Below are 144,179 nucleotides of genomic sequence, written 5' to 3'. Positions count from 1 at the left end.
CAAGTAGACTATTAATCTGGAAGCGTGTGTCTATAGTTTGCAAAGCACACGATGGCAAAGTAAACCTAAGGAGCAAATCTATATAATAAATACAAAATGCTTAGAGCGGTGTGTTTGTTAATACATTTTCAAAATATTGCAAAGGTATGTGCTAACATAAACACAACACTTTTGAATGCAATAAATGCTATAAGAATAACCTCCCCCCTCCCAACCTTCCCCTCCTATAAAAAAGCAGCTAAGTGACTTAACGTAAATAGCGTGTACACGACTGTAAATTTGAGTGTAAAAATCAACACAATGTAGCAAGAAAAGCTCCGTAAGGAGGCGAGAAAAGGAGTTGGTAAATGTATTGGGCTGCAAAGCATGATGCAAAAAGCAATGTATAAAAAACATTAAAAGCTGCACAGCCAAATAGCGAGTCTAGAAACTAAAGTGTATTGTTTGTAAAGCGCACGATAAGAAAGTACACATAGGAATAACAGATGTAGTCTAATTTCGGCTATAAACCAACATGAGAAACCAGTTTGTAAGTGGAGGACGGCAAAACGTGAAACATTCCAAAAGATACATTGTTGCTGTAATGAAAATTGTTTCAAATTTGTAACATAACAGTGGCAAGACAATAAACGTTATAAGCGTTACATTGTGTCAGTAAAAAAATCTGCAACAGACAGAGGATAATTGTTAGTGCTATGGAAACAGCTGCAAGTATTAAAAGCAGGTGAAGCAAAACTATACGTGTGCAGGGGTAGCTTTTACCAGTATCAAATGTGAAGCAAATGCAAGCTAACTGTTAGATTAATGTAAATGGTAAAAGTGTTGAAAGCAAGACCGCCAAGACTTTTAACGCGTTTAGAGTGATATTGTTTAGTAAAAAATGTGTAACATATGTCGGTTAATTGTTAGTGTTATAAAATAGTTCCAAGCATTAAAATCAAGGCCACCAAAATTATAAACGCGCTAATAGAACTAAGAAGCAAAATGACATTTTCAAATATTGAGATTAAGGCCAACTAGACCATAAATCTGCCAATAAATGTGATGTTATTAAATAGTTATAAGAAATTAAAGCAAGGCTAACAAGGTGATAAACGCGCTAATAGAACTAACAAGCAAAACGACATTTTAAAATATTGGGATTAAGGCAAACTAAACGATAAATCCGCCAGTAAAAGTAGATACGCAAATCGCAATGAAACGTTTTTTTGGGGGGTAAAAAGATTGGAAAGTGGTGCTGTACAATTGTTGGTTGCAACATAAAAACTGAAACATGCTGCAGCAGATAGAAAACAGTGTTCGAAGAATTGTTTTGCTAGCATATGTAAACTTAGATACAAAACAAAATATAAGTTTGTAATTGACATTCTGTATAACTTAATTTTAAAATACGTTAACATAAGTTCTAAAACAGTAATACGAAAGCGTATGTCCATAGCAATGTTATAGATTACTTACCATGTTTTAGTAACAGAGGTAGACCAGCTCTCGATGTATACAGGATGGCGTTCTTTGAAGAAATGTTTAGAATGGTTGCTCTTCTAGTTTAAGTACTGTAAAAAGAAAAAAAATTGGCAGTTACTTGAAATTAATAACAAAAGAGGGCAACACTTGATGTTTAAGAACAGCATTTAGGTAAGATGTTGTTGTCTAGCCGTATGTTAATGTTTGGGCGCGGGGCTTCCTTGTAAGGATGAAAGGGATGTCTAGGCGGGAGTGTATTTAATTGTTAGTGAGGATGTGCGAATTACGTGTAAAGTGAATGTGAAAGCGTGCATGTAACACATGGTGTTGCAGTGAAAAGCAATGTGGCTCCAAGTTGTCTGTCTTTGCAAAAAGTCCTCTTTTTTTAAAATTGAAATGCAAGTATGGTATAAAGTTAAAAAAAAATAACATACACTTTAAATACAAGCACGTTTCTAAAATAAATAATTAGTCTTACCTTTGGTTGTTTTTTAACAGCGTACTAACCTGCATCTAAATGACAGTCAATTTACCAGCACAGGTGACATTTCACCTTGAAAATAAACAAAGAAAAATTTGAATAAAAAAATACAAAAAACATTGCTTACCTTAGATTATATGATAGCACTACATACAAAGAGGCTAAAGCACTCAGTGTACGCTGTTCTGTCTGTCGAACACGGGTTGTAATCTCCCTGTTAAAATAAAAAATAATACGTATTTTAAATAAAAAGTAAGTCGTACCTTTTTGTTGTTTTTAATGGCGTACTTTTTAAGAATAATAGTAGGAGATATTGAAGTATAGCTAAAGTGTAATCTTAAATATACCACCTGTGCTTTATTAAGAATAAAGCGTTGTTTAAATTTTAACCTACATCTCCATCACAGTTTTCAATTTACCAACACGGGCGCCGGTCCACCTGGAAAATCAACAAAGAAAATATTAGAAACACAAAATAAAACTAAAATACTTACCTTAAATTTTCTGATATCGCTGCATACATACAGGCAAAAGTATTTATTTCACGCCACGGACCGGGGTACACCTAAAAAACAAACACAAAAATACATTAGAAGACCAAGAAAGACAAGATGGCTTACCTTAGACCCGCAAACAACAGCATTCATCTTGGGGAAAGCACTCTGTGCACGCCGCTGCACGATGACGACACGGGCCGGGGTGCACCTGGAAAAGAAACACAAAAATACATTAAAAGAGCAGAAAGACAAGATGGCTTACCTTAGACCCGCAAACAACAGCATACATACCGGGGGAAGTACTCTGTGCACGCCGCTGCACGATGATGACACGAGCCGGGGTGCACCTGGAAAAGAAACACAAAAATACATCAAAAGAGCAAGAAAGACAAGATAGCTTACATTTTAAAAGCAAATATATACAAAGAAAACACTACTATATACTTACCTAATAATGGCTACCCACGCCTTGCCGTAACGGCTACAAAGTAAATACAAACAAAACATTATAGAAACAAAAAATACGTTTTGTTCAAATAAAAAATTGTACCTGTATGTCGACGTCTTTCAACGGATAGCTCCCTGATGGTTCTTTTAGCACAGGTTGTGGTCCGTCTGCAAAGCAAACACAAAACATTATAACAAACAAAGGCAACATTAAGCAATGACAATTATTAAAAAAAGCCAAAATACAAAAAAACATACCTATTTATAGCGTAAACAAAAACATACTTTCTAAACGGAATATATACAAGCATTAAGCATTAAATAGACTTACCTGAAACTGCCTGCGGCCCGACCGACGGTACAATTATTTCTCGATTTTTCGTAATTATAGCAGTGGTCACCGAATCGACAAAAAAAAATTACGCAAATTAACAGTTCCCAAAAGAATATTCGACACAATAGAAAACACCAATTTAGTGGAAAAAAATAAAAAAAATAAAAACTTAAGTAAAAGAAACAAAACACACCTAAAAGTACAGAATAACTTACATTAACACGCCGCTGCACGATGATGACATGAGCCGGGGTGCAACTGGAAAAGAAACACAAAAATACATTAGAGGAGCAAGAAAGACAAGATGGCTTACCTTAGACCCACAAACAACAGCATACATACCGGGGGAAGTACTCTGTGCACGCCGCTGCACGATGACGACATGGGCGGGGGTGCACCTGGAAACGAAACACAAAAAAAATTCAGAAAATAAGAAATGTAAATAAACAAAATGGCTTACCTTAGATTTTCTCCAGTCGCTGCATACATCCCAGCAAGGGACACGAATGAAAACAGGAGAAAGTCCATGCAAAAAAAAAACAGATCGAAAAATGTAAACAACACACCCACCAATCTGAAAGGGACGGGCTTAAAAAGTAGAACAAACTGAAAAAAAATGCCCCCCCAATCCGAAAAAGACGGGGCTAAAATGGGAAGAATGACATAACTGCGGCCTCTTCTCCAATGGCTGGCCGCCGTTTAGGAGGACAGCCAATAGAGAAGGGGGGCGGGGTTTAACCTCGCTACTCAGAGTCATTAAATCTCGCCAGCGAGACTGCGCATGTGCGCAGCCTACGCTAGCCGAGACCTAAAAAGGGCTTGTTGGGAACTCCCGTCCCACCTTTCATTTAAAAAAGGAGGATATTTGAATGGGAGGCAATGCTAGCATAAGAGGGGAAACTGGAACAAACAAAAAGGGTGCTCCCCGTCAGAAACTAAAAATGGGAAAAGAGGCTTAGCTGCTGCAGCCAAAGCCTCACATGATTTCTCTTGAGTGGAATTATCCCCAGTACAAGCTTGTCCAGTGTTCCAACATCTGGGAAAACCCAGTCTGAGAGCACAAGCCCTCTCAGAATCAGGCCGAATGGCATTCAATGTGGTAATTCTGCTCCACCGCCACCTGATACATAGTAGTCCAAGAAGAAACAGTTTGGATGAACAGGTTGTGTTGTGATGTACCAAACAAAGCTGAGTTGTATCTTTGTAGTTTCTTTATTGGTTCCAGGTTGGTATTCATGTACATGTGCATGGTAATCCTTGTACTGCAGGATGGTAACTCAGTACAACAACCCCACCATGAGCAGCTTGCCTGCTGCTCGTCCCATACTCCAGCTGTCACACCTCACCACACAGGCTCCCAAACATTCCATGCATGTCCATCACCCCAAAATTTCACTCAGAACACTCACACTGGCTGTGCAGCTAGGAGCTGGTTAAGATAGGAGTAGCATTAGCACATAGGCAGGATATAACAGGTTGAGTTCATATAGGTTTGTCTGGCTTGATTTTAACTGAAATCACATGCAAACGCTTAGTCAAGGCTAACTCCAGGAAGAAGTAAAAGGACTGCAAGTCAGATACAATGAGACAAGTGAGTAATCACAGAAGGCACATATTTCGAGTTCGATTAAGCATGCTTCTCGATTACCTGAATTTGAAGTTTGCCACATGTCATGGAAACCATTCCACCTTCTCAGCAGCAACCTCAAGCCTTTCACCAACATTAGTAATTTATTAGCATTCTTGGCAGCCATCAAATTGGAGATTGGAGCTGGACAGTGCATCCTTTCCTACTCCGCCATTATTAAAGTGTGTGAATTGCCCAAGTTATCCTGGCACTAGAAGACCTTTGACCCTAAGAAAAAAACACGGTTACCAAGAGAACAAACACGTCTTCCGCAGTAAACGAAATTGAAGTGAATTAGATTGGAAGCATAAGTTAAAGGGAAGACTTTTCTATGGAAGGATGTGTGGAGTCTTGGGTACCTATGGTCACCCGTACCCAGGTAACAAGATGCTACTAGTTCTAGAATGGTATGATGAGTGGGAGCAAGGAGTGGTAGTTAGGAGGGCTGGAGGTGAGATGACGCTGCATTGCTTGCTCTCAATAAAGATACTACTTACTTCAATTTACGAGTATGTCTTTCCTACGGGAGGCTGTAACTATTGAAAATGTTCATCCACCCATACAGGATTTTTCAAAACAAAGGATGATATGTAACAAGGAGTGAAAGGATGTGAGACTGTGCAGAGGTTTGTAAAAGTAGTCAGGCAGGTATTGTAGCGTGTCGTAAAAAAGGATTTGTGACACATACAAAGTGCTTTGAAGATAATATGTTTAGAGTGAAGTAGCTATGATTTACATTTAAACTTAACGTTTCAATGTTTTTGGTCCTGGATAAAGGTGCAATATCAGTAGTTAAATAAAACAGCTTACTGATTTTGATATGCTTTCTGCAGTGTTACTCTATTTATGAATGTATCAAACACAGGATGCTAGTTCGCATGTATTAATCACATAGGTGACACATTGTGCAAAGGCCTCTCAAGCTACACTCAGAATCAAATGTATCAAATATCAAAGAAAGATAATGAATGTGCAGTTTTGAAGACAATTGTCTGTGTGTTGTATTTTGGAAAGATATTGCACACATATACGTAAGACCCTTTTCTATGAGCCAAATATTTAATTAATGCAATTGTGGCTTCAATCATACCTACAGAGCCCTTATGTCTTATAAAGTAAATCGCGAGTGTTTGCATGAAAAGAAGGCCAGCAGGACCCTTCGCGTGGATTCAGGTGCCCTGTGGGCCTCATCTATTGCCATTTGCTTATCAATAAAAGTGACAATCAGTCTTATAAAGTAAATCGTGAGTGTTTGCATTAAAAGAAGGCCATCAGGACCCTTCGCGTGGATTCAGGTGCCCTGTGGGCCTCACCTATTGCCATTTGCTTATCAATAAAAGTGACAATCAGTCTTATAAAGTAAATCGTGAGTGTTTGCATTAAAAGAAGGCCATCAGGACCCTTTGCGTGGATTCAGGTGCCCTGTGGGCCTCACCTACTGCCATTTGCTTAGCAATAAAAGTGACAATCACAGCTCATGATATTCCAACCTGTGACGTTTTTCAAAATCAGCTATAAAATCCTTTACTTCTCTATAAAACAGTCAAACATGTCAGTTGATTATAATTGTATTTCTATAGCACTTCATAGCCCTGATGAGACGTAGACGCACTTAGGTGCAGTGTTCTAATTTGTGAAAATGCCTGGATGGAAGACGATTAAATGCAGGATGGCCTATCTGAAAAGTGTTTTGGTTATTTTCGTGCTTGAGTGACCAGAGTGGTGCTGTTATCCTATCTTAGTTCACTGCACATATCTGAGTGATGGTAGGAAGGGGAGAGACAGAGGTTAAAGACGCTTTACATTAATTTGGTTGGTGTAGATGATTGAGTGGACTTACCATCCACCCAAGAGTAATAGTTCATGACATGCGTTGGATATAGGCAGGCATGGGGTATGCTTAGATAGTCCCCTCAGGGCGGCAGGTGAGTGATCGGAAGGCATGCACTGCACACATCCAACCATTTTGAATTCGCTCCAACCCATGTAGGAGAGACGAGAAGGCGCCCACTGGCATGCACATGAGAAATGTAATCCTAGTAAGTGCTCTATCGGAGTAACCTGGAGCTGAGGTGGGCCACACACAGGAGTGCACTGCTCAGAGACATACAGATATAAGGCCAACCCAGGAGTGAGGTGAGAGCTGGCCATATGTATGAACTGGTTATAGGCATCCAGCATGAATGCTCTCAAGGGTCTACACAAGTGACCTAGTAGCTACTGGCCTGCATTGCAAAGAGGAAGCCATCATAACTGGGATAAATGATCTACTCTGTTTATGCATGGGGAATCAAACATAACAGTTGCTTTTTATTATTAATCCAGGTTTGATAAACGAGAAATTTGTATCACCTTTACACTATACCGGTAGTGATAAGAGGGCAGTGTGCAAGCATGTGCCGGATGCATGCAGCGAAGGCCCAAAATCATAGTCGGATATAAAAACCAACATAGAGTGTAGATAAAATGAGGCAAACAAAGCTGGTCACATAGCAGAGAGGCTACGACCTGAAACAGCTCATCCAGAAGACATTCACCCATTTGACATTGAGAATGTGCAGATTACAGACTTTGCTGATACAGTCCAGCTAGGAAGGACAGGTGAACAGTTCTGAAATACAAGCAATCATGAAAAATTCTCTGCAGAGGTCACCCAGAAGCTACTGAGCAGAAACCCACAGGCATGTAATTAATACATGCCGTCAAGGAAGAAATGCAATGAGGCATATCCATGATTGTCTATAGTAACCACACTATGAAGAGTTGTAATCACTCCTAGTATTGATAGTAAAGTGTTGCTGTTAGATCGACTTGTGACAAGAGACCAATGTAAGAAGAGGTCATGGTGCAGGGCTTCTGGACCAAGTTCTTTGCCTTTTCCCAGACCAAAAAGAGAAATTGCTATGAAGGTTCCTTTAACCTCTGCCCTCCACCTGGAGGCTTGGGTTGGACACACTAGGACACTGGTCACAAACTTCTTTATTCCCTGTCTCACTTCATCTGATAAAATTCATCAACAACACCCCCCCCCCCCCGAATGACAAATCCCTTTTCTCATAATTATTCAATACATTTGAAAGCTCTGAACATATTTAGCTATATAAACACTGCAGTAATGTTCAGTTATTACTTTTAAAAATACAATCAAATACATGGTTGCCAGCCTGCTTGTGGCAGCCTGGCTCAATAAAGTGTAACGGTATCAACAGTGTAATCCTCTATCAGGAATGGGGGAGGCTTTGAGATTTAATTGGCGATCCCCTCCATTTTTACACCTACATCTCATTAGGGGTCTGAAGTACTATAGAAACGCAAGAGATGTGTGATAAAATACATTACTCATGGCTCATTACAGAGTGTCGCACTGCAACTTTAACTGAAAACACACCAATGTTTTAAGCAAGAGGTCCCCCTCGACCTCAAAGAAAGCCTTCACCACAGTTTGAAAACCTCTGCACTAGGAGTCAAGGTTAAGAAGGAACAAAACATGAAATCAGCGGTGCAAGGGAGACAGAAACCGATGAGTTGAGTGGAGCGGGCAGATAAAGGGAAGGCCCTGAAGCGAAGGAAGTCCAACCACAATGTAACTGACCAAGGAGTCACATTCCCTAATCTATCCCATAGCACACTTGTCACCATTCAAAAAACAAAAAAGATAGTATTTTCCTGTTTTTAGATTGCTAATTTGCATAATGCTGATATCATAAAAAGTGACCTAACAAACTATGTGAGCTGGATCAGATTGCAAAAAAGACTATGGTCTTTGGTACAATGGTCATTGCCACTGAACTGATTAAAATCTGTTATTGTGACCCATAGAAACATAAAAACAGATGAGGGCTGTATTGTCCAACCCAGCCTGGGTATTCAGCAATGACTACGCCACACACAGAGCTTAGTATAACACATCTTTTTTCATCTGTGTGTAACTGTGAATTCAACATTCTAAACCTGTATTCACTTAACTACGCTCTAATGCTTACGTCACAGTTCTACAGAGTCCACCAGTAGCCACAAGGGTTCCTTCATTTCTAACTCAATTTTTCCCCCTCTGCTGGATTAAAAGTTAATTTTTTTTACAAATATATACACAATCATAGTTCTTCATTGAGACTTCGTGGTGCTTTGATCACATGTCCCAACTGTGTCTTCGGAAACCAGGGATAGGCAGTAGAATTGTCCATGATATGTGTTGGCGATGTAGGAACAACAGCCGTCGGGGGGCTTTCACTTGTCCTTTCAGACCCCATCTTTACATTGACACCAGTGTCTGACGAGCGATGAGCCACATGTTGGAAATGCGAAGAATCTTGCATAATGGACTTCCCAGGATTTTGAACAGTCAACATGGGTCCTTTGCTGGTCACAACATGAAAGGGCTCAGCATCGAAGGGAGCATCAGATTTTCATGCTCTAGATTGAGAGACTAGCACTTGATCTCCTCTAGTGAAAATAACCTCTTTTGCATGTCGGCGCTTGTCTGCATAGGCTTTCATTTTCCTTTCACGATCCAAGTCTTTTACACTGATTTCTTCCTTAGTACTTTATCTTCTGGAGGTCCATTGAGGTAACTTGGTCATCATGGATCGCCTGAACAGAAAGGTTGCCGGCCTTTCACACCTGTGGTCGAGTGAGGGGTTGAACGGTAAGCGGGAAGAGAATTCAAGACAGCTTTAAGGTCGAGCTTTTCCAATACAGCATGCTGAACAGCTTTCTTAAGAGTACCCATGAAACGTTTGACAAGGCCATTGGCCTGTATCCAAAGAGGTGTGCTCTTCTGATACTTCACATTAAGATGGCTAAGAAAGTCTCTGTATTCTCGACTGTTAAAATGTGAGCCGTTGTCAGATTTTAAGATCGCAGGAACATCCCTTGTCGCAAAGTGCCATCTAATCTCTTGATGACTCTTTCTTGAATGATAAATGAGAGCCCTTCTATCAATGGAAAATGGGAGTATACATCAACAATTACCATCAGGTGATGTCCATTGTCAGGAGGACTGGAGAATTCAACAGCAATTCATTCTAATACATGCTTTGGCAACTCTGACATGCTTTAAGGTGTGTTGAGTAGTTTTCAATGAAAGGCAGTTGCATAGATGACAGGTCTTTAATTTTCTTTCAACTCTCATTGAGATGTGGAAACCAGACTTGGTCTCAGAGAGCTCGTTTTGTGGCAACATTTCCACAATGTCCTTCATGGGCCACTTTAATTATCTCTTCTTGGGGACTCTCTGGAATGACAATTCTCAAACCTCTTAGGATAATGCCTTCCTGAGTAACGGACAGGTTATCTTTGACTTTTTAAAACTTCTGGTATTCGCTATCACTGGTAAGAGGTTGAGGGTGCTGGTGCTAAGACACATGTATAATAATGTGTTTTAGTTTTAACATGTCACTATCTTGACTCCTGGCAGTGAAGATTTGTTCCAGGGAAATGACAACTGGTGTGCTTGACTTCACAATGAAATTTATGTATGCTTTAGCTGTCTTAGAAGGGCATTGCAGAGGCACTCTTGAAAAGTAGTCAGCAAGATTTTGATCTTTCCCTGGATGGTGCACAATTGTGTTACTGTGTTAGAACTGGCATCTTTTGGAGTGTTTCCCCTGTCTTGCTTCTTTCTGACCTCCCAGTTTTGACTCTGTTTTTACTGGTTTAGTGTCTCTGCGCACTTTCTCACTGCTGTTCAGTATTAAAGTGCAAGTGCTCCTGTTGCAAGGTGTTACTATGGATTGGTGTTTCCATGATTGGCATATTTAATTTACTGGTAAGCCCTTAGTAAAGTGCACTGAGTGTGCTAGGGCCTGTAAATCAAACACTACAAGTGGGCCTGCATCACTGATTGTGCCACCCACATGAATAGCCCTGAAAAAGTATCTCAGACCTGCCACTGCAGGGTCTGCGTTCAGTTTGTAACTGCCATGTCAACCTGGAAAGTGCACCCACTTGCCAGGCCCTTCTCGTCTCTTTTCTTGCATATAAGTCACCCCTAAGGTAGACCCAAGGTACCACTGTGGGCTAGGTGTGGTGTATGTTAAGTAGGACATGTACTGGTGTGTGTGGTATGTCCTGGTAGTGAATTACCGTGCATTTCATTTTTTAAACTTTTATGAGCATAACTTCCCATTGAAATAAGAGAGGGAAATGGAGTTTAGTATGCCTGGACTCAGAATGTGAAAATGCATCCTTTAGTAAAGATGATTTTTATGTTCTGTGTTTGAAAATACCACTTTTAGAAAATAGGTATTTTCTTGCTTAGCCATCCTGTGTGCCTCTGCTGGGTTTGTGGATTGACAGTCTGGCTTTGGAGTGACAGGGGCTGGGGATTTGCATTCTCTTCAGACAGCCAGTGGGGGTGTTGAGGTGTGTCCTGCCTTTCCTGGATGAGTCAAGACTGGGCTGAATAGACCTGGGCTGCATTTAGAGTAGTGGGAGGAGATTTCCTTGCACCTGAATAGGCCTGGTCTGCCTTGGACAATGCTGTCTCCACCTGCTGCCAGGAAGCTGGGCCAGAAAGGACAGTACTGGTTTGGACTAAGCACATCCAATCTCTGCCTGAGAGAACAAAGGAATTTTGAGTATAAATATTGGGGCCCAGAGCTTTAGAAGTCGCTGGAATCAAGGAACCTGCCAATAAGAAGAGCTGGAAGATCTGTCAAGAGTATTGCCACTTTGCTGTGTTGTTGCTTTGTTGGGTTGGCCTGCAGTTGCTGCTTCTGCCTTGGGCAGTGAAAGGACTGGACTGAACTTTCTTTACTTGTGCTGAGTATCTCCAATGTCTTGAAGTAAAGCTTGCCTCCTATTCTGAAGTCTAAGGGACTGCAAATACTTCCCCAACCTCTGGGTACCGCTTCTGTAACCTTTGTTTCAGTTGCCACAGAGAAGGGAAGAGAAACCAACTCTATAACTGGCTCTGTGTCCTTAAGTCACTGCAGAGGGCACCACTGCATCTTGAACTGCAACCCTGGTCTCACCGCCGCAGTTGCCACGAGCCGCTGCTTGCACCATGACCTGTGGGCACCACACCGCCTTGCTTCACTTCATTGCTCTGTTCTCGCCCACGCCATCGCTGCCTGCTGACTTCGACACCTGTGACCACATTGTGGCTGGGAGCACCGCTCATAAATTTCACGATGCACCGCCTCGTCCCACACCGCAGTCTGGGCCGACCAATGCCAGCTCCTACTAACAGGCTCTGACGCTTGCACCGTGACCTGCCAGCACCACAACAAGCACTGCCTCCCTCTGCATCATAGACCTGGTCTCACCGATGCTGCTGGGTGACCGTCACCTTGCCGCTGCCTGCACCGCGCCTTAAGGGCACCAGACGCTACACCGCTTCACTTTACATCGCAACCTCGATGGTTGCCAGTACCGGCTTGCACAAACATGTCAGCCGCTACACAAAAGGTACTGATTAAGAGTCTGCCGACACCCCGACCGACATGGTCAGACGGAGCTGTTGGATTCTGTTGTTGTCAGTATCTCTGTAGCCCCGGACGGAGCTACTGACTCGGATGAACTGTGTTTTTGAGATACTTCTGCAATTTTAATGGATAGCTTGCAAAGTATATATTTTTAAATATTGTATGTTGGATTCTTATCTTGTTTTGGATGTATAAAAATATTGAATATTTTTCTATACTGGTGTGGTGTCCTTTTGTCGTGTTTTCACTTTGTTACTGTTGGTTATGTGTAAATGCTTTACACTCTGCCTCTGAGATAAGCCAGACTGCTCGTGCCAAGCTACCAAGGAGGTGAGCATGGGTTATTTTAGGAGTGTAACTCCCCTTATCCTGACAAGAAGCAAGGGTCCCCACTTGGACAAAGGTGCAAACCATTCCCACCTAGAGACCTCCATTTCTAACAAGTTGTATTCTTGTAATTGTATACCCCATCATTCAATGCAAGAAGGTATCTTTGCCTTTAGATTGACAAAGATCGTCAACAATGCTTGATGATATGTCACAAGGGTGAAATGCTTCCTATATAAGAATATGTAAAAATGTTCACAAGCACACACTACTAATAAGCTTTCTTTTCCAGACTGTGAATAAGCACATTCAGTCTGGGACAAACGTCTGCTTGCATATGCCACAATGTCTTTGAGCTTTTGGGTGTCTGCTGTGCTGTGCAAGGATTGCGCCTAACCCGTTGGGCGAGCACCAACAACAGCCTCAGTATGAAGGTTTTGTATCGCAGTATGCTATTTCAATAGAGTTCTCAATAGCTTGTTTGATTTTCCTGAAGCTTGGCTCACATCATGTGGCCAATGAAATGAAACATTCTTTTTTGTCAAGTCTCTTAATGGAGCACTCATGGTGGCAAAGCCTCGTATATATCGTGAATAGTAGCTGGCCATGCCTAGGAATGAATGTAACATGAAAACTATCTTGTGGGGACTGGCAGTTGACAATACTTGCAATTCAGAGGGATCGGCTGTTATACCCTCATCAGAAAAGATATGGCCAAAGACTTTAAGCTTTGCCCTATGGAACTCCCATTTCTCAGCATTCACAATTAAACCGGAATCACCAAGCAAACATCACCCTTTACTTATTTTATTTTATTTTAAAAGTTTTATATAGCGCTGGCTAGACCCGGAGGTATCAGAGCGCTTTACATGATTTACAGCGAGTTACAGGTTACATAGTTACATCACTTAAATCAAACAGTCACAGGGGAGGAGGAGGGTGAGGGGGGAATATACAATGGGAAAAATTAGGAAAATAATGACAGATGTTCGGCTGGGTAGGTGACAGCCGAGGGGGTGAAACCAGGGCTAGACTCCTCTTTAGCTGCATATGACAGCTCCACCGGGCATCGGCCAAGGTTGCTCATGCATCGAGGTGAGTGCAAACAGTTTTGGCAACTGCCCAGGAGGCGTTATTAGAGGTCCATCTGAAGTTCAGAGGAATGTTATTATGAGTTATATATAGTGCTGGCTAAACCCGTGGGTATCAGAGCACTTTACATTAGGCTACACACTATTACAGAGAATGAAAACAAATACACATTGCGTCAAAAATTAAGCAACAAATTGGGAGAGGAAAGAAAGGTGAGACAAATAGAGAGGAGAAGGGGACATGTGAAGGGGGAGGATGAGAGAAAAGACGGCAGGAGAGACGAAAGATAGTCTGCTCAAAGACCGACTGGGTAGGTGACGTCCGAGGAGGGAATCCACAGCCCGTCTCCCCAATAGCTAAACAGGTAGCTCCATCGGGCATTAGTCAGATAGGTAGGTCTCAACTGATGAGTAAAGTTCACAGAAGAAAGTCCAGTGGATAGACAGGGTGGGGACTATGAGGGCAAAGGTCAATAGCTGGGAAGAGTAGAGAGGAGGGGGTAGGGGGTATGGAGAAGGGGAGAGGGAGAAAAGTAACTTACATGAGAGCTTTATCTTTTTCCTTCTGTTTAGCTCTGAAAAACAATATGTCCTCACTATAATTTAACATGTAGGAAACAGGGCTTTTTATCGCAGTTGTCCCCCATCTTTTTGCCCCTTTTTTAGCAACTAGATGCTGATTTTCAACTCTGACCCAGCACTGAGGCCTGCTAACCAGTCCTCAGTGCAAGTGTTCCTTCCCTAAAACAAGGTGAAGTCTAATTGTTCTACAATTGGCTAAGGCCTTTAGTACTCCCGGAGGTCCCTAGTAAATTGTATCCCAGGTACCTAGGGCATGGGTGCTAAAGAGGGTCCATGAGGGCTGCACCATATCTTACATCACCCTAAGGGACTGTAGTGCATGAGCCACTTTAGTGGTCTGATGATCTGTGATGACCCTCGATCACCACCATTGTGAACTGACTTTAGTGTGCTATGTTACTTTAGCCTTAATGTAGGATGGTCTTGCATTACAATAATCTTGCTAAAGAATAGAAAGTATGAGATGCTGAGAGGCAGAGAGATGCAGAGATGCTGAAGAGATTCTGAGATTCAGAGATTCTGAGATTCTGAGATGCTGGAGAGATGCTGAGATGCTGGTCTGGTGTTTTGGCGGTCTGATGATACATCAAGGTGCAGACGTTCAGTCGTGTTTGTGCAACAGAGAGACCTGACCCAACCAGAGAGAGGGAAAGAGAGACGGACCCTTCTTCAGATGACAAGACGCCTAAGATTATGCTGAGGTGTTCCATGTATATCTAATTTTATCTAACTATGCTTTTATTTTCAGGCTCTATGTATATGTATGTGTTGGTGATTGCTACTAATGTTTACTGTGATGTTTAGTTATTTCTTTCTTTTATCATCCTATTATCATGTAATAAAGAAACCCTAGAGCATATCATGTGTTTGCATTCCTTGTGAGGGAAGGTCGGGACCCTTTTTTACCAAGTACTTACAGAGGGATGGGCGATTCCCCTCTAATGGGTAATTGTTGATACGGGAGGGAAATCGGCTCCCATCAGGGATGTCTAAATTACATTGCTAGGAGGAGCATGTGCTGTGTACCCTCTTAGATTAGGAGGTGCTGTGAATTTCTGCGTACCCTCTTGGATTGGGAGGTGTTGTGACTTGTTGTTATTTGCGAGCTCCTCGGCAATGGTCTTATATGTTGTCAGTGTTTATTCCTTTCTTGGGTAAGTATTGTGAAATGTTGTGTCTTTCTGGAACTTGAGAAAGGATGTGGTAAGTAATGACCTGGTGACTGACAGAAGCACCAAAACATACAGAGAAGTAGGTCATTACAGGGATCCAAATACAAATTTCACACAGACTCCCATTGCAGGCTGCGTGACTTGGTGCAAGCCATGAGTGAAAACGTAACATGACACACTACTGTGTTCCATGCCAAAGTCATTGCATCTGATATAAATCTAAGTCACCCCTACAGCAGGCCTTTGAACCCTAAGGCAGGGTGCATTATATTTTATGTGAGAGCATATCTGTATGAGCAGATATGCCCCTGTGATGTCTAGTAATATTACTAGATATTGCAAGTGAGCAGGGAAGCCATCATAAGGTATGTACTGGCCACTGGTTGAAATGAGTTCCCAAGCTACATAATGGCTTCACTGAAATATATGGTGTTTGGTTGTATCAAACACCACATATTAATAAACCCACACTGATTGCAGTGATGGATTTATTAATACATGCACCCAGAGGGCACCTTAGAAGTGCCCCCTGAAAACCTACCAACTACTGGTGTGCTGACGGACTGGTCCGAGGCAGCCTAGAACCACAGATGAGTTTCTGACCCCCAAGGGTGAGGGCCTTTGCTATCAGGAACAAAAGCCTGCTCGGGCAGAGGGAGTTTACACCCCCTCCCACATGATGACCTGTGAATTAGCATTCCAAGGCAGGGAGCTTCAAAGACCCCACGCCTTTGGTATGCAAAACTGGCTTGCCTCCACAAGAGAGGATGCCGACCCCCCTGCCCCAAGCACTCTGGCACCACGACTGGCAGGAAAATTAGCAATGCAGAAGGTGTGTTACACTGCTAGGCTGGACAGACCTCTAGAGTGATCAAGCCTGAAATTAACAGCAAATTTTGGATGTCACCATCTTGTGTGTGGTGGAATTAGCAATTCCCGGACAGGGTGAGGCCCACTCCCCAAAAGAAGTGGTTATCTAGGGGGTGTAGCGAACCCATTGGTAAGTAGCCCATTGTCTTCAAACATTCACTCCCCTTAATGCCCCTAAAGTGAGTATTTCTTCAGATTTCTATTGACCAAAAGAAGGAGTGGACAAGGAAGAAGCCTGCTGACCTGAGGACCGAGGAGCGCAACTGATTTGGTCCCAACCCTGCCAGCCTGCCTGCTGCACTCGACCCTTCTGGAGCAACTAACTCATCATGCCACTGTGCAGACCTGAAGAAACTATTCCATCAATCAATCAGAACACTTGTAAAGCGCGCTACTTACCCGTGAGGGTCTCAAGGCGCTGGGGAAGGGGGGGCTGCTACTGATCGAAGAGCCAGGTCTTGAGAAGTCTTCTGAAAGCCAGCAGGTCTTGGGTCTGTCGGAAATTGGTAGGGAGGGTGTTCCAGGTTTTGCAGCCTTCTCAGGAGCTTGGTTATTGTTCCTGCGTAGACGGCGTTCCCGTAGTCCATTCTGCTGGTGACAAGGGCCTGGGTGACGGTTTTCCTCGTGTCGCAGGGGATCCATTTGAAGATTCTGCGGAGCATTCGGAGGGTGTTGAAGCAGGACGCGGAGACGGCGTTGACTTGTTTGGTTATGGAGAGGGTGGAGTCGAGGATGATCCCCAGGTTGCGTGCATGGTCGGTGGATTCTGGAGCTGTTCCTAGTGCTGTTGGCCACCAGGAGTCGTCCCAGGCTGATGGAGTGGGGCCGAGGATGAGGACCTCCGTCTTGTCTGAATTCAGCTTCAACCTGCTGTCCTTCATCCATTCGGCGACGGCCTTCATTCCTCTGTGGAGGTTGGTTTTGGCGGTGTGGGGTCTTCGGTGAGGGATATGATCAGCTGGGTGTCGTCGGCGTAGGAGATGATGTTGAGGTTAGTTTGTCGTGCGACGTGGGCTAGTGGTGCCATGTAGATATTGAATAGCGTCGGGTTGAGGGAATATCCTTGTGGGACGCCGCAGATGATCTCGGTGGTCTTGGAGCAGAAGGGTGAGAGGCGGACGCTCTGGGTTCTGCCGGAGAGGAAGGATGTGGTCCAGGCCAGGGCCTTCTCTTGGATTCCGGCATTATGGAGGCATGCTGTTAGGGTGCGGTGGCACACCGCGTCGAAGGCTACTGATAGGTCCAGAAGAGTGAGGGCGACTGTTTCTCCTTTGTCCATCCAACTGTTTGCATCCCTCTGTAGAAACCAAAGATAAAAAAGTGAGTCTGTGACGAGCCACCTGACGCCTCAAAGCAGCTATGCACCTGTGCTCTAGGGTTCGAGTGTTAGGGAGGTGACGGTGCCAACGGGGACCTCAGACCCACAGAAATCTAAACCTTCCTCCTTAGGGCTGCCCAGACTGGACTACCAATCGCCGCCTGCAGCCTCTTTCTGCAGGCCCCCTCCAACCACAAGAGATTGCAGTACTGGATCCGAAGCCAAAAGACACCACTGCACCCAAGCCCCATAGCCCAAGGAGAAGTGACCAAAGGTGCCCCCGTGTGCCTGAGGATCTCAAGGGCTGAGCCACCCTGTTGGTTCCCCTGGACTGGTGACTCAGTTCCTGCTTGCAGCCTCTTTTTAACAGTACAGTTATCCCGTTGCAGTGAATGGGACACTGATGCAGTAATACACCTTTGCACCCGGACGCCCCAAAGTCTCCTGAGGTGACCTGTTGGTGTGACCTTGGAAGTTGCCCCATACTAACCTTAATTCCTGAAGAACAGTCCCATAAGTTATGATCGACTTCGTTTGGTGTCTCTAGGAAGCTGGCTCTGTAAATTATATACCAAAAAGAGTTATATTGTGCAAAGAGTCCAGGTATTCCCTTACTGGTGGACAGGGGCTTGCTATAGCAATCCCAAGGTGTTCCTCTAGGCGGTAGAGAGGTCAAGAGGCCTTAGGCTTATCTGAGAGGAGAGTTAGACATCTGCAGATTCACACAGTAGTCAATAAATGATGCACATTATTCAATAAGGAGATCCACACCACTTTATAAAAAATTGCGTTTGCGTTTGCGTGCAATGTTATTCTTTGGGAGGAAAAACAAGTACGGCATTCAGGTACAGTAAGTACAGCGACTTACGAGACCAATCTCCTGGACTTAAGGTGGGTTTCAGGCAAGGTCCAGAGCAGCACCAGCAGGTCACCACCAGCGGCACTAAGGCGGCCTGGTGCAGTGGTGCAATACAGCATCAGGTGCCCAATGCCAGTCTATAGGGATCAGTCTTTGTGAAAAGAGGCTGTAGGTTTTGACTGGGAAGTCCGTTCGGTTGAACCAAGCTAAGGGCTCAGGTCTTGTGTTGCTAGAGGAGGTGGGGACACTTGTGGTCCTCTTCTCCTAGGGCAGGGGCGATCGGGTGCAAAGGGTTTTTAAGGTGTCGGGTTTCTTCGTCCGCGAGCAGTCGCTGTTGAGTAGGCCTGCAAACAGAGGTTGGAGGCGATGTCGGAGAGCTCATTAAGGGTAAATCCAAAGTAGACTCTGTCTCTTGAGTGCTTGGGGACCACGCTGACACCATTGGCCCACATTGACTCAGGCACGGAGGCGCAGGTGCAATGGTGCTTGGCAGCGTTGGGTTATGGCGGTTCCAGAGTCTTCACTGTTCTTCTTGGGGTGTCTACAAGATGCAGGAGAGAAGATCCACTCCTCCACTGGAGTTCTTGAGTCTTTATTGAAGGCAGGCAGTCCTCTCAGGCTTTGGAGTCACAACAGCTTGCAGTGCAAGATGTCTTTGGCACAATTTGACGGGAAACAGCAGGCAGGCCAGCAGGTCTGGTGCCAAGTCAGTTGCTCTTCTTCTGTCTTTGCTTTAGCAGCTCTTCGGTGTCCTTCTTCTTCATAGGTCATCAGGATCTGATCTCCTGGTGCCAGGGGCTCCCAAAAAATACTGAATTTAGGGGTGTTAGGGGAGTGTGGGTTAGTAGCCAAACAGCTATTTACCCCTAGAGTCACTACGCCCCGTATGTGGGAAGTGGGCATACCTATACTGCATGCAGAGCCTGCAGGCATGGCACACAGGGATGTGAGCCATGTTATGTTTTCAGTTTTGTCTACACCATGAGGCGCAGCTTGCATTGCCAGTCTTCATGTGGGTGACTCTCCATGCTATCCCCGTGATTTCCAGGACAACAGCTGAGCAGATAGACAGCATGGGAAGTTAAAAACAGGTTGAGATTTCCCTAAATACAGGCATACGTTAAAATATATGTTTATTATAATGTTGATATTTACCTGCGGGTGTAGTGTTTCGCTATATCTGGCTAATTCATTTGCTAAAACGAGACAGGCAGAAAAGTATGAGTGCATATTTATCAATAAAATAAATGTGGAAATATACCAATTTATGACTCCATTTATACTCAACCACAAAATAAATATGGATAAATACCAATAAAATGGCCAAAAAATAAATATAGACAAATACAGACAGATATGTTAAAAAAATACCATACAACCGGGAGCCCTATTTATAAGCCTGATCTATGTATTATGAAAAGTTATGAGAAAGTCAGTAGGCTTCACTTATTTATTGTGAAAAGCATATATAAAATCTAATAGGCCTTCACGGTTGGAAGATATGCACTTTGAGAATCATTGTTATGCTGTTTTAGGAAGTGATGACAGCTACAATTGTGTACATATTTCTAATTTTATGTCTGCACACTGATATTTGCTTTGTGAAAGCGTATGCAGAATATATGAGGTATGAGTTGGCGATAGTGACAAGCCAAAGATAAAAGGCTACAGTCCTGATTGTCTTTTAGGGAAAACGTACATAGGATGCAAGAGGTCTAACACATTTATTATGGAAACTAATGATAAAGGCAGTAGCCCTGACTTACCTATTATGTAAAGCATATATTGTAGCCAATAGGCCTATTAGGTTGGATTAACGTTTCATTTTGTTAAAGGTTGGAGACAAATATTTTGTTACATGGAATCTCACAGATTACAATACTAAGCAAAGGTTTAGTTGTTGGTTACTCCCTCTTACACTTGGAGGTGAAAATTTCCAATGCAATAATCATTTGTAGGCTCTTTCAGAGGGGTTATATATTTTTTACCAACTGTAATTTTGCATATATATGTAATTTTATGAATGTGTGACTGATGGTTGCCAATTTATGTGCAGTACAGGAGGCTTAAATCAGTTTTGGCACAAGGCAATGATAAAGGCAATGTCCTCTATGGATTCATTCGAAAAACTAATGTCACGTGCAAGAGGTATGAACTGTTTATTATGAAAGGTCATGGCTAAGATAGTAAGATAGTATTGTGAAATGCATTCATTAAAATCAATAGACCCTAAGGATGGCTAGTTAGTACTCTGTGTTGGAGGCTATAGATTTGTAATTTGGTACATGGAATCTCACAGATTCATTTGGTAAGCAAGAGTTTTGATGTCGGTTGCCACCTCCAATAAACCCTTGCAGTAGAAGATGTTTACTTTTTTTTATTTTAAATATGTTTATTGATTTTTTGCACGTACGCACAGCACATTCCAGAAGAAAAAAGAAAATCAGCATAATTAGAAATTCACAGCACAAAGTTACACTAAGCACGAATATGTAACAATAAACATTAACATATAATAGAAAAAACACCTCCTAGACATGGAACTGCTTGTTGCGGGGTCTTATAAATAGCACAAATCTCGACCAGAAGCGCAAAGCAGCTAAGGGAGCCCATTCTGCTAGTCTATGAATTCAACTCCCAGCCATACCCTCCTTCCAAGCCCGTATTGGTTCCCAGATTTTCTTCCCTAACTCCCTTGCCCTCCTACCCCTTCTAGCATATATTCCTTTTTCTAAGTTGTAAACAGCCGGGAGAGTAGCCAGCCACTGTTGCATTGTCGGAGGTATTTTGTCCAACCAAGTCCTAGCTATCGCAAGTCTCAGAACTGCCATGGCCACAAACAAAAATTCCTGATGCAAACTATCCAAATCTAAGCTAACGCTGAGTAATATCAGAGGTGGTGTAAGGGTGGTGTTAAGCCCAAGTGATCAAACCAAACAGCGTTCCATGTCCTTAATCAGTGTGTGGAGTTAAGGGCAGGCAGCAAATATATGTATACTGTCTGCCTCTGGAACATTGCATCGTGGGCAAGTTGTCCCGGAAGTTCCTCCCCACTGTGCTATCCGTGCCGGAGTATAATAGAGAGAGTATAATTTCTTGTAGTGCTGAGCTTGTAGAGAAGCGGAGCATAATACTGAGCACCCTAGCTCTAGAGAATCTTGGAAGTAACCTGCATCGATATCAAGTTTATTTGCCCACTTGTCTCCATGCTTACCCAAATCATCTTGCTTAGTCGCTGCCAGGGCTGCATAAAAGCTACGGATTGAACACTCCCCCCCCCTTTCTATGACGTCCAAGATGTTGTTTTTAGTAAACCCCGAAGCCCCTCCCTTCCTATTGCTTAACAAACTCCCTATCTGGAGGTATTTAAAGAAGCTCCTCCTATTTATCTGAAATTTAGCCTCTAAGCTTGAGAATTGAAGTATAACCCCATCCGGTCTCAGCAGGTCCCCTATCTTTACAATCCCCTTACTTGCCCAATCTGCCATAGTTGCATCATCAAATATCAGTGGGGGTAGAGTTCTATTTTTATAAAGCCGCGTACATCTATTGAATCTCCCCAGGCCGAATTTCTTTAGAAAGGCAGTCCAGATATTATGTGCGGCCCGTACAGTCTTGAAACTTGTCCTTTTGAAGTAGGAGTAGTCAGTACAGTTAAGAAAGGAGTTCTCTGTGTCCGTGCTAAGAATGGTTGCATAAACTTTGGTAGAAGTCGATGTTATTTTAGGGCCTATCCCCCCGCCTCCCATCAGGCCCTGCATATACTGCAATGCTGCAGCCCAGTAATAGAGTCTAAATTCAGGGGCCCCCCACCCTCCTCTAGCCCTAGGTAAAGTGATAAACCTATTCGCCCTCCTGGTTTTTCCGTGCGCCCAGATAAACTTATTCAAGAGTGCCTCCAATTTGTTAAACCAAATAGCCTCAAATAACAAGAGTATTGCCCTAAAGAAATATAAAAATTTAGGAAGGATTATAATTTTAATTATATTTGTACGCCCTACCAGAGATAAGTGGAGGTTGTTCATCCTCACTAGATCCACCCTAACTTTAGACATTAGGGGTGTCATATTCCATTCCACTAGTGTATCTAGATCTGCCGCGATCTCCATCCCCAAATAAACTGCCGTGGTGACTACCCGAGAGTCATTATACACAGCATAGGAATTTTTAACTATCTGAGTCTTACTACTATTAAGCCTATAACCTGAAATCTCGCCAAATCTTTGTGCCTCCAGCTCTACTTCTTCAATGGCTAGGTCGGGATTGGGAGTAACAATTGCCACATCGTCCACGTAGGCTAGCGTTTTAAATTGCATACCATTTATGCTTACAGCTGGAATATTTGGGTTGCCTTCTAATTTACGCAGAAAGGGATCCATATAGAGCGCGAACAACAGAGGTGACGAAGGGCAACCCTGCCTAGTCCCCCTGTTGATCTGCACCAGTGCGGTAAGTCCCCTATTGATCCTAATCCGAGCTGTCGGTTCCCTATACAATGCTTGCATCGCTCGGATAAAGCCTTCGCCTAGGCCATACCATGTCAATACCTCCCAGAGGAAATCCCAGGAGACCCTGTCAAACGCCTTTTCTGCGTCTAAAAATAAGGCTGCCATAGGGTCCCCTGGGACTTCGGTGGCATCAAACAAGGTAATAACCTGCCTAATATGTTGAGTGGTGCCCTTGCCTGGAATGAACCCGTGCTGCGTTGAACTAACCATGCCTTCGATCACTCTAGCAAGTCTTTTGGCTAAAATTTTGGAGTAAATCTTTGCATCCGAGTTCATTAAGGTACTAGGCCTGTAAGACCCCGGAGCTGTGGATACCTTACCTTTTTTAAGAATAACTATAACTTCAGCCCCTCCCCATGGGCTTGGAATTGAGTGCCCCTGCTGGGCCTGTATAACCGTATTTAATAATTCCGCGATGAGGACTTCCTGGAATACTTTATAAAACTCAAAGGGAATCTGGTCCGGGCCTGCCCTTTAGCTGAGGGGAGATCCACTAGTGCTGAGGCCACCTCCACCAGATTAATTGGGGATTCTAGAGTTGCCTTCTCCTCCTCAGGCAGCTCCGGGGCTGGATTGTAATTAAGATAAGTCCTTTATGCCTATAATTCATCCACCCTCTTCTATACCATAAAGATCTGTGTAAAACTGTCTAAACACCTCTCGAACACCCTCTGGATCGGATACCATGTTTCCTTGCCTATCCAGGATGCCCTTAATATCTCCTGCTGCAGCTTGCTGCTGGGTGCGGATTGCCAAGATATGCCCAACCCTCTCACTCAATTCGAAGGATTGTTCCTTCTTGGCTAAATAGTTAGCTGCCGTTTTGCTAGCAATGCCTTCTACTGCTTCAGCTTTTAACAAGATAATTCTTAAAAGGTGCAGCTCCAAGGGCATACCCTGCTGGATTAATAAATTCATATTTTCCTCAGCCTTAGCTACCTTTCTCACCAATACCTCCACTCTCATCCTCTCAGATTTATGCTTATTAATTGAATAGCTAAGTGTCTCCCCACGAGCTCCTGCCTTGAATGCATCCCAGGCATTACCTGAGGATGTGCTCCCCCTGTTAATAATCCAAAATGTCTTTATCCAGTTACTCATATACCTGATATAACCACTATCTTTCAGGAGGGCTCTCTCGAATGTCCAGGTATTTTGCTTAACAGCTACCCCCTCTAAGTTAATAGATAAAATCAAGGGGTTGTGGTCCGAAATTATCCGGGGGAGCTTCTCAATTTGGGATCTGGATAATAAAGAGTTAGAGATTAGAAAATAGTCTAACCGTACAAGGATTTTGTGTGGAGCTGAGAAGAAAGTGCTACCATCCAGCTGCGGATGCAGTTTGGCCCAGAGGTCCACCAATGCGTAATGTTGTGCCATTGCTGTTAGAGCACCAAATGATCTCTTCTTCCGCCCAGTGTTCCCTCGCACTATTTGGATCTCATAGCCTGAGGGGTTATTAATGTTAAAATCGCCACAGCATATAATCGGTTCAGGCCAACTGGCTAGTTCAGTGTCCAGGTATTCAAATATATCCGGGTCGTCCTCTGTGGAGCCATATATCGAGACCAGAGTAAACTTCTCCCCCCTGAATACTAATTCCACTATAACCCACCTTCCCCACTGATCCTCAGCCTTCCTAGTCACTAAACAATCCCTCCCTTTGCCCATTATAGCTAGCCCTCTTGTTTTAGATCCTTGCTTTGTGTGAGCTAATAAAGTAAATCCTAGTTGCTCCAGGAGGAATCCCTTCCTTCCCTCAACATGTGTTTCTTGTAAACATACAAAATCCAATGTCATTGTTTTCAATAGAGCAGTCACCCGCAGCCTTTTCTGGACATCATTCAACCCGCACACATTAATTGAGGCTATTCGGCAAGACATTAAAATGTGTCAAACGGTTGTTCTAGCTTCTTTACCAATTTTTCATTTAAGCAAAACAAGAAAGAGCTGTGCTGTAAGTGCTGTGCGTGCCCCCCCTCCTGCCCCCCCTGTCCCCTTCCTCCCCTGTACCTCCCCCCCTACGGGCAAATAGGTCAGCCATGACCTATGTGTGGTCGCTAAAGATGTAGCTGTCGCCTCCTCCTCCCTCCCTAAAGAAAAACGAAAAAAACACACCAAACAGAATGCTATCCACCCCCTGAAGTCTAACGTTGCAAGCCCTGTGTCCTCTACGATAAGACGCTACAACCAAGCCTAAGAAATGCCATTATTTTCATCGTCCCCCTTCCCTGTATCCCAACACCTCCACCATGTATTCCCTTGCCTTAATTTCAGAAAAAAACATTTTCGTCTGACCTTTGGTAATCACTTTCAGCTTAGCTGGGTACAACAAATAGGCTTCTGAACCAAGGGCCTGTAGGGGGGCGATTAGCAGCCTCAATCTCCACCTACGCTCCACAGTAACATGGCAAAAATCGGGCCTAGCAAAAAAAGTAACATTATTAAAAGATCGCTTAGCCTCCGGTTTTGCTTTCTCTAAGATTAATTGTGTCAACAAAAAGTTGCCTACAAATATGAGAATAGCTCTAGGCCTACCCTCTTGGTACCCGCTCTGCCCTCTCTTGATTGTGAGAGGGAAGCGATGCGCCCTCAGGATTTCGACCTCCCACTGCCAAGAAGATAGCTCCAGAAAGGCCCCTTTCAATAAGTTCACAACAAACATCCTGACATCTTGTCCTTCTAGCCCTTCCGCCACACCCAATAGTCTAATGTTATTGCGACGTTGACGGTTTTCATAATCTTCCATCTTCCACTGCACATCCTCCGCCACTTTCTGCTGTTCTTGTTTAAAGGTATGGAAGCTATTGAAATCGTCCTCCAGCTTCCCCGCCCTTTCTTCTACTTGAGTGACCCTTTCCACGGCCTTGTCATAGAGTTTATTCATCTTTCTTAGGGTGTTCTGTATTTTTTTTGCCCCCTGCCTTGCCCTCCGGCTTTCAACCCTAGCCTCACTTTGCATGGATTTGAGGGTACTGAATAACAAGTCCAATGAGACTGGTTGGGGTGACAAATGGGGTGAGGCCTGTCCCCGAGGTAGGGGCGGGATACCGTCCATGTCTTGGTAGGTCTGCGAGGTGGCTGAGTAGTCCCACAATAGTTTTTTGGAGGGGTCTGAGGGGCTGGCTGAGGGGTTGTGTTTCCTCCTGGACCTGCGTTTTTTTGTGTACATTTTGGAGCCGTGGAGCTGCTCCCTGAGTCAGTGGTCTCTCCTGTGCTTCCCTCATCCGTGCCCAATGATTCTGAATCTTCATTGACCGAGTAGAAGCGGTCTGGTGAAGCAGCCCCGCCACCGGCCCCATTCTCACACTGTCTGGCTACATTTGCTTCTCGTTGCAGGGCCGCCAAAGCCGGGTCACTCCCCCAAGTGCCTAATACGCCACCTCCACCTTGTCGCCCATCTGCCCATTCAGAGCCCGTTGATCCCCCCTGGATTCTGCCTGTGGGGGAAACGTGATTTAGATTTGGGATGCCCAGACTGACTCCAACGCGGCCTCCGCCTGAGCAGAGATTCTGTCCCCAGCAGCCTTTTTACTCACTGTGGAATTCCCAGTGCCAATGTCATCGTTGGATCCTGGCACTCCTTGTGGCAAGCTCACGAATGGGGTAGTAGTCTCTGCAGAAGCCTCCGATCCGCTCTCCAGCCCTTGCACGGGCTTCTGTTCCGACGCCAGCGCCTGCTCCGGTTGCCTAGTAACCGACGCGCCAGCGTCCTCGAGGACGTTCTGCGGGATGCGCTCCTTCTCTCCGCTCCTCGCGCTACCGACTGCAGCCTCAGCAATCTCCGCAGGTTTGGTAGCAAAACTCTCTGCCACTGTGGGCTGCCGCATCGAATTCTCCTTTGTCTTTATTTTATTTTGTGTGGAACGAGCGGGGGCATTTACACGGGGGCGCCAGGGGTAGGCACAACATCATTGCTTGCCCGCGTCTCACCCGTTTTCTTCCCCAGGGTCTTTTTAGCGATACTAGTTGTGCTACCCCGCTGGGCAACAGTGCCGGTTACCGTCTTAGACTCAATCTTGTCTTTGCCAGTGAGGTCTTTCTGTGCCAGATCTTTGGCATCATTTGCTTTGATTGCGCGTGGCGGAATACTAAGAGCTCCTTTGTAAGCCAGCGCGATGAGAGCCGCAATTCTTCTACGGGCTCGGATGAAAGCTGCTTTGATATACTCGCCGGTATACTGCCGCCAAGGTAGGACGTCAGAGCCGCTGGGATTGTCGCTTTTGAGCCCCCTGGGACCTGATCTCATCGCCGGATAGGGAGGCAGTGTCAGACCATCAAGGCAATGGAAGGGAGGAGGAGTGAGATGCGACTACTCACTACAGTCCATCAGCGGCCATCTTGCCTCCAGTAGAAGATGTTTACAGTGCTAATCCTAGAGATATATTCTTATTGAGGGGTTGTATATTGTTTGTCAGCTGCAATTTTACACCTATGTTTAATTTTGCTGACTGTTCACCTAATGGCTGCCATTTGAGAAAATGTATGCTTTACACAGTAGACCTGAGCTAGTGACAGTGATAAGCCAATTATATAGGTTAATTTGCTCATTTGGGGACACAGGACTGACTGATCTATTTATTATGGCAAGTTACTACACAGACAGTAGGGCTAACGTATTTATTGTGAAAAGCATATATTAAAAAATAGGCTTTCAAGGGTGGATTGTCCTTACACTGAGTTAGAGACTGTTGACTGACAGTTGTTATATGAAATCTCCAGATTATTGCAGTAGGCAAGGGTTTTGGTGTTGATTACTTTCTTTAATAGAAGATTGAAAGATGACACACACCAGGAGAGCTAATGTGTTTTGAACCACGGTTCACTACGTATGTCATCAAATATCCTTTGGGGGTGCGATGGAGGGAGGGTGGTGGTACCTCGATTTCCCACACCAATTACAAACTCTTTCTTGAAGGGGGCCAGCCAAAGCTTCTTGTCTGAGGTTTGCCACTGGGCTGATTTTATACATGCATAACCAGTATTTTAATGTCCCGGACAGTGTTAAAAATTAGGAAAATCACCTTACCTCTGTATTTTTTCCTTATCATTGTTGCTCCACCCTCGCAGGCCTACCCAAGATCTCTCTGGCACCCTTGGAAGCCTGGCTCAACGCCGCCGCCAGACTTCTAACTGGCTCTAAGAAGTTCGACCATATCACGCCCCACCTTAAAGCTCTGAACTGGCTTCCTCTTCAATCGGGGGTTGGTGAAGCGCGCTACTCACCCGCGAGGGTCTCAAGGCGCTGGGGGAGTGGTAGGTCTAGCAGCTCCGATCAGTTGAAAAGCCAGGTCTTGAGTGCCCGTCTGAAGGTGAGTAGGGTAGTCAAGCGTCTTATTTCAACTGGGAGAGTGTTCCATGCTGTGGCGGCGGTGTAGGAGAAAGCTCTCCCTCCGGCTCTGCTTCAGTGGATGCGGAGGACCTCTGCCAGGGCGAGGTCGGAAGAGCGAAGGTTCCTCTTGGGTTTGTGGTAACTCATTCGGTCATTGAGGTATTTGGGTCCGAGGTTGCTCAGGGATTTGTACGCGTGCGTGAGTAGTTTGTAGGTGACCCTCTTCTCAATGGGGAGTCAGTGGAGCTCTCGCAGGTGCGGCGTCATGTGTTCCCGGCGTGGTAGTCCTAGGACGAGCCTGGTGGCGGCGTTTTGGATGGTTTGAAGTTTGCGAAGTAGTGATTTGTTGATTCCGGCGTAGAGGAAGTTGCCGTAGTCGATCCTGCTGGTGATGAGTGCGTGTGTCACAGTCTTTCAGCAGTCTGAGGGGATCGGAGGCAGTTGAAACAGGTGGCGGCAATAGTGTCGATTTGGCGGTTCATGGAGAGTGAGGAGTCGAGGATTATGCCGAGGTTCCGAGCGTGCTCGGAGGGGGGCCGAGGGCAGAGGCCACCAGGAGTCGTCCCACGCTGAGGTTTTGGGTCTGAAGATGAGAACCTCGGTCTTTTCGGAGTTGAGTTTGAGGCAACTGTCCTTCATCCAGGTGGCTACTCCACTCATTCCCTCCTGGAAGCTCATTCTGGTGCCTTTGGGGTTGCTGGTGAGGGAGAGGATGAGCTGGGTGTCGTCGGCGTAGGATATGATGCCGAGTCCGTGCTGTCTGATGATGGAGGCGATGGGGGCCATGTAGATGTTGAATAGGGTCGGGCTCAGAGAGGATCCCGGGGGGACCCTGCAGATGATGTTGGTGGGATTGGAGAGGAAAGGGGGGAGCATGACCCTCTGTGTTCTGCTGGAGTGGAAGGATCGGATCCAGTTGAGGGCGTCTCTGTGAATTCCCGTGTTGTGGATTCTGGTGGTTAGTGTGCGGTGTGAGACGGTTTCGAAGGCTGCAGAGAGGTCGAGGAGGATGAGGGCTGCAGTGTGTCCCTGATCGAGCAGCATGCGGATGTCATCGGTGGCTGCAATTAGGGCTGTCTTGGTGCTGTGGTTGCTGCGGAAGCCAGATTGGGAGGGGTCCAGTATGTTGTTTTCTTCGATGAAGGTTGTCAGCTGGGTGTTCACGATTCATTCAGAGACTTTGGCCGTGAAAGGAAGGAGGGAGATAGGTCTGTAGTTCCTGAGGTCGGTTGGGTCCGCCAATGGTTTTTTGAGGAGGGGCCTCACTTTGGCGCGCTTCCAGTCCATGGGGCAGGTGCCCGAGGCCAAGGAGGAGTTGATGGTGAGGGTTAGCTCGGGAGCGATGGCCGTGATGGCTCTGTGGAAGATGTGCGGGGGGCAGGGGCCCGTGGGGGCGCTCGAGTAGGTCTTCTTCATGGTGGTGGTGATTAGTTCAACTGAAGCGGGGCTCCATGTGGAGAGTGTTGGGTTGGCGCTGGTTGTGATTGTAGGGGCGAAGCCCGTAATTGGTTCGTTGAAATTGTCGTAAAGGGTCATAATCTTCTGGTGGAAGAAGGTGCTGAGATCTTGGGTGGGTGTGATGTCAGTGGCTTCGCATGATGGTTTGGTGAGACGTTTGATGACGTTGAAAAGTTAACTAGAGTTCGCTGCGTTGGCGTTGATTTTTCCCCTGATGAAGGTTCTTTTGGTGTCCCTTATTAGTTGGTGTTAGTTCTTCATGGCGGTCTTGTGGTTGATGAGGGCTTCATTTGTCTTCTGGTACCTCCATGTTTTCTCTAGTCTCCTGCAGGCGTGTCTAGTTCTCTAGTAGTTCGGTGGCCAGAATCCAATTTAAGCTGGCTTGCATCACCCACAAGGCTCTTTACTCCAAGTCCCCTGCATTCCTCGCCCACAAACTCGTGATATCCGGAGGAGCCAGAAACTCCCGGTCCACCAGAGACCTTTTGCTCCAACACGCAAGCTTCAGAAAAAAAAGAACATGCAATCGGGCCTTCTCTGGGGCTGCCCCAACAAAATGGAACTCACTCCCACCCACCATCAGAAGAATATTGTCTCTAGCACACTTCAAAAAGGAGGCCAAAACTTTCCTAGTGGGCAAATTCTTCTCTTAACGCTCATGTTACAATCACCTATGTAACCTGGTTTCACCTATCATTACGGCACTATCCCTGGGCCTTTTGTCCTTATGATACCCACCCGGCACTTCCGAACAAACCTCCTGGGTGTTGAGACTGCTTTCTCTAGCTTAATGTATCTACTTGTTTTTACCCCAAAATGTATCCGGGTATTATGATTGTTTGATTTACTAATATATTGTATCTACCTGTCCCTATCCCTTTGGCTCTCTCCCCCCCCCCCCCCCCCCCCCCATGTCCTTGTATACCACATGTTACTACTGTAAAGTGCTCTGATACCCTCACGGGTCTGGTTTGCGCTCTATAAAACACTAAATGAAATAACTTATACGGTAAATATAAGAAGAAAGCAGTTTGAAATGTTTTCTAAACCTGCCTTAATGAGCGCCTACTGATAATCAAAATAAGCACAGATAGAAAGGTCATATTAAAAATTATTACAGGCTGTTTTATGTGAAGTTCTATTTAAGAATCATTTCCGTTGGGGGAGCGCTAGAGAATCCATGGCAAGATGGCCGCACCCTAGGGCAGCTGTGTCGGTTGGGCACAGCAATTCGACAACTATCTGCACTATCGACCGCCATCCACAGCCTTGGAGTGGAAAATATCGTACAGGTATACTGTGCTACAATGTAGTAATGAAGTCTGTGGCCAGGATGTAGTTTCATGTAAGTTTATTATGTTGCAGTTACAAGATGTAGAGATCATGTGATGAAGCCCCCCGCAGTCTGCCTGCTGCTCAGCCCATACTCCTACTGTCGCACTCAGGTATCCAGGCACCCAAACATTCTATTCATGTCCATCACACCTACATTTCATGCATCACATTCACACTGGCTGAGCAGCTAGGGAGAAAAGCAACAAGATAAATACAATACAGGTTACTACACATCCTCCCGCCTTCCACAACACAAAAATTAAACTGCAAAATAGGAAAAGGTTAAAACAAGAAGAACCCAAGAAAGAGAAATGTGAAACAGCAGAGAAAATATAAGAAGACAAATTAACCCAAAAGTGAACGAATCCCAACAAAGATAACAAGAAAAACCACCAGGAGCATGAAAGTGCACAGAAAATACGCAAGAGAAAATGAAATGGATGGTATAGAAAGAAGTACAAGAGAAAGAAAATGCAAAGAAAAAATATACATGAATAGAAAATCATGGAGAAGATGCGTAGACAAATATACAGAATATAATATCACCCATCATCCTCCTATATAAACATTTTATAAAGCATTGTAAAAATGGGTGAAGGACGCCCGGAAGAAAAACCCCACCAACGATGGATTAACCTGAAACAACAGGGTACACCCACACCCAACAACACATATATATATAAGAGTTAGGGGAAAGAAAGAAAAGTAGGTTGACTGCTATCCATACAGCCGCTATGACCTAGGAGCAGAAAACAAAGCGTGTGGCACATGGTGACAGATACATCGTTCAGCAAACGTGCAGCACAAGGTAACTTGCACACTGATTATCAACAAAAGTATACATGTACCACAGGGTGACTTACACCATAAATATCCCTCAATGAAGCGTATGCTAAAACAATTTGCAAACATGGGACTCGTACCCATTGGACACCCCTATATAGAGGTTAGTAGTGTGAAAAGACCTCTTGAATGCATTGGACTCGTACCCTTTAGACACCCCTAAGTAGATGTTGGTAGCGTGAACAAACAATTTGCAAACATGGGACTTGCACTCATTGGACACCCCTATATAGAGGTAAAGAGCGTGCACTTGTAAAAATGGGACAAACACCCAATAAGTCATATGGGACTAGGACCCATATGACAAACTGTGTAAATGGGACTAACACCGATTTAGTCACCCCTTTTGTAAGGGTAAAAACTGTGTAAGGGGATAGACCCCACAAAGCCACTCTCTAGTAAGAGAAATTACTAACTGTGTTGAATGGGACTACAACCCATTAACTGGGAAACTGTAAAGGGGAAAACACCCCTTGCACCACTACTCGTGTAAAGGATAAGTGGCCACAGTGTGGACGTGAGACTAAAACCCATTCTTATCCCCTAAGGAAGGGATTTTACTAGAAATAAACCAGGCAAAAACACCTAAAACATTCCCTCAAAAGATTGTGACATTACTAAACACCCGAATGAGTGACAACCACCCATGAACTCAAAAGTACACCCTCTTGTAAGGATCAACAGAACACACAAAATGAAACACAATAGGCACGGCAAAAAGGTGGATCAAAAGGCAATTCATGCATTGAAACACCGTAAAAGAAAGCACTGCCCACAAATACTTTAGAACATCGTGCAACGTGACCAGAATGAGTCTGGTTAACTTATGAGGCAAAAATATCAGTAAAGTTCAGCTAAAGTGTAAAAGTCTGAAGGTGATGAACGCAAAGTCACCAGACAGCTCACATCGTAATTGTAGAAACCGGTATCCTTATACAATAGAAAGGTGATTCCTGCTGTCAGCATTGGTGGCAGATATGCAATGCCAAAAACCTCATCGCACCACCGGACTTACAGTACACACTGCCTAAGCACAGGTGATGCGCTTCCTGTCAGTCTGTACCTCATCCTTACGTATGTGGTTGCTTTTTCAAACCTGCATGGACGCTTGAGGAGAGTAGAATGGCTTACCAGCAAATGCCATAAGACTCCATGGCTCACCACGAGGAGCTGGTAGCATAGAAAACAGGAAACAGCGTCACCCAAAGGCTTGCATGTCGGCTCCACAACCCCCACGAAAGGGAAGTCAACCCCGAGAGTGCCCCGTGCAATTTGCACGCCGAACTGCACCTCAGCATTACCATTACCACAAAGAATCTTAACTAAAATGGAGAGAGCTGCACACCGGTCTAGTCTCGGAGCTTGCGTGGAGCCAAGAAACAAAAGATGGCGGCGCGCAGTGGTGATGCACGCAGGGTGGCTCCCAACATGTTCATGCTGCAAAGCCTCCAACAGCAGCATTCCAGATTTCATGACCACGAAGACCTCTAAAGAATGCAGGTAGGTGTGCGCGCGCACTACTCGTGACTGTATTTAAACCACATAACAGCGGTTTAACTGCCATCACTCCAGGGGGAAGGGCCCCAATTGGCACTAAGAAATGAAAGACCAAAAATTGCCTCACCACACATGACCTGCTCCGACCATCATTATAAAGGCTGAATTCGCACCATTTCATAAGCCAGGTTAAACACTTCTTGATAAAGAGCATACTTATGCTTGGTTCCCATAGTGTTGAATCCATAAGACAGGGACCAGGCACCTGACATTAAGGTTGAATAACCCAGAGCCAATAGTTTAAAGCAGGAGGTGAATCAATATAGATTTGTAACAATGTCATGCTTTGCATTTAGACCATTCAATTCCATAAGAGTCAAGAATAATACTGATCCCAAAACACTGCAGAGAAACCTTTCCAGGTCAATCTTTGGAAATACTGCTTGTTGTAGAGGAGGTTGTCTTGACACACTCAGGGAAGTTGTTAAGAGAAGAACACCCAGGCTAGGATAAACAATAAGTAGCTTAGTTACTGGAACTATGACCTGAAATGACCATTAAACCTATAGCAAGGTGTGCAACTATTCACCCTTCCAGACCTCAGGCATGGATGAGAATCCACCAATTTCTATTTACAGCAACTAGCAGGCAAATTACGCTGTGAAGGTGAATGTTTAATAATGTAGATTGATGGAAGCGCTCAGGTCACACAAGTTGTCGTAGTATCCTTTAAGCCAATGAAGTAAGCACAGGCTGGAGCTGCCCGGTGAAAGGACACTGGTGGGGCTGGCATGCCTTGTACCAATACAAATTACTACATAGATCATTTCCAGAGGACGTTGGTTGGCTCGAGAATGCCGCAGGTCATCCGAGGCAATGCGGGCCTAAGTGATAAAATGGCAGAGCCGCGCTAGCTGAGACCGGGAGCATGTGTCGGCTGCATTGACTGTGCCAGCCTCCTGAACTGTGTGCGGCCACTAAGCGACCGGGCTGGGTGCTGTTGCTTGCCCTGGAGGTGGCATCCAAGGTGCGAGACAGACAACCTCAAAGGAGGCCTGTAGGCTTGCTCAGATGACTGAGCAGTGATTTTTGGAGCGCCTCCATGCGGCACCTGCCTTTGGTGGCAGGAGGCTCCAGGTGACTGGGGGCCGACTGGAGCATTGGAGAAACTCGCTGTGGCTTGGACATGTGGACCAGGATCGTGGCGCATCAGGGAAAGACTGATGCGCCTTCCTGACATGCGGAAGCAATAGGCCTCGCGTGGGTGCAGGTCGGCTCCGAGCAGTGTGTCCAGTGGCTGAAATTACTGAAAATTGTCCCATTGGTGGCATGCAATAGTCTTGGCCAATTGGTATGTGACTCCTCGTGGTACAGAGAGTGAAATTAGCAGCAGCGTTTGGCTAGTGAACCCGTCAAGGTGTTGACTAGTTGACTACACAACCCCCTGGTCCATCTCGGGGCTCTGTAGCCAGAACTGATGCTGAAATTGCTTGGAGGGGCTACAGTACTCTAAACTATCGATGTGCCCTACCTCTGGGGAGCCAGAGGCCGCACTAGGGTGTGCCTTGGAGTTATAGATAGCATACCTGACGCACTCTTGCCCGGAGCTCCCGCAGCCAGAGATACTGTGGGGATGGTCTCCTGACATAGAGAGGCCTGTGATTTGGTAGCTAGTGCTTGACTCTGGAGTGTCTCTGTGATTCGGAAGCCACCCCAGCAGCTATTGCTCTATGATAACCCACAAGTCAGGAGGAAACGCTGGCCAAGATGAGGAAAACAGATAAGCAGCAATTCTGGCTCACGTTTGAGAGCCAACATGTCCCCCAAGCACAGCATTTACTCTCAGACTCCAAGTAGGAGACTCAGCCTACAGGAACCACAATGCTTGAAACCACACTCCTGGCTATGCAGCAAAGCCTGCAATCGATTGACAGCAAGATAGATACTCTCAATCTAAGAATGAACCATATGGCTACGTAACTAGACAAACAGGCCTAGCTACTCATAGAAGCGAAACAGCGCCTTTTGACTTTTGAAGATGATATGCAGACAATCACGCATAAATGGCGGAATAGGTAGAAAGTCTTGGATGTGATCCAAGCTCAGAACAAAGACCTTGAAGCACAATCATGGCGCAACAATCTGAGAATTGTCAGAGTACCAGAATCCACAAACACAGGTGGACTGGAAGACTATATTGAAAATATGTTGAAATATTTGGGGCAGAGCAGCCCTTGATTGTCCTGATTGTGGTGAGAACACACAGGGCATTGGTAGCACGCCCACCTCCTGGGTCCACCCAAGACCCATAATAGCCAAATTGTTAAACTATAGGGACCAGGATACAGTACTTTGTCTGTCCGGGGAAAAGAAATTCATTCAATATCAAGGATATACTGTGCCTTTCTTTCCGGACATCACAAAGGCTGTGCAGGAGCCACGCAGAGAGTTCCTCCAAGTGAGAAAAAAAAACTGCAACCAGCAAATATACTATATACAATGTTATACCCAGCTAGACTCCGGGTTGACCATGGTGGGAGCCAGAAGATTTATACCAACCCAAGAGCAGTACTTGAGTTTCCAAGTTCAATACAACATCAACCAGGAGTTGATGGAGCGAGATAGAAAACAAAGTTTTGTTTAAACTCGTGAAGTCACATTTCCATAACATGAATAATAATATTAATGATTTGTGATATGTTGTGCTAATACAACTTAGATTAAACTTTACACATGGGGGGACTAACATGTGTGCTCATAAACGTGCATAATTGTTGCATCTTTTGTTCGTGCAAAATAATAAAATAATTTATTGTTTTCGTTTTTGTCATTACTAACTGCTGCAAACTTAAAAGAAGCATGTGCTTGTTTTGCTTTTCCTTGTCTGTGTGATGTCATTTCTACTATTCTAGGTGCACATAAGTCTCATGGATTATTGAAGACTGGTAGATATAAACGCTGCTTTATTTGTTTGCATTGGCTAGGTAACATTTGATTAATCGGGTGGGTTAATTAATTAGTAAATCCTGGGGTGGATACAGAATCTACATTATTTCTTACATTAATACTTTTCTTGTGTTTGTTTTATACTAGAAAGTATAAGTTGCCTGCTTTTGGGCCTAGTCTGTTCGAGCTACAAAAAGCTGAATTTTACTTCTGCAAAAGTCACGAGACGCCCATTCTGAAATAAAATGTTCGTCAAAAGCTGCGTTCACAAAGCAAAAACTGACGTGCTATCATCATTCTGTCGGACATGGCCAAGGTCGAAAAAGAACATTTTGTCAGCCCTTAACTTGGCATCCGCGGAAGTCAATTGGAAGCAATGAGAACTTTAATATACATTTGTTGCAAACCTAGGAAGCTCCTGGTTGCATACAGAAAAGACAATGGTCCTTAAGAAAAGTGACCTAATGGAACTTTTGAAATGTGGGTGACATGTCACTTGTCACTCTCAGCCAATGGGACGTCGAAGATTTCTGAAAACTTTCCTTTGCGTAGTTTAGTTAGCGTAGAAAGGTATAAAAAGTCATGCCCCTAGGGATGGGCTGGCTGCTGCTTTCTGACTTTCCGATGAGGGCGAAGTGCTGTCGGACATTGCGTGGAGCACGTAAGAATCCTCAAAGAACTTTACTTTAATTTCTATCTATTTAGTTCAGTTAGGGACTTAGGTTTTAGAAATGTTAAACTTTAATTATTTACTTTAATTTTGATTCACTTGCTTAAATTGTATTTTTCTCACGTTTCTTTACAATCATGCTTGCTTCAATGCTAATAAAATTCATTTATAAAACTATCAACTTATATATCATAATTTAGTAAATAAAATCTTACTTTTGACAAACAAGCTGGTCTTGGTTATTCAGGAGTGTAGGTTACTATTAGCTAGATCACGTCGCCAATGGTGGTCGTTTAAATGGTTAGGTTTTATTCTAATGATAATATTCTTTCCGCAGATGTATAAAATTGTATATATTTTGTAGATAATGTGTATATAGATTTAATCTGACCACCTGATTCAGTAGGCCCAAAATATGTCAGGTTTATGATGGGTCCATAATTTAGTATATAATTTTGTTTATAGGTTATGAAGTTGGGTAGCATCGTTTATGATATATTTTCTATAGGCCGCTGGATCAATTCTCTGGTAGCAGAAATTGATGGTTGCTAAGAGTAACCAAGGTAATATGTTGGTTGCTAAGAGTTACTAAAGCGTTATGGTATGGAAATAGGATCGATGTTTTAACACATGTTGAGTTCGTTTTTCGTGCTATCTGTAAGCTATACCGGTATAGATTGTGTGGCGAGAAATTAGTCACGCAAGCCATCTGTTCTGTTTGTAGTGATATCGCCGAGTATCACAAGAGGTATCGCCGTGTACCATAGTGTTGTCGCCGAGCAGCACAGTTTTAGGGCTAGGTGTGAATCTTGTATAGTGAGGGTTTTCTAAGAAATTAAAGCAGCATGAGAATAGGGACAAAGCGCCTTCCATAAAACTCACTGTGATAAGAGTATTAGTTATATCCGAGCTTGAGAGAAGGGTAAGTTAGCGTCGGTACATGATTATCTATAAACAGGTTAGAGTCCTGTACGGGTACATGTTTCATATCTAAAAACAGGTGAGAGCCCTGTACGGATAACGTCGTTATTTTACTAACGGTGCATGATCTCTATAAACAGGTGAGAGTCCTGTACGGATTTCATGTGTGTTTGAAATTAGGGAATTTTCAGTGTGAAAGTGCGAGTTTGATTTGTATTTTATGTTCAAGTGGAACTCTTAGAACTGTCACTTCGCGGTGCGTTCAGAGCAAAGCGAGTTCATAATTATACGTGTTAGAAGGGTGGGGTAAGGGTTACTCTACTGACAATCGGATATTATCCTTAGTGTGAATAGCGCCGTCTATTCCGAAGTGTGGATACTTGAACGTATGTAAACTATCCTAAATAGTGAAACGAACAGATGATGTCCTTATAGTCATTGTTAAGAATTAATTTACACTGAAAAGTGTTCTTAAAATGGCGCTGTGAAAAGATTTTGTGAAGGAGGGGTAAGCGCCAGGAGTGAGAAACGAGAAACCGCAGCTGCTGTGTACGTCACAGAGCCGCGCTGGGATTGGGTGACCTACGTCACAAACTATATTCTGATTGGCTCTTGAGTCTCTGACGACCTGTAAGCTGATTGGTCCTTCAGAAAAACTCCAATTTTATTGGTTGAGCAGAAAAGTGACGTAGCTCAACTGTCATTGGCTTGTTGGTGTGTTTCGCGCACGGATTGGTTGTTTTGCGGAACATCCCGGAAATATTTTACGAACGATTTTGTGAATTAGATTTAACTCTTAAAAATGAGTTATCAATTTAAACATGTTGAGAAAAAGCCAACATTATTTCAGAAATTTAAGAATTTATTTTCGCCTGACAAGAAAATCGAAACGCGAGGTGGTAAATTACTTCATAAGTATAAAACACCTGCAGCGTATATGGAAGGTGAATATGGATATCATACTGTCTTATGGTTCGATAATTGGAAACGCTATACTAAGAACGACGGTGTTTTAACTTGGCCTGATGATGGTTCATTTAATGTAAAAGTCTTGAGAAATTTACGAGAGAAAATGAATGCTCTTGTTCCGAAACCGAGACCAACTCAATTTGAAGCTTTAGTTGAGTGGGAAGACGAGATGTATCAGTTACAAAGAGAAGCTAGTGGAATTAAAAGACCTTCTAAAAATCCACCTTGGAGAAGAGAAACTCATGAAGATAGATTGCGAATGTGGAGACAGGGAAACATGAGTGAAGGATTGTATTTAATTCAGGAAATGGTAATGGGTACTCCTACAGGGAAATCTATGGAAAGTGAATCTGAGGATGCAGTTATGGAAGAAATATATACAACTGCTAGAAAGAATCAGCCTTTGAGACCTCCTAGATCATGGTCTACTCCGGTGGTTTCTACTGAAACTTCACCGAGTGCACCTCCAATTAATGAAGCTCCTAAACTTTATCCAAATAATTGTGAAATCATTGAAACTCCTAGAAGACCAGAATTTGATAATGCTCGAAATGAAGGTAGACATTTTACAATGGCCCCAAGGGCAAGAGAAGCTCCAAAAGATTATACAAGAGAGGCAAGAAATGTTGAAGATGTTGATTATAATGAATATTTAAGATCTAAAGAAGAATTAATAAAAAGAATGACAAAAGGCATGGAAGCTGTGACAGTTCCAGTAACGATTGGTCCTGTTCAGCCTGTATTTGAACAAAAAGAAACAAACAAGACAGGATTAACTATTCCTTTAAATGCAGAAATTCAAAAGGCTGCTGAAAAATTTTATTCAGACTTATCTGAAATAAACTCTTCTAAATCGAGAATGCCTGATTTAACTTTTAATGAGGATTTATCTCCAAAAACACCAATGGGTGCTATATCAGATATAGGGAGTCCTGAAGTCAGGGTAACCACACCAAAACTTGATGTGGCCAAATTAAAAGCGAATATCGAAGAATTAATAATCGGAACAATTGGTCCAGATAGTTTAAATTACTATCGAGATGATGAACTACTGTTCATTTGCAAAAGCATTCAATGGAAAACAAAAAATAAATATGATCAACTAGAGGATCTAGCAGCAGAACTTGAAATCGATGTGAGCAAACAAAAGAATTTTGCGAAACATTACAGATTAGACTTTTCAGAAAGTGACATTGAGAGTTTGAACTCAATGGGAAGAATAGTACATATAAAGGATTTGATTGTTTATATCAAAAAGCTAGGAGAACTGAATAAGTGGAGAGTGAAATGGACGAAAAAGAAGGAAGATGAAAGATTGGAAAAATTGTCTAAACAATTTCCAATGAGAGAAATTGCAGGTGGAGGATATGTTCATGTCCCTTGGTCGAGACAGGACATTCTGTTGTTTACAAATGACTTTCCGAAATTGAGGGAAAAACCAGTTGAGTGGTACAGGCAAGTCGATAGATTTATCAAAGTGTCAAAAGTTCTGTGGATTGATTTAGATGGATTTTTTGACATTGTCGTTCCATCAGATCTTTGGACAGAATGCAAGATATCGATTAGTTGGCCAAAAACAGAACCTGAGCGAATCAAAGAAACAGGTGCTCCAAATCCACTTGTAATGGATTTTTATGAAAAAGTGATTGTTTGGATGAAAAATAAAATTCCACCCAAAGAAGTCAATTGGGTTAAAATAGAAAGGACAGAACAGGAAACAAAGGAATCAGTTCATTCCTTTTATGAAAGACTACTGTTAATCTTTAAACAATACAGTGGTTATGAAAAACTAGATGAAAAGGATATGAGCCATTTTGTCTATAGATTTGTTTATGGACTAAAACCTGAAATTGGAGAAATGATTAGAAATAGCATTGTCGGATGGCAATCACTATCTGTAGATGATATTCTAAGAAAGGCTAAATATTGCAGTGATGAAATAGAAGTAAAACAGAAGAAGCTCAAGGAGAAAGCCATGTGGGCTCAGGTAAAAGTGGCTGAGCAACAGATTGCCAGCATGGGTAATAAGAACACTAATTTTGTTCAAACTGGAAATACAAACCAGATACAAGGAAAGTTTAAAAGTAATAATTTCCCAAAGAAATTTAGCCCAAAGATTGAGGAGTTGAAACAAAGATTACCTTGTTTTAATTGTGGCGAAATTGGACATTGGAGAGACGAGTGTCCTCATCCTCCTAAAAACTTAAAGAATCCCTTATTGAATCCACAGATGCAGAATGGTGTTGACCTGCAGCGACAGCTACAGATGCAACAGGGGTTAAACGAATTAAATATTCAGCGACAGTTGCAGCAACAGCAACAGCAACAGGTGAATAATCGTCAAGACCAATTGCCACAACCACCTTTTCCGAATTGTGGGGGAGTTCAAAAATATAATCCAAACGTGGGATTTCAGGGAAGTGAACAGGTAATAAAACCACAAAAACAGCAAAAGCAGCAAAGAGTTCAAATGCAAAATGCTTCACAACAGTTTTTATTAACAGAAAGTCAAGACAGCGATTCTGATGATTATTGCTGACGGTGCCCGAGAGAGGAGGAAGAGTGTGTTGTTGGAGCCACTCTTGAGGTTGACCAGTCTGGTCCTTTTGTAAACGGGAAAGTTAATGATGTATACATCACTTTTCTAGTGGACACTGGTGCTACCCGTTCTACTGTTAGATCAGTGGAAATTGAAAACCTACCTCTCTCTGGGGATACCATCCAAGTTGTCGGAGTAAGTAATCCGCAAATTAAAACTGACTTAACTGATCCAGTACCAGTTGAAATTGGAAATTACAGAGACAAACACAGATTTGTGGTTTGTAATAGTAGTCCAGTGAATCTATTAGGCAGAGACATCCTATGTAAAATGAATTGTAGAATATATTGTTCTCCTGATGGAGTTGAGTTACAAACAATGGAGGAAGATGGTTTATACAGAATGACAATGATGATGATGGAAGCAGAAGAAACAAAATTGTTTCCTGCATTTGAAGAAAAGGATTTACCTGAAGAACTCAAGGAAACAGTGAAATCTGAAATATGGGATTTTACTGGAAATGAGATGGGTCTGATGAAAAACGTAGATCCAGTAAAAATTACTTTGAAACAGGGAATAGAATTTCCAAACACTCCACAGTATAAAATGAAAACAGAAACAATTGAAGGTATTACACCAATAATTGAAAAATTAATCAAGCAAGGTGTATTAAAAGAAATGGAGAGTAGTCCTTGTAATTCACCAATTATGGGAGTTAAAAAGTCTAACGGAACATTTAGAATCGTACAAGATTTGAGAAAGGTTAATCAAATTGTCGTTCCATGTTGTCCTGTGGTTCCAAATCCAGCAGTAATTCTATTCCAGATTCCACATGATGCTGAATGGTATACAGTCATTGATCTTTGCAATGCATTCTTTACTGTTCCCTTACATCCAGACAGTTATGAAATCTTTGCTTTCAGATTCCAAGGTAAGATCCTCGGATGGTCAAGAATCCCTCAGGGCTATACAGAAAGTCCTTCAATCTTTAATGAACTGTTAAAAAGATCATTAGAAGACCTAGACTTACCTGGTAGGTCTACGTTAGTGCAGTATATTGATGATCTGTTAATAGCTGCAAAGACAAGAGAAAATTGTGTGACAGACACAATAATTCTGTTAAATCGCCTTGCAGAAGAAGGACATAAAGTGTCCCCAGCAAAACTACAGTTTTGCAAACAAGAAGTAAAATATCTTGGTCACAGAATTGCAAAGGGAAAAAGACAAGTAACAATAGAGAGAATAAAAATGATTCAAGCAATGTTACCACCAAGAACACAAAGACAGGTCAGAATGTTCTTGGGAATGGTTGGTTACTGTCGTCAATGGATAAGTGGATTTTCAGTAATTGCAAAACCACTACAAAGACTGACAAAGTCAGATGTAAAAGATCCAATTATTCTCAATGATGCTGAGATGGATTCTTTTGAAAACCTGAAAAAGAGCTTATGCCAAGCTCCTGCTTTAGGTATGCCAAATTATGAGAAAGATTTTGAACTGTATTGCAGTGAGAGAGAAGGATGTGCATTATCTGTGTTAATTCAGAGACATGGAAATTTAAAGAAACCTATTGCATACTTCTCTGCAGTTCTTGATCCAATTGCAAAAGCATTACCAGGTTGCTTAAAAGCAGTTGCAGCTACAAGTATTAGTCTCGAACAAAGTGAGGGGATCATTATGGGATTTCCTGTGAAAGTTTTTGTGCCTCATTCAGTAGAAATATTACTGACAAGAGGTAAGACTCAGCATTTAACAAGTAGCAGATTGACAAAGTATGAGAAAATCATACTAGGAGCAGATAATGTTTCGATTTCAAGATGTTTGAATCTGAATCCTTCTACATTACTGCCTGATTCTGAAATTGTTGATGACATTGAAACAGAACATGAATGTTTAGATGTCATGGAATTCTGCACTAAACCAAGAAAAGACATCAAAGACAGACCTTTGTCTGAATCGGATTTTGTCTACTTTGTAGATGGATCATGCTTAAGATCCGAAGGAGGTGTCTTAAAAGCTTCATATTCAGTTTGTACAGTCACAGATGTCGAAGAAGCATCATGTCTTGAAGGAGTTCGTTCAGCACAAGTGGCTGAATTAATTGCTTTAATTCGTGCATGTGAAATATCAAAGGATATAAGAGTTACCATCATTACTGATAGTCAGTATGGGTACGGAGTTGTGCATGATTATGGACAACTCTGGTCACAGAGAGGATACATGACATCAGCAGGATCACCAATTAAAAATGCAGTTTTCATTAGGAGATTAATTGAAGCAATACAATTGCCAAAAGAAATCGCCATTGTTAAGTGTGCAGCACACACTAGAGGAACTGATTATATTTCCAAGGGAAATGCCTTCGCAGATGAAACAGCTAAATACTGCGCAAGGAAAAATTATTCTTACAATCGGGAGAGAAGTAAAGAAACTGATTCAAATTCATTAATGCTAACAACAGTTGTAGAAACATGGCATGAGATTAGAGATTTACAAAATGAAGCAGATGATGAGGAAAAAGACTTGTGGTTAAGATCAGATTGTAGACCACGTGAAGAAGATGGAGTGTGGGTTTACAAAGATGGCAGAGTAGTCTTACCAAATTGCTTGATTGCTGACATGGCCAGATTATATCATGGTCCAGCACATCTAGGAAGAGATTCTATGGTTAGACTTTTCAGAGAAACATGGTTCAATACTAAGTTTAGAACTATTGCAGAATCTTTTTGTCAAAGGTGTTTGTCATGCCAACAAATGAATCCAAACAGAAAATCAGTGGTGGGGACAGGAATAATTGGTCGAGAGGGTGGTCCCTTTACCAGGTTACAAATGGATTTCATTGAAATGCCCTTACACAATTGTTTGAAATATGTACTTGTAATTGTTTGCTTATTTTCAAGATGGGTAGAGGCTTTCCCTACACGACATTGTGATTCAATTACAGTAGCAAAACTAATGCTCAGAGAAATCATCCCAAGGTACGGTTTTCCAGTCACTATTGAGAGTGATGGAGGAAGCCATTTTGATAACAAACTGATGAAGTTAATTTGCGAAGCTTTGAGCATTGAGCAGAAAATACACTGTGCATACAGACCAGAGGCATCAGGAGTGGTTGAACAAATTAATGGAACAATTAAAAACAGAATTGGAAAAATGTGTCTTGAAACAGGTGTAAAGTGGACTGATGCTCTTCCACTTGTTTTGATGTCATTAAGAAGCACACCAGATAAAAAGACAGGTTTGAGTCCTCATGAAATTTTAATGGGAAGAGTTATGAGGCAAGCTTTTGTACCTGTAGGTAAACTGTTGAGCATAAATGACAGTGCTATTTTGGATTACTGTAAAAGGTTATCTGATATGGTAACTTCTGTGTCTAATCAGGTGGGAACTGAAGCACAATCAGATGAAAAGGTTTTGACACATGATCTGAGACCTGGCGATTGGGTCAGAACGAAAGTACATCGGAGAAGGAATTGTCTAGCTCCTAGATGGCAGAAACCTAGGCAGATAATTTTGATCACTACTAATGCTGTAAAGTGCAGAGGATTGAAACGCTGGATTCATCCTAGTCATACTATTCCAGTACCAACTCCTGAGAGTTCTGATGTTGAAAGTGATACCACAGATGATTCTGATTCTGAAGCAGAAGGCGAAACAGAAGGTGAAATAAATCCAGATTCTGAAGATCGACAAGAAAGTCGACATCTGGAAACTGTGCCAGTGAATGGAAATTTGACAAGAAAAGACTTAGAAATTATTGAAATAGATTCTGAAGGTGAAGAGAATCTGTTAAAGGGAAAGATAACTGAGGATTCGGTTGTCTCTATCGAAGACAAAGAAGCAGAACAAAAAGAAGTTTCAGACCAGGAGAGTATCGAAAGGCAGAGAACAAACTCTGAAGTAAGGAACAGAAATCCGAAATCTGGGAAGTTGGGGGTAATTGAAGAAGAGGAGGAAGACGAATTACCGAGTACCAGTGATGGAAGACAAAGTGAAGTTCCTGAAGGAGTGAAATTGCCGAATAGAGAAGTTCCTGAGTCAATTGAAATTTCAGACTACGAAACTGAAGAAAGTGAAGTGGATGGTGAAAGTGAAAACAGAAAGAAAAGGACTTGGAAGTCAGAATCAAATAATTCTGAACCAAAAAAGAAATACGTGAGAAAAGCAGACTACTGGCCTGGTGGAAGATTGAGAGTCAGATTGATCAAGAAACCAAAAGAACAAGTTGAAGAAATCAGTAGTCAAAAGAGTCCTGGAAAAGAAGTTGGAGTTGGAAGGAAAATTGAAGTGATATCAAGAAAAGGAAAAAGAATAGTAAGACCAAACCAAAAATACAAGTCTCCTGAGTGGACTTACTTAGTAATTCCACCTGTTATTGACATATATGATAGTAGTGAAGAAGAAAACGAAATTCAAGAAATTAGTGACAATGATTGAAGTACAGATATATTAAATTGGCAAAAGGCTGAAGAAAATTTGTTAGTTGACACAAGGTCGAAGAAAAACTGTTTAGTTGAAGAAAACTTATGTATGACATAAGGTCGAAGAAATCTTGTTTAGGGTTTTAAAAAAAAATATATATATATTTTAAAAGGAGGGTGTAAATATAAATTTAGATTTTAAAATTTTTTATTTTTATTTTTATTTGAGGCTAAAGCTAACCAAAAATGCCTTATGTTAAGGAGAGCACTTCAAAGTGTTCTGTTTTTAAAAGATGCTGTAAGATGACTCTGGTGTGTCTGCTCATTTTAATTCTGCTCTGGTTGATTTTAGCTGTGATTATCCCTTTGGAGATGAATAGAGAATTACACAAAGTCAACACAACAAGCAAAGCTCTGGTTAGCCAAACTAAACATAGTGCGTCTGCAAAAGTTATTGATCATCAGCCTAACATTCATCAAGATAAATCAATTGGTGATTTTTCAAGTAATACATTCACAAAGCTATTGAGTGAATATGTTAAGGTAATGGATGCAAAAGACTGCTACGTCTGCGTTAAGTTACCTGCTTCTGTTTCTGAGGGAGTAACATATAATATGCTTCCTCTCACTTATGCTGTAACATGTAGTGTGTTAACTAGCTTATTTTATCAAACTGGACGTTTAGAATATTATTATTCTAATTATGATGAAATTTTTGCAAATATTAAGATTGAAAATGCTTTAAATAAGCATAAGAAAGCAAAGCAAATGAGAGAATTTTTCCTTGTTACTAACGAACTTACTTATGAGTATGCTTATAAAAATAATCTAACTTGCAAATTAAGTGCTGAAGGAAAGAAATTTTTGAATATGGTTGAGGAGAGAAGAGCAATTTATAAGAGGAATGAATTAGTCAAGCAGACTAAGTCCAGTTTCTGGCAGAAAGAGGATGAGAAGTTAAATGGCAAAATGCTTGAAAATATTGCAATTCATATAGACAAACCAGTTAGTGGAAAGCTTTGCATTAGAAGAGATAATACACTTTTTGATAATTACTTTGTAGGTGCAAGTAACTGTGAAGATACTTATCAGATTTTGGGAGGTTGGGGATTCAAAGGTGGAAAGGATCCAATCTTTCCTGGGATTTATTTTGTTTGTGGTGACAAAGCCTACTACAACCTTCCAGACCACTGGTATGGAACTTGTTATGTGGGAATTGTTTTTCCTAAAGTGTTTCATGTTGACAGAGATTCAGAAGGATTGTTTAAAATTCATAATTATGTAAATAGAGTTAAAAGAGAAACTTTTACTGAAGTTCTGGGAGATATTTTTCAAGCAGTAATACCTTTTGTTGGTATAACCTTAAATGCAGGGAGAATTAGAAAATTATCCACTATAGTTGATAGATTATCAACTGACACAGCTGATGGGTTTCAATTAGTGAATGTTGAAGTTATTGCAATTAGATCCATGGTGATTCAAGATCGCCTTGCTTTAGATATACTCCTAGCAAAGGAGGGAGGAGTCTGTGGCATTTTACATGTACAACATTGTTGCACATATATACCTGACGAAAGTAAGAATATTGAAATGTATATCAAGAATATTACACAAATGCATTCAGAGATAATTCCTTTAGAAGAAGAAGATTTTACAGGGAAACTTTCAAAAAGGTTCCAAGCAATTAAAAACTGGTTTCACGATATTGGAAGTTCAATTCTTGGCAAGATTTTGGCACCTTTGATTATAATAATATTCATTTTTATTTTGACCAAAATAGGTTGTTTGTTACATAAAAGAAAGAAACAGTTGAAAGAAAAGAAAAGAATCTATAAACTTAGAAAAGAAGAAGAAAGGGAGATTGAATTACAGGAGTTACATAGAGAGCGTTATGCTAATTCCAAAGATTATGCAGAAACAGACTTTTAGGTTTACTGATACAAATGAATTTGAATCGATTTCTTAGAAATTTAAATTACCAAAATTTTGAGTGCTGGTGTGGTGATTTGTTAATCACCAGATGAGGGAGTTGATGGAGCGAGATAGAAAACAAAGTTTTGTTTAAACTCGTGAAGTCACATTTCCATAACATGAATAATAATATTAATGATTTGTGATATGTTGTGCTAATACAACTTAGATTAAACTTTACACATGGGGGGACTAACATGTGTGCTCATAAACGTGCATAATTGTTGCATCTTTTGTTCGTGCAAAATAATAAAATAATTTATTGTTTTCGTTTTTGTCATTACTAACTGCTGCAAACTTAAAAGAAGCATGTGCTTGTTTTGCTTTTCCTTGTCTGTGTGATGTCATTTCTACTATTCTAGGTGCACATAAGTCTCATGGATTATTGAAGACTGGTAGATATAAACGCTGCTTTATTTGTTTGCATTGGCTAGGTAACATTTGATTAATCGGGTGGGTTAATTAATTAGTAAATCCTGGGGTGGATACAGAATCTACATTATTTCTTACATTAATACTTTTCTTGTGTTTGTTTTATACTAGAAAGTATAAGTTGCCTGCTTTTGGGCCTAGTCTGTTCGAGCTACAAAAAGCTGAATTTTACTTCTGCAAAAGTCACGAGACGCCCATTCTGAAATAAAATGTTCGTCAAAAGCTGCGTTCACAAAGCAAAAACTGACGTGCTATCATCATTCTGTCGGACATGGCCAAGGTCGAAAAAGAACATTTTGTCAGCCCTTAACTTGGCATCCGCGGAAGTCAATTGGAAGCAATGAGAACTTTAATATACATTTGTTGCAAACCTAGGAAGCTCCTGGTTGCATACAGAAAAGACAATGGTCCTTAAGAAAAGTGACCTAATGGAACTTTTGAAATGTGGGTGACATGTCACTTGTCACTCTCAGCCAATGGGACGTCGAAGATTTCTGAAAACTTTCCTTTGCGTAGTTTAGTTAGCGTAGAAAGGTATAAAAAGTCATGCCCCTAGGGATGGGCTGGCTGCTGCTTTCTGACTTTCCGATGAGGGCGAAGTGCTGTCGGACATTGCGTGGAGCACGTAAGAATCCTCAAAGAACTTTACTTTAATTTCTATCTATTTAGTTCAGTTAGGGACTTAGGTTTTAGAAATGTTAAACTTTAATTATTTACTTTAATTTTGATTCACTTGCTTAAATTGTATTTTTCTCACGTTTCTTTACAATCATGCTTGCTTCAATGCTAATAAAATTCATTTATAAAACTATCAACTTATATATCATAATTTAGTAAATAAAATCTTACTTTTGACAAACAAGCTGGTCTTGGTTATTCAGGAGTGTAGGTTACTATTAGCTAGATCACGTCGCCAATGGTGGTCGTTTAAATGGTTAGGTTTTATTCTAATGATAATATTCTTTCCGCAGATGTATAAAATTGTATATATTTTGTAGATAATGTGTATATAGATTTAATCTGACCACCTGATTCAGTAGGCCCAAAATATGTCAGGTTTATGATGGGTCCATAATTTAGTATATAATTTTGTTTATAGGTTATGAAGTTGGGTAGCATCGTTTATGATATATTTTCTATAGGCCGCTGGATCAGAGCCCAACGGGATCGCCCCACGATGCCTTAGATGATTGATGGTGGAGGGCAATGACTATTGCAGACTGTGAGTATGGGGGTGAGTGCTCTCATTAATGTGGGTAAAGAAGCAATTGTGCATGGAGCTGAGATTCAGGACTGAGAATAATTGCTGACTATGATACTGCTAACCTGGGGATGAACAGCGTGGTGCAGACTGTTGAGGTGCGAAATTGTACTTCTAACTATGCTACCATTTCTCTGCCAACAAGCTGTGAAGATTGAGACTGCAAAGGTCACCATTAGACCCAGCCACCAAGTACATCTGGCGGGCTCCTTGGCACTTAGTCGCCCCACCAGGGTATCCCCGCATGATGCTGAATAGTATGCAAGTAACTACGTTTATGTATGTTCTTATTACATTTAACAGTTGGAACATGGTTACTGTATTTGATTGGGATGGCTTTAGTATAGTTGGGGTGTTAAAGTAGGTGGGGTGGGAATTTGTTGATTGTTGCAGGAAAAGTACATTGTTAGTCCGGCGTAGAGTATGTCACACCATGCTGCACTACAATCTATACATTACGAATTCCACATCCGCGACCTGCTGATGTTACACAATCTGCAGGCCACACTAGGTTCCTAACAAGGAAAATGAGAGGGTTCAATAACCCCCAAGAAAACAAGGCAAATATTTGCACGCCTAGACCACTACAATCTGCAGATAGTGTTGATACATGAAACACACGTCACAAATGCTACTAAATTAAAATTAGGTGTGCGATGGTCAGCCGTGAGGGTAGCCTAGTCGTACTCATCCTACTCTAGGGGTGTGCTATTGTTGGTTAAAAAGGGTACCCCATTTACACTCCCACATTCTGAAACAGATGATCACGGTTGGTATATTATAGTACAGGGGATACTGTGAGGTACAAAGGTGACAATAGTCAATACACATGGTCCCAATGTTGACGAACCCGAGTTCTATATTAGAATCTGGGGAGGCCTGTATGAAATGCATCCTACAGTGGTAATCTGGGGGATCTTAATACCTACTTAGACCCCGCTTTAGACCGGTCTGCCTCTACAGACTGGCACGGCAAACAGTCAGCACAAGTAATTCAACAAAATATAGAAAGGTATGGGATTGTACAGATATGGAGGGTACGCCACCCTCACACCAGAGAAGAAAGTTTATTTTGTCGGTACACAACACATGGTCTCGCTTAGATTACTAGTTGGTGTCATGAGAGGTATGTACAAGTACCACAAAAGTAAAACATCTACCCAGGACATTGTCGGACCATGCACCAATTCTAGTAGAACTTGCCATCCCTAAACATGCATACAAACCACTTCAATGGCGACTTCAAGCTGCCTCCTTACTTGACCGTTTTTAGGGAAGGTATAAGAATGGTAATTGTACAATACTTTCAGTAAAATGTGGGCTCTATGGAGGAGATTGGAACACTATGGGAAGCATTTCAAGATCACTATTCAAGGAGAGTTTATGGGGCTACAGGCAGGTGTACTTAGATCACTTTACTCTCAACTAAAAAATACAGACAGAAAATTGCAACTTTTGGAGAGAAGCTATGATCTCCATCCCGACCCGAGCACATTAGCAGAGATTCTGGAGCAAATCACTGAATATACTGAAACAGCAGAGCAAGAAGAGAAACGCATATCTAGACAATAGATAGTATGATCCTATGGGGAGGGAGGAAGGCGTGGGCATACACTGACATATAAGATAAAAGAACCTAAGACACAAGCACTCATTGTGGAGATAAAGTCCCAATATGGGAGTATGTATCAGGATACCCCAGCCATTACAAAGCAATTTGTGGACATATACTCCCACCTATATGGCCGCACATAGCCACTGCAGCTACAGACACTGTAGTTTTTAGTCTAGCCTGTTACAATTGATGAGGTGAAAGAAGCAATACACACCTTGCCAGATGAAAAGGCATATGGGTTGGATGGAATTCCTAGCGAATTCTATACAACATATATTGCCTTATTAGCACCCTATCTCAATGCTATGTATATAGAAGCATATGACAAACAAACACTGTCCCTGACACTTCGTGAAGCCTTAATAATAATGCTGTTGAAACCAGAGAATAATCCAGCGTGCGGTGACTCCTATAGACTGTAAACATCTGCACCAAAATGCTGGCGAAAATTAAGTAGTTAGATTACAGCCCTTGCTGCCAAGTTTAGTACCGCTGGATCAATCAGGTTTTGTACCTGCGTGCTCGACATCGCACAATCTGCGGACACTGTTCGCATTTTTACACCAACTTGATCCAACGCTTAACACCATCAGTGCTGCGCATTTTCCCGCTGTGCGCTGACTTTTTTAAAAACCCGCGGTTCATGACGAGCTGAGCTCGTCATGAGCGTACGAGAGGTGTACCTCATGACGAGCTGAGCTCGTCATGAGCGTCGAAGGGGTTAAGGCAGCGACTATGTTATTAGATCCCTCTAAGACTTTTGATTCTATGCAGTGGGAATATATGTTCACAGTACTTCAACGCATGGGAATGCCACAGGCATTCTTGTGGTGGATACAGCTGTAATACGCTGACCCTGAAGCAAGGATAAGAATTAACAGCAATGTTTCGACCACAGTCCAGATATGTTTATCATATTTTTATTAATCAGAACTACAGGGTAGCAATTACAAAATTGGAAGAGCAAGTGGCTAGATGGATACGACTACATTCGTCTTTGGCAGATAGAGTGGCAATTATGAAAATGGTTATATTACCCCGCTTTCTATATATGTTCGTGAGCATTCCCATTTTATTAACAAGTATGTTTTTTAAGACCTTTAAAACTTGTATGATAAAATTTGGATTGGTGGGCAAGCAATCACGGTGCAGCCTGGACACACTGACACACTGACAATACCCTATGGACAAGGGGGTTTGATGCACCGGATATGTACTTATATTATTTATGTGCACAGGCGCAGTTTGCGCATTATTAGTAATTTCTTGTACAGTATTTTCCTCACTTAACGATAGAAAGTGATGACGCTCATCCAATCCCTCTAACGGATATTCTGCCGCATGAACATGCAGAGATGTTACGACTAGAAATAAACATCATGTCATTCATGAACTAAAAGCATTAACAATACTAGCCAAGGTGGGTCTGGAAATACTGGATGATCTATACTCCAATGGACAGTTCGTAACGCTAGTGGTCTTCTTCTCAACACATCCCTGTACCTCACTAATGGAATTTATCTATATTAGACTGCGAGCAGCGTAAAATCATTGTATCCTCAATTCCCGGAAGAACCTGCAATATTGGGGGAGCTGCAGGCGATGTTAACATGCGCGTCGCGCGGACGGCGCATATCACGCTTATATAACGCTTCCCAGAGAGAAGGGCCCAGCGGCTCAGCTGCTCCACTAGATAGATGGAATGCAGCATTTGCTGCACCAATTGTGCAGGTGGATTGGGAAGCCTGATGTACACTGACAGGTAGGCTTACAGCCAACTGTACTCTAAGGATAATACATGTCAAATATTTACTTAAAATATAGCATATTCCCCTAAAATGACACAAATATGGACTCCGCGCTAGCCTTAATTGCACTAGATGTGGGGAAATAGAGGCAGACTTCATGCAATTAGCTTGGTCCTGCGCATTGATACATCAATTTTGGATGAAGGTGGGGAAGGTGTTGACAGACATGGTTATGGAGAGAGTAGAATGCACCCCACATATTTGTCTCCTGGAACTAGTTAAATCTCTGCTGCCATGCAATCGTAAGCTGGTGGCCATTACCACACTTCTGGCCAAAAGACATATAGCCATGCACTTCTCCCAAGGTAGGTCAATGGATACGTGATGCAGTGTACTGTAGGGATCAAATAGATACAAATGCAGAGGAGTTGCCTGCCGCTTCCAGACCAAATAATATATGGACACCGGTTACTGCTTACTTGTTATCAACCCCAGATATGACTTAATTATGCTGGCCTTTTGAGTTTGACCTGCACAGTGGAATTTAGTGTAATCAAGTTTATTACTATATATTGTGGTGTACAATTATGCAATTGTTTATCAAGAAGCATGTCCATTGTAGAATCTTAAAACCTGAACAAATGGCCAGGATTTTGTTCTGAGAAAGGTGAAAACCCTTCCTTTAAGATCTTTTTTTCGATGACCAGTATTACTGCCCAGTGAGCATCATAGGCACTGTTAACCATATTTTACAAAACAAAATCCTCTGGGAGACCTCTTCATTGCTTCTGCATTTATCCACTAACTGCAGGTGGTGTTTCCAGCACCACATAGCAATCACCGTTGTTATGGTCTGGCTTAACAGTGCAGATGTCTCCAGACAACTATTTGAGAATTACCAGGAGATAGAGCTTTGACTCTGCCAACTTGTCGGGAGATAGGAGTACATGTTTTTATTGGGCAGAAGATATGTTCTTCCACAAAAAGTGCTTGCCCTCCGCACAGCCGTGATCATTTTATTTATTTATCCAGTTGCCTGCACTTGAACTTTCAGGGGTACACACATAATATTGTAATGCTATTAAAGTGTCTTAGATAACCAGATAATTTATAGTGTTTTTCTCTGGCAGCAGCACATATGGGAGAAAGGCAGTCATTAAAATATATGGATTTTTAGATCTGGTTTGGCAGTGTAACTGTCACCTAACCTATTAACCCACACCAATATTATTCCGCAGTTATTTCCTTCCACTCTATCATATCCATTCATGTGCTATCTACTTGTAATACTTTGTCTTACCAGAAACAGCCCTGCCACGCTTCCCAGGTCGATGCGCAATGCGCTGCTCCATTAAACTCTTTTTCTTTACATTCTGGGACTTGTAAACTTGTTTATTCCATTATAAAACAGGACTATGTAAAGATACACATAACAGAAGCACAACATGAAATGAAACAATATGATTATTAGCTAGAAATGTCATAATCTTATATATTTTTTCAGATAAGAAGCTGGTCTATGCAATCCTACCCTATTTGATGACCTCAGAATCATCATAACAGACACCAGAATTTTCAGTACTAGATTCTCCAAATTCTTTTTAGCCTTTATTGTTCATCTCATCATCTCTCATAAGCAAAGCCATTGACTTCCATCTTTTCCTTCACTACCAAAATTCTGACCAGATGGCAATCCACTTCTACTATATTCACCCTATTATTCTTTACCCTGCTTGTTGCTCTCTCTACACAACCTCATAAAGTGGCTCTTGCGACCCCACATCATACAATCTGTTTGCTGCAAAACATTTCTTCGATTCACAATTAAGTACTCATTTGGTTTACTGCGCTTACTGCTTAACATGCCTCCAACACTCCCATTGCTACAGATTTCTTCACCCTTGTTACTACCTTTAGAAACTGCATTGACTTCTCTCTCGGGACTACCCCTATCATGTCTCAAAATAGCAACCACCCCACTGGTCCTGTCTTTTTTCGCTAAAATTTTCATACATGTCTGTGACTCCTCTATGATTTTGGCCATTGCTATAGCATCCTTAAGTGATGGATCCTTTGCGGCCCATAACCTTTCTTGTATTTTCTTATCTTTACACTGCACAATGAGTTGATCACAAATCATATCATCGTCATTACCTCAAACCGACACTTGTCTGACAACTCTCTAAGTCGGGCCACAAAATCATTGATGGATTCATGTTCTGACTGATGTCGAGTATAAAATATATAGCGTGCATGACCACATTAGTTTCCTTAGCAAATCTAACTTCTAGCATTTGAAGTGCTCCTTATACATATTATCCATAGGTTGTCCATTGGATCCGACTGCTACAGGTAAGGAGTTAAATACCCGCTGCCCCTCACTACCCAGAACGATTAACAGAAGAGTTTTTTTCCTGGCGGCCAAAAAATCTTGACCATCTAACACTACAGTAGGTTATTCAAATATTTCAATCAAGTCATCCCAAATTATCATGGGCACCCCTGGTTGTGGTGAAAAAAATGAAGGAGGACTAATACTATTATGAGATGCCATGTCAGAAAAATAATGTTGTACAAAATATAAAGAAATACCAATAGCTGCACTATTACAGAGAACCTGAAAATGTGATAGGGTATATAAAATACTTGTCCTACAACACAATGTGCACACCAGTTCCACTACTGAGGGGTGTGCAAAATACCTTATTTTCATGATCTGCACTGGAAGCACAGGTGTGCAAATCACTGTATGATCACACTTGCCCCCACGCCTTCCAGGTGGTGATGCTTGGCTCTGATGTGCGGGTCACCGTAAAGAATGCTACGGTGCAGCCCAAGTGCCACACTTCACCTGTATGGTCACACTTGACCCCACACCATCCAGCTGGTGTTGCTTTGTTCTAGTGTGCGGATCACCTCAAACAAAGCCCTGCTGTGTCCCTAGTGCCACACAACGACCATCCGAGAACGATGTGTGGATCTCCAAGAAAATTGGCCCTGTGCCCAAACCAAGATTATGGGACTTAGAGCGTGGTGCACATTACATCACACACTCATCATGACGCACTCCACATATTGAGACAAGCAGGTTGGATGGAGCATTGAAGACGCTGCTCACTCAACTGTAAGTCCTCGTGGCAAGTAGACAATAACATTTTTATGTCACAGTACCTTAAATGCTGATGAGGAGTGAAAGGCATCCCCCTTGAGAGGAGCAATAATTCATACGCAAACTGACACCATCTCCTTATCCACCTGTGAACATCATGAACAACAACTGCCTCATTAGCAAACTTCACATAATATACCACCCACCAGGTGATATTCTGCCTTCATCGAACAGATAATGGAACTCATTACATCTAATGACAATTCACAAGTGTCGCAGATTTTTCTAGGAGACTTCAATCTACATTGGAACAATACGAACGATCACGCTGTAAGTTGCTTCAAATCCTTCCTTTCAGATCAGGACCTGACCCAATTCTGCGACAGTCCAACCCACAACAAGGGAGAGACATTAGACCTCATTATAGCAAAAACAAACATTGTCTCACTAGACTCCATTATCCCCTGTGACTGGTCTCACCATTACAGCATACTCTTCTCTATCAACATGGAGATGACTCCAAAAAGATGCCAACCTACAAAAACAAAACAATGGAAAAGGAATGTCCAAAATATCAACCCTATCGACCTAGCAAACCGATGCAGCACCGATCTGATCCCCCTGACAGGCATGACAGATGTTCATGACCTCACAGTCTTTTAACAACTCCACTATTCTTGAACTACTTGACTCAACTGCCCCCCTCCAACAAAAAACTTTTCCACTAAAATCTCCAAAACTTTGTTCATAGAGACTGTGAATTCTGAACGGCCCAAGCTAAGATCAGCCGAACGAACTTGGAGATCGAGACCCTCCGTACAAAACATTAATCTCCTTAGAGCACTAAGGAATACATACAACAGTAGAATCCTGAAGGCCAAAGCAGACTTTTTTAGAACCCAACTGAACCAGGCCATCAACCATCCCAAAAAACTATTTGACATAGTCAAACAACAATCGCTCAACACACCAAACTCTACAGAACTCAGAGAGTTGGCTAAGCCTAGCTGTCAGGAGCCTGCCAATTTCTTCATAGAAAAAACTAAAAACATTGAATGCGACATACAATCTAAGAATGCCCATGCTCCAACTAATGACCTGTGTGAGAAAGTGAGTTTCTGTTGCAGCACCCCCCCCCCCCACTTTTTGCTTGATACCTGATGCACTCTTCCTTGGTGTGCCCTGGGTCCCTGCCAATCAGGTACCCCAAGGCCTGTGTTCCTTCCCTAAAAACTGTACTAATACCTAAACCCAATTGGCATCTCTGGCCACATGTCAGCCCCTAGTAGGTGCCCAGGGCATTGTGACCAGAGAAGACCCCTAAGGGCTGCAGCACTTATTGTGTCACCCTTAGGGGCCCTGTACCCTGACACACACCCTGCCTTTGCAGGCTGAGTGTCCTGGTGCAGAACTAAACAAAGAGTCGACATGGCACACATCCCTGTGTGCCATGCCCACAACCCCACTGCCCTGGCATACATCAGCCACCCCTCTAGCTGGGTGCCCTATACCAGTGGCGTGGGCACAGGTACATGGGCCCTGTGCCCCTACAGTACCCAGGGCCATTCCTGAGCACTGTAAGTGCAGTGATGTCATTAAGAGTATATGGTGCTGGGAGGTTGTCATTACGAACTCCACAGCACCATAATGGCTGCACTGAAGGCTGGCAATTTTGATATCAAACTTCTCAGCACATTAAACCCACACTGATGCCAGTGTGGGATTTAATGTAAAATGCACTACAGAGGGCATCTTAGATATGCCCCCTGAAACCTAACCTACAATCCACGTCTTGTCTGAGAGACTGCCTAGGCTGCCACACAGCAGACATGTTGCTGGACACCTGGGTGGCGAGCCCCCGCTCTCCTGGGCCTGCAACAATGCACATCATGGGACGAGGTTCCAAGCCCCCTCCCCAAGGATGGGCAGGGGAAGATTCAGAGACATTCCGCCTTTGTGAGCTTCTCCAGACCACTTGCTGTACTCAGCAGCTGGCCCCCACCAGTTCTGACCCCCACTGTGGTGGGAAACCCTACGTCAGGAAGGGGGTGTGCCAGCCTGTGCCAATTCCACCCCTCAGGTGGGAGAGGCGAGGTTAAGCACGACCCTGGGCTCCGGCAACCTTGAAGATGGGGAGCCCTGCCCAATCACAGCTAGGCTCCTGCCCGCCTACCACAGGAGAGGAGCAGGCTAGGGGGTGTACCCACCCCAGGACAGGACCCATTAGATCCAGATTACGAAACAAGAAAGAAGAACCAGAAGAACCAGGAACAAGAAGACCTGCCGTGCAGCTGCTAAAAAGAGGAAGACACCAACTGCTTTGACCCAGCCCTACAGGCCTGTCGACCCTCGAAACTGCTCCTGCAAAACCCCGGCGTCTCCAGTGGTCAGCAACCTCAAAAACCCCGGAGGACCTGACTGCCCTGTGACTCTGACTACCTGGGTCTCCCACGAGCAGTGGTATTGCTCAAAGCATCAGCCCGGAACCGCGATCCCTGCACCCGCTAAGCCTGGCCTGTGCTGGAGTGAAGACCACAAGGACGTCCCCCCGGCGATTCTGACCTGGAAGCCAGTGCCCAAGGATCCTCCTCAACGACACCTGCAGCCTCAGGACAAAGGACCCCTCCAACCACGACCAGCAGGGGGTAAGATTTCCCGACCTCAAAAGACACCCCTGCACTGGGCGCCCCACGGCCCCCTGTGCCCAACTCCTGGGTGCCTACCTATCCTCCAAGATCCCAACTTACCCCTCGAAGTGTTGGTCGCTCCAGAAGATCCTCCGTCCCCGAGCCTGCAGCCTTTGTTCCCTTTCCAAGATCTCCATTGAATAACATTGAGCGCCCAACGGCTCAAAAGCACCCTGCACCCAGCCGCCCGAGTGCCTCTGGTAGTGCAACCTTTGTCCTATTCTACTTCCCCATTTGCCCTGAGCAAGTGACCAGGAGCCCAGCTCCCACAGTCGCGTGGCCTGCTAGCCAGCAGCCACCAACCGAAGGCCCCCTGCCTCTCATTGGATAACATTGGGCCTAACTACCTCTGCACCCGGCTGCCCCTGTGCCCTTGAGGGTGTACCAACTGTACCTACCTGACCCTGGGGGACCCATGAGTCTCTGCCCAGAACCTTAACGCTGCCAGTCAAGTACTTACCTAAAAGCAGATGACTCACTTTTCTTCCATAGGCTAACATTGACTGGTTTCACTTGAAATTTCTTGTGTGAAGTTTTGAAACTTTAAAATATTCATCTAAAATCCGCCTAATAACGAATTCCGAAGTACTCACCTGTGATCAGGAGAGAAGCCAGTACTGTACCTTTTAGCCCAGTACTGAACCACAAAAGTAAACATAACCGTGTTTTACTAGTAAATTTCTTCCATAGGAAAGCATTTCTGTGAAAAATTCTTCTGTCTATTTTTGCAAACTACAAATATTCCCTAAAAATCATACCAACTACTAAAACGTATTTACTTACCTGTCTTAGGTAGAGACCCCAGTACTGAACCCAGGAGTCCAGTCCTGGATTGCAAAAGTAACGAGAAGCTACTTTACCTGTGACTTGAATTTCCTTCCATAGGATAACATTGCTAGTTTTTCACAGAAAAGTTTCGAAGTGGCAACTTTTGAAATACCTTTATATTCTTTGAAAATTACTGCAATAACCAAAACGTTTTTACCAAACTGTTTTCAGCTTAGACCCCAGGACTGAATCTAGGATCCAGTCCTGGAGTTACAAAAGTAATCTGTAAAGTAATCAGCTGCATTTATGTAGAAAAACCCATTGAGCTCAATGTTAAATTGTGTTTAGAATTGTGTTGCCTATTGCAACTACTGTACATATTGTGCTTACAAAGTCTATTGCCTTTCTGCAAAATAACTACCTGAGTTCACTCATATTGAGAAAAGTATCTAAAAATAAAACAACTATATCTTTTGATATAAAAACAATTGGCCTGGAGTTCAGTTCTTGAGTGTGTGAAACCTTTTGCTGACTGAGTGTGTACAACAAATGCTTTACACTGTCCTCTGGTACTGCCTTACTGCTCGATCAAGCAACCACTTTAGAGAGTAAGGTCAGATCTGACGTTAACCTCTGTTATACCTCTGGAGACTCGGGACTCTATACACACTTTAGTCCAGTATATATAGAGCCACTTTCTTACAACCATGAATCTACATGTTACTCCCACATCAAAGATCAGGATAGTACACCAACAGGAACCCCAAAGAACAGTGCCTCTTGGCACACCTTCACGCCCTACTCTGAAAACAACATCTATATCACCCTTCTTGCGATTAACCCCTCCAATCACTTCACTGATCATCTACCTCCTTCCCTATTCAAAATGATAAAAAATTCACTTCTCCCCTTATGGACAAAGATTGTAAACGCCTCCCTCTTGCAAGGCACCATACCCAAATGCCTCAAAGTAGGACAGGTAACACCCATACTAAAGAAAGTCAACTCCCTCTCCTCTGATCTCAACAACTACTGTCCTATATCCAACATCCCCACCCTGGTGAAATTACTAAACAAAATTGTACAAACTCAATAATGCAACCACATAGAGAATTTCAACCTCCTGGACCAACACCAATCCGAATTCTGTCAGGGTCACAGCACCGAATCAGCACTCACCCATATAACGGACGATATACTAAAAATGCTACACCAGAATGAATCATGCCTCGTGATACTTCTTGACTTATCCTCCGCCTTCGACACGGTTAAGCATGACAACCTTCTGTCCCTTCTGGAACAAAGGACGAGTCTATCTGATACCATGCTACAATGGTTTACCTCCTTCCTTAACAATAGAGCCCAACGAATCAAGATGAAGCAATCGCTTTCCCAACCTTCCTAGGTCACCCTAGGGGTTCCACAGGGTTCCGCAATTTCATCCATTCTTTTTAATCTACTCATGAAACCACTAGCAAATTAAATGAATGCTGCTAACATTTTATATCACCTCTATATGAAATGCTCATCCCCAGAAGACTTCATCTTCTTCAACGCTATTCTGCATAAGACTCAAAATTGGCTCACTGACAACCACCTCGTGCTCAATGCCAAAAAAACTGAATTCCTCCTCATCTCCCATCCTAACCATACACCCAAGATTGACCTTTGGCTAAAGCATCTAACTGCCTTTGACTGCTCGCTTCACATCATTGACTCCACTAAATCCTCAGGAATGATTATAGAAAAGCACTTGAATATGCAGGCGCATTTCAGTAATGCCACCAAAGGAGCTAACCATCAGCTGAGCATCCTAAGGAAACTTAAACCCTTCCTCCCACAGGCCAACTTAAAAATGGCGGTACAAGCCCTAGTGCTGCCAAGACTGGATTACGGAAGAACCACTCTATGTGGTCTCCCCAAATACAAGTTGGCCCCGCTGAGGGCTTCTCTCAATGCTGCGGCCAGGCTTGTCTCTGGAACAAAAAGAAATAACCACATTTCACCAACCTTAAAGGAACTGAATTGGCTACCATATGAGGCAAGAATATAACTAAAGATCGCCTGCATGACCCATAAGGCCCTTTATCACAAAAACCCCCAGCTACTTAGCGAAAACGCTAGTACCTTCTGGAGGGTGCAGAGACTCCCCCTCCTCCTCCTTCAAAATAGAAGTGAAATCGCTTCTAATGAACAAATGCATTCCATAAAACGCTAACCTCATATCACTGTTAGCAAAGTTTTTTTATCTTATATACTACTTGTTTACGTCTTTCGATATTGAACGTCGTTTACTGAATGTATGTATATTACCCCTAACCATCTAACATTTCCATACATTGCAATGTAAAACACTCTGACACCCTCTAGGACAGGGGTCTTCAAACTGTGGGGCGCGACCCCCGGGGGGGCGTGGAGTCGTGGAAAGGGGGTTGCGCCTTCCCGTCGCACTTCTGCCTGGAACTGCCTGACTCTGGTTTTGGATTCTGAGCAGTGCATCTCAAGGAGGTCTCTGATTGGAGGACATTGTAAAAGAATACAACGTCATTGACGAATGTCCTCCAATCAGAGAAACTGCAGGATGCACACCAAGAAATGCCGGGAACTGGGGCCATAAAAATGCACCTGAGGACTGTGGAAGGCTCTGGAGTGCTTCAGTATTTGTATGTTTCTGCTGCCTTTCCTGGACTTCCTTGTTGCTGCTGCTGTGTTGTTCCAGCTGGTGTCCTCTTCGTGCTTCTTCCTCGTGCCTGCCTCTGCAATCCGATCTCCCGGCTGTTTCCTGCTTTCCAAGGCAACCGAAGCTTCGCAAAACTTGTAAGTAAGCTGCCACTTTCCCCGCCTTCAAAGCTGGCTTTTAACCCCCTCAGAGACACACAAACACGAAGGATGTGAATTTCCTTTTGGATTCCAAAAGTGCAAATGTACAACTACATCATGATACTGTGGTGGAGGCATTATTTGAAGGCACGCATATCTGAAGGTCTGTGATTTCTAGTAAACTGCTGCACATGTATCATTTGTGAGAAAAGCAACCTGAAGAACGATTTACCCAGGCTTGTGACAATTTGGTTCATAGTTTTAAGGCACTTGAATTACCCAGTGATAATTTAAGAATTGGTGTCCTTATGTTTGCCATAGTAAGGAAAGCATAGTTTTGAGCATCACACAGAGACTGCACTTTCTTGAGATCGTGAACCTTGGAATTAAATTAAGGAAAAGGATGATCATTGATATCAAACTGAATCTTGATTGTAATCAGCCACTATTGATTTGTAATGGGCATTCTGCAGCCAGGATAACTACTGTTGTAAGAAAACTGTGAGAAAGGTATAGGAGGCAGGAGGGGCTGAGAACTATAATTCACTGGGGATTCACACAGTGTCATGCTGTAAAGTATGGTGGCACCACCAACTTTTTACCATTTGCACTTATTTGGAAGGAATAGAGGGACTGTTTTGATGTGTGTGTAATAGTTAATGTAGGTACGGTTACAAAAAAAGAGAAAGCAAGCAATTTCAAACAATTACCTTCTTAACTGATAGAGAAAAAATTAGGAACTTTATTGCCCTTAGTTAGCTGTATATCACAAATATTTACATTATTGCAAGAGAAAAAATACGTTGTAGGCGGCACAAGTTTATAAACAGAAGGTAAATTGTGGGGGAACCAGTTGATAGCCATATGGCAATGATAGAGCGTCATGATATTATGAAATTTGTAGGGGTGCATCATAATCACTGTTAGTCCGCACCCACATATATTCTGTGTTGAACTAAGTATTAATCATTAGAAAATGTGGATGTAATAATGAACAATGTATGCAATGCTAGATAAGTAGCTTGTGTTAGTTGAAAGTAAAACAACTTTAAAATGTAACTGCCTATTGCAAGTGCTTAACAAATCAGTTAATGTGTACTGTAATGCATTAGATTTAAACGTGCTCTATAAAAGTCTGCACGTGTAGAGATGAGTAAATGTGCCTTAAGGTGAAGAAATGTAATGCTAATAAATCCAAAGTTTATTAATTTCGTGTAGGTTTGAATGTGTAAAGGCCTGAAGTGAATATCCACGATTTGTCATGAAAGGCCTGTTCATGATTTCTTATGTTAGCTAAATCGAGTAGGCCTGAAATGTATTTTCCTTGGGAAGGCTCTCAGTTGAAGGCAGTCAGCAGATTTGTACGTTCAAGGTTAATTCGTTCACATTTTTTTCGTTGCAGGTGCAAGGACATTTTTCTTGTTAGTTAGACTGATGCTCTTTGTTTTAGGAGTTCGGTATGGAGGAGACCTGTTTCAATGTTACATTGGAATTCTGATAATTGGAAGTTCGCAGGAGAAGCCTGAGACCCAAGGACAACTCAACCATTCTTGGACGAAGCGCACGTTTGTGGAAAATCTCCTGCCGAAGATGTCCTGCCAAAAGAGGTGTTTCGGGGCATGTTAATTTTTGTATAAGAGATAGAGCTCCGGGGAGGGAAAGAGCAGATGAGGGATGAGGGCAGACGAGAGCTGTTAGAATGGTAAAAGAAGGGATCGATTTTTAGAATGAAGACTTAGATTTGGCTTCTGACCCTTTCCAACATGAGTGTACTTCTTAGGAAGTCTTCACAAGCTGACACCTTTTCTCAATCTTGCCTGGGAGATGCTATGTAGGGATGTCACCTTAGTGTTAGAGTAGAGACAGAATTAACCAATTAATTTTTCCTTTCTGTAAACTGATGAAGACAAATTTGGATATTGGAGCAATTGTTGCTTTAATTTTCTTAGAATTGCTTATCCTTTTCACGTTGCACCGAATTAGGTTGGTCCGTAGAATGGATTTTGTTTTAGTGCCCATGTATTTTTTCAACCTCGTTATGAGGTGCTTGTATGTTCAGTTATTTTTGGCTTTGTAATAAAACCCTTAAATTGTAAGTCGTAGTCAAGTGATCTTTCGAGTATGAATTGATTAATTTCTACTGATGTTGATGAATGTATTGGTTTTCCCCCCTTTACACTTCTCAGCAGATAAAAAGGTCCAGTCGACCGAAGATTCTTATGAATGGTGAGATCTGATAAAACGAGATAAGAATCTGACGCAATCAGCTGCATTGAGATCGTTTTAAGATGTAATTCCTTCCTGGCGAGATATTCGGAAATGTGTTAGTTCAGCAAACAAATAACAAAAAGGTGCAGGAAAAATAATTACTCATATTTCACAATAAATGACACATTAGACATAGTGGTGGAGATAGATTGCACTCAGATAGAAGAAACCTCACAGAGGATAAAGGGGTTGGCAATGGTTGAAGGGGGTCAAATGCATTCCCAAGAGAGTCAAGTTAAGTGTACGAGAAACGCTATGACTCAACGGTGTCAAAGTGCATCACTCTTCATTTGTCACCTGCATAGAGTCTAAGGCTACCCTAATTTATTACGGAGAGGGAGGCACACAGATATAAGTGCATGCTACAAGTTAATGGCTTGTAGCAGTTCAAACTTTTATTTATCAGGGCACTTGTGTCCTGAGATGACTCAGTGGCAATTGAATTTGGAGAAGCGAGTACTGGTTTATGGTCCAATCCCAAGAATGGATTTAAAGTATGAAAACTCGGGAGCTGTATGTTGTAGAAACGAACCAGAGACATCATGTGGTGTGTGCACTCAGACTCAAGCTCTCAGAGGGCTAGGGGGTGCCTTTTATTTTCTTTCCAAAGTAGGGATCGGGCAGTGCAACTGTGCTGCAGGTGCTCTGCCCCCTTTTGAAATGTAGTTTGTGGTGGTTGTTGATGAGGAGTACCAAGTTCTAGACATTTTTGACAGGAGGGGGTCCATACGCCTGGAAATTTTGACAGGGGGGTCTCGGCATCCAAACGTTTGAAGACCTCTGCTCTAGGGTCATGGTCACGTAATATAAAACACTATAAATAAATATAAATAAATGCCACATCAACCAGACAGTCACAGCCTCACTGCTTTGAAGAGTACCAATCTCTTCCCAAACTTATATGCCGGGATCACCCAGGATGTGTGCGCCAGGCATGTTCTGTGCACCATCCCATCCTCATCGCCAAATTTTAGTGACAGGGTAGTAAATGACACCACTCAAACATTGCGGTTTCAAGGAAAAGTTTAATCAGCACACAGCCTGGAGTCGATCCTCCCTGAGACCAAGTCAACAGACCCTCATGGAACTCACAAAGATCAAACAATCTAGAACCCTAACTAGATACATCATAACAGACTACAAATCCCAGAATTAAACAAGCATTTGCAATGCAATAGGTCTCGCATTATTAAAGTTTGAGCTATTGACATTGCTAAAATAATGCAACACCAATAGCTCAAACTTCAGTAACGCGAGACCTATTGCATTGCAAATGCTTTTGAGACTGTTGCCTTGTCTTGCAGAGAGGGTGAGGGAGAGAGAGGAAGCATGAGAGGGAGGGAGAGAGAGAGAGTGGAAGCATGAAAGGGAGGGGGCGAGAGAAAGGAAGAGGGATAGAGGGCAAGAGAGAGGGAAAGGAGAGGAGCCTGGGGTCCAGCACCGAGTGAGTCACTGAGATTAGCGCCCTCCCCCTGACTTCCGCCTTCTCCCAGCTGCTGCTTTTAGAAGATGCACTCTGAGGGGGTGTAACCCACAGAACGAGAACTTCCCTGGGTACTTCATACTCAGAGCATTCGCGCCCGGTAACTAGCACTTGTGAGGGTGTGTGTGCAGTGCACAAGTGGTGTGTAAACGCCATATGGAAGGTGCCTACGAGTAATGGGCGCACGTGAAGATATTACGCCCAAGAGCACAAGTTCGGTCACTCCAGTGGCACCTGAAATTCAGTCACTTAATTGTGGTTCGTGAACGTAATGGTTTTCACAACATCGCAACAGACCCTGCTCTAGAGTTTCGTTTTTCCTCAGTGCCGACTGATTACAGAAAACCACACACATCACCATGTCTGCGAAAATGGGGAACTGGGATATATTAGGACAACGAGTTTTTTTATATTCACTTTCATTGTCTTAGTGGCATGCCATTTACTGTAAACCAACCGAGTAAACCTACACGGTTACTCACTCAACACGCACACGAGCTACATATACACACACATACCGTCACACGCGAACCTACCTATATCAGACACGCACATTTAGCCACACACTCACACAATGACATAGTGACTGGCACTTAGACACTGTAGATCCGCACTTAGACACACGAACACACTCAGTGACACATGCATGCACACTGCCTCACCTACTAGGTACTTACTCTAATCACCCCCCCCCCCAAAAAAAAACATACAGGTGCAGGGGGCACACGTGCCTGCCACCCCTTCCCCGCACCCAGGTCGAAATGGACTGCCGCACGGAGCTCAAAGTTTCATGTGGTGTGCGACTGTAATTACATAATTATCCGGAAAGGGAGAGTCCCTTGTGTGCGCTGTGACGCGCAGAGGAGCTGCAGCCCAAGTCACCTTCTCACAATGCCGGTAATGGAAGAAACACACAGAGCCAGGCCGTTCCGTTACTCGCCCTCTCATTACTAGTGCGCACTCTGCAGACAGCCCACGCCCAGGGATTAGTGAGTGGCTTTCTTTAATAAGGTTTTGGGACAGGGCTTCTGCGTGTATTATTTCTGCATCTGTGATACGGCAAACGGGTGGAAAACTCCACGGAAGAACGACTGAAAGCTCACTTGTGACGCAGAGTAACTGAGGCGGGAGTTGACTGGAAACTGCAATTCACGTCTCCCAGCGGAAGGTCAAGATTGCCTTGCATGCCTTAATTTATCTGACAATGTATAGATTGCTTACAGCTGCCACACCAATGCCCCTGACTGAGTGTGCGGCAGGGGAGCTTTTCTGGCAGCTTACAATCCTGGCAATTCCGTTTTAAACATTACGTGGGGTTTTAATGTGTTTACTTGTAGGAAATCCATTTGTTAGCCCGGGTTAGGCCCGTCTTTGAGATTCCTGTGCCTTCTTTCTTTTCCTGCCTGGATCAGCATCCCTCATCGAGGGGCGGCTTGCACCGTGCGCACGTGACATAAGAGACATTGATCAGCGAGAGTGAATATTGCAGCCCTATCCTACCACGGGTGGGTGAGGGAAATGCAGAATGCGATGTGTCAGGGCAAGGCGTGCAGTTATTTTCCTGCCCAGGAAAACCAGAGACGCAGACTGCGTCAGAAGTGGCGACACCGGGGGATGTGATTACTGAAAACAACGAGTGCTGGCCAGTGACTTCTCAGCGGCTTGGCCAGTAGCCCGGGCCATGAGAGAGTATGTCCACTCTTCAGGGACTTGGCAACCAAAAGTGCTCTTCTCAAAGTCATGAAACAAACCTTATGGACCATCCGCTTAAGACTAGGCAGAGTGTACTACATGTTTGTGCAGGAGCTGCTGTGTTGGTCTTGGCGCTTTATAAATAACAACAATTTGATGACGATGACCACGCAGTGCTGAATGCTCTGGCATGTGAAATGTCATCCACTCACTGGACCACGTGACACTGACTCTAACACAACATAATCAAAACACAGGATCCGCTGTTTATAGCCACCTGTGTTATTAGGAGGCTGCATGTCCTGGCTACCCTATATCAACCCAGGTGACTGTGAAGGTAGCTGGCCCGTCGCCTGCAGGGCGACAATGGAGTGGACACCTTCTTACTGCCTGATTACTTCCCTGCTGCATAAAGCTGGCAATGGCATCATTTATCCGAAGTACCTCGGACCTGGGGATCTGGGTTCGAGCTTCGGTAACGACGCCAAAAAACCTCCTGTGATTCTGGGCAAATCACTTAATCTCCCCGTGCCTAAAAAAAATGAATGTGTGTCCTCATGTAACGTAACTGGTGCTATGTAAAGCGCTCTGATACCCGATTCGGTTCGGGTCTAGCTCGCGCAATATAAAACTCAGCAAACAAAAAAAAACGATCGCGAAAATTGTAAAAAAAAAAACACATCCGTACGAGTTGTGCGCGCGCGCCACATGTTTTCAATTATCGCGCCCTTGTCTGGGCACGATAATTGAAAACATATGAGCTTTGGTGCGCGTAACAGACACCAATAGGCCATGAGCGGAGCAATGCGCCCGCCTTTGGCCTATTGCGTGCTCTGTTAAAAAAACACATGCACTCGAAGCCCAATAGCGGAACCCAAAAGGAAAAGCACACGCACGAGCGTGTACGATTCCAGGGTACGTTTTTAAACCCCTGACAAAAGGGCTCTCTGCTGTGCAGTGCAACGCAGGGCGCGAGCCCTAAAAACAAAACCAGGACAGAAGCAGTACATCATACATGGACCTGGGACACTTGCCAGCTATTCATACGTCATTAATTTAAAGCCAGACCTATTGGTATCTTAAAACGTTTACAAGTGTGCCTTAAGCTACTAACTTTTACCATACATGCCAACATTTTTAAAGTGTGAAGTGGGAGATTTTTAAAAATAAATCGGGGGATGTATTTCCCCCTTTGGTTTATATTAAGCAGAGGCAATTTTAGGTGGAGGCACCCAAAATAAAGCCATTTTTGGCTTTAAAAAATCGGTAGTCTCCCGCCTAGATCCGGTGTATTAAATGTATGCTTTCACACACATGGCAACATTTTGAGACTGGGAAGTTGGAGATTTTGAAAAAGACGAGAGAATATATGTTGCCCATTGCCTGCCCTTATATTGAAACCGAACCAATTTTAGGCTGGAGACAGCTTAACTAAAGAGTCTCCCGCCTGTTAGTATGTATACTTTTTTTTAAATTTTTTTTTTTTATTCTGCTTCTATGTCGGACTTTTCTGTTTTTATTAGATTTGGAATTCTTGAAGACAGTTACAAAGGAATCCTACATGTGAAAGGGCATGTCCTACGAGACGGCAACAAACATGTTTATACTTATGTAGCATTGTAAAATTAATAGTAAAAAACACAACTTCCAACCAGAAATCAATATTTTTCCCCCTATATGGTGACAGTTATATTTTAAATTATACGTATATAGAAACATAGATATATAAGTATTTGATTAAATCATATTACAGGACCAGATATTCGCTATGAGGTATAACAAAATGTTATAATTGAACGAAATATGCCTTTACTTCTCTCCATTTCAAGATGGCCGCCTCATTATTGAGCAATTTGACGATGTATGCACCGGAAGTTGTAGTATTTACCCGAATGTCAATGGGCCGTGGTGTCCGCTTTGACCGACCTTTCCAGTGGTAGTAGCTTCGGCAGGAAGCAGCCAGCGCGTCTGCGAGTGGAGAGTACAGGTAAGACTCGGCCAATTAAAGACGATTTTGTGTCGTGCTGGTTCAAACCCATTGGAGTCCCAAGGACGCTATACGAGTGCTGTGTTGGAGTGTGCTGCTACAGAGTTGTAAGCTTGCAAAGCAGACCCCCTGCCGCGCTTCACTTTCAGTTCAGTCACCTCTGGCTTCTTAAATCAACATAGCTATTCATGACAGGCTTTTTGAGGTCGAACTTAAACTGCTAAAACGCTAACCTTACGCAGAGTAATGTGCTATGCTGTGTTGTCTAAAAAGCCAGTGTACAAACCTGTCATACTTGATGTGGCCACCCCTTTACTATATTTGTGCCACACTCCGTGTAGTGATGCTTGCATCATATTACATTTTATAGTATGTGACCTAGTTATGTTCCATCCAGAATTAATGCATGTCAGTATTAGAATGTATGTATGTCACAGTGAATGTGTTAGAGTGTATGTGCAGTCCAGAGTTCTTCTTCAAGCTGGCAGCACCTTATTTTTCTCTGTACAACCTTGCTTTGGAAATAAAGAAGAATTATCCAAATTTCCTGCGTGATGTATCACTACAAATTTGGCGACGAGGGAAACTATTAATATAATGAAGATTGCTGTGATCCTATGACCCTGCTTCGTGATCCTGCTTCAGTGTGATTTCCATCGCGTTTCTACGTGTTCAAGAAAAACCCGTTATTTTTAAGGAAATCTCCTCATTGTTCATCGGACCTACTTCAGGGCATTGCGGTGAGATTTTATTTATAAGAAAGTAGAAAGCGATTCATACTTCAGGCAAATGACTTAACCAGCGCTGTGCATCTTTTGATTCTTGCCGTTGGACTAACTGCTACAGCATCTTGGCTTGGTGCTCAGCGAATTCAAACGTCGCGGCGCCTTCTCTCCGAAGCCCCGTCACTGCTCACTACGTCAGCAAACATTGCAGTGCATTGTGGGTACGACCCCACGCAAGGTCACGTTGGCGGCCATTTTAAATCGCTTTTCAGGTGTTCATTTACATTTTCACCGCAATTCAGTCAGCTTTGGGTCCGGACACTGACAAATCTTCTGGTATTTACATTTTATCTTAATTTTCACTGTTAGTAATTACAATTACGAACGTTACGTACAGATTACTTAATTTAAGGTGCTGCCTGCAATTAATTTGTTTTACTTGAAAAAAAACCAATTACAAATATAATATATATTACTTGAACAAAAACAATTACAAATATAATATATATATTATCTTACTTCAATCAATATGCCTGACACTAACAGTGCTACAACTTCTAGTGAAAAGCCTTTACTTGGTTTAAACTTAAATGCTCCAAGGGAATTTTTAGTTGTTCCAGGTGATCCTCCTGTTGCTTGGTTGGATTGGAAAGAATATTTTTTGAACTATGTTGCAAACATGGAAGATGTAAGTGGACCTTTCACTCCTGAAAGAAAAAAAAGGATTTTATTATTAGGTCTTGGTCCTGAAGGATTGAGAATCTTCAATCAATTAGACAAAACTGATAGATCTGGAGGTGACATTGATGTATTCAATTCGGCGCTATTGGATATTGATGATTATTTCTCTCCATGTGTTTGCATTGCTGTCACCAGACATTCTTTTTTCCAACGCAAGCAAGAAAAATCCGAATCAGTAGAGGACTACGTTTCAGCACTTAGAAAATTAGCTGTTAAGTGCAAATTTGCTCAACTCCATGATGACTTTATTCGTGATCAAATTGTCATGTATACCAAAACTAAAACCATTCAAAATAAGTTATGGGTTGAAGGTGATGGAACTTTGAAAGAAATTATTGCTATGGTCAAAAAAGCAGAACTTTCAGAGCGTTGTGCAAAAGCTTCTCTTTCCAGTGACAAAAAGGAACCTGATATGGTAAACAAAATTTCTGAAGGGAAATCCTTTATTAAAACTAACAAAGACTACAGACCTGGCAATTCTAAAAAAGAGAGCTCTGACTATAAGAAAACTTCTGAACCAGCGTGTTATAGATGTGGTAGTCATTCTCACCTTGCCCATTATCCTAAGTGTCCAGCCAAAAACACTAAATGTTTGAATTGTGGGGTTATGGGGCATTTTGCTAATGCGTGTAAGAGGAAAGTATTTAAAAATTCCAAAAGTAAAATTGCATGCATCCAAGAAGTAGCACAAGATTGCACCTCATCGTCCGATGAAGAAGTATTACTTGTGCAAAATGTTGTAAAAAAAAAAGTAGTCTTGAATATTTCTGATATTGATTCCAGTAAACCGTTATGTCAAGTATCGTTAGGTGGAGTCATGACACAACTAGCTGCAGACTCTGGATCACCATATACTATTGTAAATAAGAGTGTTTGGGATCAGAAGTTTGTTAACCAAATTGGTAATTGGTTGGAACCCTCTGATATTTCACCTGTAAGCTATACTGACAACACAATTGTGATTTTAGGGTTCAGGCTTTTAATTTTCAAATTCAAAGGAATGCATGCCACTTGCAAACTGTATGTTTCCAAAGAGGGCCCTTCGGTTTTAGGTTGGAGGGACCAAAAAAGCCTACATATAATTCTAGATCCTAACAGTAAGGAACAAGTCTTGGTTTCATGTATAAGTGAAGACACCAAAAAATGGGTCATTAATAAGTTTCCTTCTGTTTTTACTGGTAACATTGGTAAACTAAAAGGTTTTGCACACCAAATTAGACTCAAAGATAATGCAGTCCCAAAAATCCACAAAGCTAGGAACATTCCTATGATTATCAAGGATGAAGTCAAAGCTGAGTTAGATAAATTATTGAGCTCTAATATTATTGAGACTGTAGAAGTAGCTGAATGGGTTTCGCCATTGGTCGTCGCACGCAAGACCAATGGCAAAGCCCGTTTGTGTGTGGATTTGAGGTATCTGAACAGTCAAATTTTGGTTGACCAGTATCCACTTCCACGCATTGATGAAATGTTGTCTTTGACCAAAGATGCAAAAGTATTTTCTACTCTTGACCTATCAGCAGCTTATCATCAAGTTGTTCTTGATCCTGAAAGCAGACACTTGACATCTTTTGCTACCCCATTTGGATGCTTTAGATTTAAAAGAATGCCATTTGGCTTAGCATCTGCGGCAGCAGTATTTCAGAGATTAATGACAAACTTGTTTGGACATGTAAAAGGGGTAATTTTCTTCCAAGATGATATCCTAATCATGGGGAAAGATAAAGATCACCATGACAATCTCTTAAGAAAAGTTCTTAGTATCCTAGCTAAAAATGGTTTAGTTGGAGAACTCAGTAAATGTAAATTTTCGCAAAATTCCGTTACTTATTTAGGTCATGAGATCTGTGATGGAGGCATAAAACCTAAAACGAAACTAGTGGAAGCTATTGTAAACTCTCCTGAACCTAAGTCAAAGGACGAACTCAGATCATTTCTGGGTTTAGCTGAGTTCTACTCTAAGTTTGTCAATCAATTTTCACAGAAAACGTTTCACATACGTGTTCTCATGAAGAATAAATCACCTTTTGTTTGGGATGAGAAATGTAAAGCTGCCTTCAGGGAAATCAAATATGCAATAGTTAATGCACCAATGTTACAAGGTTTTGACCCTTCTGCTATAACGTATTTGACCACTGACGCTAGCGGTGTTGGTTTAGGTTGTGTTCTCTCACAAATTTCTGAGCAGGGTGTTGAAGTCGTTATTGCTTTTGCTTCACGCTCTTTGTCACCTTGTGAAGAGAAATACTCTGTAATTGAGCGCGAAACTCTGGCTGTGGTATGGTCTATGGAACATTTTCGTAAATTTATTTGGGGCAAACAATTTATATTACGTTCAGACCACAAACCCCTGACCAAACTTCTCACTACGGAGGGTTTGTACAGAGCTTCAGCCAGGATTGCTCGCTTATCCATGAGACTTCAAGATTATATGTACACCATACAATACGTACCTGGAGCTAAAAATGTAGTTGCGGATTTTTTAAGTAGGTTACCCTTACCCATGAAGGAAATTGATGAAAACTCGTGGAATGATTTTTGTGTTGCTGGTATATTTTCTGATCCGAATGGATTATCAAAAGATGAGTGGAATTCAGCATCTGTCAAGGATGGAGTACTGGATGCAATCAAGAAAAAAATCAATCTAGGTTGGTTTGTTTTAGCAAAATCTGACACTCAACTTAAGCCCTTTTGGGAGATTAAGGATGAACTTAGTGTGGATGATGATTTCCTATGTCGTGGTGACAAACTTATACCACCATCTGGTGTACGTCAAAAAATTATTTCATTAGGACATGAGGGACATCCGGGTATATCCAGAACTAAAAGAGTAATAAAAGCTTTGTACTGGTGGCCCGGTATCGATTTAGAGATAGAAAGATCTGTACGTGATTGCGTGCAATGTGAATGTTCAGATAAGAGCCAAAAAACCCTCAATCCTCCTATGTCCTCACTTAAGTGTCCCAAATTACCATGGGAAGAGTTAGCTTTAGATATTATGGGACCTATCATATGGCAAGACGAGTCCATCAAATTTATTCTAGTAGTAGTAGATCTATTTTCCAGATGGATTGAATTGAAAGTGGTTGACAAAATAAGCACTGACACAGTTATAGCATTTTTAGATGAATGTTTCATCAGAGAAGGTCTGCCTGCGTCCATTTTGACGGATAATGGTGTTCAGTTCAAGTCTGATGCCATGAAGGTCTTTATGGAATCCTCAGGTATCAAACAAAGATTTGCTGCTGTTTATCATCCTCAAGGCAATTCAGTTGTTGAAAGAGTTAACAGAATCATTAAAGGCACGCTACAGCTGGCCAATAAGAACAGGAAGAATTGGTTTGTTGAACTTAACAAGATGTTGTGGTCATACAGAATCACGGTTCATGAAACTAATGGTGAAAGTCCGTTTGGTCTTATGAGAGGCAGGTTCCCTTATTCCAAGTTAAATCCCACATGGTTGGGCAGAAGTAAAGCATACGTTTGGAATGCTGTCAGTGTCAGTGATAATATTTGCAAATCTCAAGACAAAAATAAAGTGTATTATGATAAAAAACATGGCACCAGGGATACACAAGTTGAGGTTGGTCAATTAGTTAGAGTTAAGTCTTCCAAGAAAATTGGTAAGTTACAACCTCGCTTCTCTGATCCAAAAACCATTACCAAAGTGATGCGCAATACCGTGTTGCTAGACGATGGTTCCATTCATCACATGAGCAAGATTGCTTTAGCCAGAGGATCTAATTTTTCAAAAAATAAGGAAAGGGAGATGGGTAATGTTGGTGATTTTTGGTGGTTAACTCCAGTTGAATCTTCAGATCCCAATACAAGTTCGTTTGACAGTCACAGTGGTGCCTCCCAACCTTCAATTCCTCTAGTTGGATCTGAATTGTTAGTTGAAGAGTTTCAGAATGATAATGAAGAATTGTTTAATGAAGAATCATGTTCTTTATCTTCATCATCTCTGTCTGATAATCCTAAAGAGATTAGTTCTGGTACACCTCAGAATTCATGCGAAGTCAATCCATCTGCTTCAAAAAATGTACAACCTCAAGCATGTACCAGAAGTGGAAGAAATGTTGTTACTCCTAAATTTTTAGATGATTTTGTGTGTAAATAAGTTTTTAGTTTTTCTTTAGTTTATTTTGTTTTTTTATTTAAGGAGGAGGATGTGTAGTGATGCTTGCATCATATTACATTTTATAGTATGTGACCTAGTTATGTTCCATCCAGAATTAATGCATGTCAGTATTAGAATGTATGTATGTCACAGTGAATGTGTTAGAGTGTATGTGCAGTCCAGAGTTCTTCTTCAAGCTGGCAGCACCTTATTTTTCTCTGTACAACCTTGCTTTGGAAATAAAGAAGAATTATCCAAATTTCCTGCGTGATGTATCACTACACTCCGGTTATGCTTTCTGGTGTGGGGCTGCTTTTCCTCTTTGGGGTCGCTGCCTGAACTGAGAATGCACCCACCCTTATTCGTTCTCTGGTCGGAGGTGTACCACTCCCTTGCTTAGAGTCTGCCTTTCCCCTTTCGGTCTCTCGGCTGAAAGACTATTCCGCTTCCTCCGTTTTCTTTTGATGGGAGGAGGGTCACTCAGCTAGGCGTCTTAGCTTCGAAGCAGCTTCTTCCTTGGCTTGGCTTATTTGATGGGAATCTGCCCTTTAGTTTAACTTCTCCTATGTCAGTGTGTCTGCAGGAAGTCTGTGCCTTCCATTTTCGACACTACTGGAATGCCCTATCCTCACTCTTCCGCCACCCCACAGCCAAAGCAGTTACCGGGATGGATGTCTCCCATCTCTACTTACTCTTTTTGTTCTTATGATGTTTTCCTTCAGCAAAGTTTTTTTAATGTATATATTGCCGTTATCGGATGAGAAGCTGTTGATGTTTCATTCAGTACCTTCCATTGAACAGCTTGCTGCCAACCCCCAGTTATTTCAAGATGGATCTGATTGATTAAAATGATGAGTGCCTAGGGAGCACTCACAAGCTTTCTACTTCCGATTGCAAAAGAGGGCACTTCATTCAGTGTTGTGCCAGTATTCATGTGAGCTCAGCAGCATTGTTTCGTATTGCTTTCATTTAGAACCTCTACACCCCTTCAACCCTCCCCGCCCCCCCCAGCAAAGTGAGTGACTCAGCCATGCACTTTATACAGGTAACCATGGCAGATGATCTGATGTGTTGACAATACAAGGAGTAGCCCACTGATCTGCGCACCGGGTTGATACAGTCCTAGTAAATGTCCTTTCGTCACTACTCATGTGACAGACATGTGAGCTGCTGCACTCGTAACATGCATCTAGAGTAAACCTTTTATCGTGTCCACCAAGAAGGGAGAAGAGTGACCCATCAACAGGTTACAGGCAACCTATATAAATGCCCTATAGCAGAGATAATAAAACTGCAGCCCGCTTGCGACCCTCCTGATCCTCATATGCATCCCCCTGGTGAAAAGCAGCCCTGGGCTGCTTTTTACATGACAGAGCCCGAACAGTCACAAAGATGTTAAATGCAAGTATAAGCATTTATTTACCAACTCTTCTCTAACAATTTCCTGTACTGAGAAAAGCTGGAAATGTACTCCTGACTAGTGCAGAAATAAAACAATTTCTATGGTTGGGGAAAAAATTGGTTGGAAGGAAAGAGAACTTGTAAACGGTCCACAGATTTTCTCATGAGCAAAACGACACATGCATATTTGCTCATGCTAAAATGCAGTTCACAAATATTTTCTAGGAGTACGATTTCCTGGCCTAGTTCTGTCAATTATTGTGAATTCATGAAAGCAGTAAATCTGCAAGGACCTATGGGGGCGTGGCCTGACACCAATGTAGGAGGAAGCGGGTCCCAGGCATCATCCTGATCCCCCGGCACCTCCAAACACAGAGGAATCGACAGCTGACCAGCAAGCGTGCAGAGACTAGGCGGCCCGCGGCGAAATGCTGGGAAACACCGAGCCTGGCGACGCAGAGGAACTGAGGTGGCGCTGAAGATGGTGTCTGTGAGCTGAGACGAGCTACGGAGCCTGCGAACCTTGGAGGGGTGCAGAGAGAAGCGGACTGAAGGAAGTACTGACGCTGCAGGAGCATGTGAGTGCCGAGGGATCGCTCTGACGCCTTGACGGTAGGAAAGCGAGCCGGGGGGGGGGGGGGTAGTGTGGAGCGTGCCAGGCTGCCTGGTGAAGGGTGCAGCCGTCAGCAGCAGTCGCACCGGAGAGCGCTAGAAGAGTAGAGAGCCTCCGTCCAGTGGCCGCATTTGAATCTGTGGTGGGTCCTAGGAGGGGTGAAGGCCCTCAGGACGCCAAGTCCCCAGCTGGGCGAGTAGGAGTACCCGCTGAGGTGCATCAGTGTGGTGCAGACAAACCTGAATAACGACTGCACTGAGCGGGAGAGGGGAGTCCAGGCCCTTGTTTGGAATGGGCTGGACGGACGATTAACATCGGAAGGCATCACACAGAGCCTGGGAGACTTTGAGCCCCTGCGCAAGACGGGCGATTTGGAGTCCCCGCTGAGGTGCACCATTATGGTGGAGATGAGACCTACATAACGATTGCACTGAGCGGGAGAGGGGAGTCCAGGCCCTTGTTTGAAACGGGTTGGACCGACGACTGCCATCAGTGAGGCCTCACACAGGGCCTGGGAGGCTTGGTGCCCCTGCATAAGGCGCTAGTAAGAGCAGCGAGATCCTTGAGGGGAGAAAGTAGAGTAGCGGGGTGACGCAGGACGGTGAGAGGGGTTACCTGAGGTGCAAAATGTCCATTGTGCCCGGGCGAGCGAAGAGGACCCGGCTGCGCAGGTTCCCATCTGGGTCATGAGGGGCGCTCATTGTGGCTTCATCTTGTCAAGGCCATTGAGAGATTGGCATCAAGGGGTGGTTATATCAGAAGGGACCTGCGCATAGGTTGTTCCTGCCATCGCATAGTGGCCACGAGCGGACGACAACCATGGGGAAAGTCACTAAACGCGGGGGACGAGCACTGCGACTGCAGGGTGTGGGGGCACCCAAACTGATGAGGAAGAGGACACCATGGACCTGGGGAAAGATATGTCTGCCACAAAGCCCACATTAGCTGATATTATGGAAGCCATCACGGTGTCCCGAGAAGCGCTTGAGATCAAAATAGACTATTGGTACAGACCTTGGACTCTTGAAGGACGACCATCGCCGACTAGTAGAGCGGGTCACTGGTACCGAAAAAATGATTGCAGATATTCCCTGGGAGGTTACGCAATTAAAGAAATCTCTCATGGAGGTAGCAGCAAAAGTCAAGATCCTGGAGGTCCGTGCTGAGGACAGCGAAGGTAGGTCTCACCGCAATAACCTGTGCATTATCAGGGTGCCTAAAAAGGAAGAAGGGAACGATCTAGTGCAGTATTTGAAGGATTGGATCCAGAAAGATTTGGCACCCAAAGGCCTGTCCCGATTTTACGCCATTGAAAGGGCGCACAGTGTGCCGGCCAGGCCTCTCAAGACTGGGGCACCAGCAAGTCCAATTATTGCTTGCTTGCTCCATTTCCGAGACCATATACTTAAACAGGCTAGACTGCTGCCGGACCTGCAACATAGGATCATGTCAGTCCATATGCTCATTCCAAGGTCTATACTGTATTGGTATACTAATCCTTTATGGGTTCCAGAGTAACGTGCTACTCGCCAGTAAAGCGCTTCAACACCACATCAGGGTTACAAACGCTATATAAATGCAAAACATTTCCCTTTTCTACCCCTCCCCAACCCTTCTCAATCCAAATAACTAACATATCCACCACTCAAATTATTTTCATATTTCACTATACTAATTCAACACTAATCGTTATGAGTTCCAGAGTAGCGGACTATTCGCCAAAAAAAGCTCTACAAGACCCCATCACGGGTAGCAAGTGCTATATAAATACAAACCTCCTTCCCTCTTCTATCCCGCCGCCTACCCTTCTCTATCCAAACAACTGAATAACATATCCACCACTCAAATTAATTCATATTTCACTATACTAATTTTCAACACTAATCCTTTATGGGTTCCGGAGTAGCGTGCTATTCGCCAGAAAAACGCTTCAACACCCATCAAGGGTAACAGGTGCTACATGAATGCAAACCTTTCTTCCCCTTCTATCCCTCTGCCATCCTCACTCCAAATAACTGACTAATATCCACCACTCAAATTACTTTCATATTACACCATACTAATTCACCACTAATCCTTAATGGGTTTCTGGAGTAGCGTTCTACTGGCTAAAAAAAGTGCTTCAACATCCCATCAGGGGTAACAGGCGCTATATAAATACAAACCTTTTTTCCTCTTCTATCCTTCCGAATCGGGAAACATCCTGAACAATGACTCCGGAACGACAAGTTCTGGAGTCACGCAAGCAGAGCAACGACTTGCCCGAACAATGACTCTGCCTTAACCACGCATGTGCGTGGTTAAAGCTGATTCGGTCTAGTGTTCGGGCAGGGCTGAGTTCGGGGGAGTGTCGCAGAGGAACAAGTAAGAGGGGTTACTTTTCAGGGGTGGGGGTTAGTCTTAGATTTTTTGGGGTTGAGGTTTAGTTTTTAGGGTGTATGGGTGTTCATATTTATTTTAAATTAATTTATATGGAATTCATTTATATGGTGTTTGTTTTTAGTAGGTGGGGGTGTTCGTGACTATTTTTAGGGAGGGAGGAATTAGTTTTATGGGGGTTGTTTGTTTTTAGTAGGTGTGGGTGTTTGTTTTTTGGGGGTGTAGGTGATTGTGTTAGGGTGGAGGAATTCATTATTAGGGTTTGTGGGTGATCGTGTTTATTTTTAGAGTGGGGGAATTCGTTTTTAGAAGGCGGGGGTTGTGGTTAGTATACAGGGGTTTGGGGTTAGTATACAGGGGTTGGGGTTAGTTTTTAGGGTGTGTTGGTGATCGTGTTTATTTTAAGGGTGGGGGAGATTTAATTTAGGGTGTGGGGGTGATTGTGTTTATTTTTAGAGTGGGGCAAGTAGTATTTAAGGGGTGGCGGGATCGGGGTACAAGTTGGTAAGCATTTTTTTAAACATGCATTCCTTTACCGCAAACAATAGTGGTAAAGGAATGCTTGATAAAAAATGGTGGTTCAGACGAGGTCGTGGTTGCAACCTTGTTGGGGAAGTCGTGGTTGGGGATCTCGTTGTTCCAACAAACAACCTTCCGATTCCAAATAACTACTAACTTATCCACCACTTAAATTACTTTTATATTTTACTACACTAATTCAACACTAATCCTAAGGGTAATCTCATTACGGTGAATAGAACATTGGCCACAGGTGTAGTGTGTTGAATTACTTCAAACCCGCTGGCTCTACAGGACTGTGGGGACTGTAAATTCATCTGCGTTGCAAGAGACGTTTACCCCTGCCTGAGAGCCAAATTGTACTGCTGTCTGGATCCCTAATGCAGATTTAATGCAAACACGGGTCATGCGTGTGCGCCATGGCATAGGCCTGTCTCATGGATTGCGGTCTCCTACCCTCATACTAGTGGAAGGCTACCAGCTACAACAGGAGCTAAGCAGCACAAGCGCTGTGGTGGCAGTATACCGTTCTGCGATCAGTGGTAGTGAACAGGACCTTTTTTTACCCTATGTCACTAGAGCGAGACCTACAGGCTCACTCCCCTCTTAAAATTCAGTGACAGTGTGTCTAACTCGCCATTGGCCTACATCAAGTAGATTGGGAGTGCTGCGCAGCACAGGAGTAGAAAGGGAACAGTACAAATATGGAGTAGTGCTTGTGTGATTAGTACATGTACGGGGTGTATGTATGCCTGAGAGGAATACATTACATGAGACATGTAGTGCTGTGCAGTGTGTACGCAGGGAAAGCATGTGCTAGTTGTTTGTGTGGAGTACAATACATGAAGGTTGAAATGTTGTGCAGCACGCACATGGTGAGTGTGTACTTTGTATGTGTGTTTATAAAGAGCACACCCTGGTTAAATATTGGAAAGCTTCAGCGCTGAACAGTATACGCAGGCCGAGTGTGTGTGTGTGTGCTGAATACATGTAAGGGTACCTGCATGGAGCAACAGTGCTGGACAGAAAGTGTGCTGTGAATGCACAGTGAGTAAATGTGCCTGCAATGGTACATTACATGTAGGACCCTGGGTTCCATTTTGGGATGCTCAGTCCTGCCTGGTGAAGGCATCAGGAGGAGAGAAATCCCCCCAGACAGATTTGTGTATTGCTGTATTCCTGTGCTGGGTGGGGACACACTGGAGGGAAAATGAAGAGACTCCCCTTACACTTCAAAAGACTGTTCTTTAATTCAGTGATAGATGACAAGGGCCTGGACACCTCGGGAAGAGAGATTGGGCTGATAAGGAATCATAAAGAGTAGGGTTGGGGGTCTTGGATTAACCTTTTGATGCACATATCACTGTGGCTAACATCCAGGTGTGAAATCTAATCACTCCAACGAATTGTGTTGTGGAGTCGTTCCTGCTGTTACAGACTCCCTTCATGAAGGAAAAGGAGAAGTGTCCTCTTCAAAAGTAGCCGAATCTCAAACATAAAAGTTCAGACTCGTACTCTAAATCATAATTAGTGTCTGGAAAAGGACTATAAGAAGGGGAGGTTGGGTCCCCAAAAATTTGGCATCTGCCTATCAGCCTGATAGACTGTGTGCGGAGGACAAGCGCTGCAAGACTTCTGCCTGTGACCAGGACGGGGGCCAAGACCTGATAGTCTCCCTGCTGGTTGAGGGTACGTCACCCAGGGAAACCAAGACCACCTGCCCTGGTGCCTGCAGCATGTAGCATCAGCACCTGCCTGCCAATACCAGTGTGTCCTGTGAGCATTGGAGAGAGCAAGGTCCAGTGAAGGAGTCTTACTGTGAGTGCTCACTGTATGAGATGTGAGGATTCCACTGTGCACCTGAATAGCTGTAACCCATGTGCAGGACTGTTTTTGCTGATGCCTTTATGCCAAGATAGGGCCGCCATAAACGTAGCCAAGTATCGAGCACTGTACAGAAGACGCCAAGCCCACACCGCCTTGTTGATGTGACACTGTATGCTAGAGGGAGCCACCGTAGACGTAATTGTGTGCCCAGTATGCCTGGACTCTTGAACGCCTGAGCTGCGACCACGTATGCCAGGAGGGGTCCCAGTGGTGTGTACAATTTCAAGTGAGGAGTCTACATTGTTTCCAAAAGGTACCACAGCAATCCCGTGTACCTGGGGTGGCTGCCAGGACCAAATTGCTAAAGACCTTGGACTGGAGTGAAGCTGCGACCAGCAGGTCTAGCCATACAATCAGATCAGCCCTGGCTGACCTCCGGGCCCCAGGAGGGTGTTGAGAAGGGTGACGTGCCCTTGCAGGGTTCCATTGGGAAGCCAAAGTATTACATTCATATTTAAAAACTCTCACTTTAAGTAGGTATATTATCAATGCATGATGCGGTAGTGCACTGCTATTTAAACACAGTTACTTTACAACATTTTCTAACTTCACAGTCTGAGAAATAAAAGTAAATATAGGGAGACAAACTGACTTTTGACCTCTATCTCTGAATGCAGAGCAAATGTGACAAGATAAAAACAAGATTTAAAGGCATCTTTATTGCTCATTCACTTTGTGAGTGAACAGAACACCTGTTATTTGTCAGCTTGCTAGAACAGGCGAGTGGGCCCTAAAAATAGTTCGCCCTGATAAAATCTAGCTCACCATTGTGAGTGGGTGAGTAGATTTCTTGAGGCCTGCTTGACGATCGTGTGTTGCCCTTGGGATCCAGTGGGTTTATCGTGGCCCATGGCTAGCTGGTGGGCTTCAGTAGAATGCCTGGCTATATAAACTCACTCAACAGAGAAGTACTAGAAAATATAGTCCTATCTGTATAATGTCAAAAACTGGCTAAAACTATAGATCATGTAGTGATCTACATATTAACAGTAAATAACATATCTACTTGAACCTAAGACAGAACAAGGGAAGACAACATATGTCTTAATACTGCCCTCACAAACTTTGCAGTGTCATGCTTCATCATTGGGCCGCATCATACATCCAGGTGCAGACCAACACTCTGGATGGAGCGCAATCTTTTTTTGACGAAGAACAGTGGTAAGGGTAGAGAAAGAAAGAAAACGTGATAGTGCACATACAACACGTACAACAACTGAAATAATAACATAAAAGGAAAGAAGGGAGGTCTAATCCCCTCTACGACGGGACCAAACTGTGCAGTACTTTGACTTAAAACCACCTAGGGGTCAACATGAATTCTTTTATTCTGTCTGTGGACCCCTGGTAGGGTTAAAAATATATGTATCTGGGTATACAGGGAAAGTGGAGATCCCTATAGCCCCACTGCAATTACCAACATGTTTCTGCCAATATTATGCCCCCTCATGGGTAGCGCTGGCTTTCATCGGGGTGCTGGTCCCCACTTTCCGATCCTCACCCTAATTGGGTCTTTTTTACCTTTATTTTTGTCTGTAGGTAAAATCCCATTCTTTAGGTACTCTCCAGAATTTCTGAGAGGGAACCATTTCACGAGTTCATAACATTTGTCTCTGAACCCAGGACTTAGTGGAACTGTGCTCTCGCCGTCACAAGAGTCACCAGGAATCCTGCCCTAACTTCAGTCATCCGACGGCGATAGTGCAGGGTCATTCTGAGGTTGAGCCACAGGACCGTGTAGAACCACCTGTGGTAATGGGCTTGCCTGTTGGAGGGGGTTCAACAGCCTGCTTGCTCCTCCTGTTCAGTTTGGGCAACGCATGCAGCTGGGACATCTCTGTGGCCAGCCCAGTGCGCCTGTTGTGGGTGTGTCTAGGCAGTGGGACGCCCAGCATGTCACCGGTGGGGGTACCCCATGGCTCTGCGACTGCAACACTAATCCTAAGGGTAATCTCATTACGGTGAATAGAACATTGGCCACAGGTGTAGTGTGTTGAATTACTTCAAACCCGCTGGCTCTACAGGACTGTGGGGACTGTAAATTCATCTGCGTTGCAAGAGACGTTTACCCCTGCCTGAGAGCCAAATTGTACTGCTGTCTGGATCCCTAATGCAGATTTAATGCAAACACGGGTCATGCGTGTGCGCCATGGCATAGGCCTGTCTCATGGATTGCGGTCTCCTACCCTCATACTAGTGGAAGGCTACCAGCTACAACAGGAGCTAAGCAGCACAAGCGCTGTGGTGGCAGTATACCGTTCTGCGATCAGTGGTAGTGAACAGGACCTTTTTTTACCCTATGTCACTAGAGCGAGACCTACAGGCTCACTCCCCTCTTAAAATTCAGTGACAGTGTGTCTAACTCGCCATTGGCCTACATCAAGTAGATTGGGAGTGCTGCGCAGCACAGGAGTAGAAAGGGAACAGTACAAATATGGAGTAGTGCTTGTGTGATTAGTACATGTACGGGGTGTATGTATGCCTGAGAGGAATACATTACATGAGACATGTAGTGCTGTGCAGTGTGTACGCAGGGAAAGCATGTGCTAGTTGTTTGTGTGGAGTACAATACATGAAGGTTGAAATGTTGTGCAGCACGCACATGGTGAGTGTGTACTTTGTATGTGTGTTTATAAAGAGCACACCCTGGTTAAATATTGGAAAGCTTCAGCGCTGAACAGTATACGCAGGCCGAGTGTGTGTGTGTGTGCTGAATACATGTAAGGGTACCTGCATGGAGCAACAGTGCTGGACAGAAAGTGTGCTGTGAATGCACAGTGAGTAAATGTGCCTGCAATGGTACATTACATGTAGGACCCTGGGTTCCATTTTGGGATGCTCAGTCCTGCCTGGTGAAGGCATCAGGAGGAGAGAAATCCCCCCAGACAGATTTGTGTATTGCTGTATTCCTGTGCTGGGTGGGGACACACTGGAGGGAAAATGAAGAGACTCCCCTTACACTTCAAAAGACTGTTCTTTAATTCAGTGATAGATGACAAGGGCCTGGACACCTCGGGAAGAGAGATTGGGCTGATAAGGAATCATAAAGAGTAGGGTTGGGGGTCTTGGATTAACCTTTTGATGCACATATCACTGTGGCTAACATCCAGGTGTGAAATCTAATCACTCCAACGAATTGTGTTGTGGAGTCGTTCCTGCTGTTACAGACTCCCTTCATGAAGGAAAAGGAGAAGTGTCCTCTTCAAAAGTAGCCGAATCTCAAACATAAAAGTTCAGACTCGTACTCTAAATCATAATTAGTGTCTGGAAAAGGACTATAAGAAGGGGAGGTTGGGTCCCCAAAAATTTGGCATCTGCCTATCAGCCTGATAGACTGTGTGCGGAGGACAAGCGCTGCAAGACTTCTGCCTGTGACCAGGACGGGGGCCAAGACCTGATAGTCTCCCTGCTGGTTGAGGGTACGTCACCCAGGGAAACCAAGACCACCTGCCCTGGTGCCTGCAGCATGTAGCATCAGCACCTGCCTGCCAATACCAGTGTGTCCTGTGAGCATTGGAGAGAGCAAGGTCCAGTGAAGGAGTCTTACTGTGAGTGCTCACTGTATGAGATGTGAGGATTCCACTGTGCACCTGAATAGCTGTAACCCATGTGCAGGACTGTTTTTGCTGATGCCTTTATGCCAAGATAGGGCCGCCATAAACGTAGCCAAGTATCGAGCACTGTACAGAAGACGCCAAGCCCACACCGCCTTGTTGATGTGACACTGTATGCTAGAGGGAGCCACCGTAGACGTAATTGTGTGCCCAGTATGCCTGGACTCTTGAACGCCTGAGCTGCGACCACGTATGCCAGGAGGGGTCCCAGTGGTGTGTACAATTTCAAGTGAGGAGTCTACATTGTTTCCAAAAGGTACCACAGCAATCCCGTGTACCTGGGGTGGCTGCCAGGACCAAATTGCTAAAGACCTTGGACTGGAGTGAAGCTGCGACCAGCAGGTCTAGCCATACAATCAGATCAGCCCTGGCTGACCTCCGGGCCCCAGGAGGGTGTTGAGAAGGGTGACGTGCCCTTGCAGGGTTCCATTGGGAAGCCAAAGTATTACATTCATATTTAAAAACTCTCACTTTAAGTAGGTATATTATCAATGCATGATGCGGTAGTGCACTGCTATTTAAACACAGTTACTTTACAACATTTTCTAACTTCACAGTCTGAGAAATAAAAGTAAATATAGGGAGACAAACTGACTTTTGACCTCTATCTCTGAATGCAGAGCAAATGTGACAAGATAAAAACAAGATTTAAAGGCATCTTTATTGCTCATTCACTTTGTGAGTGAACAGAACACCTGTTATTTGTCAGCTTGCTAGAACAGGCGAGTGGGCCCTAAAAATAGTTCGCCCTGATAAAATCTAGCTCACCATTGTGAGTGGGTGAGTAGATTTCTTGAGGCCTGCTTGACGATCGTGTGTTGCCCTTGGGATCCAGTGGGTTTATCGTGGCCCATGGCTAGCTGGTGGGCTTCAGTAGAATGCCTGGCTATATAAACTCACTCAACAGAGAAGTACTAGAAAATATAGTCCTATCTGTATAATGTCAAAAACTGGCTAAAACTATAGATCATGTAGTGATCTACATATTAACAGTAAATAACATATCTACTTGAACCTAAGACAGAACAAGGGAAGACAACATATGTCTTAATACTGCCCTCACAAACTTTGCAGTGTCATGCTTCATCATTGGGCCGCATCATACATCCAGGTGCAGACCAACACTCTGGATGGAGCGCAATCTTTTTTTGACGAAGAACAGTGGTAAGGGTAGAGAAAGAAAGAAAACGTGATAGTGCACATACAACACGTACAACAACTGAAATAATAACATAAAAGGAAAGAAGGGAGGTCTAATCCCCTCTACGACGGGACCAAACTGTGCAGTACTTTGACTTAAAACCACCTAGGGGTCAACATGAATTCTTTTATTCTGTCTGTGGACCCCTGGTAGGGTTAAAAATATATGTATCTGGGTATACAGGGAAAGTGGAGATCCCTATAGCCCCACTGCAATTACCAACATGTTTCTGCCAATATTATGCCCCCTCATGGGTAGCGCTGGCTTTCATCGGGGTGTTGGTCCCCACTTTCCGATCCTCACCCTAATTGGGTCTTTTTTACCTTTATTTTTGTCTGTAGGTAAAATCCCATTCTTTAGGTACTCTCCAGAATTTCTGAGAGGGAACCATTTCACGAGTTCATAACATTTGTCTCTGAACCCAGGACTTAGTGGAACTGTGCTCTCGCCGTCACAAGAGTCACCAGGAATCCTGCCCTAACTTCAGTCATCCGACGGCGATAGTGCAGGGTCATTCTGAGGTTGAGCCACAGGACCGTGTAGAACCACCTGTGGTAATGGGCTTGCCTGTTGGAGGGGGTTCAACAGCCTGCTTGCTCCTCCTGTTCAGTTTGGGCAACGCATGCAGCTGGGACATCTCTGTGGCCAGCCCAGTGCGCCTGTTGTGGGTGTGTCTAGGCAGTGGGACGCCCAGCATGTCACCGGTGGGGGTACCCCATGGCTCTGCGACTGCCACAGAGTCTTGCCCGGGGTGTAGCAGTCCAACTCTGAGGTGCACCAGGGTAGCCCAGAGGGCCGTTGGGGAAACGAGCGACCCCAAGTCGGGTATGGGGAGTGGTCTAACACTCTTCATCCATGTTCCTGTGGTGTGGATGAGGGGTTAGGCTTTCCCAGAGGGAAGGATCAGGTGGGCCTCACATTTGCGGGAGGATGGGCGCTGTGTAGATCGTGCTCCCCCCTTTTCTACATGCTTGGGGCAGCAGCAGTGGACCCTCACCTCATGTAATGTCTCTGGGATTTGGTGGGGCCCCTCTGTGCTTAGTGGCGATGTCCTGCTGCTGCTCCATGGGCCGCAGAGGAGGTACGTGTCTCTGAAGGGGATGGGGAGGGAACCAGGTGCACCCACTGTCCAGGTCTGGGGCCTCGAACCTGGTTATGCCGCCCAGTTGTTATAAGGGAGCCTCCCGGTCCATCTCAGGCAGGCGGCTGTCAGCTCCTGCAGGGCACAGCTTTAAATCTTCACTGGAGAGGCCAGTGCCCTCGTTGCCGTGGGACTCCGGCAGGCGTCTGTGGCGATGGTGTTGTGGCCTAGGGCAGCCACAGTGATTTGATTGTTCCCCGCCCCCCCCCCCCCCCTCCAACCACCGCCACCACCCCCCCTCAAACATTGCGTGGGTGCCTGGGCCTCGTATACCTTGTCAGCACCAGGGTATTGACAATAGTAGCGTGACCAGTCGGCAGCTCTAATGGAGTGTCCAGTATCTTGGCCAGCTATGCAACACCCCCAAAATAAGGCTGATCTAAAGTGACAGTTACTACATCAGGCCAGTTAACAGCTTTACCTCTGAAGTTATGGAGTTATTTTGTCAGAGCCACCCACATACTGACTTGGCAATGACACTAAAAACCTACTTCCTTTCTCCAGCTAAGATTACTTAAGAAGCAACAGGCAAGACACCAGTTTTTTTAATCAGTGTAAGTAAGTTTTCATTTTGGCCATTATTCACCAATCTACGAGAGAACCTTTCTTAAAATGTCCTCGTCTGCCTCACTTCAAAGCGGTTTTCCTCTCTATTTAACCCCTTCCATGCTGATGACGAGCTGAGCTCGTCATGGCACACACTAATCGTGTGCTGATGACGAGCTAGCTCGTCATCACGCACCCCTGGAAATCACTCTGGTGCGGGCACCAGAGGGATTCCATCTTCTCCCCCAGAGCCTCGGGAGAGGGCGATCCCCAAGCAGGGATCCACCCACTAGACCCCAGGGTGGGGGGAGCGGCCCCTTGGGCAAGGGCCTTTGCTCCCCCAATTCTATTTGGCAATTTGTAGTCTTTTTGTCCCCCCTGGGGGGCAGATGGGGGCATAAGCCCACTAGACACCAGGGATTTTAGAATAAATTTAAAATAAGGGTGGGGGCTGCCCAAAACAGGAATGCCCATGCCCCCCCCCCAATTGTTAGTCTTTCTGGCCCCCCGGGGGGCAGATGGGGTATTGGCCCCTAATCTGCCCCTTTGGGGGAGCAGAAAGCCCACTAAACACCAGGATTTTGACTTTTTTTAGGGTGGGGGGCTGCCCGAAACGGGCACGCCAATGCCGCCACCATTACAGCCTTTCTGCCCCCCGCTGAAGGGTAGATAGGGGCAGTAGCCCCCAATCTGCCCCCCCTGGGGGTGCAGAAAGCCCACTAGACACCAGGAATTTTTTTGGGCACATTTTTATTAGGGTGGCGGCAACGGCATGCCCATTTTGGGCAGACCCCACCCTAATTAAAATTTGCCCCAAAACTCCCTGGCATCTAGTGGACTTTCTGATCCCCCTGGGGAGTAGATGGGGGCATTACCCCCCAATCTGCCCAGCCGGGGGTGGCAAAAAGCCAACTAGATGTCAGGGATTTTTTTGGGGCAAATTTGAAATAGGGTGGGACTGGCATGCCCGTGCCCCCATCCCCTCCCCCGCAACAATTACAGCCTTCCTGCCCCCCTGGGGGCAGATGGGGCAGTAACCCCCAATCTGCCCCCCCGGGAGGGCAAAAAGCCCACTAGACACCAAGGATATTTTTTGGCAAATTTTTATTAGGGTGGGGGCATTTGCAAGCCCGTTTTGGGCAGACCCCACCCTAATTAAAATTTGCTAAAAAAAAATACCTGCCATCTAATAGGTCTTCTGCCCCCCTGGGGGGCAGATGGGGGCAAAAGCCCACTTGACACCAATGATTACGCTGGCTTTTTTACGTGTGGGGGCTGCCTAGAAGGGGCATAACAATGCCCCCACCCCCCAAAAAAATAGCCACAGTGTTTCTGCCCCCCTTGGGGGCATATCGGGGCAACCCCACCCCCGAAATCTCCCCCCAGGGCGTCAGAAAGCCGGCCAGGCACAAATTTGTTTTTAGCAATATGCCTACCTGTGGATTTTGGGCCTAGCGCAGCCGGCAAATAGGAAAACCTAGCAAACCTGTACATTTTTGAAAACTAGACACACAGGGAAATTCAGAATGAGGTGACTTGACTGGCTCTCACTAGGTTCTGTTATCCAGAATCCCTTGCAAACCTAAAGAATTTGCGAAAAAAATACATTTTACTCACATTTCTGTGTTGAAAGTTCTGGAATCTGCGTGGATCCACAAAATTCCACCCATCCCATGTTCCCCAAAGCCTTACGAGAAAAATGGTACCTCACTTGTGTGGGTAGGCCTAGTGCCCGCGACAGGCAAGGGCCAAAAACCTATTGAGGTGAAATCAAAATTACCTAACACAATACAACCTGGTTTTGCAAGGGGGGGTCACAACCTGGTTTTGCAAGGGGGGGTCCCATGAGTTTTTGGCCCCTGGCTTGGCGGCCATCTAGGGAAACCTACCAAACCCACACATTTCTGAAAACTAGACACCTGGGGGAGTCCAGCGAGGTATGGCATGCGTGGGTCTCCCAACGTTTTCCTGCCTAGAATCCCCTGCAAACCTCAAATTTAGCTAACAAAATAACTTTTTTCTCAAATTTCTGTGTGGGAAAGTTCTGGAATCTACATGGATGCACAAATGTCATCCCAAACAGAGTTCCCTAAGGTCTCCCGATTAAAAATGATACCTCACTCGCATGGGTGGGTCAAGTACCCACGACATGCAAGGGCCCAAAACCTATTGAGGCAACATCTAAATGACCTATCACAAAACAACCTGGTTTTGCAAGGGGGGTCACCTGGGTTTTTGTACCATTATCATCGGGAGTCCTGGGAGAACGCTGGGTGGGAGGAAATTTGAGGATCCTCGCAGATTCCTTAACTTTACCACACAGAAATGTGAGAAAAAAGTGAATTTGTTTGCGAAATTTGAGGTTTGCAGTGGATTCTGGGTAGGAGAATGATGAGGGACCCACGCAAGCCATACCTCGCTGGACTGTGCGTTTTTTGTTAATTTTTTAGGTTTACAAGGGATTCTGGGTAACAGAACCTGGTGGGAGGCAGTCGTGTCACCCCATCCTGGATTCCCCAGGGTGTCTAGTTTTCAAAAATGTATAGGTTTGCTAGGTTTCCCTAGGTGCCGGCCGAGCTAGGGTACAAAAACTACAGCTAGGCACTCTGCCAAAAAAGGGTCATTTTTGACTGCGGAAATTGAGGTGTGACCACGTTGTGTTTTGCGCCGTTTCCTGTCGCAGGCACAAGGCCGACCGACACAAGTGAGGTACCATTTTTATCGGGTGACTTGGGGTAATTCTGATTTGTAAAGCAACTGTTATTACCTATTGAGTTTTGATGCATTTCTGCCTTCCAAATGAAAGACATTGTGTAAAAAAAGTCATTTTGAAAAATTACCAATAATTCTCATACTAGTATGAGTATTCCCAATTTTCAAAATGTGCAAATATATACTTTCTAAACTCTATAATTTGTACCCAATTCAGAAATACATAGGTGTCTTTCATACCGATTTTTCCATGTATACATTTTCCCAGAATAATTGCTCTATACCGGTACATAATAAAATACCATTGAAAGTTGCTGCGCAGTTTTTGGCTCTGGGTTCGTCGGGTTCTTGGTGAACCTACAAGTCCTATATATCCCCACAACCAGGAAGTTGTGTAAAAAAAACGGTATATTGCTTTCAAAGAGCTGTCATAATTAAAAGAAGTTACAGGTGAAAACATTGAGACAAAAGGCTGTTTTTTTTCAACTAATTTTCAATTTTTCCAATATTTAACTGTTAGTTTCTATAAAGAAACCTTCATGGATTTAGACAAATTACCCCTTTCTGAATTCAGAATTTGTCTAATTTACTAAAATGTATAGCTTTCTAGGATCCATTATTGCTTTCATACTCATTTTTACCATTAACTGGACGGAGGTTAAAAGCACTAAAAATTGCAAAAATAGGCTATGTCCCAGAAAAATGCCAAAACTGTGTGAAAAATGTTGGTTCTCTGACAAGACTGTCATTCCCTAAAAGCTGGGAAAATGGTGATTTCAGCCCCACAAACCCTCTTTTGATAACATTTGCAGGGAAAACCCCAGAGGCTTTCATCTGCAGCCCGTTTTTCCCATTTTTCTGAGAAAAAAAACATTTTTACTGGATTTTGCTTAATTTCTGGGACCCCTCCAAGGGAATCCACAAACCCTGGGTACCTTTAGAATCCCTATGATGTTGGAAGAAAAGGACGCCAAATTGGCATGGATACCTTATGTGGTCAAAAAGTTACAGAGGCCTAAGCATGCACTACCCCAAATAGCCAACAAAAAGGCTTAGCACAGGAGGGGAAAAGGCCTAGCAGCATAGGGGTTAATGCCTATACTTTCCCTTTGTGATATCACACCTCAGATTCCATCAACAGCCCTGGGTTATTTATGATGTGTATTGAGGCTCATTTCAGGCAGTCTCCTGTTTGGGTGGGGCAGTGTTCGGATATATATATATATATATATATATATATATATATATATATATATATATTCATATTCATATTTTCCACAAACGCCCTAGAGCTTTTCAGGACTCACTCGTGTTCAGCCTGCCATCCGGCCTCACTGGATTATCTCCCCACTGGCTCACAGGTATATCATGATGCTTGCCTGACGCGTTTCGAGGTCACTCGCCTCTTAATCATAGGCGGCTCAGAATGTGGTAACAGAGACTTCATTTTATTCGTTATTAACATGCACGCATGCCATTGGTTGAGGGTTGGCGTTTTTGTTCATGTTGCATGCTGGGAATTGTATTTTCCACAAGCTCTGGGTCACAAACTAGTTTTGAGCAATTGTTTGTTCCTAAGTGGAAACCCGTGATACCAAGGAGAGTTGCATTCAATCCGGCTTCACACGCTGCGTAGAGCGGCAGAGTTCCGTTCCACAGCCCCTCCAGTCCGTTCCCCGCTCCGCGGTGACTAGAGATGGTGCGTCCTGTCGCGGTAAGGACCCCGCTCTGCATAAATTTTCCACAAACGCCCTAGAGCTTTTCAGGACTCACTCAGGTTCAGCCTGCCATCCGGCCTCACTGGATTATCTCCCCACTGGCTCACAGGTATATCATGATGCTTGCCTGACGCGTTTCGAGGTCACTCGCCTCTTAATCATAGGCGGCTCAGAATGTGGTAACAGAGACTTCATTTTATTCGTTATTAACATGCACGCATGCCATTGGTTGAGGGTTGGCGTTTTTGTTCATGTTGCATGCTGGGAATTGTATTTTCCACAAGCTCTGGGTCACAAACTAGTTTTGAGCAATTGTTCGTTCCTAAGTGGAAACCCGTGATACCAAGGAGAGTTGCATTCAATCCGGCTTCACACGCTGCGTAGAGCGGCAGAGTTCCGTTCCACAGCCCCTCCAGTCCGTTCCCCGCTCCGCGGTGACTAGAGATGGTGCGTCCTGTCGCGGTAAGGACCCCGCGCTGCATAAATTTTCCACAAACGCCCTAGAGCTTTTCAGGACTCACTCGTGTTCAGCCTGCCATCCGGCCTCACTGGATTATCTCCCCACTGGCTCACAGGTATATCATGATGCTTGCCTGACGCGTTTCGAGGTCACTCGCCTCTTAATCATAGGCGGCTCAGAATGTGGTAAGAGACTTCATTTTATTCGTTATTAACATGCAACCAATGGCATGCGTGCATGTTAATAACGAATAAAATGAAGTCTCTGTTACCACATTCTGAGCCGCCTATGATTAAGAGGCGAGTGACCTCGAAACGCGTCAGGCAAGCATCATGATATACCTGTGAGCCAGTGGGGAGATAATCCAGTGAGGCCGGATGGCAGGCTGAACACGAGTGAGTCCTGAAAAGCTCTAGGGCGTTTGTGGAAAATTTATGCAGCGCGGGGTCCTTACCGCGACAGGACGCACCATCTCTAGTCACCGCGGAGCGGGGAACGGACTGGAGGGGCTGTGGAACGGAACTCTGCCGCTCTACGCAGCGTGTGAAGCCGGATTGAATGCAACTCTCCTTGGTATCACGGGTTTCCACTTAGGAACGAACAATTGCTCAAAACTAGTTTGTGACCCAGAGCTTGTGGAAAATACAATTCCCAGCATGCAACATGAACAAAAACGCCAACCCTCAACCAATGGCATGCGTGCATGTTAATAACGAATAAAATGAAGTCTCTGTTACCACATTCTGAGCCGCCTATGATTAAGAGGCGAGTGACCTCGAAACGCGTCAGGCAAGCATCATGATATACCTGTGAGCCAGTGGGGAGATAATCCAGTGAGGCCGGATGGCAGGCTGAACACGAGTGAGTCCTGAAAAGCTCTAGGGCGTTTGTGGAAAATATATATATATATATATATATATATATATATATATCCTACTGGCGGTCGCCAGTAGGTATATATAGTTAGGATTTTTTCTCTATGGGTTTTTTGAAAATTCTATGTCTAATAACTTTGGCGTTTGTGGACGGAATTGGCTGAAATTTTCAGGAAAATGGCACATTTTGTTTCTGAGCAGCCCTTGAAAATTTGGGGGGGGTTCGTCCAGTGGGGGCCGAGAAAAAAGGGGGGTCCCAAAACGTGTTTTTAACATTGAGTTTTCCATAGGGCGGTTGGCCTCACTTTTAGCCCGAACGGCTGAATGGATTTGCACGAAACTTGGCAAAATTGTAGGGACTGGTAGCCCGATGTGCCTTTTGTAGGTCTCAATATATGTGCTCCAGTGGATTTTGAGAAATTAACGTTTAAAAAAAGATATATATCTGTAACAGCGGACCGGGCAGCGCTCTGGTTCGCGGACTTTTCGCGCAACGGAGCTTTGTGAAGCGAAGCTGATTGGTTCTCCGGCGTCTGTCAACATTCCAAACAGTCCGTAGCGGCCGCCATCTTGTCTCTCGGTAGGATCGAGAGACAAGAGGAGGCCGAAGCGAAGGGGCAAATGACCATAAGGGGGCATAGTACATTGTCGCTCACCCCCTAGGTTTGATGTGGAGGTTTTAAAAGGGCCCCGCGGGGCAAAAAAAAATAAAAATAATAATAATCGAACAGCTGAATGGATTTGCACGAAACTTGGCAAAATTGTAGGGACTGGTAGCCCGATGTGCCTTTGCTAGATCTCAATATATGTGCTCCAGTGGATTTTGAGAAATTAACGTTCAAAAAAAGGTATATATCTGTAACAGCGCACCGCTTCGCGTACTTTTCGCGTTACGGAGCTTTGCGAAGCGAAGCTGATTGGCTCTCCGGTGTCTGTAAACATTCCAAACAGTCCGTAGCGGCCGCCATCTTGTCTCTCGGTAGGATCGAACAGCTGAATGGATTTGCACGAAACTTGGCAAAATTGTAGGGACTGGTAGCCCGATGTGCCTTTGCTAGGTCTCAATATATGTGCTTCAGTGCATTTTGAGAAATTAACGTTCAGAAACAAGATATATATCTGTAACAGCGCTCCGCTTCGCGGAGATAAAATTATATGTGTATTACCTAGCTGTTGCTAACACCAGTTAGCGACGGCTAGTAGAAGATAGCGACCATCTTGGGCCCCACTTTGCATGTGAGTGATATTTATCACTAATGACATGCAAAGTGGGCATGCCAAGATGTTAGCGACTGGAAACAGTCGCTAACATCGCTATCTCCTATTATCAACTTTTGGAAATATTCGAGATAAGGGCGAATATCTCTAAAAGCTACCACCTGCCCTGAGCAGTTCTTAGCCATGTTATCCAATGGGAGGTGGATAACATGGCTAAGAGCATTAGCTCGGTAATGCATGAATATCGCTGAGTTTTCAGCGATATTAATGCATTGCGGTCGTTTTTTATCGTATTTCCGATAAACCTTGATAATAGCAAGGTTTATCTGCGATAATTTCTGACGGTAAAAAAATCGTTGCTAAGCATCGTTAGGGATAAATATCGCTTAACTTTGGTAATATGCCCCAACGTCTGTTAACGTTCGATTCGAAGGAAATCAGGAAGTGTTGAAAAACATTGTCTGCGCCATCTTGTCTTTTTTCAAATGCCACACTTTTGTCGTGCACGGCAGCCATTTTAGATGCCTTGACCAGACCCACTCTGTGCACGCTGTCGATCCTTAGCATGGCTCCCCACCCTCGCAAGCATCTCCCCCAGGCAGTGGTCACCCCCGCTCTCTGTCTTATGCATGGGTAATAAACCTCCCCCATCTGCGCTGCTGTTCCCTGAGAATCACACCCTGTGCCCGCCCGACACCTCCCTTTCGCCCTATTCACTACCGCACCCTCTAACACTCCTTTTCCTCTGTGTCCGATTGTCCAGGCTGGTCCTAGGGTATCAGCTAGCCCTGCAGATGTAGTTTATGGCCACAGCTGTAAAGAATCACCCCTCTTCAAAGGAGTTATAGTAGATCAAGGCCCACACTCGATGAGATTCGTCACAGCAGAAGCGTTGCTATTATCTGAAAACCATCCTGTATTGTGATTGGGGAGGGGACCGAGCCTGAAGCGGAAGATTCCAGGGATGACTGTTTGTACATCAAAGTTTTTACAATTATGTGTCACATTAAAAATATATAGCACTCCGACAAAGTAGTAAGATTATAAAACTTTAATAATTTATAAATATATACAAGAAAACAAAAATAGTAATAACATATAAACATTTTTAGGGAAAAACAACGAAGTAGCGGTCGGCTGTGCGAATAGTCCCAACGCAGCACAACGTCCAGATTTCCGGCGTGGGGCGTCGCGGGGGGTGGGTCATCAGTAGCAAACTGTTGTGCGAATAGTTCCAAGGCAGCAGAACGCGTTGAAATCTAGATGACACGAAAGTGATGTCTAGTAAGTTGCCACCCAGCAAATAACGGCATGGGGCGTCGCGGGGGGTGGGTCATCAGTAGCAAACTGTTGCGCGAATAGTTCCAAGGCAGCAGAACGATGGCACCAAGGTGATGTCCAGTAAGTTGCCGCACTGGTTTTGGTATCCTACAATGCTGCTCCGAATAACGGCGTGGAGCGCCCCGGGGGAGGCGGCGTGAACGGGCCTCTCCAGGTGGAGTGTCATCTGTTGTAGTGGGGCGCCCCTTTACCGTTTCAGTTGCCATTCCGTCCGTTTTTGGTCCACTGTGTCAAAAGCCGCAATTCAGCTGAGTTGCGCCCACTCTTGCGGTGCAGCGATAGGCGGCTGTCACAGGACTCTCAAAATGGCGGCTGGCTGTTTCCTTTTTGGGCCTGGTCCACTGAAATGGCCCTGGGACACCTTGGAAATCGGACGCTTGTCTGCTAGGTCTTGGACCTCATTCTCGAAAGCGTCCCCTCCGCCTTGAGAATTCATCAAAAGTTTTGGGGGCTCCGACTCCTGCAGGCTTCTGGTGGGGAGCGGCTGCCATGATTGCTCGCGGAATGACCACGACTGAGCTACGAGATGGTGGTGCTTTCATGCTGACGCCAGCTTCAGTCTGAAACATCCAGAAACAAGGTGGGGCTTTCATCGTTTGGGGAAAAAAAAAAGTTTTCATCCTATGAAAAGTGTTGTTTTTAGGTCACATGATCAAGCCTTCCATCATTAGGAAACCAAAAGTAAAATGAACCAATGAAAAGTTTTATAAACAAGTCACATGACCTGTTATGCGGCATAGGGTGTAAAATTAGGAGAAAATACGTTGGCACGTGAGGCGGCGTCAGTAGCGGACCGATGTGCGAATAGGCCGAAGGCAACACAACGCGCCAAGATCTGGATGGCACCGAGGTGGTGTCCAGCAAGTTGCAGCACTGGTGTGGCCATCCTACAATGCTGAAAGTCGGCGTGGGGCGCCCCGTTGGCCTGTGAGTTTGCGTCAGTAGCGGACCGATGTGCGAATAGGCCGAAGGCAGCACAACGCGCCAAGATCCGGATGGCACCGAGGTGGTGTCTAGTAAGTTGTCGCACTGGTGTGGCCATCCAACAATGCTGAAAGTCGGCGTGGGGCGCCCCGTTGGCCTGTGAGTTTGCGTCAGTAGCGGACCGATGTGCGAATAGGCCGAAGGCAGCACAACGCGCCAAGATCCGGATGGCACCGAGGTGGTGTCTAGTAAGTTGCCGCACTGGTGTGGCCATCCTACAATGCTGAAAGTCGGCGTGGGGCGCCCCGTTGGCCTGTGAGTTTGCGTCAGTAGCGGACCGATGTGCGAATAGGTCGAAGGCAGCACAACGCGCCAAGATCCGGATGGCACCGAGGTGGTGTCTAGTAAGTTGTCGCACTTCTGTGGCCATCCTACAATGTTGAAAGTCGGCGTGGGGCGCCCCGTTGGCCTGTGAGATGGCGTCAGTAGCGGACCGATGTGCGAATGGGGCCAAAGGCAGCGCAACAATATTTTCTGATTTGAAGACACCACAAGGCGCTGAGATGCCAAGATCCGGATGGCACCGAGGTGGTGTCTAGCAAGTTGTGGCACTGGTGTGGCCATCGTACAATGGTAAAAGTCGGCGTGGGGCGCCCTGTTGGCCTGTGAGATGGTGTCAGTAGCGGACTGATGTGTGAATGGGGCCAAAGGCAGCGCAACAATATTTTCTACTATATTTTCGGAGTAGAAGACACCACAAGGCGCTGAGATGCCAAGATCCGGATGGCACCGAGGTGATGTCTAAGTTGCGGACCGATGTGCGAATGGGGCCAAAGGTAGCGTAACAAGATTTTCTGTATGGAAGATACCACTAGGCGTTGAGATGCCAAGATTCGGATGGCACCGAGGTGATGTCTAGGAAGTTGTGCCACTGGTGTGGCCATCGTACAATGGTAAAAGTCGGCGTGGGGCGCCCTATTGGCCTGTGAGATGGTGTCAGTAGCGGACTGATGTGCGAATGGGGCCAAAGGCAGCGCAACAATATTTTCTGACTGACACCACAAGGCGCTGAGATGCCAAGATCCGGATGGCATCGAGGTGATGTCTAAGTTGCGGACTGATGTGCGAATGGGGCCAAAGGCAGCGTAACAATATTTTCTGTATGGAAGATACCACTAGGCGTTGAGATGCCAAGATTCGGATGGCACCGAGGTGATGTCTAGCAAGTTGGTGTGGTCATCCTACAATGCTGAAACTCGGCGTGGGTCACCCCATTAGCCTGTGAGATGGCGTCAGTAGCGGACCGATGTGCGAATAGGCCGAAGGCAGCACAACGCGCCAAGATCCGGATGTCACCGTGGTGGTTTCATAGTTGAGAGGCACTTCATCTGCAGTGGGGCGCCGAGATCCGGATGGCACCGAGGTGATGTCTAGCAAGTTGCTGTACTTGTGTGGTCATCCTACAATGCTGAAACTCGGCGTGGGTCGCCCCATTAGCCTGTGAGATAGCTGTTCTTTGGATTTGGGCCTGGTCCACTAAAATGGCCCTGGGACACCTAAGAACTCGAACGCTCGATTTTTTCTTTTTCCTTTCCTGTACATGCAAAAAAAGGTAAATGCCCGGTATGTTACACGCTTCATCTGCCACGATGAACTCTCCAGAGGAACCGAAAAAATATATAGTTGTGGTAACTATACCATGCATCGTCATATGGAGAGGTGGCACCAATTAATTATAGTGCTGCATAAAAGAGAGATTTGGAGGAGAACCCCTGACCTGCTAGTACATTCATCAAAGAAGTGGCACTGAGAGCTTCAGAGGCAAGGGAAACGGTCCCAAATATTTAGAAGAACTTTGGAAAGATTAAAATGACATGTTTAGATTGTGGTAAATTAATTTCATGTGGGCAGATGAGTGTTACTCTAATAAATACAGCATATGAACATCATCATAGTCGATGGTTGGTAGAGACATTTTGACTATATCCTGGACCTGCCCGTCCTCGCCCAAAATGGCGCCGGAATAAATGGGACTCGTAACTCCTTGTTGTGTACTGGTTGCAGAACCTTGAAATCACGAGATACGTATGCAGTTTTGAAGCACATGGCGGGCGGGGACGAGAATTGATTGAATATTTCGACATCCCTATTGATATTAAGTTCTGATGTGTTATTGATTACTGTACTGTTGAAAATTCGAATTAACGTCACCCATGGTACTTGCCCGCAAATGTATATCTAGATAATTTTATTGTAACTGGCCCTGTCGTATTTTAATTATAAAATGTACGTCCACCGATTCCGTAACTGTTAGACACCTTAGTTTTTGCAACCTAATGGCCCGCCCGTTACGTTCCTCTACAGTGTAAATGTCTATTCATCATATACGATTATAGTTTGCTCCGTGGCAGGCCCACGTGGTTATAGGCTCGTATTTGTATAATGAAATTTTCACAATAAAGGTTTTTAAAAGAAAACATGGTAGTAGTGTATACATTGGTAAAGTTTTTAATAATAGTCACTGTTTTAGAATCATTAAAAGGCAAGTGAAATAAAGCAGACCAATTACATGAAGGGTAAAAGGTATAATACGAAGGAACGCAGTAAAGATAAATGGTCAAGGGCTGTTGTGTTTTCTATTCCTGCAACATAAAGTGATCGATAAGAATCTCATATTCAGGCGTATCGGCGACTAAGACAGCAGGTCGACCCTCTTTTGCTCAACGGCTCCGTCATGGGACGAAGAAACGCTCTTTTTCTCGAAAAAAGAATATATTTTACTTGCAGGACAGTTGTAAAATTTCCGGGAAAGTACATTAGCCTGGAACATTATAACATATATTTAAGAGAAAATAATGTTCGGAAGTAATTAAAAGCGTAATTTTTAGGTGATATGACCAAGGCTTTCATCATTAGAATAAGAAAAGTAAAATGAACCAATGAAAAGTTTTATTAACAAGTCACATGACTTGTTATTCTTACGTTACGCGCTGCGCGCCCCGGATGACTTCCGGATGCGCTAACGCGGCGCGTCATATGACGCATTACGCGACAACGCAGGTCCAGAATATAGTCAAAATGTCTCCACCAACCAGCGGTCGAAACACAACCCCTTTCAGCAGGCTAAATAGTTCTGTTAAATGACAACAGAAAGGACAGGCAACAAGAACCATCAGTCAAAGAGGGGAGGGCTAGTTCTTCTCTACCGGGTTACATTGGGGCGCTACCGGAACTGATCGAATTGGTAGTCTACAGTGTTTCTGGATGTTTCAGACCGAAGCTGGGGTTAGCATGAGAGCAGCACCATTTCGTAGCTCCGTTGTTGCCATTCCGCAACCAATCATGGCAGCCGCTCTTTATCGTTATTTTGGGCGGGGTGGGTGGCGGAGCCGAGCTGTTTTGCAGCCATCATTGTGTGGAGTTCAGTTCATCTCACTAGGTTTGTATTTGTCATGAGGGGTTGTTCCTAATGTTTCTATTTTAGCGAGGTCAAAAAGAGATCCCATTAGTGGCCTACTGATTTTGCTTGATTCCTTTTCGTTTTTTTTACACGATTTTTCGTTATCTGCAAAGACTAAACAGAGTATTGCGACTCTGTGTTTGTTTGTAAATAGAGAATGAACCAAAGAGAACTAATTCTAAAACAGTAAATACTTGGATAACAATCAATCAAATGGAGAGAGAAGCAGGCACGACGGATTACAACGGGGGCAAAGGCCTGCGTTAACTACCTTTCACTATCTGCAAAGAGAGAGTACTCCTAATAGAAATGAGGGGGGGGGGCACCATTCAAAGCAGATCAGTGTGCATAAACACGAAAATGTTTTCACTTACCACGTACTTGACATTCGACAGCTTATGATATTTGCTATTAAAAAACCATTGAAATTCACTGAAAAAACCATAGGTTATAGACCATATATAGTTAGGAATTAGCATTTACAAAACCTTGAAAATTCACTGAAAAAACCATAGGTTATACACCATATATAGTTAGGAATTAGCATTTAAAAAACCTTATTTTACTCACACAAAACCATTGAAATTCCATATATAGTTAGTTGCACTAACTATATATCGCGCACCCGCAATCCACTGCTGATCATGTCACATATTACATCATTCATGACATGGTCAGTGACATCACTGATGACATCACTGATGACATCTCAAATGACATCACTGATGAGATCACTGATGACATCTCATTTGACATCAATGACCACATCACTGATGATATCATTCATGTGACAATACAATGCTGCATCTCACGTTTTAATATAACCTCTGTTTCACCCAGTGTTAAATACAGAGTATAATTTTTGAAACCATTGACACACCAATACTAGTTACTACATACGTACTCACTGATTCCTACGTCTACACACACATTCACTCATTCACCCATACAATCATTCATACATACAATCACTCATCTTTACAACACTATCATATGCACTCATACACCTATACAGACACTTACACTCTGCCACTCATCCATGGAGTTACTCACACACCTAGTCAGTCCTGTAAAGAATCAATCACACTTCCATTTTCTTGTCTATACAGTTAAACATAGAGCACCTTACATTTTCAAACATATACTAACACATACTTACTTTCTTATACAATCATTGATACAAGTACACATTGATCTGCACAGAGTCACACACCTCCCAGCCAGCCACACACACACTCAGTCTCCTATACAAATACTTGGACAATCAATCAATAACCCATATAGTTAATCATATAGCTACTGATCAACACATGCAGCAGTTTACAGAACAACAGACATAATGATGCACAAATTAAGACAGTTTACTCACTAACCCATGCACTCAGTGAGACACATTTAATCACTCACTAATACATTCAGTCATGCACCTACTAAATCCTTCGTCCAGACACTTATACATCTACTCATTCTTCAATATGTAAAACATATTTAAACTTTACAGAAACACACAGTCACTGGATGATGTCATCAGTGATCTCATCAGTGATCTCATCAGTGATGTCATTTGAGATGTCATCAGTGATGTCATCAGTGATGTCATTTGAGATGTCATCAGTGATGTCATTTGAGATGTCATCAGTGATGTCATCAGTGATGTCACTGACCATGTCATGAATGATGTAATATGTGACATGATCAGCAGTGGATTGCGGGTGCGCGATATATAGTTAGTGCAACTAACTATATATGGAATTTCAATGGTTTTGTGTGAGTAAAATAAGGTTTTTTAAATGCTAATTCCTAACTATATATGGTGTATAACCTATGGTTTTTTCAGTGAATTTTCAAGGTTTTGTAAATGCTAATTCCTAACTATATATGGTCTATAACCTATGGTTTTTTCAGTGAATATATATATATATATATATATATATATATATATATATATATATATATATATATATATATATTCATGGCTATGGGAGGCAATTACTGCTGATTGTAGAGAGAGGGTTCGATATGACTTCTCAGTCTCGATCTGTAGAATGTATACTTGTTTACTGTGTTATCTTTTATAGATGTTACTCCATTTATTGTTCAGACCAGGAAATTATGATCAATTTATTTTTGTTTGTACGTTGTGTTTTAATTGGCATTTGAGAGCTGCACAACTATCACTAGTTTAGCATCTTAGTATGCAACGTGTCTGGAGAATTTACAGACGGGCATTTGTGTTTGGTGAAGAATGAAATTTCAGTATGTCCTCTGTGGGAAGGGTTGGGTATGGTGTGCAAGTCATATGGTGCTGAACTTGCTGTGTTGGTATGATTGCAAATTTTAATAGGGTATCTAAGAGCAAATAGTACCTGATCCTTCAAATCATTTCGTTGTAGGTGTGCTTCCTGATAGTTTAGGCTGGAGGTCTTCATGTGACGCATCAAGATAGCTTGGTTAAGTTTGTTGTGTTTCAGGGATTGGTTGATGTTTTTTTACAGAGAAAAAAAGGAACATGCAGGGGCATCCATATTGAAGCAACAGTTTTGATGACCATCCATAAGACAAGATGGTAGGTCCAAACTTAAGCAGGCATTAAGCTTCCATAGCAGTGCTCTCTCAAACAACAGTTTTGGGGAAGGAATTAGTGCATGGAAGAGGGTCTGACACTTTCTTTTATGGCAGCTGTAATCACAGATGCTGTAACAATGGCTAGCAAATCTTTCTGTATTCAATGAAGCATCGTAATCTAACAGTGAGAGTTGTATTAGTGGGGTAATGAGTGGGATGCAAAGGTGTGCAGTAGGAACTATTTGAGCATGGTTTAGCATCCAGGTGTAAATGCTCTTCTGAGATATTGCTATTTAAGAGATCAGATTTCTGCTCATGTTATGAGCAATTGTAAAGAACATTTGCAGTTGGCCTAATTTAAATGAGACAATGCTTGCATCTCATCTTGAAATGTTTTGGGGTGTGTACTGTAAATGTGCAGAGTTCATCGTTTTTACTTTATTGTACAATTGGATTCGTTGAATTGATGCAATAGGACTAGGCACACCTCAGGGCATGCCTCCTTCTGCTTGCTACATCCACAAGACAGGGAACTGCTGCGGCCACGTGGCGGGCCTTAAAACATACCAAGGATGTGGTGTTCGCCGCTGCGTTTGAGGTCTGCTTGTTAGTGAGCACCTCCCTGGCTCCTCTGCTATGGTGTGGGTGTGGCGATCAATTCCCTCTAACCTCATGTAGTGATGGTGGTGTCTAGCTTCAATGGTACGGTTTGCCTCAGGTTAGCCTGTGTGGGACAAAGTTGACTTCCCTCGCAGGACAGTCCCCTCGCAGCAGTCTGTGAGGGAAGGTTGATCCTTTTTACCACCTAGCATCCCTTCCGTTTATTCTGAGTGAACTGAAAATGAAGTTGGTGAGATTTGTGTTTCAAGTCTACTTTGAACCACATTTAGTTTTTGTATTCATTGGAAAGGCTACTTACACCTAGTGAATGCTCCTGAAAATCTGCCTCTTGTATGCATGCTTTACCTTGGTATGTTGAATCCTTTCTGAAGAAGCTGGGTGCTTCCGGAGGGGGCTAGAGGTATGTGACTCTGCACCTGCCAAATCAGGAATCACTGTGACCACACGGCACAAGTACATGGTGTTTGCCACCACAGCCTAAATGTTCCTGCGAGAAAATGTCTCCTTGATTCCTCTGCTTTAGAGTATGTGCGGCCGGTGGTGGCTTTCTCTTGCTGCGACGGAGTCTCACTTAAAGTGGTGCTGCTTGCTTTGGGGCAACCCCGGTGGGGCAGCGTTCTTTTTCCTCAGAGGAGGGAAGGGTTGGCCCATACGAGGTTGTGGGGGAAAGAAATGCATGCGTTGGGTGTTGGCAGGAGAGCCCTACACACGAAATTGTGGCTGTCCCGGCGGCATCTTTTTATTTAATTTTTTTTTTTTTTTTGTTGCTTTTTTGTTTTTTTCACCTGGCATCATTCCATATCAAGGTTATTCCAGAGTAAAACATTCTAAAAGGGCTACCTCGAGGAGGAGCCAAGACGAAATCCAAATGGCAGCGTAGACTCCCGGCTCCGCTGTTCGCCCTCTCCCTCCCTAACATCCTGCAGCTGATCCTGTGTCCTTTCCATACCCTCACGCGTCTAAGGTGGTGCGGTGCCTGAACGTGCAACTCCGAGTTTGCTATCTCCTCGGATGGCCGAGAAATACAGTCGCTCAGATCCGGGCCTGTGAGGGATGTGAGCCGGGACCTCTGGCTGTGACGTGGCCGGGGTCGAGCTGAACAACAGCGGCCGCGGTCGAGTGGTGAGGATCGGTGGCCCCTCCGGAGATCGCGACTCGAGTAATTTCGCTGGCTGACGATAACGGAGTGCGGCGCAAGTGCTCGACACCTCGCTGCACACATCTGGCCGCTTTTCTCCTCGCCTAAGAGTCCGGGCGTTACTCATACTGCCCGCATTAATCTTTGCAGTGGGATCCCCGGAGTAACCTGACATTCGGTGAAAAGTCCACCGGCAGAGACTGATGTCGAGTTGTGGGTCACCCTGGTATTGCGGGGTTGAGGTTGGTGCTGCTGTATTTTTGGTTGAGTCTCGATAACTTCACCCCGACCCCTACATAGACTGCCTGGTGCTACTATACTCCGGATGCCTGCTACAATGTTTGTTGACTCGCCTGGGGAGTCCCCGGGGGTGAGACACATGGTGGCCGACGAAGTTGCAGACGAGGCGTACACACTGGGAGATGTCCTCTTGGCTCTCCAGGATTTTCATTCCTCCCTGGGTCATATGCTGTTGCCCCTCCGCGACTCGTCTGTTTCACTTGCTCCCGATATTGGGCTTGGGGGCACGGGCGAGAATGTGGCAGATCGGACGCTTGTCGCGGCTCGGGTGTATGTCACTACGGACTCCCCTGGGCATACAGGGTTACTAATCGAGGAAGATGTGCCCGGTAACCGGATTTGCGTTACTGACATTCACTTTGGGTCTCTCATAGATGTGCTCGTACCCGAGGGACATGGCCGCACCCTTTCACTATTGGACTATGTCGTAAATCGTCTGCCATCGCTGGACTCCTGGGTTGCTCCTGAGACGAGGTCTTGGTCGCTGAAATCGCCTGCCTGTGGACTCGATGGACTAGATTGTTTGCCTCTTTTTACTCGGACTGGCCAGGGGTGAATACTGTATGATTGTTCTCTTGGCCTGTTGACTCTGGTGATGACGCAAGACTTTGCTTATTATTATGGTGGTGGGGGTATGTGATGGACATATGATGATAGTTATCTCCTTTTTCGAGGAGCCTCCATTCTCTTCTGGGATGCGCAGGGGCGGGGGGGGGTGACTGGGGCCGGGTACGGGGGTCGTCCTCCTTCTTTCTTTTCCTAACTGGGGTTTCCTGGGTGGGACGACAGGCATGCCTATAAGGGGGGGGGGGTTGGCCGTAGCCTTCTGCTGGTATGCGGGTTGGGGGATGGGGTCTGTTTTCTTTTTCCTTTGTTCTATGGCCCTTTATTCTTTCTCGATTTTCGCTCTTTTCTTCTTTTTCTCACTTCTATTTGCATGGGGGGATCTGGCCTTGTTCTTCTCTGGGACTGGGATTTTCCTAGCTATGTTACATTCCTTTTACAATGTTTCTTTACCACGTGAATGGATATCGAGCTGCCGTGTAGTGATTGTACGCTGACGTCTTCTGAGTACCACGTTTTGATTTCCTGTTAGTATTGACAGCGACTGTCCCAATCCGCGAATGGCATTAACTGTATTCTGTCTAATCGTATGCTCAGATCCTTCTTCCCTATCATAAAATGGAACCTATTCTATCCTGATACTGATTGAACGCGATTCTGGGCTATTTCGAATTTATTGCTTTATTGTGGCTTTAGACCGGGAGATGCGGAATTGTGATATTTTGCTATGTGATGGTTTTGATCTATCCCGGCCGGCCTGAAGGGTTGTAGGCCCACATCTGTATTGTCTGAAGCGATATGTCTGAGGTTTCCAAATAAAAATTATTTAATAAAAGGGCTACCTCTGTGTGGTGGGCTGGGACTCTAGAAGAATCTAAGGTGGCCATCACGCTTCCTTTGACACATTTCTCTTTTTTTTTTCTTGTCATCACAGGAGGTCATCGATCAGCAGCCGACAGCATCGCAACACTTTTTTTTGGGGAATAATTTTTATTGGGCATCGCAACACATTTTAAAGTCTCTTTTCAACTAGTTCTTTGCTCCTTATGATCATGGTTCCATCCTTTTTTGCCTCAACTCTAGCTTTCTGGTCCAGTGGTTGAGCTCAGATTGTATGGTGGCAGAGTTGGTCTGTGCTCACCTCACCACAATTCTTCAGTCTCTGGTGTTCTCCTGGCCTTCTTAGACTTCTTTTGGACAAATCTACAACTAGCCATTGGAGGTTTTTAGGTCTTTCCTGCGACAGCGCATGCACTCTCAATTTCAAGAGATATTGTATAAACAAAAGGAGCTCGCAGCCCGACATCATTATTACCATTGGCTGACTTGATTGGCACTCTCATTTCATCATTTATCATTGGTAAATGTATGGGTGCTTCACTTCCATTTTTTTGCGTTTCTCGCTTTGCTAGAGCATTAACGAAGTGTGGATTAATTACATTTCCTTCCGCTTGAGGTACTTCCTGCCCCCCAACACACTTCATTGCTGCTTCCTCCCCCGTCACTTTTTGCCCATCTCCACAAACCACCTCACCCGTCAAGGATGGTTGCCCAGTTCCTCTCCCCGTATTTGGGGCGAAAATCTTATTGGGACTGTTGTTGCCGCCACAGGCCCCCTGCATCTGGTGCCGGTCTACCCCCGCTGCCGCAGCCTCCTGACACCACTGCGCGGGCGCCGAGAGGTGGGGGACTACATTCCCCAGGAGCCTTTGTGGCCGGACGCCGCATACGCCCATTCTGCGCCCGGTGGCGCATAAAAGATCCCAAGAGCTCCCGCGTCGCGGGATGTGTGCGGGCGCCGAGCTATGCCCGGGCAAAGGGCGGGCCGTAAGAGGCCGGGCTGGGCCACCTTCTTTGGCGCTTCGTTTAAAGGTCTATTGTTCCTGTGAAAATAAGGTAACGTGCCAACCATTAAAGGCATTGGGGTCATATCCATACTTCAAATATGCTTTAGTTAACTAAACCAAAGTCTCTACTCCCAAGATGATTAAGCGGAAGGGGTAGGTTGGTACACTGGATGACTTCATCATAAGAACCGAATCAGTGCTCATTCACGAGATCCAGGCAACCGAGAGACGGCTATCACTAGACCTTGCTCCGCCCCAATCATGTTTGTCACTTGGGGGCACTAAGGACTTCCTTTCCCTAGATAATTTGAGACCTTCCCCTGTACCTTTGAGCCCGGAAATAAAAGTAATAAACACTTTACCTACCTCTTCCCCGTCATCCTGGACTCACACGCCCCAGCCAGTAACACACGAGGCAAGGTAACTAGACGGCGGACACCGATTGCTTTAGTACCTGGAGGAAAGAAAAATGCACTAAAACCTAATCAGTCAGAACCCAGGCGGAAGATAATAGATCCTAACATAGATGCCCTAAGCAGCAATGAAGGAGGGAGTGGCAACGGATCAGCGGAGGCAAGGTCGACCAACTCTATTTCAACTCAGACTGAAGACCTCCCTGCCAATGGTACTAATACAACTGACATGGGCATTGAAATTTTGGACACTTTAATGGAAGGCTTTGAATCTAGACTAGATGATTTAATGGGGATTTTTGTAAAGAAACTTGACGTTCTATGGAAAGAAATGTCCAAAATCAATGATGTAGCAGCAAATATAAATAGGGTGGGGGAAGGTTTAATTGCTCTGCAACCCATTTTGTCTGGCTAAATATCCTGTGACAAGGACTCGCACTCGCGTAGCGCAGCCGATTCCATAATACCACCCCAAGCCGTGCCTAGCGATTTACGTGGGGACGGGGGGCTCCATTAATTTCTGGAAAAAGTGCTTCTAATACTAGCAGTAGCGGCAGGGTGTTACCAGGGAATGCTAACAAAAGTATTCAAAAGGAAGGCATTAACCAAAGTAGGTCCTCTAAGCAGGGCATAAGGCCATTCGACTGTAGCAGTGTAGCAAACAGGGCGTTTAGTGAGTCTAGCCCCACTAACAATCCGGACGTCTTACACCTACCACCCGCCTCTGCCCCATATGTGCTGATTTTAACTGGTGCCCCAGCACTTAGAGAGGGACAGATGGAGTCCTGGTCTGATTTGCAAAGAAAGTCAGTAGACTGGCTCCATAAACACAAACATTTCGACCCTTATAGAAGGGAGGATATAATTGCATTGTCCTAAATTTTAGAAGGCCACAGCAGGTTCGTCATCTATCTGTTATTGGCAAAATATTTAACCCTCCTACTAACATTAGCGCACTCCCTTTGTGCTAATTTTACAAGCCACCATTCACCCCAAAAAGAGGCACCAGAACAGCCATGCCTTTGTCGAATAGTTATCAAGCCCTCTCTAGCTTGGACCTGCAAGATTGACCACCAAAGACGCTAGACATTGCAGATGCTAGTACCACGCCAGCTCAAGACTCACCAACTGGACCTAACTGTGCCCAAGGGGGGGTCAAAACCAGCAAATCGTAATAATGGAGCCAGTTTGAGTGTACTGAGCTGGAATGTGGCAGGTCTCGAACAAAACTTGAAAACACAGAATGGGTAAATTCGATAAGGGAATATGATATTCTCATGTTTCAAGAAACCTGGGCCACTGAAGATTTATATATCGAAGGTTTCCATTGCTTTAGTGTGCCATCCCAAATACCTAGGACGGGAAGACCATCGGGTGAATTATTTATGGGGATTAATGTGGCAACTGGGGGAAGTTCCAAAGTAATCTCAACTCGTAGCCTAGATTATCAGGCCGTATTGTTTTAATAGAGGGATTCATTTCCACTTGCTAAACGTTTATAATGATTTTCAGTCAGTTCCCAACAAAAATGTTATAAAGCTTTTTGATTTTATTTCAGATTTGGATAATCAATCCAATAACTGAGACCTTTTGGGTATATTAGTAGGCGGTGACTTTAATGCTGAAATTAAAGACACGGGTCCTAACAAGGGAACAGCTCGTTATGCACAACCCTCGTCCAGTAGAGGCAGAGAACTCGAACGGCTGACTAAATCGTATAATTTATCCAACGTTATGGGTTTGGTCATGGGGTCAACTACGATCAACCACCCAATTTACACGGGCAGGGGGCATAGCTCCACAATCGATTACATCTGTGTATGCCCTCTGATCGAAAAACAGTTGGTCGCTGCCGAAGTTGTACCTTCTGACTTCGGAGACCATAACCCAATTAAGTTAACAATACACAGCCTGACGGCCAACCTTTCAGACCGAATGTGGGGCAGCAAATTTAGTCATATCAACAGATAACTTAAGATTGTGTTGGAAGGGGGCCGATAATTTGGATACCTTTAGCAAATTGGTAAAGGGTAATATGCCACTTATCGATTCCTGCCTCTCATTAGAATCACCACCAGCGCAGATAATCGAGGATTTCGGGAAGATCTGTCAGTCGATCAAAACCATTCTCTCTAAACCCCACCTGAAGGTGGCACTTACCCCTAGATGGTTCAATCATGACTGCTCCCAAGCGAATAGGAACTTACATAGGGCATTAACTACCACCCCGAAGTGCTCTATGGATGTCAAGCAGGCTAGAGAGGAATATTGGGAGGCGATCAAACGCAGGAAGAATGAACTTTTGAGGGAACGATGGGACAAATGGTCTGACGCAGCTAATCTAAAAAATGGTAAAAATTTTGGGGCGGCAGTCAGGGAAGTCTGTTCTATGGGCCAGTCCCTGACGCCGATCAGTTGTAACATAGCCAGCGACGCATGGGTGGAACATTTTTCGACTATCTATTCCACTCCATCTCCATGCGAATTAACCCTAGTCCCTGGCAATCCAACCCCTAAAGATATTAGTATTTCAGAAGTAGTCGAAGCGATTCAACAAAGCTTAGGCACTAAAGCGCCTGGCCCAGACGGGCTGCCTATAGATTTAATTAAATGGAACTAGGCCTTCTGGACACCGCTGCTTCTGAATATTTTTAATAGCTTGACGTTGGCAAAAATACCTGAGACTTGGGCCAGAAGTATAACAGTCCCGATCTTCAAGAAGGGAGATAGATCTCTACCGTGTAACTATCGACCTATTTCCCTAACAGATAATACCCTCAAAATCCTAGGTAGAGTCCTATATAATAAAATTGTGGATTGGGTGGAAGTAAACGACATCCTAGATCCCTGCCAGTTGGGTTTTAGGGGTAAGGTAGGAACCAAGGAACAATGCCTTAACCTAAACCTAATTATTGGCAAATATGCTATTGCTAAGAAGTCTCCCGTCTATATGGCTTTCATGGATTTGTCCACACCCTTTGACCTAGTGAATAGGTCAAGGCTGTGGGCAATCCTTTTGGCTGGAGGTCTGGATGCCTGGATGCAACTCTGGTAAATTTTCTGACATATTTGCACCGAGACCTCAAGGCCCAAGTAAGGATTGGGGCAGGTGGAGAGGTCTCTGGGCCCATTGATATCGGCAGGGGGGTCAGACAAGGGTGTGTGTTGGCCCCCCTGCTTCTTCTTATTTATATCAACGGCCTGAATGCCTCCCCAAGATTGGCCACTCCAGACGTCCCATATATTAACAAAGAACCCATCCCTGTGCTGCTTTACGCAGACGATGCGGTTCTTATAGGCCGTACTCCAAATTCATTTTGTCTTCTTGTTCAAAATTTTAATAGTTATATGGAAAAATTAGACCTGCGAGTAAATTTTAAGAAATCATTTTTAATGAGCAGTGGCCCGGGGAAGGAAGACATAGGCCCGATTATAATAGACGGCCACAAAATGACTTCGGTGAGATCATTTGTTTATTTAGGATTGGCCTTTGCTGCGAACAGCTCCTGGAGTGAGCACTTAGCTCACGCCAGGAGCAAGTTCTCAAAGGCCACCAACTCGATCTTAAGTCTACCTCGCCCTAAGACCACGGGTGCGCTATTAGCTGTACAGAAAATTTACAAACTTCAATGCACCCCGTTGGCCACATATGGCGCTGAGATCTGGGGGATGGCCAACTGCTCAGTAATCCAGCAGGAAGAAAATAGGTTTTAAACATCCCAATTTCCACTCCTCAATACATATGTCACAAAGAGCTTAATATTAATTTTATTACTGATTTTATCCGGGCACGTCCGGCACTTATGTGGATTGCAGTATGGAAGAATGAAGCAGCTTCCCTGACACAGCAGATTATTAAGGACTGTTTAGGCTGTGATAAGGGTTTAGAAATCCCATGGCTGAGCGGAGTACTGAGCAACTTGCGCAGTATAAATAGGGAAAGTGTCTTTTGGGACTCCGCATCAGCAGCTTCAGTTGCAAAAAAGGAAATGCAGAACACCCTGTACTCCCTATATAAGGATGAGCGGGAGGTGTCAGAGGCAAGAAAAATAACTGTGCGCAACTATATGGCCATTGAACTGTACAGTTATCCGCTTCACATGTATTTGTCTTTACCAATGAGCCGCTGGGAGACAAGCTTACTGTTTCGCTTAAGAGCTGGCACAATTCGATTTGCACTTTGCTTTCCACTTGGTTATACCCGAAATTCGAACCCTAACTTATGTTCTTGTGATGAGAGGAGCAAACTATTATGCACTTTATATTTCTCTGCAAACATTATATTAAATGTTTTTATGTCCATATTTTAACAAAAGAAACCAATCAGTTTGGAGGAAGCATATCGATTAATAATAGAATGAAATGACTTTGAACTCCTCTTTCGCACTAGCACTTTCCTAAAAACCGCACAAAGGGGCGCGGAGATCCATGATGGACCCTTGATACCGTTTAACAAACTGTGAAGTGTCTCCTTTTTAACATTTACATACACTAACATGATGGACAGTTTTGCACAAGTCACTTTTGAAATCTGTATGTTGTATTTAAAAAAATGTTTTATTAATTATTGCGATGTATTGGTTTTGTGTGCTTTTATGGTTACTTTTGTATCCGAATAAAGTTGAACTGAACTGAGCTTTATTATTTATTTGAGGTCGAGCTTAGTAGCGTGCATGTGCTGCTCTGCGAGGCATGCTGTATTTCCTCTGAGAACATTGATCAAGCCCCTCACTTCCCAGTGGTTCTTTTGTGTGCTCTTCCAAATTGTTGTGTTTTTGTGTTCTTCTATAAAACTAAATTGGATGCAGTTTGGTTCGTGGTGTGCTGAATTAGACAATATTGCGTCTGTGTCATCGCTGCGCCTGTTGATAGTGTAGGCAGATGTCAGTACACGGTGCAGTTCTGTGAGCGCACTCGTCTTAGTACAGAACTACACATGACCGTTGACCACGCCTTCTGTGAGTGCCTGTGACACTCTGCACTGCCCTTGGTGAGCACAGAGCCCTCACAGTGCAAACGCACAGTGCAGCACAGCAGAAGATGACATGCACATTCATTCGGAGTAAACACAAAGACAGCAGCAAAGAAACACACCTCTGTGTACAGCTGCCTGCATTCACATCCTTTACTAGACAAAACGTCACAGTGTACCCAGTCGTGCATGTATAGCAGAGCTGTCAATAGGCAACATCGGTACAAAACAGCAGAAAACGTGAGTGCACACACATCTCTATGCTTACAAGGGAGCCTGGGAGTGCTGGCAGCCCTAGTGTGCAACCTGACAATGTCACATTAGGTGTGCAACTCTGCACACACCAATCAGAGCTCCGAGTGAAGGCTCGCACACAGCCCTCGTTAGCGGCATAGAAAGCAGAATTTCCAGTGCCACTCACATTGTCCCAGCCCTTCCAGACTTTTAGACACAGTAGCTTTGCCTATCCTCCTTTTAAGAAAGGGCATCGGATGTTTGTTGTTTTGGTAACATTTCTTTGAAAACGCTTACATTATGCGTGCTTTTTAAGACTTTATAAACCTATTGTTTTGCTTTAAAACCAAAGCACGCTCGGGAAACAGAATGCTTTTACAGAAACAAAACGGTACTATAAAAACATTGCTTCAATCAGTGTGTGTAATTTTGAGAAGAAGCTATCCTTTGCTTACACAATTTTATAATAACAGCCGAAATACATTAATAATTTTGTTTCCTGCAGCACTTCTTTGTACTTATTTTATATTGGAAATGTTGCTGATTTCTTGGATTTCTCTCACAAAACTTTCTGCTTTATAGTCGTTGTTAAAAATTAACATTAGTAGACCCACAAAAAACCCACACAACTAACTGCTGATGTTTTTAAAATTCACAAATAAAATTAGTTTTTTGTTTTTAATTGGTGTGTAAACACTCCACATTTAGGGTCTTTTCTATTTTAATATTTTCAGTAATACGGTACACCTTTTTTGTTTTTCTTCCAACCACTCCAATATCTACATTACTTTCAGCTAAATTCTTTTAGCTGGCAGCACATGGCACCTTTTGCTAACTCTTAAAAAATAAGTTTGGTTCTCAGAAAAATATGTATTTTAAGGATGCTGCTGCACCCCACGTGCCTTTAATTTCAGTGCCTATAACCATGATGATCATTCCAACTGGTGGAATAAATTTTTCTAAACTGTGAGCTCTCCTTATAGCCACAGTAATGTTGTTTCTTTTCTTTTTAATGAACGGCACTACATTTGACATGTTTACACCTTGTCTGAGCTGGTTTTATCAAAAGGAGTAGATATTATGTTCCTGTGTCTCAAAGGATGGAAGGGCTGGCATGCTGTCAGTAGACGGTACATTATTTGTGTTTTAGTAAATTGTATACTTACCCAAAACTTGTAAAAGGCTAGTATGCTTATGGCATTTTACTAAATTAAAGCAGAACTTGCCATTCACTGACGTTGTCCCAGCCATTCCAGCTTTTCACACGTAATAATATGGTATCTCCTCCTTATACTGAAGGCCTATTTGGATACTCTATTTTATTTTATATATGTGTTTGACCATAATGTGGATTAAAGCTGAAAAGACCCTCCACATATGCTAGTAGCACAGTTGTCTGTTCTATTAAAATATGTGGTGTTTTATTTTTTTATATTTAATTTTTTATTGCAAGCATCAGGGCAGCGCGTTTAGGCTACATGTTTTCTTTTTTTGTAAAAATAAAAGTAAGGCAAGATCTATTGATTTTGCAAATGCTCGTTCTTTATAATGGCCCATCAGTCTTCCAGCAATGTTATACAACATAAAATTGCTGACTGCCAGTGTATTCTCCCATAACTGAAGCCACAGTGCTTCCGTAATGTTCTAATGTACTTTGGCTGGAAAGCGAGGTCGCATTAGCTACTGATCTGTAAAGTTCAAGTTTGCCTAAATGTCTGCCATGTCAGCACTTTAGAAATTGAAGGCAATTGACAACTTGTGATGTGTGTCTAGGCACGTTCATTTCATGAGTTACTAAGCGAATACTGTAGATTGTATATGTAATGTGAGTGAGCTATTCGTTTTTTTAAACTATTCTATGTTTTTAGGTCTCGCCTCGCCTCCGACAGTGCATATGCTGTCGCGTGCTAGATCATTTGTAACTTTTAAAAAAAGGGTTTTAGAACCTGCCTATTACTTACCATTTGTTGCCTTCATTGTCACTTATTTCCTTACTTCTCATTGGTCAATGTGCGTTGGATTCACTTTCTTCTTCTGGTGTTTGGCCCTTGGACGCAGCATTTACCAGGTTCTAATTAATTGCTTTGTCAGGATCTTTCTGCTGCTCACCTCTGATTAGGGTACTTTTTTATTTTGCCCCTTTCTTCCGCCATTGTCGTTTCCTCATTGTCGTTGTTTGCCGGTTGTTGCTTGCACTTGCTCTCTCCACCAGCTCTGCCAAGTATCACGCATCATGCATTAGACTAACGCATTTTAGTGCGGTGGTCCGCATCACAGCACTGAAATACACAGAAACGCATATTACGCTTAGCGCCTGCCTCAGTTGTCAAGCCTTAGTAGCTCTGATAATGCTGACTAAACTAAAGGAGTGAAAGCATGCCATGTCTCCTGCATGCTGCTCCTGGCAGGCTTGAGGGCTGGCTGAGCTAGTAGATGCTAACTGACTTAGCTGCATCAGTTTGTTGATAAAAGGATAAGATTTCCGCTGCAGCATTCATTGTGACTGATGTCACATGGCCACGCCTAATGGGCGCACACTGCGGGATGTCACACACTGCTGTCGCCAGCTGCAGTTAAATTTGTGGGGGGGCCAGCTAGGCTGCTTGGTGGTAAATTCTAATCTACGACCCCACGACAGCAGGACCCAACCTCACGGACCCCAACAGCCACTGGAGCCCACACTGTGCAGTTTCCTGCTGGTGAACCTGAGTGAGTGAGTCTGATGGCCGGGCGACTTGGCACATGTTTGCAGAGGGAGTGACGGGCCAGTACTCTAAGGAGGCTGAGAGCCGCCACGTAAACCCAAATTGCCATGGCTTGCAAGTGTCAGTGCGTTTAAAAGTTAATCTAATTTGCTTTTAAATTAAGCTCTTAGCTCGCGATCAGCTACCTGCTGGTCAATGTAGTTCTGCCGTTGTCACTGATGCTGTCGGCGGGCAGCTGTGACTTTTAAGTATGTGCCTCAGCTGCCTGTCAGGCTGTCTTGCCCAAATTCCATGCTGTCTGCTGCCTCTATCTTGCATCATTGACGATCAGGAGTTCACACTGAGCGTGACCCTTTCGCCACAAGGTAAATTGGCTCCCACTCATAGCCACCTATAGACTTTTATAATTTCTTTTACGATCGGGATGTACTGTTTAGAAATCGAAATATTGGTATTTTGCAAACTAAAATGCCTTTTTTAATAAAGTAGAGAAATAGAGTTGTGAAGGATCTAACGCAGATCTAACTTGTCACTGGAAACTTCCACAAAAACTCTGTAGTTTGCCAGCCAGTCCTCTTTTTCTCATTTTCCCCCACCATGTTATCAGGGGTTACAAGAACCTAAGTTCCCCCACCATACCCACACTCTTTACTTCCCTCTCTGTGCCATGGATGTTCTGTAGTGAGCACGGTATTCTGCTCGCTTAGACTGATCACAGCACTGTCATAATTCCTATAACTCTGCTCTCCCCCTCCTTGACTCTGGTCTTTCGTGTCTGATGGTAGTGCTTAGAAGCAGGAACTCTAGGTCATATGCATTGTCCATGCTGCTCAGTCTTTCCACCAGGGAGCTCGAATGGTTCTTTCTCACTCCGCATGCTCCTTGCCACCCCTGTACTTCCTAAAGTGCCCTTCCATTTCTGATGCTTTGTAGCAGTTTTAAGATCTTCTTACAGTTTCTCGTTGCTCAATTGGATGTAATTTCTGCTATTTGTTTCCCCCTTAGTCATGCTTGATTTTGTTCATGAGATAGTGTCACTCAGTCGTTCAAATGTCACTCATAATTACACAGAAATTATGAAAATGTCACATCGAAATCTGAAACGTTGGCAGCTATTCTCCACTTGTTAGGCTTTTCCATGGAATGTTTTGAATGTAAAACTGAGTCTTGTACCAATGTTATTAACTTGTTGACCGAATGCGGCATATTAAGGAAAGTGTTTGTAGGTCTCGCCTAGGAAGCGCTTGCTCTGTCTCTTCGAGACATGCTGTACTCAGGATATGTGGATAAAGCTCCACTTACTTCCCGTTCATCTTTTCAAATGGCTCCTGTCCCTGTACTTTGTAAATGGTGACTTTTCATTGGTCATTAGGCTTTCTAGTCCCTCCTTAGTACCGCCTTGTCTCTTCTTGTAACCTCCCATGAGGACACCCCCTGTTACATGTGTTGTTACACCCTATGCTTTAATTACAGCCTCAAGGCACTACTTTCTTAAAAGTCTTCAGCCAGGACACTCACTTAGTCCTAAACTAGATTGGCAGTTATAAACGTGAGATGTGCTAGTGAGTAAAGTAATATTAGACCTTCTATAAATTTCCCTTCATCAGCTTCACAGAGTACAACCTAATCTGGAATTAATATAATCATTATTTTGTCACATTTCAAAGCTACTAATAGTATACATGGACATAGCTATTTGAATGTACTTGTGGTGTAGTGTAGTTCCTATTATCCCAATAGGCTCTGCGCATTGGAATAATATCTTCAATAGTATAGACCTAGGGCAGAGGTTAACTAGGTCTTCTACTGACGATATTAGACTTAAAGTTTTTGGTTTTGCCAGCTAGCTCAGAGTTCACTAGAAACTTTCTCGAATAGACAAGGAGGAGTATAACTTCCCTGGATAGACAAGAAGGGATTTAGTTTCTGACAACCATAGAACATGACAACTTTGCTCTCCCCCAATCAAGAGTGTATCTCTAGAGTCGTGTGAAAACAAAAGACAACTTATTTTACTCAGTCAGTACGTGCATTCTTAGTTTCACCAGTTTGTAGAGAAAAGGAAGAGACGGGCGTGTTCAATAAAAGATGGTATTTATTGATCAGTCTCTTTTCTCGTACAAGAGAAATGAATCGATATTATTGCGATACTTAAGGTTAAGTAAAGTGCATACAATAAAAGCAGAAGTATAAAATAATACTGCAGAAGCATTGATATGGTTTCTAAGCCATATGATATTTAAAATCGATAAAATAGATATATACATATATACATTGACTAATCGTACTCAACTGGTGCTTCTAACCACGCCTACCCCAGTGTACCTGACCTAAGCCTAATACGTGGGCGGGAGTAGATAAGTAGCAGTTTAAGTTAAGTTTGTTTTGCCAAGTGACTGACTCAAGAATTCTCTGCAAGGGGTTGTTCAGTTCTGTACCTGAGATCTAGAATGGTTGAGGGCTGGTATCTCTCGTCTCTGGTCTTGATATTCCAGCTGCCTGCGAGGGCTGCTTGGAAGCGCCGGAGCTGGATTTCTCGGCAGGAGAAAACAGCGTCTCGTTCTCAGCGCGTCAGGAAGGCGGGGCAGCGCGTGTGGGCTTCGCTCTCTGCTGGGCTCCTCAGCACGTCTCGCTGCTCCGATCTCGTCACCACCGCGTGTGTTTGCTTAAGGCAATGTCGGTAATATTTATACCTGTAAGGTGTCGAGATTGACGTAAGGATGGACATGGATACGTCAATAAGGATGTCATACGAACGGGCTTGTTCGCACATTCTTTTGCTGAAGTTCTCGGGTGAAATCAAAACAATGGCCGCAGGGATTTTCCAAGGTTGTCATAGGTTTGATTTGTTTTGAGAACTCCGTATGCCTTATCAGGGGCTGGAGGAATAGTGCTTGTCTAATTAGATGGCATGCGTTATTACCTAATCAGATAACACGTTTCTGTGCCGTGGTGTGGCTTAATCAGATAACGGTTTTTTGCACCGTGGGTCGGCTGCTAGTTAAGTATTAACCAGAACAGGGTCAGGAATAGGGGAATCGATACAGAACCTATAGGAATACATCACACCCACTCCACGCTAACTATGTCCATATTTACAAGATCTAGGCATAGTAAATATACTAGTAGAGCATGTGTATACCGTACCACCCCAAAATACATCCATATGCATTTTGAAACATGAAATATACGAAAAGATATATATATATACATTATATGCACTCAAGCAGTATATTAATGCTAAATAAATCACGCATATTCATACATCATTATTAATAAAATATGAAAATTACACATGAAATGGCTCTTAATACAGAAAAAAAAATGCGAGACCATTTCATCACAAAATAAAATATTTATGAACAGGCCAGAGGGCAGCTAATGACTCTAAAGTTCCTAAAATAGAAATATAGTTCTCTAAGAATAGTTTCTACTTTAAGCAGAAGATAAGTGTCCCGAAAAATTGTAAAATATTTTTGGGGCCGCTGAAAAATAATGTTCCGCTGTCCGTAAACTGGAGAAAATTGTTCATGATACTTTATTATCAAAATTGAAGGCCAAATTCAGGGTGTTGGGAACGCCTTGTGCTAGCTTGTTCAAAAGTCATTATTTCTGCTCTGGTGAGAACATCATATCATTTAGACTCTCGAAAAAGCTGTCAACAGCTTCCTGTGAAAGTTCCATTAACTCGGAAAAGATGTTACCATGCATTCATGAGCATGATTGCCTTCATTGATGTTTTGATCAGCATAGCTGACAGAAGGTCGTACCTGATCGATGCTGCTTTCATCTTGAACCTCACTACCCCTTAATCGTAGTGGTGAAGTCTCCACGAATGCCGTCATCAGGATTGGTAGCCGCTGGGGACAGCACAATGCATGAGCCGTAACCGGACCCAACAAAGTTTCTGCATCCATTGGCGCATCCGATTGTAGTGTCAGACAGGTGTCCAACACGCATTCTTCTCCGCATAGCAAGCACCTTAGTACAGGTAAAACACAGCTTTGCCACATAGGTCTAAATGAAAGAAACCAAGTCATGTTCAGGTCTCTAAGCCGGGACAGTCCCAGGATTTTAGATATCCGGTCCCGGTATCCAATGGCTAGGATTGTTTCTTCCCTTGTCGCAGGTGTTTTGTCTGTGACACGGTTTGCCATAGCGAAATAACAGGATCAAAAATAGGATTCCTGCCACTAGTCCCAAAAGGAGAGGAAGTCCACCAAAGACAGAATGGACAAAGTCTGGAAAAATACCCAGAATGGCTTTAAATGGTGTTAGAGCCCCTGAAAACACTGTCTTAAATACATTTGAGACTCCACTGGTATCAGAAATATTTAAGATTTCGTTCAGGATTTCTGCGAAATGTATGGGGGAATTAGTCGATAACAATGAATGAATCTCTGCCGTTGTCCTTGCAACTTGGAGATCATACGTTTCTTTTGATGACGTGAGCCTGGTCGGCGTCCGAAGGAGCACAGTTTTCATTCTGCTTAAAGTATCAACTCTAATGGAAGAAATTTTCAAATTCGGCCATAGCCTTGCCTCCCTGTCTGGCATTGCGCTGGGGAACAATACTCGTTCACAGCACATGACCTTCGCAGTCGTAGTTATGAGATAAGCTATTCCGGGCACCAAGCTACAACATCTGCGGTCTACAATTATAATGTAACTCCCGTTCGATAGTCTCCTAAAGAATGGTTCTATTTGTGTCGCAGGTGTGCCTAGCTGGTGACATGAAAGGTTATTTGAGGACCCTTCACAGGCTCCGAGTAAACTAATACCATTACACAGAAGTGTACCGCTTAGTGACATGACACAATTATCGCCACTAAGAAACACTTTCCGGCCTTTATTACTGACACATGCATGTGAATAGGGCAAGTTCCATGTTGACTTAATGTACCCCTTACCCAATTTTTCGTACATGCCAGCCTGTATATATTTTTGGCAGTATTGAAACCTGAAAGTAGATATTGGAATATTAATTATTCCATGTATTATCCACTCACTGACAGGTCGTTCTGACATTGTCAATGGTAATCTCTCGAGTTTCTCAATGCTCAGGATTGTATAATCAGCACCCTTCTGTGCCATACTGATTTGTTTATCAGTAAGGTTAAAGATATTGAACAGTGACGTTGTGTTGATTAAACGCCAAGGCACATAGCCTGAACGCAGATTTTGTAACGTCCAGCCAAGTTGTACAATAGAACGCAATTGGGACTGACCGTGTTGTAATAACAGTAAGTCTTGCGATATTATGTTGATTGCTGAAGACACAATGCTGTCCAAAGAGTATATTCTGGAGGACAGAGTCATTAACCCATTGTCCACCACAGAAAGTGATTTTTCCAAATTAATACGGTCAATTTCCCGTATTTTCTCTGATGTTTCAATTTGAGTTATTTTCCAGGCTTCGTTATAAGCTGCATATACAGAGGCTGCTATGAAGCGTTTTTGACGCTGTTTGCGTGGTCCCATAATGAAATCACGCAAGTCAGCACCATCAGTAAGTAAAGTTAGGTGTTGCTTAATTTCAGAGAGTGTGGATGTTTGTAGCCATTGAAGGCAGAGTTTGCCCACACTGTACGTGGTAATTATCCCTGGGTGTTGTCTTTGGGAATATCTAGGGTCTGGCCTGGTCAATTTGAACCCCTGGATTTTGTTCAGGAATCTGTCTTGACAGTTATTAGTATCTGTGGGCCAGATCAACCACTTTTTCCAATCTGGATGTGTTCTGTTTTGGCTTAATATATGGTTTACGTCTATCTCCTCATCTGTAGAGCTATTACTGTTCATTGTTGGCTTTGGAATAGACGGTTTGTTTAACTCTTTGATTTTGGCTAGGCCAAGACAGGTAGTTTGTTGAATAGTGTCATTCAAAAATATCATTTGTTCTGGGATCATGCAGGCTCTAAACAATGATTCTATACCTTGTACTTGCTATTCCTTTGTACCCCAAACACTTTTTAATTCAACATTTTTGTCCCAGTAATCAAAACCAAATGCACTCATTTGTTCAAAAAACGAGTCTGAATATATCAATTTAGTGTTTGTAAGCATGGTCTTCGTACCTGTCTTATTTGATAATTTGAAATAAAATGTTTCTGCATTACTTGTGTTGAACCCTGAAAAATATGAATATTTGTCATAAAAAGTTCTTGAGCTACCTTTTGGAGGGGTTGCACAGTGTTCCCATTGATTATAATTCAAAACATTTCTAGGTTGTGCAGATTTATGCAGGTAATGATTACTATAGTGATTATAGCAGAACATTTTATCATAATTAGACGAACCCTGCAAATAATCATGTTCTGTAAATTTAGCAGACATCACTAGGTCAGACATCATATTATTAATGCTTTCAACGTCCCAATCATCAGCAACTGAGCTTGGTTTTACAAAGTCACTCAATGAGATCTTGATTTGATGTGGATACTTCAGGATTTCAACCGGACCATAGATTTCATAATCAGTATTGTCCCATGCTACCCCACCGGGTATAGGATTGGCTGTGAAGTTGACTGAAGAAAGTTCCCTTTTCTCGATGTGTGAAGACGTGTGTGGTTTGAGGACCAAGTTGATTTTCTGGCTTGCTGTGTCCATTTTAGCATATTTTCCCTCAATGAAGTGTCCCAAACATAGTACCATGATGAGCCAAAGTATGAGGATAAGTGCACCTAAGGCCACCCAGAATTCAATCCATGGAGAAATCAGATAGGTTTCTTTCAGATGTTGAAAAAGTTCCTTAGCTTTATTTTTAAAGGTTTTTGTTGATTTTTGTTCCTTTGATTCACTCGGGTTTTCAGATGAATCGCTGAAGTTGATGAAGTAACCGGATGCCGTTCTGTCTATTGTTCCAATTGCTTCAGGATTGATATTTGCTTTATCTGTGTGTTTTGTTGCAGCAGCATAGTCATTTATTACTTCATTGTAGATTGGTGTGTCTCTGCTAAATGTTTTTATTTGGGTTTTTAGAGGTTTAAGTTCCATAGCATTGTTGCATAGTCCTTGTTGTTGTTCTTTTGGCATTTCAAATGTGAGTAGCCTCTTAGATTGAACCTCTGTGTTTGTAGCAAACCTTGGTGTTCTGCTACTTATCGGGAGTCCACTTGGCCTACTGTTTGTTATCGGCCACATGATTGTGGTTTAACCAGGTCGATGGATACAACTCGGTTCTCCTTTTTACTAGCAAGGGGCGGTAGTACTACTGATCTTGTCCCGTTGACAGACAAGACAGGAACTGCTTTTCTGTAAGAAGGCCCAAATTCCTTCTTTACCGCGATCTTTTCTCTGACTAGATCCCCGACTTTTGGAATCCAGACAGGTCTTGCTGGGACAGGTGGTTTTTCTTCAGTGGCTGTTGTTTCAACTTTATGTTGCTCAGGTCTTTCCTTGTTTCGTTTAAGTCCTGTAAAATAGCCAAACGATCTTTGATATCAAAGCTTTTTTCTTTAACCACTGAAGTCTGACTGTCAAGATCTAAGACCATCATTCTAGTTCCAAACAATAGTTCGTACGGACTGAATCCCCTCAGAGAATTTCTTGGCAGGTTATTTAGACTACGTTGGACACTTATTAGATGTTTGACCCACCCAGCACCCGAATCTAATACCTTCGCTGTTATAGATTGCTTTATGTCACGTTTTTTTCTTTCTACGATTCCGTTTCCCTCGGGATGAAATGGACAAGAATACCGCAATGCAATGCCCATGCTGGTCATGGCCTCCTTATAAGCTCGAGAGCTAAAAGCAGGACCCTGGTCAGAATGCAGCATGCCAATTGCGTATGTGCCGATAAAGACTCGCAAATCTTTTATAACCGTTCTGGCGTCAGTCGATCGCTGGGGCCACATCCAAATGAATCTCGTGCAGGAATCCACTGCGACCATGATATATTTATAGTTACCATCCCTTTGTAAGGGACCACAGTGGTCCAGGTAAACACAAGCTAATGGTTTATCCGAGATTAGAAGGGGCGTCTGAGCTGGTCGTCTCACTGTTGATACTTTCATTTTTTGACATATTTCACATTCTAGAACATAGTTCCGTGTTTGTCTTCTCATTTGTGGCCACCAGTATCTCTGTTTTAATAACGATACTGTGGCTGAGACGCCAGCATGTACAGAAGCAAGTCCTTCGTGTGCCGCTATGATAAGTCCTAACCTATGTTCCATGTTTGGAATTGCCCTATCCCCCACTCCAGGGATTCGAGCAAACGGAACATTGTATCAGTCATATATGAGTATTTCACTGGAAAGCCTTTCGGGAGTGTTTCTATCGAATCTTTTCCTGTAGCGCTGACAGCTTGTAATATATCGCTGTCTATTTTTGTTTTTGACCGTGTGATGGCGGCTACGGAAGCCGTTTGCACCGCTGCCTTCGCTGCCTCATCAGCCAATGAATTCCCTGCAACGTGGACGCCATCACGTTGATGACTCAGTGTATGTATCACGTGAGTCTTTGGTAGTTCTTTTTGCAAATGAACTACTTGTTCCCAAAGCATTTTATGCTTGATTGTGCCTCCTTTTGCATCCTTAAAACCATTCTGAAGCCAGATCTGCAAGTATTCATTGTAAGACTGAACGCAATAATACGAATCGCACACTGAGTGTGGGGAATTCTCGATCGGTATTTTCAAGCGCCATCTTGAATGCTAGTAGTTCAGCTCGCTGAGCTGTACTATCTCCTAGAGATTGTGTTTTAGTGACCGCTGGTTTAAATTTCCCTTCGTGCCAGCGACCTTTAACAATCGCGCACGCAGCACTGTAAGCTTGTTTACCCCCTACTGCGGGTTGTGCTGACCCGTCTGTATATATTATACAGCCGTAGTGTTCTAGAGGCAGAATTTCGATTGGCGGAGGACATTCAAATTGTTATTGGAGAAATTCTTGTGTTTTTAAATTGGGATCAAATTCGTATACCACGTCTGTTGTAGCAAGAGAATTAGCCCACTGTATCCACCTTGGATGGAGTGCTTTAGCATTTGGAATGCTTGCCTTTGTTACCGCCTCCAGGGCTGGTATCGGTGTCACGATGATTATTCGTTTACCTTGTGCTAGGGCCCTTTCCTTTGCTACAGCAGTCTGTACCACGGTCAGAATTTTTTCCGTTGAACTAAATTTCATTTCAGCCTTTGTGTACAAGTGTGATTTGTATGCAATTGGTACCTTTTCTCCCTCATTAGAGGTCAGGTATGTGAATCCGCATCTTCCTGGGATGACTCGAATCACAAGATTACGTGTGTTATCACGTGTTTCTAATTTTGTTTTAATTAGCATGTCTGTTTGTAAAGATCTCAACATTTCTGTGTGTTTTTGAGTCCAATTGATTCTTTTAAAATCTGGTTTTATTAGATCATAAAGGGGTTTGACCCTTTCTGCATAATTTGCAATGTATGTTCTTCCGAAATTTAGGAAGCCTAGAATTGATTGTAAGTTTTTTAGTGTTCTAGGAGCTTGGAGTACAGCACATTTCTCTAGGAAATTGTCAGCCAGGCTTTTGCCTTCACTTAATAATTCATATCCTAAAAACAGGACTGTTAGATGGGCAATTCTTGATTTTTTAAAGTTGAATTTGTAACCCTCTGCTGCGAACCCAAGTATTATGGTGTTCAGTCTCTTCAAGTGAGTATCCAAGTCATCATCTGTTAGGTAAATGTCGTCGACATATGATAATGCCTCGTCATCGTATGTTTGTAGTAATTCTGTTACTCTCTTTGAGAATAATCCTGGGCTATTCTTGTGCCCCTGGGGTAAACGGCAGAAACTTTTTTGTGAGCCATTTACCGAGAATGCAGTCAAATATCTGCTATATTTTGACAAAAGAAGCCATTAGAGATGTCTAATGTTGTTTTGTATTTTTTGCGTACTATGTTATTCATTAGTGCAGCATTATGTGAGTTTTGTACTGCAAAGGTTTTGCAACATGAGTTAAGGTGTCTGTAATCTCAAACTAGACGATATGAGTTATCTGGTTTGGAGACAGGAAACAAAGGATTGTTCATTTGTGAGGTGCAAGTTTCAATCACCCCCTGGTATTCAAGTTGATCTAGGATCTCTTTTACCTGTTTTTTAGCTTCTTGCTTAATTGGGTACTGCCTCTGTGCAGTAGGTTGTGATTTTAACTGGATTTTGTGAGGAGGAGAGTCCTCATCCCATCCCACATGATTTTTATATAAAGCAGGAGCTTGAGCTACTGCCCACTTTCTAGCAAGTGTATATTTTTTATGAACTGGAATATGATTTGAGAAGGCAGGCATAATTATTTCTTCGCCATGAGGGCACTCTCTGACAAACTCGGGTGGCCAGTCTCGTTCAGCTAGAAGGATGTCATAGCCCTGGGAGAGATTATCCCAAAAGAGACCCCTTATTTTTCTAGTCTTATCCCCCTCTATACGTAATGTTATTTCATATATTTTGTGAGGTTTGCTAACTCTGGTGTCTGCAGTTTCCACTTGAATATATTCATTCGTGTCCACTGTCTCCAGATGATTCATAAGGACTTTGCGAGCTATGCTCACTTCTGCTGCGCTGTCTAGCATTGTCTGAGCCCATTCTCCGTTTTTCAGCTGTGTCCTCAGTATTCTCGGCATCTTTGACTACTTTAATACTGGCTACCTTCTTTTTTGGAAATTGTAACTTTTTATTTGGATGAGCAGGTTCCTTGTCTTTGGACTTGACGTGCTCTTCCCTGTGTTCTGATCGTCCTCTTCTTTCCGATTTCTGCGAGGAAGTCTGAAAAGATTGAGAGGGACGTGTATCATTATCTTGATATCTATCAGGTTTCTTTATATTATCCCTATTTCTAAGGTTGTATTTTTTCCCAGAGGGCTCACTTTGGGGAGACCTGCGTCCTTGGTTCGGAGATCTTTCTCTCCGCCGAGGAGACCTTCCTCTGGACTGGAATCTTTTTTCTTTAGGATTGGATTGTTTGTTTCCATCCCAGCTCTTTTTTTGAGTGTTTAAATTATTTTTAATAAATATCTTTTCAGGACTTTCAATCAGTTGAGGTTTTACCGGTATTCCACCCAGACTATCCCTTCCTAGTTCTTCATAGGATTTCTCTATGATTCTGGCAATTTCAGTTGGTTGGTCCGCTATGTCTGTCTCTTTTAACCTTTGGCGGATCGCCACGTTTGCTGCTTCTCCCTTTATGTTGGCTAATAATATAGCCGAGACCTGCTTGAAGTCTTTCAGTAATTTCATACCAAGAGTTAAAGCGGGTTCTGGACCATATTCATCTTGAATTTGTTTTAGCACATCTGGTATTACTGACATGGATGGTACACCATGTGTTTTCGTGTATATGGAAGCAAAGACTGTACCCCAAGTGTCACAGTCCTCCACGTGTGGTGCGATTCCCATTGGAAGACAGATAGTCAGAATCCTGTGTTTATCTACAGGGGTGGTGTCTGGAAACACCGCCTCTATTTGAGTGATTTTTTGTGCTAGCCAGAAAGGTATTTGTTCCCGTTTTGCGGGTACTTTACCTAGACAGGACTGTATGTTCTGTGGTGTAATTTTATTTGTGTTACCCTGATGAGGGGTCAGCTGTGGAATTTTACTTGCTGGTTGGATTGTTGAAGTCCGCATTACATATTGGACTAATTGTCTATGTATTTTGATTAGTTGTTTTAGCTGTATTAGAAGCTCTGCTGCAGACATTTCTTCAATGTCTGGATGTGGTGTATATCCGGCTAGGACCGGCCACGTTGCACCTGGTCTACCTAGTGGACCGAGCCTGGTGATGTGATTATTATGTTTTAGGGCGCCATCAAACAAGAGCAGGTGCTCTTGGAATTTGAGTGGTACTTCTACCTCCTCGAAAGGAGTGTAGGTATCCGGTGGTTCCTCTATTTTATAATAGTGGAACTCTTTTGTTACAGCGTTCGCTGCTGGAAAGTTCATCCATGAATAGAATACCTCTGTCTGACGATATTCGTGTGCCTCAATTACGAATATGACTGTACCACCTCTCGATGTCAGTCCATTTTCTATAAGTTTCAAAGTTATAGATTTTCTTATGTTTCCCGGGATGAGTTTTATATCCGGGTCATTTTGTAGCAGAGTATTATCAGCTGCTAGGAGTTCAGCTGCTAGTCTAGCTGTCTCCCTTTCATCATCACTGTCTACCATTTTACCGACAGGAAGGTTATTCTGTTTGTTTGCAGATCAGGTTTCTATGGAAACAAAGATTAGATGCACAATATTTTGGAACAGTGTATCCTTCAACGTTGACTAAACCAAGAACCATACATAGGAGTCTCCTCCTGCGAGGTTTGGCGGATATGACCTTTCACCCACTCCAGACGTCTTTGGAGTATTATGGGAAAAAAGGGGTTCTGTGTGAAAAAGCACGACTGAGTTACTCTAATGTCTTGCGTTAGTTTTGTCGCCTATCCAAACGTTTGGACGCCATGTAGTGTAGTTCCTATTATCCCAATAGGCTCTGCGCATTGGAATAATATCTTCAATAGTATAGACCTAGGGCAGAGGTTAACTAGGTCTTCTACTGACGATATTAGACTTAAAGTTTTTGGTTTTGCCAGCTAGCTCAGAGTTCACTAGAAACTTTCTCGAATAGACAAGGAGAAGTATAACTTCCCTGGATAGACAAGAAGGGATTTAGTTTCTGACAACCATAGAACATGACAACTTTGCTCTCCCCCAATCAAGAGTGTATCTCTAGAGTCGTGTGAAAACAAAAGACAACTTATTTTACTCAGTCAGTACGTGCATTCTTAGTTTCACCAGTTTGTAGAGAAAAGGAAGAGACGGGCGTGTTCAATAAAAGATGGTATTTATTGATCAGTCTCTTTTCTCGTACAAGAGAAATGAATCGATATTATTGCGATACTTAAGGTTAAGTAAAGTGCATACAATAAAAGCAGAAGTATAAAATAATACTGCAGAAGCATTGATATGGTTTCTAAGCCATATGATATTTAAAATCGATAAAATAGATATATACATATATACATTGACTAATCGTACTCAACTGGTGCTTCTAACCACGCCTACCACAGTGTACCTGACCTAAGCCTAATATGTGGGCGGGAGTAGATAAGTAGCAGTTTAAGTTAAGTTTGTTTTGCCAAGTGACTGACTCAAGAATTCTCTGCAAGGGGTTGTTCAGTTCTGTACCTGAGATCTAGAATGGTTGAGGGCTGGTATCTCTCGTCTCTGGTCTTGATATTCCAGTTGCCTGCGAGGGCTGCTTGGAAGCGCCGGAGCTGGATTTCTCGGCAGGAGAAAACACCGTCTCGTTCTCAGCGCGTCAGGAAGGCGGGGCAGCGCATGTGGGCTTCGCTCTCTGCTGGGCTCCTCAGCACGTCTCGCTGCTCCGATCTCGTCACCACCGCGTGTGTTTGCTTAAGGCAATGTCGGTAATATTTATACCTGTAAGGTGTCGAGATTGACGTAAGGATGGACATGGATACGTCAATAAGGATGTCATACGAACGGGCTTGTTCGCACATTCTTTTGCTGAAGTTCTCGGGTGAAATCAAAACAATGGCCGCAGGGATTTTCCCAGGTTGTCATAGGTTTGATTTGTTTTGAGAACTCCGTATGCCTTATCAGGGGCTGGAGGAATAGTGCTTGTCTAATTAGATGGCATGCGTTATTACCTAATCAGATAACACGTTTCTGTGCCGTGGTGTGGCTTAATCAGATAACGGTTTTTTGCACCGTGGGTCGGCTGCTAGTTAAGTATTAACCAGAACAGGGTCAGGAATAGGGGAATCGATACAGAACCTATAGGAATACATCACAGTGGTACTGTCTTGCATGCACTGCATTATGGATAGGGTAGATTTACCATAACTTCAAAGTTTATGATGCTCACTAGGGACCTCTAGGAACAGCTTGTGCTACTGCACCTAGACAAGCAGTGCTGGTGCCTTGCTCACTAGGGACATCTAGGCGCAGCTTGCTGTACTGCACCTACCACATCTGTTATTTTAGACCTATAAATTTCCCTTCATCAGCGCCACATAGAGTACAACCTAATCTGGAATTAATATAATAATGTCACATTTCAAAGCGACTAATTGAATTTGTACTTTGTACTTATAGTCGTTGCTTATGAGAAGGTAGGCTGGCTGTAACTGCACCTCTTTTACTGCCAGTCTTGCTTGTTCATAAGCAAGGACTATAAGCACAAAGTGCGTGTTTAGGCACCGCTTGCAGGTTTTCAAAACACATAAATAAAAGACATTGTCATTTACAATGGCAATAGCTCAAATTCTCGAAATGCGAGACCTATTGCATTGCAAATGCTTGTTTGTAAGTGGATTGGAGACAGAAAGCAAGTGTGTATGTGCTAAAGTTCCTCTATAGCATTAGAGTGTTTTAAGAGGTGGTGAATTTTAGCCTTATTCCGATTCGTTTGGAATACATGTTTTAAGAGGTTTAAAAGCTGACCTTTTACATGTGTAAAAGTTGACTCGGTCTGAAAATCTAAACTAGTAGCAGTTTTTGTTGTTGTTTGTGCTCTCTACTACAGATTGCATGGAAAAGGGCAGCATTCCTGGGTAATAGCCCGCTTCTGCCTGCTGGCACCAACTGGCTTTTTTGCTTAGAATGGATTTTTCGGCATAGCGTTCAAACCAGAGATTGACGTTTTTTTGCAGATCATGTTCGTGAAAGATGCAGAGTTGCCGCTTCCCGTACAGTATGCACACCAGCCCCACATCGGAATAAGTACTGCAAGGGCGTTTAACATCATTTTTACATAACCCGGTTCACTAAACGCTCACAAAATTACTTATCTTTCGATTTTGTGACCTGTGTGTTCCCGAGCCCAGTGACCACACACTGCTGTCAAAGAGCCTGCACTGACCTTTCAGCCACCAGTGAGCTCCAATCAGTTTTAGTGATTGTGATACAGGATTAGTTTAACTCGTGGTAACCTCTTGCGAGAGGCCGAAGAATAGGTATTGGTTTAACAAGTGAGATTACCAAGGCTCCAGTTAACAAGCATTGGCAAGCCAATAGGCCTCGTCCAAGTGAAATCTATTGGCTTTGCCAATATGTTTTTAGCCATGTTGTACAGCAGGGCATCTGCTGTACAGCATGGTTGAAGGTAAATGAAATGCTATCATGCATTCAACTTTTTATTTGGGGAAGGGGGATGCTAAAATCATTGACAAAGCAAATAGATCTTGCTTAGGCAAATCATACTGGCTTTGCCAGTACTCATTTCTGTTTCAAGATTGAACCATCATGTCAGAGGTGACTCCGATGTTTGAATAAACGCCATGTAGTTTTGGTTAAATAGGGCTAAATCCCATCTGTGCAAGCTAAGCCTTAGTTTCTCTGTGTTTACAAAGAGACTAACTATGATTGATAAGAAGCTTAACTTGTAGATAAATGATTCCTCATGATAGGACGTGGTCTGCAGTTTCACCAGACAGGCTATGATGGGAGAAGTGTTCAATTACCATTATTCTGTTTCTTTGGTAAGCTGGAACAAATTCCGAAAGGAGTTTTCAGTTTTTGTTCTTCCCTATGCTAGCCTAGGTTGTGTATGATCAATAATTTTCATTTTGAATATTAATTAGAGAGCCCCATATATCTTCCAGAACTTGTGGATTGATTTTTAAAAGTTGGCGACGTGGTTGATTCAGCTCTTGGGCAGAGGACAAAAGTTAAAATGCCAGAAAGCTTCATAAAAGCCTACAAATGTATCCATGTTTTCTTTATTTGACAGCCTAAGACCGACAATGGGGCGCCACTTTGGTGATCTGGCGAAGATGCGACATATCATCACCTACACTTTGTCTCCATTTGAGCAGAAGGCTTTTCCACACTATTTCTCCAAAGGCATTCCGAACACATGGAGGAGATTCAGAAGCCAGGTCTTCAAAGTAGGTCCCCGTAAGTAACAACCTAAATTTGTTTTTGTTTTTTTTGTGTTGAAATTTTTTATTAATAAAATTTGATAAAGCGTAAATGTAGATACATATGCAGAGGAAAAAATTAGACATAGCATAAATGAGGAAATGATTCATAAAATATAACAAAGGAAGCATAAACAACAAATCCTCTAGAATTCATAAGGCAAAACTAAGGATAAAAGGAAAGAAAAAAGAGAAGAGAAAAAGAAAGAAAGAGAGGAAAAGAAAAAGAGAGAAAGAAAAGAAAAAGGGAGCCCCAGAGTAACAAAACGAACTGTGAAATGAGATGGAAGCAAGAAGAGTGAGAAGGAACGTAGGAGAGAGGAATAAAAGAGAATGAACATGGTGCGAAAAAGGTGGAATTAAGAAGGCAGAGCAGCCGTAGAAGAAGGAGTAGAAACAGTCATTACCCACTGTGGTTTCCAGGAATGGGGACCAAACTTGAAGAAAAATGGAAGCTTGATCCTGCAACTTATAAATTATATGTTCATAAGAAGCTGTTTGTATCATTGCCACCAACCGTTCCTCCTGAGAAGGAGGTAATGAAGACTTCCAATGACGCAATATACAAATTTTTGCCGTGGCTAGGGCAGTATGTAGGAGACGAGTCTGTGGTTTAGTAAATTTTGGAAGGCCACGAAAGTCGTGTAAAATTATATTTGCAGAGGTAAGGGGCGAAGGCAATGACATAGAGGAAGCCAAAGTCTGTCGTACAAAAAGCCAACATGATCTAGTACGAGGGCATTCACAGATAATGTGCGTTATATCACAACTGGAAGCAGGACATCTCCAGCACAAAGAATGGGAAAGTAACTTAGCACGATGTAATTTGACCGGGGACCAGTGCCATTCATGGAGAATTTTAAAAATACAGAATTTAAGGCAAGCTTCTCGAACACCCTTATGTAATCCTTCCAAAATGAGGTCCCACTGGGCGTCTGAGTATGTCACAGAAAGGCGTGATTGCCACTTCAATTGAAGAGCTTTTGAAAGGGGATGCGAAAATAGAGGATGTAAGAGTCTTATAAAGGCCAGAGGTGACACCCTTAAAAGTTCCCCATAAATTCAAATAAGATAAAATAGGAGAAGTGGGCAGCAGCTCAGGTGGGGAACCCAGACGTTTTGTGAGAGCTTGTTGAAGATGGGAATATTTACAGGATTGTGAGGGCAGGAGATGGAATTCCTCACTGAGTTGGGGAAAGGAGTTAAAAGTGTCACCATGGAACAGTTGTTCCAGGGAATGAATACCAGCCTCCTGCCACAGAGGCCAGGACACAGTACGACCCCGCACTCGAATAGCCGAGTTAGACCATATAGGAGCATTAAAGTGAAGCCGCGAGTTAGACTTAAAGATACGGTGACATCTTTGCCAAGACTTATACATAGCGGATAATATAAGATTTTTGGGGTCAAGAGAACTGGAACCCTTGCCATATAAAAGGGATAAACCAGGGCCAGAAGCCAATAAGTGACGTTCAAGTGGAACCCATTGGGGGATGTCTTTAGACTTAGGTAAAAAGAAAGAAAGATTGGAAAGATGGAGGGCAAGGGAGTAATGCTCGATAGAGGGAAGACCTAAACCTCCATGCAATTGGTGGGACTTTAATTGGTTAGGGTGAGACGCGGTTTAGCTGTACCCCATACAAAAAGTTTAATTTTCGAATCAATGGACCGAAGAGTAGCCAACCTAAATTTGTTATTATGTTTGTATTGTTTACACATTGGTACACTTGCCTCTGGTGAAGCTGAAGAATGCAGGGGATGATCAGGCTTAATATAAAATTCTAGCAGATGGCAAAATGTCATATTATTATTGGCAATTGCATTATAACGGCAAGATCTATTGACTTTGCCAATGCTTTTTTAGAGAGAGGAGACGTTACAGAGACGACCTGGAGCATCCCCAAAAGAATAACTGTGGTATAGGGCAACCTTTTTCTGGGAGTTGTGGTTGCTTCTGTCATCATCCAAGAAAACGTTGAAAATGAAACAAAACAGTATAATTTTTCAAAACAATTTCCATAGAGGTAGTTCAAAAATCTTGATATGCAATTCTTTCATTCCAATACTTTTCAAAACTCAAATGTTGTCTTTCTTCACACTTGTATTCCACTCCCCAGTAGTTATGATTCTGACATAGATCCTATAATTTCAGACTGCAGTCCTAAGAGCAAGACAGATCTTATAGGCTGATACAGCTGTGCTACCGATTAGAATGCCTCTGCACACTGTAATACTGATGTAACCTGGCTAAGCCTAGTAGGTTTCATCTTCAGGAAAAAGCAGGTCAACACTAGTACTAGACACAGGCCTCAAAGAAATATTAAAATTCCATAAAAGGCTTCATCAGTATAAATGGTAAAATTAATCCACAGGGTTCTTGATGCAATAGTCATAACAAGTGGCCCTTGACTGCAAGAAATCTTCTGTAATAAGACTCCGGACCTCAGCTTGAACTATCTTTGAACGTTTCTCTTTAAATATATACCGGAAACCTACTTGTTTGTTTAAGTTTCATACATTTTCTATCAATTGCTGATCATTCTTTGTCACTCTTCTTTTCTTTGATGGCTTTCGGGCGTCATGCCCACTTCTTGTGTTTGGCCCTCCCGTTGCGCATGGACCAAGTACATGTCTCCTTACACTGCTCCCAGTTTGCGCAGCTATTTTTTACTTTGTTTCCGAGCACTCCATGGGAGTACTTGTGTTTTCAGGTCGTCTCCTTGGTGCACATATACATGCACTGCTTGCTCGCGTACATAAACTAATGCATTTCTTAAAAAGTTGTTAAAACACGAACAACGCTTGTTTTTTTGTGTGTGCACAATCTAATGCTTTGTCGTGTGTCTTCCCACATCGCGAACACAAGCCGATGGTACTGGAGCGCTTTAAGTGCTCACCAGTTACATTACACGATAACACATTCATTGTCGTATGCCGGGGGAAGCGTAAGTGATTTGCCCAGAATCACAAATTGTTCAGCCGACCCAGATATTCAAAACTGATTCTACAGTTCCCCTGTCGATAGCTATGGCCATGAAGCCAAATCCTCGCTTCACTTAAAAACTTCTCTGCTATTTCTCATGATCACTTCCACATATGTTCAGCTATTGGCCTTGTCAATGTGAATGTCTATTATCCATGTTGTCTAGCAGCACATCTGCTGTTCAGAAAGACTGAAAAAAGCTCTGATTCAGCCAGTTCAGGCCACGTCATATCGCTTTTTTTTGTTTTGGGAGGGACAGGACAATACATTCAACATTGGGGGCGAAGCAACTCTGCTTAACATCCTATGATTCTGGGCTTTCAGTAACTTGCAGCCATGCTGAACAGCAGATGTGCTGCTAGACAACATGGCTAAAATACATTCGCGTTGACAAGGCTAACAGCTTGGGCTCTGCTGAGACCTATGGCTTTGCCAATGCTTGTTATTTTTTGTTTTGCTCTAAAGCATTATTTAATCCATCTGATTAGTTTTATGATGGGGAACCTGAAACCCCCAAGCCTCCCATTGGGTCAGTGTTGGTGAGCAACCCCTTTAAGTTTCCCAGGCTGGAATTTATGTAAACGTTGTGTCCCAAGCAAATCTATTTATTTATTGCTTCAACTCGCCCTTTGGTCTCAGTATGGCGACCTCCCTTCAATGACTATGTACAGTTCACGATGCTTACCTTTCCCAGTCTGCACTTTTTGTTGCTGCCTAATTTCTCTTATCCGCCTCGAGGGCTGTCTTTGCTCTCAAGCTAGGATTACTCCACAGTGATGAGTTAATGTGCTCTGCGAGAGCCCCAAGCTCCTTTGTGTAAACCTTACAGAGATCCGAGACTGCAACTTTGAATGCTCTTGCAGCACAATTGACTGTCACAAGTTTATATGTTGGGGGCCCCTCCAGATTCCGGCTGCAACTTGTGTGGTGCATTGTTCCATACATGTATATTCTGAGATTCTTTAGCTGCTCAGGCCGCATGTTGTTGAGCTCTCACAGACACATCTGTTGTTTTGTGTGCTGTCTGAGATCCATGACAATACTTTCCATGGACGTTGATGCAACGCAACAACTGATCCCATCAAGTCTTGGTACAAATCCCATGAAATGAGCTCTATGCTCTCTGAGATTCCCATGCATTCCGACACTTAGCTGGTTGTTGGTGTTGACAAGAGACAACGCTCAGTTTCCAGCTCTATTTTGCTCTTGTGCTGTAATTACTCCCTATGATTAGTTTCATGTTGTTGCTCGGTGACATCCCGCTTCACCCTTTTTATGGCTGATTGGAAGTTCTGAGAGCGGTCATCAGACCCTGTTCAATCTGTCTTTACTCTCATCCTTTGATTCCTCCCTCTTGTGAAGACCACCATTGTGTGCTGTATGAGATCCCCAGGCCGCAGCTATTGTTGATTTTGTTGGGCTTTGACAGTTAACATTATATTCTGTTGAGTCTCCAGCTTTGAATTTGGTCTCACTCTATGATTATTTCTGAGTAACTAGTTTCATGTTGTATTCTTGGTGAGATCACAAGGCCTCCCTTTGCGTGGATGGTGGTGCACTCTGCCAGCTGTCTGGCTCCCACTTTCTCTTTCTAAGATTACTTGGCCCACCGGCGCCTCTTCCTCAATGTGAAGTTTCTGCTTCACCTCACTGGCCCTTCTTTCCATCTTACTATGCGTCTGGGTACCATGATGATGAAGTGCTTTTCTGTCGCCCCCTGAGTAATGAACTTCTCACTCAATTCATGCCTAGTTTCTGGCACTAACTTGGCAGCTCTGACAGTAAGTACTAAACGGAAAAGTGCCTGTGATGCTTCATAAGATTCTCGCTACTGATATGGGGTGGTGCACACTCCACATAGAATGAGGGTAGTGAGTCTGTGCCTGTACTGGGACTCAAGTGGTGGAGGTGAAGTGGGACACGGGGCAAGCTTGGTTTAGGAAGTAGGACGCGGGTGACAGGTGATGTGCAATGCTGTAGAACCTTCAGCCCTTACCATGTCCAAGCACAGCTGCTACTCCATGTATTTCTACTCATTCATCGAGAGGAGTCACATGCAGGTCTGACCTCACATTTATGATTGATAGGAATTTAAAAAAAAGTCAAGAGTAAAACCTGCCAAAGTCAGTTTCCAAGCGTAATCCTAGAAATGCTTATGCGTTCCAATTTTACCTGAGAAAACCTACGTGTGTAAATCTGCTCATCCAAAATATGTACTGAGTCAAGTGCATTTGCTAAGGTTATCTTTTTTCTTTTTTTTCCCTCTGCTCTTCATGAGAATTCTCTTTGCATAATGGAAAAGGTTTTTTATCCGTCTTGTCAGGAGTGACTTTTATGAACATCCATAAACGTTTAAATTTGTGGATGTGGACACAATCGAATGTTATTCCAGTCTTAAAACACCCACCTCCAGTAGTTTCCTCAGTTCAGTATCACTGAATGCATACATACTTTACAAGTGCCAAACCACCATGTGTAGGTGTACCCGAACTTACTCCTCAAAAGAATGTGGCACATAATATTTTGACTGACAAGACAGGGTCATAATTGGAGCACTGACGTTTCCAGATCTCGACTGCAATTATAGCTCTATGCATGATGCATGTGCTGATGTATTCATTGTCCTACTATGCTTATAAAGAGGCATCAAATGGAACTAATACATAAACATGACCTCTCCAAAGAAAGTGTAAATATACAAAAGTGTTGGCATAATTTTTTTTATTTTTTTTTTGTAAACTGTTTTTGAGTTTGTGCACACAGCATACATCTTAAGTCACATTCCCGCCTGTTTATATCACATACAGCTATGACACTTCTAACAAACTTTCGCATCCATCCCTATCCAAAATATCCCACCAATTGATGTTTCATAAAATTCCACATGTCTCATCTGACTGTACAGAGTTGTTAACAGTGCCACCTTAAACTCCAAAGGACAATCTAAATGTGACGCGGATTCATCTTCCAAGCTAGGACAGCAGAGTACTCCTCTATGGGGGTGGAGAACACCGCGCCCATAAAATAACATTAGCACCACTTCCTTAGCATGTAATAACTGCTAAATTGAGGTGGATGATGCATTCGCTCCATAATGTCTACGATGTTTTGAATTTTCCTATTGTGCATAAAAAGCTAATTAGCAGTTGACATGCAACGAAAACCCGTGGCACACCCGAGACAGTTTCTCACTAGAGAACAGCTCAGTTGCCATTCGTGAAAAAATATTGTGACGACATGAGTACTTTTAGCGAATGTAGCACTGTTCCGTTTAAAGGTGTTTTCAAGTGTATTGTGACCTCTATTACCTTTGTTTGCCCTCTGGCCAATCATCCACGCCCAAGCTGTCTTTAAGTACATACTGCAAGCCAGAAGGGTTCTTCAGTAGCATTTTCTGCAAGATTTATAAAGCATTAACCTAAAATACAGGTCATTAATATATTCTTATTATAATTACCCTTATACTAATCTTGTGATAAGGCTGATGTGTTCAAAAATGTTAAGGTAGAAGCTCGCATTTTAGTTTCTGGACCACCAGGGGTTTGTGATTTTGCTTACATGAGACAATCCGTTTTTTTTAAAACCGACACAAACTATGCTTTCAACCAATGGCTTTGACCTGGCGTCGTGTTGCTAGTCAATTAACTTATGTCTTGTACCTTTTTCTCAGCTTTTATCCTGATGTACCTCGTGTACTCCTGGGGACAACAGGAATTTGCAAAAAGTAAGAGGAAGGACCTGTCCCTGTATGAAAAAGACGAGTAAGAAAGACGACTAAATGCAGCTGATCTGAAGAAGTCCAGCATCTTACAATTGTCTTTTCCATGTATTTATTTTGTCTCTTTGAAGAGGTATATTCAATAAAGCGAGCAGTCACATCTTACAGATTCCTGTGAATTTTTCTAGCTGGGTATATATAGTAAATACCAATAATTTATTGACTAATGTTCTTCATAAATACTGACACTTAATGAAATGTTTGGCTCTAACTGTACAGCAAAGACATCCAGTAGGTATTGGACATATTATAGTGGAACGTGTTACATAATGTTGACTGGTGTGTGGATGTGATCAGTTTTTCAGAAGAGTTTGTCAAGATAGAGATACAGGATTCTGGAGAAATCGAACTACCTTCTACTCCATGAAAAAATTGCCATCTGGCATTTTTTTAGCCTTTGGTGGCAGAGAGTGGGGACACATTTATGTACTTTTGGTGCATGACTTGTGCTTCATTTCAAGAGAAACAGTGCACTTCTTTTTAAGCATCCGCTGTAAGAAGTCTTACAGTTGGTTATCGCCAGAGTGCTTGACTGGAAATGGTGCCAATCGTTCACAGTGACCTGGTCTAACAAAGCCAACAAAACAGGCTATTACCCAGTGACTGTCCCAAGGAACCGTCTTAACTTGGACAGGTTGTCAATATTACAGACATACTCTGGTCTGTTTAATTTGGTTCTTTAGAAAATGGCTATTTATTGTGTATCACTTTATGGTTATGGACCAGTCCGTCCTCTGCTAAATCGAAATTTGCCATCTGCTTGTTGGTGCAAGCTCAAAGCTATGTATATTAATTATCGAAGACTACAGACTACGAGCAAATGAAACCCATGACAACTGTTCCGGCCCTGCCAAAGGAACCAGGTTTGAATGTCTCAGCGCGGACAGTGACATTGTGAATCATCTTCTCATGTATTTCTCTGGTGATCTCTAAACTGCCTGTAAAGTGCCATATACTTTCTTTTGAAAAACACAAAAACAAAGAAAGAAATGACATAACAATAATGGGTCTGAATCAAATATTACATACATGTTAATCATTACATACATTGTAACGTGCTCAAGTGCCTATTGAATGCAGCCAATATCTACATGAAGGCCACAGGATATGAAAACAACATTGATTAGATACATATACTATGAGTGACCATATAAATAAGCAGTATGGTGTCATACAAGAGGATTAGATAATCATTATAGCTTACACCATCATAGCAATGGCGATACAATGTAGTTACATATATTACCACAATAGGTTAAATTCACAGAGGGTCAAATGAGAATGATGAGGCGTCTAGGGATTTCCAGAGTTTCCGGTGAGTCTTATGCCATGGAGGGGTATGAAGTGCTGGGTTGTCCTCACCTCTTAGGAAGGACAGCCATTCTTGCCAAATTCTAAAGGACACATCTTTAGCATTTTTCCATTTGCACAATATGACTTTACAGACTATGGTGAGCAAGAGGTCCATCAAGTGTCGATCGTTAGCATTGACCAGTGCTGGATCCAGGACGCCTAATAAAATATATGAAAATTCCCTGGGAGGATTGGTGTTGAAAATGTGACCTATACATTTGTAACTTTATCCCAATATAGCTGTAAGGTGGGGCAGGTGAAGAGCATGTGAGCGAGATTTCCAACAGCAGAGTTCCAGTTCCAGCATGTCGGTCTATCGTTTAGGCGGAGTTGAAAAAGTTTTTCCGGAGTCCAATATGACCTATTGAGTAACATGTACTTAGTCTGTGATAGAATAGGGGATATTTTATTCGAGAAGGCTGTGCTATATAGTTTATCCTGTTCAAATGAGATATTAGTGGAGTTGGGTTTGGATTCCCATTTGGCCTCGTTTTGTTTATGCATCTTCCTTGGGTTAGGTAATAGGAGTTTGTATATTCTGGAGACGGTGTGACCTGCCTTCAGTATTCGTGACAATTGAGAGGCTAATTATGGATCATAGGGTTTAATAGAACGTGCTGAGAGGAAAGCTTTCAATTTTAGGAAGTCATAAAATCCATGGGGTTTAAAATGTGTTGGCTCTGAAGGACTGAGAAAGGTAAAGTGTGGGGCCCTGCATAGAGGTCTTTTAATAGGTTTATTCCTTTTTGAGACCAGAGCTCCCAGTAGAGCATTCTACCTTCAATCCGAGTGAGGAAGGTGGGAAAGGTCCATGGTGAGGAGGGCAGATAAAGGCATTTTATCGATGAGTGAGTTTTCTATATCCAGCCATACTGGAGTATAGTCCGGGTGTACGGTCAACCAGTTGGCTCCTTGCTTGCAGAGAAATGCCGTTTGATAGTTCCTAAAGTTAGGGAGACCCAGACCGCCTTTTTCTTTAGATGGCTGTGGCTTATTCAGTGATATTCTGGGTGTCTTACCCTGCCAGAGGAACGTGTTGAAGAGCTTATAGACCGTGTTCAAAAAATCAGAGGAGAAAGTCAATGGTAGCATGCTAGCTAGATAATTAACCAAAGGAGTCACCATAATTTTCAGAGTTTCTGCTCTGCCCCACCGTGAGAGATATTTAGGGGACCACCCTTCCAGTAATGTGGATATCTTTTTGTAGACTAAAGTTTCATTAGTGTGAAGGGTAGAGATCAGATCTTTATCAAAGTCAAGGCCCAGATATTTAAAACATTTAGGTTGCCATGAAAGGCCGGAGTCTCCCATAATCTCTTTGCTACCGAGGTTATTTAGGAGTTTTACTTCAGTCTTCTCTTGGTTTAGCTTATATCCGGACACCCTAGAGAAGCTTTCTGTTGAGGACATGAGAGCAGGGATAGCCTTATCAGCTTCTTCAGAAACTACTAAAACATCATCGGCGTAAGCAGTAATCTTGACCATATAACCGTTAAAATGGACCCCTGAGATACGATCATTGTTCCTAATGTGATATTCGAAGGGTTCAATGGCGAGTAAAAATAGTGAGGGAGAGAGGGGGCAGCCCTGTCTAGTTCCCTGTTGTAACTGGAGGGCGGGCGAGATCGAGCCTCCTGCACGGACCCTAGCCGAGGGGCTGAAATATAAAGACATTACCATCCGCGTGAAATTTTCTCCTAGCCCAAATTTAGTCAGTGCCACTTCTAGATATGTCCAATCAACTTTGTCGAATGCCTTTTCGGCATTGAGCGTGATGGCTACTGTAGGCGAGTTAGTAAGTTTAGCCTTTTCCAATACATGGGCTAAGATCCTGGTATCACTGGATAGTCTATTCTTTAAAAAAAACAACCTGAGATGGGTGAATAAGTTTAATTACAACAAGGGGTGGTGATGGACAGAGTCTCTGAAGTAAGCAGAGTACTCTCACCCAGTCAAGAGATCAGGGCTAGATCCAACACCGTTTTTTAGCTCATTGCACCATCCCAGTTTCAGAACCTGGCTGTATGCAAATTAGTCTGTCCCTGGCCCAGTGCATCATGGGAACAGGGCAGACCAGACTACAAAAGCCAATTCTTACACTGGGAAGGAAACCAGCTTCCGGGGACCGGTTTCTGGCATTTCAGCCGTCTTTGGGTGAATAAGTTTAGGCAAGACATTTTGTAGACTGTTAGCCAGGATCATTGCAAAAAGCTTACAATCTAAGTTAATGAGGGAAATCGGTCTGTAATTTTTGCGGAGTGTCTTTCCCGTCCTTGGGTAATACTGCAATGATAGCTTCAGATAATGTTCCTGTAACTTTGCCTGCCTCACTGAATTCGTGGAACAGATGTAAGAGTGGGGGAACTAAAAGTGAGGGGAAACGCTTGTAAAATCTTGCACTAAACCCATCGGGTCCAGGGGCCTTCCCACATTTAAGCGATTTCATTGATTTTTCAATTTCCAGTGTGGTTATTGGGCTGTTGAGTTCCGACTGTTCTGAATCTGAAAGGGCTGGGAGGTCACACTCCTTTAGATAATCCTGAATTTTAGTGTTGTCTACATCTTTGTGTTTAGAATATAAGGTATTATAAAAATCTTTGAAAATTTCAGCAATCTTGTCTGGGTCAGAATGGACTATGCCATTGTGATCTTTAATGCTATTAATCGTGTTCTTCTGTACTTTAAACTCTTAAGTACGCAGCTAGGCTTTTACCTGCCTTATTTGATTCTCAGAACCTGAATTTTATTAATCCATATTCCCGCTCTATTACTTATTTTATTCATATTTTTTGTTCACTAATTCATTCATTGTTGACACATCTCTAGATACTATGTGCTTACTTTCCAGGGTTGAGATCTCCTTTTCTAACTCATCAAGGGCCTTGTTGTATTCCCTATTTATGGCTGATCTCATTTTAATAATTTCACCCCTAATTGTACTTTTCAGAACTTCCCAGCGGGTTAGGTCAGACGTGTCATTCCTTTTATTGTTCAGGAGGTAACTCTGGATTGCATTTTCTATGGTTTTCCTATGTTGTTCTTTTCCTAACACTTCATCGTTCAGTCTCCAAAGGACTGACGAGTGGTCGGTTTTACCTTGGATATAGATGGGGAGGTACAGGAGTGATCTGATACCACCCTGGGTTCTATTGACGTCTCTACGATTCTAGCAGTGGCATTACTGGTGATGAATAGGTAGTCGATACGTGTGTAGGAATTGTGAGGTGGTGAGTAAAATGAATATTCCCTACCTGTGGGGTTTTGTAATCTCCAAGAGTCCAGCGGATTGAAGCGGGAACAGAGGTTAGTAAAGGCTTTATGGGAATTGTTGCTGCGATAATCAAACTGCGAGTCCCTGTCTAGAGCTGGGCCTAAAGGCAGATTAAAATCCCCCGCTAGGATATGCTTGGCCGAGTCTGGGATAGTTTCGAT

The 144,179-nt window shown here is 43.4% G+C and overlaps 1 protein-coding gene across 1 annotated transcript; it reads left to right on the top strand.

Moving 5' to 3' along the window:
* Nucleotides 1-69,625: 69,625 nt before the first annotated feature.
* UQCRQ (ubiquinol-cytochrome c reductase complex III subunit VII) lies at nt 69,626-139,497 on the top strand. The gene is made up of 3 exons (XM_078653084.1): nt 69,626-69,776; nt 132,444-132,610; nt 139,287-139,497. The coding sequence occupies exons 2-3, from the start codon at nt 132,457-132,459 to the stop codon at nt 139,379-139,381; spliced, it is 249 nt and encodes an 82-aa protein (XP_078509210.1). The 5' UTR covers nt 69,626-69,776; nt 132,444-132,456; the 3' UTR covers nt 139,382-139,497.
* The last annotated feature ends 4,682 nt before the right edge of the window (nt 139,498-144,179 follow it).

This window comes from Lissotriton helveticus, chromosome 7 (assembly GCF_964261635.1).
Source record: "Lissotriton helveticus chromosome 7, aLisHel1.1, whole genome shotgun sequence".
Classification (NCBI taxonomy): Eukaryota; Metazoa; Chordata; class Amphibia; order Caudata; family Salamandridae; genus Lissotriton; species Lissotriton helveticus.
The sequence above is the reverse complement of the archived record's forward strand: the minus strand, read 5'-3'. Positions and strand labels throughout refer to the sequence as shown.

Coding starts and splice junctions, on each gene's coding strand:
- UQCRQ (XM_078653084.1), top strand. CDS start 132,457: ATGGGGCGCCACTTTGGTGATCTGGCGAAGATGCGACATATCATCACC. Junction 132,611..139,286: donor GGTCTTCAAAGTAGGTCCCC/GTAAGTAACAAC, acceptor CCTTTTTCTCAG/CTTTTATCCTGATGTACCTC.